We start from the raw sequence: 144,179 nt of genomic DNA, 5'->3' as shown, positions 1-144,179 counted from the left end.
AATTCCTCTTGTCCGGAACAAACGTTCTTTAAAGATTCTGTAATAAACTTTTACGAAAATGTGGCGTCCATTAGGTACCTTCCTGAAGTATAGTGGCAAAGAGCTACTTTAAAACAAATAACAAATCCTCTGAATTCACTGTATTTACTGAAATTATCGAAATAAACCGAACAACTTTTACCCTGCAAATATCTTAACTGACCACAATGAACCTTATTTCGTCAGCATGGCGTCCTCATAAAATATCATGTAAAAAACACACTCCTAAAGATTTACTTTGCATGACCACGTCTCGTAATACTGGAGACCAAATGTTTCAGCAATTACCCAAAACCCAAGAGAACATTTTGCCGTAATCTACACTCTTCCTCAATATCTTATGACTGGTTTCTGCGTCGTCAGCTTTCGGTGACATGTAATACAAAAACAGCTATTCCACCAGAATATTAGAGAGTTTTATGATAGTGATGATACGGTGTCGCACCCGACTCACGTGGTATTGATTGCTAGATGTGGTCAATTTTAGGCCGAACATTATTTACCGCATGTCGCTAGGTTGTTCTTTTTCTAATTTATTTACAAAACTAGCGTGCTACCTAAACAAAGTACCACGATAAATATTATAAGAAATATTTAGTAAACGGGAATGGGTCGGCTTAAGCATTCCAATAATTTTCTTATAAGAGTGGTGTGACTTTTATTTCCAGCAGGTATTGCCTTGGAATACCGCTTCGCTAGGCTATTTGCGTGCTTTTCCTTATATATTATCTACCACATTATTTTGTGACAGGTAATATCTTAAATGGGCGGTGTACAACTTACGAAAAACATGGAGGAAATTATTAGAAAAATAGGCAAGCGCCATACGAATGTAAACAGGCTCGTTGTGTACATTCGTGTACATACGAATGTAAAGAGTTGAATGTTGCGAAAGCAAATGCTCACCAGCCATCCACAAAACTTATTCATATTGTGAACCTCTTGGTGCCTAATTTCACCTTTCTTTGAGAATATTTTTTTACTATGGGTCTGCACTTAACAACTCCTGCACTGAGCTCACTGGAATCCAAAATAATTGTGTAGTGGTTACCAGCGAAGGATATTGCCCGTAAATCGCTGGTTTACTCCGAGAGTAGTATTATGTAATTCGATATGTTTACGTAATGAATTCTCTATTGTGTTTTTAGCACGTTCAGCCGACCAAGTAGAAGTCAATTTGTTTTGGCTCCTACCAAGTTTCATAGACCAAACTATGGTTGGGTCGATCAATTTTCCTGGGAAAAATAAATCAGGCTATTTGGTAGTCATTGATAAAGCCAATTAGTTCAATATCCTGGAAGTTATTTCATTCTCCTCTTTTAGTGAAGCCATCTAGATGAGCGCATCAATGCATAATAGGGGAACATAGGTTCGTCCATGACAGGAAGCGTCCTATGACAAGCGTTTGCGGTGCATTTCAAGGCAGAAACGTGGTTGGAAAAATTTTATAAACTGAGGTACCGTAGAGACTGACACTCGCGTAAAGCGAATACCGCCGAGAATGTTTCACGGAAATTGTTCTGGAGAGAGCCGAGGGGTTTTTACTCAAGCTCAAAATTTTAGGATATTTATTTGGAAATAAACATGCGATAGGGACAATAGTTTTACCCTAAGAAACTCCATAGCTTCTCTAGGAGGCTGACTCGGTTGGTGGGCTCCTACATTTATTCAGGTCGCGTTGGCCCGGCCAGGAGTGGGAGCGGTGCTGACGTGCGGCCGCCCAGCTGCTGACTCGATGTTCGATCTGTAGCGCGTGGAACTGATGACGCTGGCCGGTCACCGTGATGATGATTGTGACGCTGAAGATTACGATTACGATGGTGTCGCTACAGGGCTCCCCCCTAGCGTGAAGCGCGGTAAATTGACAAATGTAAATAACAACGCACGAAAATGGACTATGCACTATGTACAGGTATGTACAGAAGGGGCCATAAGTAATGTATGTCCGCGTTCCATGTCCTTGGGTGGTCGTGATCAGTCCCGTGAGAGCGTCCGGTGAGTTGAAGCCGTCGGGTGGTCTGGGCTGGGAGTGGCGGAGGGGACGAAATAGCCGGCGGTTTTGAAGTCCCGAAGTGAAAGAAGCTAGAGCTGCGGCCATGGTGTAGAAGAAATGGCAATGATCCGAGAATCGGCGCTCCACGAGCAGCCTCTTGTGATGCGTGCACATCGGCGTTCGGCTGCTGGTTCGAGTGGGCTGATGTCCTTGACATGGAAGTTTCGAGCGCGGTTTCGGGCTGAGAACTGTTCCGCAGGTTCGTAGCGCGTCCGTGGAATGACACCTTTGCTGAGCGCGTGTACAGCAAGGCACGCGAGTGCCGGAGTGCCGACGAGTGTTTGCACGGATCCGAAGCCCCCGTCGATTGGGCCCGTGCCAAGGGCGTTGGGCAAGACGCCATTGACGGCTTGGGTGCGTGCACCGAAGGAGCCCCTGCGACGAAACTCGCTTCGGCGACTGCTGCTTAGGACGCCGGTGGCGACGTCGGCGGCGCCGAATAATAGACTTTGTCTGGTGGGAAGATTGTGTGGCCGTGGTATGGTCATCCAAGTCACTAGCGGTAGCCCGGTTTCGCGGTGTTGGGGCCTTGGGTGTGCTGTCAACGTGCGCTTGTGCATAGATTTGTGGGCGTTGCGCTGGTAGCCGGAGCGACGGGATGTAGTCGTCACTGGTGGCATTTTCACGTCCTTGAGAATCCAGGTGCGGTATTGACTGCAGCCGGACGGCAGACGCGAATTCATTGTCGTTGGCGTTGGGAGCGACAACGTGCATCGTGGTGAACTTACCGTGCAATTCTGGCGGAGCAGGAGACGAGGTTTTGAATGATTGGCCGCTCACGGAGCAAAGTTGCTCACCGGAGCCCTTGCATGGCGTGGTAGAAATAGGTGTGGCGGGGTGTGACTGGTGGGCATCCGTGACGTCGTCGGCTGCAGGTTCCGTCCGCATGGGTGAGGCTGCCTTGCTGGAGATGAGGTCCAGGGGGGCGACACTACCGGCAGGAGACGACGCGGATGGTGCAGAGGGTACAATGCCCTGCGGCGAAGCGTGCGTGGGCTGCGCGGGTACCTCCTCTGCTGGCGGTCGAGAGCGGTTGTCGCTGAAGCCGTAGTGTGTGAGCACGGCAGCACGAAGGTCAACGTAGGGGGTGGCGCTGGGCGGTGGTAGGACGAGGACGCGGCGGAGCTCTAGCGGAAGCGTCTCCCAGAGGATGGAGTGCTTCAGAGGTTGTACGCTGACGTGGTTGAGCCCGAGGGCAGCCTCGAACTTGAAGAACCATCCTCTTGGGTAGCGTGGCTTGAACGCCGGTATTGGCGGGTCCCCCCACGTCGCCATGTCGGTGTGCCGCTGGCCGAGGGACAGGCGTGGAACTCCCTGGTCCCCACATGTAGGGAACGTCCGGGTCACCACTTGTAGGAGGCTGACTCGGTTGGTGGGCTCCTACATTTATTCAGGTCGCGTTGGCCCGGCCAGGAGTGGGAGCGGTGCTGACGTGCGGCCGCCCAGCTGATGACTCGACGTTCGATCTGTAGCGCGTGGAACTGATGACGCTGGCCGGTCACCGTAATGATGATTGTGACGCTGATGATTACGATGACGGTGGTGTCGCTACACTTCTAAGAATCAATTTGATTTCAACCTATCAATAAATTGTGGAATATATAAACACAAATATAAAATTGATTAAAATATTTTGCAACGCGGGGCACCATCTGCGAAGCATTGTTGATTTGTTCCTTTGCTGTATTCAAACGTATTGGGTCAGAATGAGTTGCGGAGATGAAAAGGGCTGGTAAGCTTATAGTTACCGATATTATGTTAATTATGAGTTTACGATACATTTCTAAATTTGGCACAGTTAGTGCAGTTCTCGCGTGTGGTGGAATTTGGATGTTCTTGCAACTTGGCGTTTTTGCAGTCAATGCGAGCGCCCACATTGTCTGCAGTGGAATGCGAGATTCCAGCCTGTACCAGTTATGACTGCATTTGTGTGCTAACCTAAACAACCATTCAGGAAGCGGTTGATTTTTCCTAGAGAGTTCTTTCCACGTAGGAGCAGAATCTGCATACGTCATTTTTGTTTGTTTTGATTTTGCTTTTCGTCAATTTTCTTTGTATATTGCGCTACCAGTGGTTTGAATTGCCGTTCCAATTTAGTCCTGCGTCTTGGGATGTTGTGTGCCACTGAGAAGCGCCCTTTCGACTCTGGTGATGGTGTACCACAGTTGAGATAGCAGGGACACGTTGCGGAGTTTGGCGCAGCTGCCTTACATTAATTCGTGTAAGATAGCTTCCTAATACATTAACAGAGCTTATGACCTAATTTCTAATCTTCTAATTTCTAATTAGAAAACAACCTAATTTCTAATAAATTTCTAATCTTCGTTAAATAAAAACTGCCGCCTCGTGGCTGCTCCCTTAATACTGATCAGTCTCAGCACCTTGCACAACTTTGTTTCCATATCGCCGGTGTAAACTGCGCGCTTTAGGAGATTTGAGCGCTCTAGTTATCATTTGACAGGCAGAGAAAAGCTGCGTACACAGCCTCGATGACGGGTGCAACTTCTGCACGTTCCAACGGTGGAATACTGGAATTGCTGAAAAAGTGATTAGACTGCTTTATTGGAGAGCTGTAAAAGTGGTGGAGCTGCAGGGGATCGAATATTACACCTTGCATATATTGGAAAAGCGATGAGTAGACTTTTGACAGGAAACGGTGGCGTCTGCTTCGAAAGCCTTTTATCATTCAGGGGACTGAAAGAATTTCCTTACCCGTGTCCCGGGATATTTAAGCGCTGGATAAACTTCTGAGAAAAAGTACATGGAAGGCGCACAGGTGCTTGTTTCTCTTAAGAAACCAGCCAGACATGCTGCTCTTCGAGGCGTTATATTTCTCGGCTCCTTAGTCCCAGTGATTTTGAGGAAGAGCAGATTGGCTCGTCCAGCACAATCACACATTTTCTAAAACAATATTACAAAACTCCACAACCTCGCCAAAGATCAAAATTATAGCAGGAGCAAGCGATGCTAAGGTGTTGTTTATTGATGGCGTGTTGACAACTTTAATAAATGCTTAGGCGTCCTTGAACGTTTCCTACGAATACCCTAAGATTTTGGATATTTTGTTTTTCTACAAGGGCGTTTTTTCCACGGCTTATGGCACTTTTAGTGCATGGGTTTGGTGTATGGAATGTGGCATTAGCCTTCCTTTTTTTGTCAAATAAAAAATAACTTTTTGGTCACATTCAGTATTATTCACCCATACGAGCTATACAGCTGCGTCAAACTTAGCAGAATTTCGCGGCAATCTCAACTGTGGCACACCGTCAGCGGAGTCAGAAGGATGCTACCCAGGGGAGCACAAAATGACCAGCCACAGCGTTGAATTGGAACGGCAGTTCACCCCACGGGTTGCGCAATTAGCGAAGAAAATTGACGAAACAGCAAAAGCAAAACTAATAAAAAATTATGTGCGGAAATTACGCTCACACGTAAAAAGATCTCTCCAGAACCTTGCAATAAAACAAAATTATGGAAGCAGCAAGTGGTGCTAAGGTAAAGGTTATTGGTGTCGTATTGACAACTTCTATAAAGTGCTCAGGCGTCCTTGATCTTTTTGTTTAAGATACCCTAAGATGCCAGCTTTCTTTTCTAACAGGGCGTTATTCCACGCCTTCTGGCATTTCCAGTGTATGCGTTTCGTGTACGCAATGTGGCATTAGCCTTGCCTCTTATTGTTTATTAAAGGAACACTTATTCGTCGTATTTGGTACCATTTAACCTAACGGTCGGTCCAATCATGGCCAGTAAAATTTTAGAAGCTCTCTTCTATTTACCGAAAGTTATCAAGAGCACAAAGTAGTTGTGTGTTCGAGGTATTGTAGGTTTTACGCTTTTGTGCAGTAAATTTTACTCCTGGCTTTGTTAATTGAGTAGTTGTTTTTCAGTACGTGATTTGGTATAGAGGTTCGTTTCAGCAATTCTGTTATAAAATTGAGATGTGCAAATAAAACCTAACGTAACATTTACAAGACGGCCGAGTTTGTGTTAAGAAGAGCTTCCAGCAGCTTTTATAACAGCGGTCTAAAGGAGGCTGTGAAGCTGAAAAAAAAAACCTAATGAAGAATGGCAAGCATTTTGTGCTCATTTTTCTTAAAGAACACAATTAAGATGTCGACATCGGATTCACAGTAGGATTCTGTCCCGATTTACAAGAAGTGTTCCACTTTAAACCTTCCGAAATATTCCCATGATGTTAATTTTCACTAAATTGTGCCTTTTCAGACACCAGCACCACCGGAACAACAGGGGTAAGCACTTACAGCTCAAAGCCACCGTTTTGCTGAGTTTCTAACAACAAATAAATGCTGTGGTCCACCGCAACGTCTTCAAAAAAAAATACTACGTCGCTTTCAGGATTTCAGCTTGTAGGTGAATGACGCTAATTTAAAACTCAGAAACATTTATAGTTTAATTATCAATAGCACCAAAACCATTCTATTAATTCGTCTGTTCTACACATTTGTTATTCTATGGCATAAATTTCGAAAGATAATTTGGTGTTGAATTGTTCCAGGCATTTTACATGTGTGTTATCCTGCAAGCGAAAAGTTTGTCCCGACTAAGAAAGCACCTGATTCCTTCAAAGAAATCGCATGAGAAGCAAATTTGCCAGTGCAAAGATTTAAAATCGACACAGTGCGCTGCTTAATGAGTTTTAAAAGTGACGTTTGTGTATTAGAGAAGCGGAGAGTGGAAAAAAAGCATCATGACGCTCCTTTGTTTTTGTTAGGTACTCGGCTTAATTCAAAAATAGGGTTTTAGCTTATCTATAAGTAATATAAAATGCAGGGTTCTCCATAAATTCGACCACTTGTTGTTTGCTTTATGAAGCCTCTTTCGCATATTTGTCTCCACTCGCTTCAAACAAATTTGTCACCTGCTCAGTCGAGCAAGAGTGGACAGCAAAAAATTACACCATCTTCCCGTGGGGAACCCTGATGAGGATGCGAAGCATCATGGGGGTTCTGTGTGATTCGATTGTGTTTCCGTTATGTTGAGTTATCTGGTGTTTAGTAGCGCCAGAGTGAATTCCGCATCCGGGTCCACATCGTTGGCAAAGACACGCAAGTACTGTTGTGTTACGGTGTGTAGGCGGTGGTGCGCGAGGCGCCGAAACTCGTCGATCATGTTTTTGTCGATGTTGTCGTCTCTGTGGTAGAATCGGTAGTCTCCGTCAGCGGTGGTGAGATAATGGTTGTTCACGTTGGTGCACCGGCTGAGAGCAACGTACACGCCCTCCTCTTCGCAGCTTTGTCTTCTTCTCCTTCTTTTTCTTTAGCGGTTCCAATTCAGAAGATGACGACGGTGGTTGAACGTGAAGCTATCTCATGGTGGACTCTTTTCTCGGCCAAGTCCGAGAGGCATTCTGCCAAAATCATCATCAGAGGCGCGGCGGACAGGGCATGGACGCGGTACATCTCCCCAAGCAAAAGATGCTTCGCATCAAAAAATGGGCGCCACGACGCAATTTTAAAGGCACGCGATGGCAAGAGCATAGATTGGCTGTTCCGCGGCTCGCTTCCACATTAAGTTTAAGGGGACCTTGTAGCCTAGCAATCCGGCGAACTTTGCTTTTAAATCGAGCTCTTAGTTATCAGGCGGTGCTCATTCTTTTTCGACTGCAGTGAGAAGGGCTGACAATTGTGAATCTTGGTCCTTCTGTGATGCCTAGTTTCGCTGGGTTCTTCACAATATTTACCGGAATATATTGGTTTGGATGGCCACGTCACACATGCGGGATGTTTAGGTTTGCGCTATAAAACACCAGGCGCAATGAACACCTCAGGGACAATAAATGCTTCCAAAGGACTTGTTTCGCTCTTACAAACTACGTCCACTGCGCATCTGCCGGAATTTCGGAAAAGCAGAGTTCAATTATTTTGAGATAATAGCATTGCAGTTTATCCGTTGGTAGTTCAGTCTCGCATCTTGCCGCGGCGCGTATTTTTTCTGGCCGAACACGTCTTTGCAGCCCGCACCTGCAGCGCTACACGGCTGGATTGTTTTCGGTTTACCTTTCCCGTTTTTTATGCTCTATTTTCCAAAGAAAAAACTTCATCACGATTACGACTTCGATAAGTGTAGTAGGGAGGATGGCCGCTTGCAGCGTTTCCTAGCGATACGGCGTTGGAACAGCGCAGCTGTTTATTCCGAGGGTTATCCGTCCGTCACATAAAAAAAAAACTCGAAGTTTGACGGAAAGACGTTAGAAGCAAGAATACCACGAGCAGGTTTTGGGCGTGCGCACCCGAAGAAAAAAATGTGGCCCCTATACAAAAATCTGGTTAGAAGATCCCTGCAATCGAAGCCGCGACCCTTGCGCCATGAAGCCAGCAACCCAACCAAAGGGTCACCCCAAATACCCAAGGGGTACGGGTATAGCAGCTGCGGCGAACAATAATGAGTGCATCCAGATGAACAGAAAAATGTTGCGTTTGCAAGCAGTGTGCAACAACTACAAAGGTAAGATGCCACAGATGAAGTTTCACGTAGCCAAATATGTTAATTTTGAAGCCGAAAAAATAAACATAACAACACAGTTAGGCCCCATAGCATGGAATACCCATTCCATCATTCCTTCCGAGGCCGCTTTTAACGGGATGGTTTTACAAGGGTACGCATGTGTATGGGAAACTGTAAATAAACAATAAAAAAGCAAACAAGCGATAACCTAAGATTGTACATACATCACAGCCGGAAACAAATAAAAACCGCCACCGCATGAAACAAAAAGAGACGAAATAGCAGAAGAAATGCTTCTCTCGGTTGAAATTTATCTAACGTTGGTCCTTCGCGCTGTAAAAACGGCTTCAATGCGATTGAATTCGTGGGGTGATCTCTCGTGAGATGTTCTGCTCGCCTATTCTGGTGCGTTCGCGCCACTAGTGGGGATCACAGATGCCTTGTGTGCAAATACTGTTCATTTACAAGAGGTCCCACGGCAGTGCCGCACTGCGGGACCTCTTTCTGTTTTATCAATCCCCATGCACTGTATCCCTGTTATCGGTTACAACAAATTGAACTGCACTGAACGAAACTTTAGGCAGGAGTGGTGGCCGACAAGTTTACGTTTGAGTTTTAAAAACGCAGAAGTCGTAAGCTTGCTGGAAAACACATTATGGCAATGTGTTGAGTAAAGGCATTCTCTACAGTTTAAGGTTTGTTCGCTAGAGGTTTCTCGTGTTGGCGATTTGCGTGAAATTTGTGCCGAAATCATTTTAACGCAGCAATGCATTAGTAAAGCCCCAGTCGGAAGTGCTATGGGCCAGAATAAAGATAGGCAACTTCATTTCGAATTTTATAAAGCAAATGATAAAGCAACGTCGCATCTATATTTTTTATTAGGCAAGTAATCGGAATAACCTCACACCTTCACGTAGTAGGATGGCTAGAGAATGAACTCTAGGCTGACGGAAGTAGGCTCTCGACGACTGGAAAAAATTAAGCATTATTACCATCACTCGAACACTACAATAGGGTGCTCACAATGTAGAGGACATTGCACGAAGCTGCGGTTTGGAGTGTTCCGGATCATTTTGAGTGGCTTTTTCTGGACAGTCACCAGCCCCACAAAAGCACACAACTTAGGGGTCATCGAATACCTTACCATTTTGGGTCCACTGCACCCACATCAGTGAGCCCGCACGCCACCAACAGCCGTCCAGCCTTCAGTTAGCCTTGCTTAATTATTAGCGTCAATTGACAGCAAAATTCATTTAATAAACAGTGCTCACTCCTTTTGCTGTGGTCGTTCCTTTTATTGCTGTGCCTCTTTTACTGTCGGATGTAGAAAATGTTTCTTTCTGTGCTCAGCTTGAATGGACGTATTGTCCGGGACTTGATATGTTCTGTGGGGCGGCTTACCTGTTATAAAACGCTGAAGGTGGAAGGGGGGCGGAAGGTGAATACTTTATTGGGCTGAATTTCACAAAGATGAAAGTGTCGCTTTTAGCCAATTGCTTTCAGGACAATCTTTCTGCACGCTTCCATGCTCTGACTAAATCAGCCGTTTTTACAACAGTTGCTTGACCATTTTAGTTGTATATAAAACATGCCCGAATGCCTTTACGAAGCGTTTTGGTACTCCACAAAACACTCAGGAGCATTCAAAATAATTTCTATCGCAAAAAAAATGTCTTGTTTTCGACCATTATTCTTGCAAAGACACTTTCTACTCGATCATCTTTTCTCGTGATCTTTAACAGGCTGATCCTAGGAGAGTTTGAACAAGAACTTTCATTTTCAATGTATTTTTGATGTTGTCTTTATGAGTTACGTGCACGCCACTAATAGTCCAAAAGAACTTCATTTTCTTCTAATGTGGTTTTCGTTAAAAACAATTGTAGTCGCGTTGCGCATGACGCCCTGCTTCTGGTGGCTGCAGTTGTATCCCTCTGTGTTCACGCAAGAAAAGGTGCAAGTTAGCGTTTCATAGAAGGGGTAAACTGCGCTCAGGAAGACGCTACACAGAGAGAGGTACACAAATACATGCGCAGACTTGCAACTGTGCCTGCAAGTCTGCGCCTATCTTTGTGTACCTCTCTCTGTGTAGCGTCTTCCTGAGCGCAGTTTACCCCTTCTGAGAAAATGCACCAACTCGCCCAACAACAAGTCTTTCTAGAGTTTCATAATTTGTTTTAAACCGATAACATAGGAATGGTAGTATGCATACAGCAAAGCTTACTTACTTCAATGAATAAAACAATAAATATTTCATTGGTTGAGTTTGAATACGTAAGGCTCTGAACCCGTCGAGGGCGAACTTGCGGCTCCGCAAGTTAGTTTATTTATGGTTGTATTTTTATTTATTTATTTACTTTATATTTATTTTTATTGATTTATTTTTTATTTATTTATTTATTTATTTATTTATTTATTTATTTATTTATTTGATACCGGCTTCACCTTTGCATGCATTACAGCAGGGAGATACAAAATATTAAGTATCAAATTTGAGACCAAATAAAATAATTCGACAAAGCATAGTGAAAATAGTCATTATAAACAGTGGATAAAATCATATATGGGAGATAATTACACTCTCCTATTGATCTAAGATAAAATGAATCAGGGAAGGGGTCAGCTTTAAAGGAAAGTTAATAATTTGCTTTAGATTGCGGTCCCACTTTGGGATATGTAGAATGGCGCTTCGATATATACTTCTCCCCTTCGATTCCACTTTTCGAATCATAGATATTACGAAAAAATTTCAGCCTGAGGTTTACTCTGTGATCGTTCACGTCTTACGATATAAGTTTACTTTTACTTTCCCTCATGCTAAGTTGACAGTGTCAATTACCTAATACGAATCGCTCAGCCCTATTCCCTTTGTTTTCGAGTGTATCAACCAGCTCTTCGGTGTAGGGATCACGAAAACGCATGCGTGCTCGAATACTGAGAGCGCATGAGTGAAATACGGTTGTTCTTTTAAGTAAAATGGAGGTTCGCTGAAATTTTGCACCAGAAAGACAAAAGCACATGCAGCCGTAATCGGCACACTAGGATGTAATAAATTCGAATTATGTGGCAGGTACTCGGAATCACGTTCCTTCGTTACCGCTCTGTAGACTACAGTCATTCGCGACCGTTTTTAACAAACATTTGAGGCCAATAGTAATATCATTAATGTATACCAGAAACAAAAGCGGGCCGGAAACTGAGCCTAGGTTAATTCCTGAAGTCACGGGAACATATCCGGACGAACCATCATTGAGAGCGACCGACTGCTGTCTTATAGAGAGATACTGGGCTATCCATTCAATAACCGATTTATTCACTTTATAAATAGCAATGTACTAACAAGAAGATCATATAGAACACCGTCAGATGCTTTTTTGCAGTACAAGAAAATACAGCCAACTAATTTGAGGTTATGTATTGCTAGAGCAAAATCGTGCTTGAAGTCAGCAATCTGCGTTGAGCAAGAAAAAACTGGCGAAATCCATGTTTGGTACGATGTTGGCGATTATGTTTAACCAAATAAGTCATATCACGAGTGTAGCTAAGCTCACCTTCCAACACCGCAACTAAACTAATATCCAGGTTTCGTCATTGACAAGGCTCTGTTGTTATTGAAAATTTAAAATGACACTTGTTTTTAAATAAGCAGTCATAAAATCCGATGAAGTAACAGTGCAGAGCACGAAGGTGAGCACAAGCTTAGCTTCGTCTACGTTTATCACCCACAAAATAGTGCAAATTGTTTTTCGCAATATTATTCTAAGAAGAATAGCCGAAAACCCGCGCTTTTGCGCGCCCTTTTCTTTCTATGGAGGGGACTCCTTGAGATGGCACCTATTGAGCTTCTGCGTGATGGCCACTTGCTTGACGCCCTTTAAGGGCAGTCATTTAAGGGCAGTCATGACGCCCTTTAAAGGCAGTCATTTCTTGAGGGGGCGACTAGCCTCGAGTTGATGCGGCGACGAAGCCGGCTGGCGAGGTGGGGTAGCGGCTATGACTGGCGAGGCTTAGCTCACCCGTCCGTGTGGCACAGTCTTCTTGTGGCACTAAATGGCATTCCGATGGCCTAAAAGGTTACCTGGTAATGTCCAGCGAGCCATTGCACCTTTCCCGTACACCTATAACCACTCATTACTGTTTGACAAACGAAGTTCGTTCATTTAAAACGCCGTAACACCGAGCGGATTAAACGCGACTGCATAGGCTCCCTAACGGCTGTTTGCTCACCGAAAAAAAAAACAAGACCCACACTGGCGAGTCTCCTTCCAAACACGTCTGTGCTTGAATTCTCGGCGCCCAGATGCGTTCCGTTTTTTGGCTGTACGCCTTACTTAAAGAATAATGTATAACCTGAGACCTTACGTCGGCTGGCCTCCTCCTTAACACCGGTTGCCAAATATTCTGCGGCCGTTCGCTTGCCTTAATTCGTACGAGGACCGCTAACCGAGTGAAAAACGTACAGTCAGGAGCCGTAAGTCCTCCGATCTCCATCATAACACCGGTTGCCCGAAGAAAATGAATATTCTGCCGCCGGACGCGTGGTTCATAGTTGAAAGAGTGAATGCGCGGCAGCCGCGCTCCGGTCGGTTTCCTTTCGAACACCAATTGCCACAAAAATACGAATATTCTTGCGCCGGTCGCTTGTCGTTCTACGGCTGAACACCGCTTCCCAATAAAAAAACGGATGCCCTAAGGCCGTAATACGGCTGTTTTCTTTCTGAATATCGGCAGGCAAAAGTGAACTGAATATCTGGCAGCCGGGTACCTGCCGTTGTGTGTCTGAACACGGGAGTCCGGAGAAACGCCGAAGCGCTTGTTGCCGAATGCTGGCTGCTTAACGTATGATCAGTGGCTGCCAGAACCTGGATGCTGGCCGGACATGCCAGAAAGCGGCCATAGACAGGCCGGTCATGGGACACACTTTCTGTGTCGCCTGGGACAGTCTCAGTGCTAACAATTGTACTAAGAAGACCACCGGACTAGGTCGGATTGCTCCTGTGGACTGCGGCTAACACCAGTGTAGGAAATAACGAGGTGGATGATCAACACGCTTGACCATACTTCCGGAGCCAAGCACTTCTATTGCTATTACGCCTAGAGCACTGGAGGTTGCTGGGCAGGCCAAGACCACATACCGCAACTTCACGCCGTTCTGCTGCGCTCTTGCAGAATACCAATCATCGCTCAGCGCAAAACTTCCACAGCGCCAAACCAGAGCCTTCCCATCCACCCAAGTCTCTTTGACGCCGATTGTGTCCCAGAGGCCACGACCTCGGCACACTTCGCCACTTCTTTAGCCAGTGTCCCGCGGACCCTTCCCCTTTTCCCAACGTACACTCAGTGGGAGCAGCCCTTGGGTAGCATGTGTTCTGGTGACCAAAGGACACTTACGCAACACGCGCTACATGTCGCTTCGGCCGTCTGGGCTCAGGCAATCCCCCCAAACCTGAACCCGGCGTCTCAAGAATAAATTGGTTTTCCCAGTTTAAACAACTTACCAAAAAACAGAGTGCAGTACGAAATCCCAGCAATGAAGAAAATGGGCAAGAGGTGTAACGCCGTCTATTTCTACAAAATTGCTGGATAATTACTATGACGCAAGAAAACGGGGAAGAAGAAGCCACAGGCTCAATAGTGTTGTACGTGTTGCACGTGTTATGGTACTGCGTTGTTGTAGGTTTTTGCCTCGTCCATGTTTATTGCGCCATAGTAATTATCCAGCATAATGGAAAACTTGGCCATATCAATATTTGTTACCACAAAAATGCTTTTTGGCTACGGTAACAAATTTCGTTCTGTTAGTAGTGTAAATGGGGCAAATTAGCAGAGCAGTGTTTAAAAAAACAGAGAAAATAACGATGGAAACAAAACTTGAAGTAAAATTTATGCACCCAATGATAGTGATCCATAAAACGAATAGTACACTAAAATCACAGGTAGGTACTTTAGAAATGCATATAAAGCAGCCAAAAACAGGCCAACTGTTCACTGTATCTTCTCTCCTAGAAAAATTACATAATTAGCCAATAAAGACACCTAATTTCTATAATAGTGTAAATGTACACAATTAATTAAACAACCCAGGAGAATACCGCAACGTATTTTGCTACTCATAGGAAAACATTATGCTAACGAAGTCATAATGTAGCAGTGGTGCAAAAATTGCATAATTATTAGACAATACCCTATTATTATTAGATTTATTTGTCTAATAATTATTAGACAATTAGACACTATTTGAGAGTTTTTAAAAGTGACGCTGCACGCCAGATTTCTTGTTGAAAAATGCGCTAGGACACGCGAGTTGGTATAGATTCTTTTTGCAATGAAACTCTACAGCAAAGACTGATTTTTCATAGGCCGCCATCCCTCCGTCTTCGTCGCTGAACGGACGATTTCAGGTTTTTGCGTACTGCAAACACTAGTGTTGCCTGTAGTGTAGTAGGGTCGGAAACAGTAGTGTTGTTTATTAAGTGAATTAGCACAGAAATAGAAAATCAGTTCAACAATTCTTTGTAATATCGTTTGTGTTTGGGAAGGAAAAATCGCTATCAAAACTGTAAAACAGAATCATTCTCAATCCACTAACCGAGTTGTACAAACCATCCAACAGAGATCCTCGTCGGTGGCCTTGGCAACCTCCACTACTGCGACTCGGGATGGCGATGGCGGACTCGTCATGCCGCCACAACACCAGATTGAAGCGGGACGCCGGTAAGAGCGTACCTAATATATTCCCGCAACCAATGTACTTATCTCTTCGCATGTTAGTCATATTTCAAGCTTAAACTCTGTGACTTTAATACTGCGCTTTAATTGGAAAGTTTGTTGGAAACATGCTATTTAAACAAGTTGGAATTTCGGGAATTTATGACAGTTTTACGGCAATTTTAAACCTGCGATAACGTCGGCGTTGCAAACATTTCCGTACCTGCGACGTTAATCGAGATTCATAGCAAAGATTTATCTCTGATTAGGATGTGTAAGAACACCGCTAGATGCCAGGTCACCGAACACCGCTTCAATGGTGCCTGTACAAATGAATGGGTTGTTCCCTCCACAGAATCTACCGTGAATAGTGTGTGGGAGCTTCGTGGTGTGTGCTAGAAAATACATGTGAACTACCTGGATCACCAGTGACGCTCGGCTGGATGTATGATGATAACGACCTAAATACAAAACCAAAACAATGTCTTGTCAGATATTAGCACGAATGAACGGGGACTGCAAAGTCAATCGCATCGTCACTTAGGCTGACCTGCGCGTGTTCAACTGAGCCAGTCTTTCGCGCACGCGTCGTTGGCACCCCTTCTGTTGTGTCTTTTCTCTCCACATGAACTGAAAAATGTAGACTCATAGGAAAGAATAGGTCCCTTATCAATTTTAATGCCTGAAGTCTTCGGAAAAACCATGACGCTAAAATTAACTTTATCGGTTCACTTCATCTTTCATTTTCTGTCATGTTTATTTCTGAAATTTGGCTGTGTGACGCCGATGCAATGTACATAGTTTCCCGTCCTATCAGGCCGAATATTGTCATGGCATGTCAAGTATTCACGGAGGCGCTGCTATCTTTATTTCTTCATCAAAAAAATACTCTAGTCGGCAGGATCTGTCTATCAACGTCCCCCAGTTTGAGGCAGTCTGGATCGAAATAGATAAATCATTTTTTTCCAAAATGCCGTACAAACATTGTTCTGGGCAGTATACACCGCTCCCCATCTTCTTCCAATGCTGATTTCGTGCATGGTTTAGTCTCGGAATTTAATAATGTATCTGCTGAAAATTAGTGCCCTGTAATTGTTGGTGACATCAAAATTAACTTGCTCGATACTACCTCGAACTCATATTTAGCGTACACTAATTGCTTTAGTGGATTTGATTTTGACTATTTAATTGGGCATCCCACAAGATGCGCAACGCAAACACTCCTTGATCACGCCCTAATATATCTCCGTCACCTGAATCCGGTGTAGTAAGTTGCGCATTTCAGATCGTTTCACCCAGTATTTCTTACGTTTTTCACTAACGTGCAAAACTCTGTTCCTTCTTTTTTCACCTCCGTACTTAACCAAAAAAGGCTTCATTGATTCGATTGACAAAACTGATTTCTCAGTAGTTGATTCCTGTCATGACCCAGATGAAGCGCTTCAGAAGTTTTGTGGCCTATTTTTAGGTGCTGTTTCTCTAAATACAAAAATAAATAAACGTAAAAAAAGGCACCAATACCTGAGTAACCCGTGGGTAACACAAAAGTTACTACAATGCATGCGAAAAAAGGAAATTATGTGTGGGTAAACGAAAAGACGAAGTTTATTGTGACTATTCCTAATCGCTACAACAACTATAGTAACATCCTAAATTTTATGTTAAAAGGCGCAAAAAGGCGCTACTACAAAAACGAATTCAGTAAATTCAAGAACAATGCCAAAATGCAGTGGCAGCTTCTAAATAATTTCCTAAATATTACATCACGTATTCTCCCTATCACTGAATTTATTCATGACGGTCGTACTTTCCAGCAACCCGATCATATTGCTAATGCTTTCAGTGACTATTTCTCAAATCTTCTTACAGCAGGCCAATCTGTAGCATATGGTAATATGTGTCGGTCTTCACATAATTTTTTTCCTGTCACACTCGATGAAGTTCGTGCCCCGCTTCTAACCCTTAAGGATACTTCAGAAGGTTTAGATGACGTGTGTGTATATCACCCAAAAACTTGTTGCTTATTGGGTTTCTCTTCTGCTCTCTATCATTATCAATAAGATTTTCGCATTCGGCATTTTCCCAAGGTTTCTAAAGCGAGCTAAAATTATTCCTGTTTTAAGAAAGGAGTTAAGCACCGAATATCTAACTACAGGCCTATTTATATCATTTCTTCTCTTAGTAAAGTAACCCAAAAGAGTTTTGCTAATCGACAAAATATATAACTAAATTCAACACTCTTAGGCCCTGTCAATTTGGTTATCTTTCTTGCCCTTCCACTAACCTCGCTATTTGGTCTTTATCCGAGTTGATTAAAAATCGTTCTACTTAGGTATGTTTGTTAGATGCGTTTTTTAATTTTACTTAACGTTTTGATACTATTATTCGTAGTATTCGGTTCCTCAAACTTGAATCTTATGGAATAACCGGACCAGCTTTAAATTTCCTTAAGAATTTACTTATGAACGGGCAAGGTAGTGTTTGTGTTCATAATGCGTATTCCATGACTAAAATAATTATTCAAGCTGTGCCACAAGGATCTATTTTAGGTCTTTTACTGTTCATTATCTATATGAATGACCTCGCTGGCTCTAATAATGCTTCACACTGTGTTCTATATGCTGACGACCCCACAGTCTCTTCGGCTGATAAATATTTGTCCAGTCTTACATATAACCTAAATATTGTTATCACTAAATTAACTAAATGGTGCCTCATCAGCCACCTAATTATGAATCCCTCAAAAACTAAATTTATGGTTTTTAGACCACCCCAGAATCGCGTATCATATACTCCACCCATTACACTGTGTTCGAATACCATAACCCCATGTGACAGTGTCATTTTGGAGTGTTGACCGACTCACATCTGAAATTTCATAAACACATTGATCACCTTAGAAATGAGACGGCTTTTGGCATTCGAGCTCTCATAAAATCCCACCCATTTTTTTACACCACGCCCTTCGGTCTCTATTTCGCTTTCGTTCGCAGTCATATCGCATATGGTATTGTTGTGTGGGTTAACACTTAAGATTGTCACCCAGCACCGTTACAACATATTGAAAATCAGGCTCTTCGTATCATTACTAACACCTCATTCCGTGCTAACGCCTGTGTTTTGCTTCGACAGAATAATGCCTCATCGGTGTAAATTTATTCTATTACAACATTAGCACATTCTTGTTTCAACTACGTACTAATAATTTATCGTACCAATTTACTGACAGGCAACAATTACAAAATAACAACTTCACCAGATTCGCAGCCAACGAAAATTACTTATAACCTATGGTCCGTACTATGGTCAGATGACATCCGCTTTTTCAGCTATCCCGTTGTGGAATAGTCTTTTGGCAGAACTAAAATCATCTTTCTTTTCCTTCAAACACATGCTAAAATATTTTTGTTGAATCGATGAATGTATTGTTTTTGTTATTTGTATTGCTTTGTTACTGTTCATTTCATTTCCTAAGTTTCCTGAATTTAGCTACATTGTATGTCTAGTGCAAGCGTCTAGTTTATGTATTTGTTTTGCTGCTAACTTTTTCACGTTGTTCGAATAGGCATTCTGCTTGTAATGGCCAACACGCATTTTTATTATTGTTTTTTATTATTTTTTAGTTTTTTCTCTCCCGATTTTGTTTAACCGAGTTCATTGCTTTTTATTATTGTACTCTTGTGCTGCGTAAGCTGTGTTCATTCCTTTCAGTTTCTGCTTGTTTGGCTTTGCTGCTTTCGGTGTATTCTTTATTTTGCAATTATTATTTAGGTGTCCCGTTGCAGTCTGTTGACTATGGGACCCTTGTCTGTATACTAACTTTAATGTATTTTACACCGTTGAACACATCAAAGAATTCAACTTTAAAATTAAAAATTGTGCAGGTGTACTGGTAAAAAGAAGCAGTTTACAGTGTGTGTGCAAGTGCATCAACTTATGCAACAGGTAGCGGAAACAATGTAAACATAGAGGAGGGGAACGTTGAAACAACAATACGATCTCGAGAGGTAACAAGGCAGGCATTACAATATAAACCGTTAAGCAAACAGATGCGCTACGTTGCATTACCAGAATATAAAGTCTTCCAGTATTAAGTGATAACGTCGTTGACACGTCGATGCTGAAATACACATGTGGGTAACTTCGAATTGTTGCTGCTCCAGTAGCTTTGGGGATCATGGCAAATCAGGACCCCGATACATGCTGTAGTTCTCAAGCAAACTGTAAAGATGCACGACCAGACAAATAAAAACAGTTAGGTTCAGTACTTTACATCAAACGTGATGGTCCTTGCGGGATGCGAGCTTTCATAACCGGGCAGTATGTAAACTAAAAGCAATACACAAAGGGTTCGACGAAGTGGTACCACCGTTCTTGGACTGCTATTTGCTGAAATCATTTGTCCCTCCACACGGTGGAAGCTACCCGGCATTTGTGAACGTGCTCAAAAGCTATCGATGATGTGTTTCAAGTTTCTCGCATATTCTCTGTAGCCGTCGATGTAGAGTTCTGTTAGAAAAAATCACACAATAAGGCATCTAGTTTGTTACGCTAAGGGTCATATACTTTTCCTAGGTAAATATTTAACTGAGAGGTTTGAAATACTTAACACTATGTTTTCTCTCCACACTCGACAATCAAAGGAGATATTGTGGTTCTTTAAACGGCCTTCACACTTATTAATTAAAGCCATCTTTAAATAAAATACACGTCGATTTGTCACCGAAAGAACACATAAATACGGCGAGAATCATCTATATCTCGTGGTTACATGCTTCCCAGCATAATTGTTCATATTGTAGAATTATGGTCTGCTGTCACCACGGATACATCATGAAGAAGTTAATAAACATACCTTCTTTTGTCGTGTGCGAATAAAACAATACCGCCGAGGTTTTATACAGGTAGTTCACTCGAAAGAGTGCCTATCTGCAATTAACTACCAATGGTCCTCGATTTGTGTGCAGATACGTCCATATTTTCGAAACACACCGTATCGTTGCTGCTGGCAATTTTCACGGAATGGAATGATTTGTAGTTTTCGAGGTCAGGTGGGCTGTCATATGTTACCGGTGGTGGGATCAGTGTTCTCCTTAATTGTTCTCCTTTATTCACAAAAAAGGAAGCCCAATAAACCGGCCGTTGTGTGATAATTTAACGCGCTGAACGCGGGTCTTCGCGACACGACTGTAGCAGCTGGGCGTGTAATAGAAACCTTTTCTGGGTAATTACGCTGAGTTTAATGTACTTTATTACTTTATTGCTTATGGATGCAGGATTTTATGTTAAGGACTAGCTTGAAGTGTTGAACGAGGGCATGCCGGGTGCAACCGAAATGCTATTCGAGAAGATGAGGCGACATATACTATCCACCAAAACTAGTGGCAGCGTGATGAGCTATGCCTGGATAGGTTTGTTTATAATTTGTACAAACGTACATAGAAACTCCCACCCTCTTCAGTGAGGATAGGAACCAAAGCAGTGAGTCATGTGCGGACATATGCCGTAGCCGGGAGATAGGTAAAAATTACTTAAACATGAATAACACCACCCTTTTCGGGGATACAGAAAAAATCGTGAAGGCATGGGATCATAAATGGCATTTTCGTGCTTCTGTGATCGGCTGCCGTAGAGAAAAACAGTTCCTCATATCAAGACCAACTGCCCGAAATTAATGTAGTAGCAGTGAGCGACAGGCACTTGAGCCAGCACAACATTTCAAATACGAACTTTCGGATGAACTTTCTGCACACGTTTTTTGTATTCAGTTCTGCGGCACAGTATAGCTAATCGTTTCAAACCGAATTTGTAATGATTTCAACATCGAAGGTTCGCAAACTGTGAACATGCAATCATCGTGTTGCTGGGTACTTTTATCAAACAAGATGGCATGATGACGTTCAGACTCGTCCGGTCGTCCAAAGATTTCTCACTGCGGGGTCCTGCGCCAATAATACGTACGGAAAAACTGATAGCTGAACCCTACGAGGGGACACTAACTCCCTCTGGTTGCCTATACCTGTAGGGTAAACTGGGCTTGATTTTTCATAATGAAGCTGAATATTGCTTCGCTCTCGCCGTGCTCAAAATCTGTCTGTCAACGTGCGCATTCACACAAATTTGATTTTTGAATTCTTTGTGAATGCTAAGCCGCTTACTATGCAATGCAGATGTGTAAATATATACACGGAAATTGGCTCCAAAGATGACTCTGCTGTAATGCTAAATTTTATTTACTTGTTTGAAATAGTTCTCGGTAACATTGTAAGCAACAAAAATATTTTCTGGTTCCAAAACATGACAGTCAATGAAGGGAGCTTACTTACACAAAATGGCCCATTTTTTTGTTTTGAAACAATTCAAATAGATACTATATGACAAATAGTCACAATGATGTCGCGGGTATGGTGAAGTTTCCATTTTTTCTCATTACATTGTCTTCAATGGAAGCCCACAACTCCAGGTTTGTCTTAAACAATAATATAAATTTTGTCTCTGTTTCATAGAGGTAAATGGTGTCAACGATGCTCCATATCTATTAACAGTAGTAGTACCATAACAGTAGCAGTAGCAGTAGTATAAAACGGTTATATATCAGGTGAATGGCAAATAGTTTCTGATCCCGACATTCATTAGATGAGCAGACAGGCTTGTCTCTAGATCGGAAGAGTTGCCGTGCATAGAGATCCCCGCTTGTCCCTGCGTTCTCACAGTTTCGGTGTGGGAAGAGGGTATCGGGCAGCCGAAAGTTCGTGATTGTGCTCACACTGTATTAAAAATGAGGTATATTAGCGGGTTGCGATGATGATGGTTGGATTTTATTTGGCAAAGCCAACTGAAGCAAAGAGCTCCAAAAGAGTGGTTAACTAAATTATCCGCAAAGATAATGCACAAATTCGTGAGCCAGAACAAACGTAACAAAAACCCAAGACAGTGACAATGGCTGGTGTAAAAGGCCAGGTTGGGAAAATGTGTGATACCTGAAAATTTATTGAAATAAACACGCCATGTTGAATAAAAGATCTGTTTGAAATAAAACATAAGATGTACTCCTAAAACGTGTGATGGTACAGTAAAATATGTTGTCTGGAGAGTTTTGGGCAATGTCTGCGACGTGTTTTCACGCGAGCCTTACCTTGAATGAATATGTGGATTAGGGATAGGCTTTTCCAAACCTGCTACGCACGGGTCTTGGTGATACAGTGATTATATGGTAGTGTGGCCTATCAGTAATCAAACTAACAACTGCAATGATTCTGTTCTGTGATTCAGTTGTGTATCGTCCCAAGTGTAGTTCAATTTCAATAGTTTGTTGCGTGTCTCTTGAGTGCAAATTCATTGCCGTCGTTTGGCCTGAGGTGAGTGTGAAGTACAGTTGTTACGTCCACAGTGTTTCTGGCTGCAGCAGAAAAGGCCCTCTGATCTGCCATTTCATTACCCGCGATGCCAGAGGGGCCGAGCACCAAATACACTCACTTCTAGGTTTGATGAATAGGGTAAACATTCTTCTGAAAACAAGATTGACGATGTCGGTTTTGGTAATGTTGTGGATGCCCAATATATTCATGACATTTTACTGAAGCTTTATAAATTCTGGAGTTAGGAATATGTCACTCAACTAAGTGAATTACAACAAGAAGAGTGCCGTATGCCTCTCCAGGCAAATGCTGGTGTAGAACCACCAGCGAAAATGCTGGTGGTTCTCTTTGCACTGGTGTTGCATCCGTGTGCTGCACAAGACAACACGGGGGAAGTCTTCAAGGCACCACTGAAGAAATCAGCGCCCCCGTATTTATACCAAAATACCTGAAATGCTGCAAACTCCTAGTTTTTGTGGGTTGTTTTTAGTGAAGTGGTCTAAAGAGAAGTCATACGACTTAGGACGAAGGGGCCTGGTGCTGTGACTCCAGTTTAGGATGATTGGAAGCTGTTTAAAAAGGAGAGCACATAAAAAAGGAATCAGCACTCGCTGTCTTTAAGCACAAATAGATAGGCGATTGAAAAGCAGCAGGTTGTATTTTAACATTAAAAACAGGTTTAAAATTATCGCTTTCCTTTAAGGAAATTTTCGAGGTGTATAACAGGTCAACATACATTCTCTAGAGCACTGAACACAATTGACCGCTTTTGATCTAGAGGTTTTCAACATTGCTGGAATAAAAAGCTCCGCAGGAAAGACGAAGCCCCAAGTTTGAGCAATGGGTCGTGCATTTGTATCGCTGTGGACGTGGGTGACACCTACAACACACTGCCGTAATCCAACAGGGCCCTAAAAATTTGGTATGAAGACGCAGTAGGAGTTGTTGGCCTGCACTGTAGGATTGGTGGGCGAAGACACACATTACGTTGATTGTTTCTAGGTATTTCTGTTTAGGTAGGTTCCTCTGTTTGCTTTAGGCGGTGAATGTCAGGTTTTTGTCCAACACCACACCAAAAAACGTCTTTCTTTTTACATTAATCGAGTCACCTTTGAGTTACGTTACAATAATATGAGTACCGACGAGGCTTCCACGCCTATATGTTATTACTACGCGTACGTTAAACAGCTCTAGGTTCAACCCACTTTGTCTGCAAGCCAGTAACTTGTTTACCCAAATCTATCCCACTCATTTACATATGAATATGTTGTAAGACTTGAAAAATGTTTGTAAGTCGCCCATGTATTTCCAAGACAAGATTCATGGTGACAATGCCTTTGGAGCCGAATATATCTTGACTATAAACAAGGCGCAGCCGAAACGCCGCCATCAGGCGCGCCATTTCCCTGCGGGTGAACGCGTGATGGCGCGTAGCCAGATCTGACACAAAATATTTATTTAAACATGAAACTAAAAAGAGAGTTCTCCACCTTACTTGATATACAAAACCGAATTTAGGTTTCTAAGAAGCCAATAGCATCATGCGGTATCATATGCCTTTTGAATATTACACACCGTCATGCAAGGTTGCGTAGGTATGTAGGCATGTTTAATGTAGTATTCTAGAGCAACCAGTTCATCAATAGTGGCTCACCCCGCAGGGAAACTTGACTGGCAGCTTTCGAGAAGACCATAGTTCTCTATAAGTACACGAGTATTCTTTTTGTCAATTTATGAAAACTCTTGCACAGGCAGCCTGTTAGTGCGATGGGCCCAATAGCTGGCGGGAGAGGAAATGTCCTTCTCGTTTTTCAGAAAAGTGACTACTCTGGCTCCCTTCCAAAAAATTGCAATGTGCCCCGAGAGCCATTTAAAATAACATTGACTGAGGTGTTGTCGCAGACCAATCCCTTTCACCGACTGGGTAATTCCTGAATGAGTATGTAGCCCGGACCGACGTATATCATCACTGGTATGGGATCGTGCTGCAGGAGTCCATTCCTCCTGCTGGTTAACCTTGGACGGCTTCCTTCTAGATCCCTTTTCGGCGGACTCTGTTTTCTTTGTAATAACAACTTTGCAATTGGCAGAGGTACCGGGGTTTGAGGTGAATCGTCGTAGAGCCTGGAATTCCACATTCGGAAGATATCAATGACCGTCACCCCCATGAACGCTGCCGACTAACCTTCTTCGCAGATGCCACGGGTCGTCTGCGCGGGGGTGCTCCGCAAGCGACCCGCCGTTTTGTAGCGGTACGGGTGACTATGACGTTGAAGATTCATTGTCTTCTTACGAGTGAAGTTTCACCTACAACAAATGAGACGACGCTACAGCTGAACAACGTCTTATTTTGTCTCGGATAAGCCGCACGCTTGTGGTACAACAACCACGTACTACCATCAAGACCTGGCGAGACTTCAAGACCGTGATTGACCCGCCATACGGAAACTGCGGGCTGAGCAACGCCTGCGTGCACGGACACAGCAACCGGGTGAGAACTAAACTGGTTACTTTTAAGAGTTCGTGGACCTTTGACGGCGCGCCGACAAGTCCACGTCCGATGCTTTGAAGATCAAGCACATAATAAAGAAGTAGACGACGACGAGTTCCAGATGCTCGGTTCCAACCACCCGCAATCCGTAACCGAAGTGAATGACCTGTGTCAATGTTTTGATGACCTCCTCCAGCAAAGGGCCTTTGTTCGTCATTCATTGCGACCACCAAAACGCGCTCGTCGAGCCAACTGTGACTCGAGGTGACCATCAAAGAATTTGACTGTGAAGATGTAGCACGCCATGTATCGCAGGTGCCGTTTGCAGAGCAGGTTTCCTCAAGCCTGCCTTCTGCTCTATAGGCGACCAACAAAAAAGTTGCCGAGGGCCTACCGCCTGCTGAATTCGCTTCCGCAGACGTTCCGCAGCTGGCAGCGACAGTCGCTTCACCAGCAGCTCCAGCTGCCATGCCCATGACGTGCACCGGCTCTCTCGCACAGCCAGTGCAACAATCTTTCCACACGTTTCAGCCAGTGATACCGGTGGTGGCACCCACACTTCGCAGCAAGCTCCGCAGTTTCCACGGAGCGGGCACGACATGTGCAGTAGGCGAATCACTGGTGCACTCCCAATCACCGGCTGATATGTTTTACTTGCTGCTCTCCCGGTCCCGTTGCCCTTTACAGCTGACGTGTAATTTCATATCCGCGTGCGCCCCAGACGTCAGCTTAAGCCCACGCCGGCACATCATCACGTGTCGTTAGGAAACCTTCCAACCTCGTTTCCTTTCGACCGTCAGATGTTTGAAAGCCGCTGATCGCCGTCGACCCACAGCGGCTCCCTATCGCCATAGCATCGCCACTACACCCCTACTACAGAGGGAAAGTGATTCGCGCAGTTCCTCAGGCATGAACGGCGTGCCGTGGAAATATCGAAGCCCTCACGTACCTCCGCAAAATGTAATTTACGTGTAAGTCGATGAAATCTTTCCCTCAGCGCTTGTTGATATAGAAGCTGCCACGTCACCAGTCATCAGTGCTAAATATGCCGCTCCCCCAAGAAAGTCACGCCGCCATTTTTTGGACTTTCTTTCCAAATTGCAAGCACATCACATCTTAAGTCTTTACTGCGGGTACCGCTCTAGTCGCCATTCAAGGCATTCTCTAGACTCTTCAATTCGTCGTCTTGCCCATGTGCTCTCATGACGTTATTCTGGGGTGGGAATTCACTATTCCTGCGCTGAAGTCTAATTCTGTTCAGATATTTGCCGATCCTTCCCCAAATGATTCGTCTACTGATAGAGAAAAGTTGGTCGTCCCCGAAGACGTGGATATTCCGTCTGAATTTTCAGTTCTCTTTGCCCTTCCTGGCAGTACTCTGGCGAATGAACCTGTTTTATTTGCGCCATCAGACGTTTTAATTGCTCCGAAGAATTTGCCCTTTCTGTGTGCTGTGCTGACACTCCTATGTGGCCGCACAGCGATGTTTGTTTGCAACCAGACGACGCACCCTTTCAGCTTGCTTCGTGGGGAAACCATCTCCAATATCGACCCTGCTGACTTCGTATTCCGCGCGACGTTTTCGACAACGCGCTCTAACCGCAGCTAAATTCGCTGAACTTGTTTGGTCCGGCGATACACCAACCTCTGTTGCCTCCGATTTATTAGATTCCGATGCTGTCTTTAGCCTCCAATCAAGATATTCCGCAGCGGAAATACCTGGCCCTTCTTAGGAAGTTTAAGTCTTCTTTTGACCACAAGCGAATGCCTTTGGCCAGTATATCAATCGTCGCCGATCATATTGGTACAGGTACCCCCATGCAGTTGCGCAAGCGACTCTCCACAGCGTCAGCACCGGAACGTAGCGGTATTAGCGAGCATGTCGATGACATGCTCCGATGTGGCGTCATCAGACATTGGGTGCCTGAGATAAGTCGATCAGATTATGTGTTGACTATCGCCGCCTTATCGTGATCACCCGGTAATATTTGTCCCTTGCCTCGAATAGATGACGCCCTTGATTGTTTGCACGGTGCCAAACATTTAAAAAAAACAAATAAAACAAACTGCACGTAAATTAACGGGGCAGCGACGCACGAAGACAGCACAAGTGCAGATTCAGCCGGTTTAATATTAAACACTTCAAAGCCTTAAATTCCCACGCGCCCAATCGACCCGCCCTATATGTGTCACAGTTCTCAGCGCACTTAGCGGCACGTGCACAAAACAGTAACAAGAAGACTACAACACAAGCTGAGGCGAATGAAGGGCGAATAACAGCAAACACAACCACATCACACATGGGTTAAGACCCTCTCCCAACACGTAGGCTCAGAAGAGGCGGTGAAATTGCGCCTGCTGCTCATCTAAGTTTGTGACTTCTCGACGAAGCAATGCGATAGACGGAAGACTGATGGAATCCGAACCAGCTTTTAAGGTGCGGCTGGCCTTTACCATTTCTCACATTTGCTAGTTCTTATGTCGGAAGTACCAGAAAACGTATGCTGGTTTCTATGCCTACGTGTTGAGGGTGGGGGGGGGGGCTCTTAACGCATGTGTGATCCGGTTATGTTTGCTGTTTGTGACCATTCGTGCGGCTCAAAGTTTGTTTTGAGGTTTTGTTGTTACTGTTTTCGGTGCATGCGGCCGAGTGCGTCGAGAACGGTGACGCATAAGGGGCGTGTTGATTGGGAACTTAATGCTGTGATGTGTGTAATTATAAACAAGTTGCGTGTGTGCGCTTGTTCTGTCTTCATGCGTTCTTGTCGCCGTTAATTTGGGTGCAGTTTGTTTTTGAGATGCATCATTACCAACTCGTCCAACTTTCAACACTTTTGCCTATTATTTCTCCAGCCTTGAGTTACGCTCCGGTCATTGGAAGATCGTGGTAGCAGAATCTGATCGTACAAAAACAGATTTTTTGGTCGATAAAAAACGGGCTGAATTAAAAACAGAAAAAACGGCTTATATGAGTTTAATGTAATACCGCCTCGCCTGTGCAACGCGCCTGCCACGTTTGAAAGAATGATGGATAACATACTGCGTGGTCTTAAATGGCGGCCATGTGTTTGTTACTAAGACGATGTGGTCGTGTTTCCTTTTAGTTTCAAGACTCACCCGACACGTCTGCACCACGTATTGACATGCTTAAGTGCTTCTAGGCTTCAACTGAACCTTAAAAAGTGTTGCTTTGGTGCTTCCTCATTGACTATTCTCGGCAATGTCCTGTCACAAGATGGCATCCTACCCCTTTCTAGAAAGATCCTTGCTGTTGTCGACTTTCCTAAACAGACGTCGATAAAAGTACTCCGCAGCTTCATCGGGCTGTGCTCGTACTTTTGGCGCTTCGTAAGAAATTTCGCGCCTATCGTTGCGCCACTGACCAATCTCTTAGGTGGTGACAACGGCTTGTTCTCGTGATCCAACAAGCGTGATGAAGCATTTACAGCCTTGTGGCATCTGTTGATTTCACCACCCATACCGCGACGCTACGATCTGAACACGCTTAGCGAAGTCCATACTACCGCCAGAGGCGTAGGCCTCGGTGCGGTGCTCGCTCAACGCAAGCGTAACTTCGAAGAATACGTCGTCACGCACGCTAGCAGAACTGTTAAAAAGATCAACAAAACTATTCCATTACCGAAAAAGAAAAAAGAGTGTCTTGCCATCGTCTGGGCTCTTTCCAAATTTCGACCCTATTCTACGTCCGCTTTTTTGATGTAGTTACCGACCATCACGCGCTGTGCTGGCTGTCGTCTCTCAAACACCCTATGCTCGTTGGGTACTCCGCCTGCTGGGATATGATATTCTAGTGGTTTATGGATCTGGCCGGAAGGACTCTGATGCGGATACACTCTCTCGCTCTCCTTTGCCTGCTAACCAGGAAAGTTTTCAGACAACCGATACGATCGTATTGTCATTGACCTACACCGACATAGCTTCGCGGCAGTCAGCTGATCTATAGATTGCGAAGATCATCGAGTTTTCTTCAACTACACCGACCCCTGAACAGCCTACAGCCATTCGACACCAAGCCTCCCACTTCACCATAAAAGATAGCCACCGCCTGTATAGCCGCAACTATATGCCCGGTGGTCGGAAGTGGCTTCGTGTGGTTCGGCGCAGTTTGGGTGCCGATGTATGGGCTGTTTACCACACTTACCTCCAAACTGCGCACGCTGGACTTTTTAAAATGTACACGCGCCTCCGCCTACGATAATATTGGCGTGCAATGTACAGGTTCTTGCGGAAATAAATTCGTGCCTGCACTGACTGTCACGTCGCAAGACGCGTGCACCGCAACAAGCTGGCCCTTTCAGCCTTTGTCATGTCCGCTTCGTCCTTTCGATCGTCTCGGCATCAATCTGCAGGGCCCCTTGTTAAGCACTCTTTTCGGCAATCACTTGATTAGTGTTGCTGTCGACTACCTAACATGCTACGCGGAAACTGAAGGGCTGGCCTCTGCTATGGCACGCGATGTTGCTGCCTCGCATCTGCGCACCCCAGTCTTGCGACATGGCGCACCACGTGAACTACTTAGCAACAGACGCATGTCTTTCTCTGATGTTTTTGAGTCCCTACTCGGTCTGTGCAAAATTGTTCATCGCATTAACTCCACATACTGTCGACCGACGAATGGCCTGACCGAAAGATTAAACCGCACACTAGGGGACATATTTAGCAAGAACTGTCTTCGTCAACATTTTGTGGTATGGCGACCGTAGCGGGAGCAGGCGCGCGGTCAAGCACGGGCGCTGCGCTGGCATCTGTCGGCTGGGTGCGCGGATAAGAGAACGAAGGGGAACTTTCGCTCTTGCTTTCGTAGCGTGGCTGGCGAAATAAGTGCCTTCCGCTACCGGTTCCTCAGAGAAGCTTCACTTCGCTTCAGCGTAGGCACGTCGCGCAGCACCTGTTGCGGCAGCCCCGCTGCGAAAGCAAGAGCGAAAGTTCACCTCGCTCTCTTAGCCAAACCGCCAGCCGGCGGATGGGCCGAAATCCAGCCGACAGGTCACCGTGGAATACGAAATTTTCACAAAGGCCGTACCTCGATTGGGATCGTTCAAATTGGGATGTGGTGCTACCTTTCGTAACGTTCGATAAAAAACCGCTGCACAGACCATTACCAGCTTTTCACCTTTCTTCCTACTCTATGGACGTGAGCCGTCTTGCCCAATGGACACAATACTGTCATCCCGTCCTGATTCTTTCGAGTGCTACCCTCTTTCTGACGGATTGCAACAAGCCACAGAGTGCCGGCAGCTCGTCTGCTCACTGACAACGAATGACAAGGCTTGCCAGAAGCATATTCACGACACGGACCACACCTCACCTTCCTTTCGTCGTGGCGATCTTATGTGGTGGGGAATCCCCGCTAAAAACCGGGTCAGTCCCCCAAACTCCTCGCGAAATATCGTGCCTCCTTCCGCCTTCTCAAGTGTACTTCTCAGGGGAACTACAAACTTGAGCCGCGGACGCCCTCTACAGACCTTAACTGACGTGGCAGCGAAACCACCTATGTCAGTCTCTTGATGCCGTACTACGACCCTGTGTCGTGGCTTCGCCATAAGTCTCCAAGATGGCTCCTGCTTCAACGGGGGCAATTGTAATAACTGATTGACGTGCTGTCGCTGTGCACTCCTTTTCACCGAATGGCCAGTTCCTGAATGTGTATGCAGCACGGACCGACGGCTATAATCACCGCTGCGTGATCGCGCTGCACGAGTCGATTCCTCCAGCTGGTTCGCCATGGGCTGCTGGCCTCTTAACCCGTCTTCGGCGGATTCTGTTTTCATTTTAGTAAACCTCCTTGCACTTATTTTATAGTAAAGATCTAGGAGTGTTGATTTTATCTACGTGTAAGTGCATCATAGTGTACCTATTGTTGTGTGCACCCGGAATAGAAAGCTTAAGTGTGCCCAGAGAAGCCACCAACTCATCAAGTGTGGATTCAGAGTTGTAAGGAGATGTAACTTCGCATTTTATGTATTTATTATATACTGCGAGCAACCTGCTGGTAGCCAAGGCAGGAGTGGTTACATATTTATGGATTCAGCACTGTGCTGCAGCGGAGAGCGCGCGTGGTACAGCGAACCACGTGACAGTACAAGGCAGCAGAAATTTTCCCGTGTAGAAACCAACAATCAGAAAAAATTGTGCGAAACACACCCGACAACAAGCACTCTTGGTTAGGTACATCCATCACACAGTTTCCGGACTAGAAACCACAAGCAAAAAAGCGCGTAACACAACAGAATACACAGACTCTTGAGTAGGTACACCGGGCTTCGTAGAAAGTACACACAACTTGAAACGTACACAATGTTTACCCAGTGCAAGGCGATGACCCTCGTTGGCGTCTTACGGGCCCTGTTTGCTATACGTATGAACTGATAGCCGATATGAATATTTCTTAGGTCACAATTTCAGTGGTAGTTTGTGGCAGCCCGTTCCAATACGATATCGTTCGTGGAAAAAACGAGAAACGGTAAGCATTAGTTTTGGTGCGGGGAATTTCGATTGTTTGAGCATGTGTGCTGCGTGTTTGACGCCATGTGTTAAACTGCATGTAGGTGTGAAAAGCTATTGCTAAGTTTTTGTTAGCAATGTTGTATATATATTTTCGGCGGTGTAGTTTCCAGCGTGCCTTATGCAGTGTTGGAAGTCCTGATCAGGTACGAATTTCTGTAACTGAAACACGCGTGCCATAAGCGTTGTACATACACCATACGGATTAGTTTTAAACCGTACGGATCCCCTTATGAAATCAGACAATATATGCCTGATTGAGTATGGGGATCCCACACAACATCTGCATATTCCAATATACGTCGTAATAAAGATGTGTATGCCAACTGCTTTGTTTTGCTTGTGCATTGTTTTATTCGGTGCTTCAGCAACCACAAACGGTGAATAGCAATTAATGATATGATTCCAATATGAGTGTTCTAGCTTAGGTTTGAAGTTGTTACAACTAGGTATTTATATTGGTTTACAGTTGGCAGAGCAGTATTGTTCAGTCTGTAAGTAAATTTCAGGGGGTCTCTTTTACGCGTTATGGTCATTTGGGCACAATTTTTCATATTGAGGCTCATTTTCCAGGAATTGCACCACTCAGTGATGGCACTTAGATACGTGCTGAAGGCAGTCTGGTCGTCTCTCGTGCCAACAGGAATGTACGCAACCCAATCGTCGGCGAAAAGGCGACAGCGCACTGAACATGAATAAGGCAGATCGTTTAAATAAAAAAAAAAATAACAGTCGACGCAGGACCAAACTTGGGGAACACGTGAGATTGCGGGTGCTAAATCTGACGTATTATTAGCATAGTGCGCGTACTGATATCTCGGCGAAAAATTCGAATCAAGACAGCGGGGAATTTTGTCGTTACCTAAAAGTTTTTCTTATTTTAATCAGGAAGCGAGAATAAAAGACACGGTCAAAGGCTTTTTTAAAATCAATAAAAACTGCGTTCATTTTCCCGCCTTCATCAAGCGATTTAAACAGGTCATTTGCAGTTTGAATTCACGGTGTTACGGTTGAAAAGCCATGCCGAAATCTGTGTTGATCACACGGTAACAAGTCGTTTTGTTCCAACATAAGTTGATGTGCTTAAAAAGAAAGTGACATCAACATTAGTGACATTCAGTTTCTTGTTTCCGCCTTTTTTGTTATTTATGGCGTCCAAAATTTTCTCGGATTAACACTCATCAAGTTATGCATTCTTACAATGAAGAAGTGAACTTTCGAGCTTCTGAATTTTTCCGTAGCTCGGTCCGCAGGGTCTTTAGCAGACAGTGACCGGCTCGGTATGGAATGCGTGATAGTTGCCTTCTTTTACGCTTGAGGCGAAGAATCTCACGTGTTCTCCAGGAACTTTGGTCAACATGTTTTTTCTTTATAAGAGAACATACGTAATGCACTTGTACACAATGTTTTTAAATCAAGTCCAGATCGCATCAACACTCGGTCCTTAGTTGCTGTATTCGGAAAGAAATTTATCCGATTGCAGTTCAAGCGAATCTAAAATACTTTCGTCCGAGTCAGCATTCAAGTCAAGATAGTTCAGTATCACAGGATTCAAGGGGGTGTATAGCATGTTGCTGAGGAAGAATACAAGTTCGTGATCAAAAATTCCAGGTTGCATTTATATACTGTCTTCGTCCCCGAGGATGGCCTCGCAAACAAAGATAAGGTCAAGAATGTAACTGGTGCCTGGTGTAAGTCGAGTGGGCGTTCTTAGTGGCTGTGTTAAGTTGAACGAGAAAATGTGTGGAGTAAGAATTCAAAGTCAGTGCTGAGGCGATCGCAGTAAATTTTGTCAGTTTGAAATCCGCACACAGGATTTCGTAGGTGTGGCATCAGTTTACTCCGTCATTACCGCTGTTAACTTACCGAGGGTCCGACAGTCTTCGGATTTGAGACCCTTGTCTGAAAAAGTTTGTACTCTTGTATCAATTGCGTACTGCATTTCAATAATCTTCTTCTTCTTCTTCTTTTCCTTCGCTTTCTTTTTCTTTTTCTTTTTTCTTCTTCTTCTTCTTCTTCTTCAGCAGCGGGATCAGCCACCGCTGGTCCCGCCGTGTGTCTCCTGTGTGCCCTTATGTGTCTTTCGGGACGGGAGAAAAAAATTCCCTCGCACTTCCCCGAGAGGGAGAGTGTGTAAGTGCGATTGCACGGTTGTTGATTGCGCGATTACGGTGGATATCGTGATCTTGGAGTGGAGAGGAGGCGCCCAACACCCGCAGTCACTGAGCGGAGAGAGGAGAGTAGCGCCCGCCGTTACGGCGAGGGCTACACGAGCGCCCTCACGCGTCGGAATGCGGAGCGCCCGCTACGCGAGCGAGAGCTCTCCCGCCCGAAGTGGAGAGGAGGCGCCCAACACCCGCAGTCACTGAGCGGAGAGAGGAGGAGGAGAGTAGCGCGCGCCCATCTCCCCCCGTTGCTAGGGAAGACGAGGAGGAAGACGAGGAGCGCGCGCACCCGCAGCTGTTGCTATGCGGACGACGGCGGCGGACGATTCAGGCTCGCTTAAGAAGTGCATTCGCACTTAAAAACCAGTGGGAACGGCATCGTTCCCAACAAATACGGTTGCTACCTTCACCGCTGCTTGCTCAGCAAAAGGTGTGGGGTTGGGTCTGGGTGCCCGAGAGATACCAGATGGAATGGGAGTGGTGTACCAGATCAGTTTTGCTTGCCTTTGTGGCCACCGAAACTAGGCACCCTTCCACTCCTCACCGAGTTGTGTCACTGCACCTCTCCGTGGAGAAACAGGAGAACCTCTTTTGGTCCTCTGGGAAGATGTTTTCGGTTTGGTTCATGTTTATGATTTGTTTTCTAACTTGAGGCTTCGATAACTCCTGATGTATGTAGGGAGAGAACCGTGCTGATCAGTGCAGGGAAATTGTAGTTTATGACATGTTTCCGTTTGATGTTCGTGTCGTGCACTTTTTGCGGATGTTGTTCTGCTGCGACCGGCGTTTGTACGTGCACGATCTTCTGGTACTAAAAAAGCTTCAAGAGTTAGGTATCTGTGCCAACAGAGCAACGAATGAAGCCTGTATTTATGTGTTCAGAAAATGTGGGCTGATCAACAGTCAAGAGAATGTGCTTGGTGGGTATTTCCTTGGTGCAACGGTGTGTTCAGATGCGCCTTACAGCAGCGACACCCTGATTTGTCAGGCCTTCTGAAAAGGTTTGCACCAGTTTTCTTCATCACATGTGGCACAGCGATCACTCCCTCGGACTTGTTGAGGCTGCGGTGGGATGTGACCCTGACGTCCAGATCTCCAATGTGGGTTTGGGTCAGCATACGTGTGCTTCGATGCTGAGTTTGGCTTCAACTGGGACTGCACTGGGTGGTAGTTATTTAGCTCACTATGATTTGGCGAGGATGCCCTCGAGGAACTGAGAAAGGAGAAGAGCAGTATAAATGAAAAAGGGTTTGATTGGGCTATGGATTTTGTAACCAAGAAGCGCAGGTTATTATCCGGCTCCGGGAAAGGAATGGCTGGAAAGAACAGAAACGAAAATTCTGTGTGGCCCCTTTTAAGAGCCGAACATGTTTGGGGGGGGGTTACGATTTACCATATGACAAGTAAAAAAGCAGGGAACAGGCCTCCTTTTATATCGAGCCTTACCCTGATAGTTGGAGAGGTCCAGTACCTGCCTGCCTAGAAAACAGCCACAGATCCTGTCTGTGGGATTCTGGCGAAGGCTTCAACAGCAACCATACGTGGTTTCTCCCAACTCAACTATCACAACTTCGCTGCGGTTAGTCACAGGTCATGCTTGAGGCCTCGAGGTCCGCAGTGTGGTCAAGTCGGTCGTTTTGAATTCGTAAGGTGCCCCTTTGCTCGGGAGTGCAAGGTTGTGAAAATAATCACGGGCTTTGTCCACTAACAAGAAACATCGGCAGGGTGGAGCCTGTAATCTATAAGTGTATTCTTGGTGTCCTGGCGTTTTTGCCAAAGAAAAAAAACAACTAGGGTGTAGCCCACGAATATCAAACGTTCTCGCGAAGGCATTTGGAAAGCGGGTGTTTCCTGCGCGCTCTTTTAAAACGCGTTCCGTTGTGGCGCGAGAATTAAACTAGTGTCCCGTGTGTTCTTTAAGTACGCGTTACGTTCCAACATTAGTCGTAAACAATTTTCCCTGTGATTCAGTACCGTGACAACATCACCGATTTCATGGACGACGACGATTCAGCGGAAAGTCAGAAGAATATTGAATGAGAAACATGCGATACATGCAGACTGGGCGAGCAAAGGTATTGGTTTGTAAATATAGGAGTAGCCATTTTTCTTCCTTGCAGACTTTAGGGCATTGGGAAAGAAGTGTTATCTATCGTACGGGTAATACTGCTTTCCGTTCTAATAGTTGCCAATAGGGATGAACGATATGGTCTCTTCGGAATCCGGCAGAGAAAGGGCGCAATCTTGCAGTTAAAGTTGTTTGCCGCAAAAGAGAAATAGCCAGGTGTGCCGATGTTGTAGACGTTCAGGCACGGTTGATGTGGATAAAGTAAGTTTGCTGTAGAAGGAGCCACGATGCTGAATATTATTCTTCTGCAGGCAGCTTGAGAACCCGTGATAACGGTGGGTTGCTCCATATGTATGAGCGCTAAGGAGACAGCTAAGTGTTGCGCAACCCACATTGGTAAATGTATTGATGATGCAAAAGTTATGAGCGCGCTGTCTGTGGTGCTGTAAGAACTCCGATTTCAACATTGCGGTAAGTACGGGTGTTCGTGTATGGGGCATCTGTTCTGTTTCCATCAATCTTCCCATGGGCTTGGCTTTGGGATCGTCAGCGGCAAGGGAGGTAAGGGTATATGTTTATTTTGGTGAGGGGCAACCCGGGATGTGGTTTCTCCTGAGGTCAGGGAGAAGGAGCAAGCTAGTACATTCCGTGCATGCGATGCGCAGGCTGCTTACATGTCATGGTCTGGGATTTGTTTGGGATTACCGAAGTGGTTGGCTGATTGGTGATCTTCGATACGCTTGTATATTGTGTTGTGGAGGCGAATTCCTAGAAACCGACCACTGAATGTGTTCATTAGGTACTTGCTAACTTTTTTCCAAATAATCGATCCACAGTTTTTGCGTCACGTTTGGTGAGGGTCGGTTAATGTGGAAGCTTCGTTGCACGCGATATCAGGAATTCTGGGACAGGTGGATTTAGGTCCTTCGTCTTAAGGCACCACAGGTGGTTAAAACGCGTCGAAGAAGGTTGAAGACTTAGCGAAAAGCATTGAAGTGATTTGTAAAGTTCTGTTACTGCGTGTAGTTTTTCCGGAATGACGAGGCTTGAAATCCAATAGGAGCAGCACCTTGAGGTATGTCCGCCACAGTAGATGCACACGGGCTCCATGTGACAAGCTGGAGAATGTTTACAAATTATGATGAGTTCCAATTTTTCTGGTCATTATTGAAGCCCGACTGATGAGACATAACTGTTCACGACACTACTTTTCTGTTGAAGGAAGTCTTGGATGTTTCTCTTGAGTAAGTGTTCATCCATTTGCTGCAGTCATCGCCGCTAAACAGCCGATGTAGTTGCAGAATGGCGTCTATTTGATGTGGCCAGTCCAACAAGGACATAATGAAAATGAGTGGGCAGAGAACAGTACCAAGAGGTCTGCCCCAATCTCTAATGCGAATTGGTCGGAATAAACATCTCCTAGCTGGAGAATAGCGTGGCGTTAAGTTGGAAAGTCACCAAGTTATGATCACATTCGGTGGCTAGAGCCTGTTAAATTTAGACGAGATGGGATGGATATATGCGAGACATTGCCAAATGCTTCTTTCAAATCCAAGGTTACAATGGTTCATTGGAAGTACTGGGTTTCATGAGGCAGGGCCGTTTCTTAAAATTTAGAGTAGAACATTCCTGGTACAAAGCGTTATTTCTGAAGTCAAGAATAGTTTTTTGGAGTTTGCACTTGTGTTCAAGGAAGGCTTTGTGGCACTTCGGTAATATTTGCTCAACAAATTTACTTACGCAGAAGGTACGGGAGATGGACGGAATGTCATCAATTTTACGAGACCAATTTGATTTTGGAATGAACAGCGTCTCGCCCGTCTTCTACTAGGCTGGGAGGGGCCCTCGCTCTAAAACAAATTTATGTGGTTGAGGAGATTATCGAGGAAGTCCCCACCAAGTTGGCAAAAAGGGGGTGTGAATGCATCCGGTCCCGGAGCTCTACTTTTGTTGCACACGGAAAGAGCCGCTTGAATAAATTTCTTACCCAGGTCATTGTTGTTGCGATCTATGCAGGAGGTGGGGTGAAGTGGCGGGAGGTGCCCAGTTAATTAGCTGTAAGCATTTGTGTGAGCCCCTGTGGCTATGGAGTGAATGAGTGGACAGTAAGGAATGTCTTGTTTTGGTTTTCTCTTTTGCTGGAAAGTGGCTCAATGAGATGCCAAGAAAGTTCCATGTTCTGTGAGTGGTTAGAGTGTCTTCAAGGCTGTCGAAGAGCTGAAGCGAAATATGTTTGGAGAGGTGACTGACGCACTCTATGGCTTCTTTGTTCAGTGGCGTAATTCTGATGCCTAGTTTGCGGCGATCTTTGCCGTTTGCATCGGTTGGTTATGTTTCAAGGACCGACGCAGAGGTGTGGACGTGTAGCATCTCCTCTAGGGGTCTTAAAAAAGTGAATATAAATTTATGGTTCACCCGGACTGTTTTATATTGCTACCGATGTAGTCGGGGAACCGTGTTTGGGCCTATGGGGTGCAACGTTCACCATTGCGAAAATCGCCCCGTCGTGGCTAGACGACTCCTGGCTAGAGGTCGGCGAACTCACTCATGAGTCCACTCACTCAGACTCATTTGGACTCAGACTTACGCGTTAGTTTGAGTTTGAGTGAGCGCGAGGCTAGTGTGGTATGGTGAGTTAAAGCTTGAGTGAGTTTGAGCCGAGTGATCCCGACTGAGTTTGAGTCCGATTGAGTTTGAGTACGCCTGAGACCTAGTGAATTCTGATTCCATTTTGAGTTCGGAGGACATTTTGAGTTTGAGTGCATTTTGAGTTCTGAGTACATTTTGAGTTTGAGTACATTTTGAGTTCTGAGTACATTTTGAGTTTGAGTACATATTCAGATTTGAGTACATTTTGAGTTCTGAGTACATATGAGTTTTGAGTCCATTTTGAGTTTGAGTACATATGAGTAGCCTAGCGGGCAGCTATGGTTGGCTGTTAAGTTTCATGCGTCACTGTGGGCTCGGAATTGAGGTTACCTGCGGGAATGGCACCAATCGCGATCTGCATGATCCGTTGGGAGGGAGGGGCTGTGTGATTTTTTTTAGTTTCTTGTTGAATTTTCATGGCCATAAGCACTTGCTCTATACCCAATTTTCGCGGCTGGGCGCGTGAGTGATAATTGACGGGTGAGGTAATAAAAAAGGGTCGTCTTAACTTTTCCTCCTGACGGATCCACTAAGTGCGTGGGAAAGGGGGCCGGGAAAGCACGCGGCGGCGCTGGCGTGCTGGTTGTTCGCCTGCTACTGTTAACGGCTCGATATAGTAGGTGTCACAAAGGAAGAGGTGAGAGCCGGGGGGAAATGGGGGCGGGGGCTGTCCTTTCTGCAGTTTCAAATGAATTAGCTGAATTCACTGGGCAGCGCCCCTTAAGACAGAGTATTGACCACATTAGATTGGGTGAAAAGTGAAACTGATATGTTTAAGGCGTGTAAAGTATCAATTGAAAGGTCCGGATTAACGGAAATACGCGGGGTAAATAAAAAAATGCTTCCTTATTGTAGTCATCAGGCAGTGATAATGAGTCATAGATTGGGTTAAAATTCAAAATGATGCTGCGAGGGCAGGTGGGGAATCAAATTCAAGGTCTCGATGTGGGGAATCATTCGCGACGAAAATGCGTTATGGATATATCATGACGTAGTCATGGTAAGTCATAGATTCGGTTAAAATTCATGTTCATGACGCTAGGGCGTGTGGCGTATCAAATTAAAGGTCTCGATGAGGGTAATCACGTGCTTCCTGATTATTATTATGACACAGTGAAAATGGGTCATTACTTAGGTGAAAATTCACAATGATGCCACTGGGTGCCCGGGGTATCAAATTGAAGGTTCCGATAAGGAAAATCACGTGAACAAAAATGTGGTAGGGCTATATCATGAAATGGTCAGGGTTAGTCATTGATTAGTTTAATATTCAAATTGATTCCGCTAGGTTGTGATGGGTATAAAATGAATGGTCAAAATGGGTTATTAATTAGGTCAAAATTCACAATGATGCCACTGGGTGTCCTGCGCTCAATTGAAGGTTCCGATAAGGGAAATCACGCGAACAAAAATGTGGTAGGGCTGTATCATCAAATAGTCATGGTTAGTCATTGATTGGTTTAATATTGAAATTGATTCCGCGTGGAAGACATACAAAAATGCTCACTGGTTATAACCATGAGATTGTCATGGCAAGTCTTATATTGAATAAATTGGAAGTGACCCCGCTAGGGCGTGTAGGGTATCAAATTTAGGGTCTTCACGAGGGGAATCACGTGGTACAAATAAAAAAAGGCTTCGTAGGTCGAATAATGAGATAGCCATTATGAGTGATAGATTGGGTTAAATTCAAGGTGAGGCCGCTGAAGCATGTGGGGCGTCAAATTGAAGGTTCCAATTAGGGGAATCACATCGGACACCTAAATATTGTGTCCTGGTTACAGACATGAGAGTCATGGTTAGTTTGAGTGGTATGAATTCTATATGACCCTGCTAGGGTATGTGGGGTATCAAATTAAAGCTCTCGTCAAAGGGGATCACGTGGGACAAATTTAGAAATGGTTTCTAGTTATAATTATGATGATATAGCAAACGGTATATAGCAAAAGGTACACACTCACACTCACACTCACAAGCTCACTCACTCACTCACACTCACTAACTCACACTCCCTCACTCACTCACACTCACACTCACACTCTCACTCACACTCACACTCACACTCACACTCACACTCACACTCTTACTCACACTCACACTCACACTCTCACTCTCACTCACACTCGCACTCACACTCACACTCACTCTCACACTCTCACACTCACACACTCACACTCACACTCTCACTCACCCAAACTCTCACGCTCACTCTCTCACACTCTCACTCACTCACACTCTCACTCTCACACTTGCAAACTCTCACTCTCACTCTCTTACTGACTCTCACTCTCTCACTCACTCTCAGTCTCTCACTCACTCTCTCACACACACTCTTTCTCTCTGACACTCTTTCACTCACACTCGCTCACTATCACACTCTCTCACTCTCACACTCTCACACTCTCTCACTCTCACACACTTTCTCTCTCTCTCACTTTCACACTCTCTGTCACTCTCTTACACACTCTCTCACTCTCACACTCTCTCACTCTTACACTCTTCACTGTCACACTCTCTCACTCTCTCACTCTCACACTCTCACTCTCTCTCACTCTTTCTCACTCGCTGTGTCGCACTCTCCCTCACTCTCTCTCGCTCACTCGCTCTCTCACACACACTCTCTCACTCTATCACTCACACACTCTCTCAAACACACACACACACTCACATACGCGTGCATGCTGGAAGTGAACAGCTGGGTACAGTGGCGGTCATTGCCCACGACAGCGTGTTGTTTTTCTGAGCTACGAGAGGTCATCCCACTTAGCAAATGCTAATTTAAACTAAAACAAGTGCTTCAGCAAACAACGAGGCACTTTTTTGTTTGTCCCACGTGATTTCCCTTCTTGAGACCCTCAATTTGATACCCCACATTCTTTAGCGCCACACCTCTCTGCATTTTCACCCAATCTGAGACGATCTATTACTCTCGTGTTACACGGTTCGCCATTTTCGATATTTTTCTTAATTTTTTTAGATTTTTAGCATTTAGTTTTATCAATTCTCTACATTTACGCTTTTATAATGATTACAGGTTGAACTTCCGTGATATCTGTATTTTTGTGTAAATGCAAGGCGTTACAAGATCATGGCGGGGATAGGGGAGGGGTGTAATCGGCAAAGAATGCTACGATGCACGAGCCGCAGTGGAGCAGTCTGAGCTAACCAAGGTTAGACAGATGCTAGAGATTCTCATTGCAGAGAATCGCTCCCTAAAGGAGAAACTAGCGAAGTTAGAATCCGCTGGAGGAAAGACTGCCGCGGCGAGCGCTGGGGGGGATCAGGCCTCAGCTGGCGAAAGCGAGGAGATGCTGGCGATGGCAGCCGATGATAAAGGTGAAGGGGTGGGGACGAAGCCGAGTCTCCCCCTGCAGCCGACATCAGGGCCATCGGTTTCTCCTGTGACGACGAGATAGAGGAAAAGCCGCCAGCGGTAGAGGCACCGAAATTCGAGAGAGACTTAGACCTGGAGATTGAGTCCCCTCCGCAAAAGCGAAGGGTAGGCCGCAACACCGGTAGATCAGGAGTCAAGTGCAAGGCTAAGAAACAAACGAGGATACAGGAAAACAGAGTAATGAAATTCGAGGAATTGAGTAACGCTTTCGAGGCGAAAATGAACGCGAAACTCAAAGAGATAAGGGCTATGTTCAACTAGTTTGCGAAACACGTAACCAAGCAGCTTGACCCTTTCAACATGAGAGTGTCCGCCCTAGAAAGTGCACACACCGCAGCCAGACAGCAGCAGCAGGGTAGGGGAGTAGGTCCAATCAAATCCACAAAGCCGTACTCGAGACCGGCAGCAGAGGGTTTGAGATCTGCCTTGGTTGATGCAACGGTAGCAAATCAAAACTCAACCGAATAATCATGTCTAGGGACGATCGCAAAATAGCAACAGGTACACCATTTGGCAGTGGAATTGTCGTGGGTATCGACGCAAGCATGGTAACCTCCAACAATTCATAGACTCTAAAAACGCTGGGGGAGTGCCAGACGTCATTGCCCTACAGGAAACGGGAGGGCAGGCAAAATTATCGGGATGCACGTCTTATTTTGACGAGGAGCACTCGGACGACAAGCGGACCCCAGTCACGACCCTGGTTAGGCGCAACGTTCCGGCGATGCGACGCGAAACGGGCATAGGGACCGTAGACCACGTACTCGTGGAGATTATCTCGGCTCAAAAACGAGGGCAGGGAAGTGTTTTCGTACTGAACGTCTACAGTAGTCCTCAGAAGAGACATCGATTCAAGAAACTTTTCCGCAAAGTCCTAGATATTGCGGGTAAGCAGCCGCTTGTAATACTGGGGGACTTTAATGCACCGCACCCGGCGTGGGGATACAAGAAGGATTTGATCAAAGGGAGAAATCTATGGCTGGACTGTCAACAAGAGGCCCTCACTCTCGTGACGGATCCAGGGTGCCCCACGCGCACGGGAAGCAGCGTGAGCGTAGACACCACTCCGGACCTTACATTTGTAAGGAATGTCGGGGAAGGCACCGTACGGTGGACGAACCTTAAGAAAAATTTGGGCAGCGACCACTTTATCGTGGCCACCGATTTTGTGGCGGGCCCAACGAAGGCTGGGTGTGGTACTCAACTGAGGCTAGTGGACTGGGATTCCTTTAGGCTCCGGAGGCGTTGCGAAACCGCTGATGGCAACGAAGGGTCGGTAGGAGCTACCCGCGACATAACAGATTTGAGAGCGTGGGTCACGCAGCTGCACGGTGACGTTAAAGCGTCGACTAAGACAATCCAGGAGGAAGCGGGACTCGAGCAGACCGACGCCAGGCTCCTGCATATGTGGGAAGCCAAAGAGGGTCTGCAAAGACGACTGGCCAAGCAAAAATACAATCGCAGCCTCCGCAGGCGGCTAGCCAGACTCAACAAAGAAATTGAAGACTACGCTAATCACTTGGCACAACAGACGTGGCACAACAGATGTGACGAGATGGACAGGCAAATGGGGCTAGCAAAGACCTGGAACACACTCAGATATCTGATAGGCCCCCAAATGAGCAAAACCACTCAGAAGCAGAATCTAAGAAAAATCATTCACAAATTCGAAGTCTCAGACAAGGAGCTCGTAAGAGAGATCCGAAGCAGATACGTGGGCAATGACCCCCGCGTGAAACTCAAGGATTACGAGGGACCTTCGAACTCTAAGTTAGATGAACCCAGAACGCTCACCGAGGTGCGCGGAGCCATTCAGGCGCTGCGTACAAAGTCGGCTCCGGGTCCCGACGGAGTGACAAACAACATGCTTCGGAACCTGGACGACGACTCGACAGAAGCGCTGACTCGGTACTTGAACTGGTGTTGGGAACTCGGGGAGATACCCGCACATTGGAAAGACGCAAAGATTGTAATGATTCCGAAGCCTGGAAAAAACTTCACCTAGAGAATCTAAGACCCATTTCACTAACGTCGTGTATGGGCAAATTGTTAGAACACGCAGTCCTAAACAGACTTCACGCGGTCATGGACGAAAGAGATCTATTCCCCCATACCATGATCGGCTTTAGACCGGGCTTGTCCACTCAAGACTTGATGTTGAGACTCAAGCATAAAATCATTGACGGAGAAGGGTACTCGCCGTTAGACACCAGAGCCATTCTTGGCCTGGACCTGACGAAGGCATTTGATAGCGTCAAGCACGAGGCAATTATGGAGAGTCTAGAGGGCCTGGGGGTCGGCACCAGGACATACAACTACGTTAGGGACTTTCTGTCCAGCAGAACGGCACTCCTGGTGGTGGGCGGAGTAGATTCGGATGTCATAGAGATAGGGAGCAGGGGCACTCCTCAGGGTTCCGTCTTGTCCCCGTTTCTCTTCAATGCAGTTATGATCGGGCTCCCGGGAATTTTAGATTCCATAAAGGGGCTGGAACACAGCCTGTATGCAGACGACATTACCATCTGGTCGTCCGGAGGCGGTAGCGATGGAGAGATCCAGGAGCGACTGCAGAGAGCCGCGGACGCGGTGGTAGAATACACTGCCCCGAAGGGTCTGCATTGCTCGCCGCAGAAGTCCTAGGTTCTATTATATAATCCTAGAAGGCAAGCAAAAAGCGCGATCTAAGCAGCTAGGCGAAGTCCTCCGATTGAGCTCTGGGCCGAGGGACTAAGGATTCCGGTGGTCCACAGCATCAGGGTTCTGGGGCTCAGGATCCAAGCGAACGGGCACAACATGGAGGCTATCAAAGCGCTGGAGGGTAGCGTGCACCAGACGACCCGACTCATCTCTCGCATAGCCAATCGGCATCGCGGAATGAAGGAGGAGAATCTCCTTAGGCTCGTACAAGCCTTCGTCGTAAGTCGCGTGGTGTACGTGGTGCCATTCCTCAATATGCTCACAAGTGAGAAAGAGAAAGTAGATAGGCTGATGAGAAGAGCCTACAAACAGGCCTTGGGCATACCAATCACGACATCGACCGAAACTTTCGCGGCCATGGGGCTGCACAACTCGGTTGACGAATTGATAGAAGCGCAACGCATAGCGCAAGCGGAGAGACTCTCGAGGAGCCGGACGGGCAGACACATTTTGGCTTCTCTCGGTATCCGCTACGAGTCGCAGTTTGGAAAGAAACACTCTCTCCCGATTGCTACGAGAGGGGTGCTGAAGATTTACCCTCTCCCAGCAAACTTGCATCCGCAGAGGGACGAGGCGAGGAGAGAGGCCAGAGCGGCAGCTCTTAAGAGGCAGCTCGAGCCCAACGCGGGCACGACAAATGTAAAAAGAATTTACTACGTGGACGCTGCGGACTATCAAATCACGCGAAGATCGCCGATCAAATACGGCGCAATGGCTGCTGCGGTGGCGGATCATGAGGGAAACCCGGTCGCTTCCGGCTCGGTCTGGACGACGAGGCCTGAGGTGGGAGAGGAGGTGGCAATGCCTTGGCAATCGGAGCTGCAGTCGCCGACGGGCGTCTCGGGGACGACACACCAGTGCAACTCACACTCGAGACGGCCACCATCAGTGCTCCAGCATTGTCAATAGGTGAGAAGGCTGTCACAGCTTGCGTAGACAGGGTCGTGATTGTCAGTGACTCGAAAGCGGCGATTAGGAACTTCGCCAAAGGCCGCGTGTCGCTTGAGGCTACAAAGGTACCCGTCTCTCTATCGGAGAGCACAATCAGTAGACTGAACAAGAATCCTATTACTTTGCTAAGGGCGCCGGCACACTCTGGCCTCCCGGGCAACAAACGCGCTCACGAACCAGCTCGAGCATTACCAATCCGAGCTCGCGTCTGTGAGTCCGCGTGTATCGGTGCACACGGAGACGGCAGAACAAAGGCGCCTTCGTCGCCGACTGGGTCGGAGGGAACCGGACAGGCTGACGGCGGAGTCAATCTGCCCTCGAACCCCTGGCCTTCCGCGAGCGGTCGATTGGTAACGTATAGAGAAATCTTGGACCATTACAGAAGCCTCGGGCTCAAATACCCGCCGGCGGACAACATACTAGAAAGGGGGCAGGCGGTGGCATGGCGACTCCTTCAGGCGAACAGGTATCCAAATCCGGCTTTGTACAACCGGTGTTACCCGGGATATGATGCACATTGTAAATGGTGTAAAGAAGCGTAAAAACGGAAACTGAGGCAGAAGAGAAAGGCCAGCCTACGCTCATGGAACAGACCCAGCTTTCTTCGACCTTAACCAGGGCTTGGCAATATCTCCGCACATATGCTCTGGGCCTGCTCGGGCCCAACCGACAATAACAGGGTGTCAAATGAGATAGCACAAGGTGATCCCCCACACTCAGGGAAATAAGGCGTGAATACAATGGTAGAACAATATAAGGAGCGACAAAAGATCCTATCACTGCTAGGCATAACGGGACCGCTGAGTTGGGAGACCGCGCTGCTCAGTACGGACCCCCAGATCCAGAAGAAAATGATCCAGCTGGCCGAGGGTGCCGCTGGGGCCCACGGCCTCCTGGCCGCCACCTGAGGAAGAGGAGAAGGTGTACATCCTCCTTTCGAAGTGGATCCAAATTAAAGTTATTCTCTATCTGTCTCTCTCTCTACGCAATAAAACAGCAAAAGTGTATCCATGAACGCCTCGAACTTCAGAGATTCGCGGGGACAGTTTGCTTTGACACAAGAAGTTTTTTCAGGATGCAGAGCAAGAATGCACGAAACCGTAACCCTAAACAGCTTTGTCATAAATCAACGGAGCAGTGAGCGCACGTCCCCTCACCCAATATTGCTTGTTTCGACCTGGGACCCAGCACACCATTCAGCCTGGACCGCCTCTGTCATGAACACAAACACGGAACCTACATCAAGAGCTTGGTATGCAATATATACGCACAATTGCTTCCAACCAGTGGTACTCTTCATGGGCAGCAGGTATAGCTGTATCAAATCTGCAACAAAAATTGTTTCCAACCTCACAGGAGCTACGGTGTCATGTCATGGCGAATGCAAGAGTTAGAGTTCACGAATTTGCACTCGTAATATTCTTACCACGCGTGAATTTGAAAACACTGACTGCTAATGAAATGAGAGTCCATCTGACCTCGAGTAAATTCCCAGCATTCCCAGAGTTGTGAGGCCATTTGAGTTCTGAATCCATTTTGAGTTCTCAGCCCATTTTGAGTTCTGAGTTCATTTTTAGTTTTGAGTACATTTTGAGTTTTGAGTCCATTTTGAGTTTGAGTACATTTTGAGTTTTGAGTATATTTTGAGTTTGAGTACATTTTGAGTTTTGAGTACATTTTGAGTTTGACTACCCTTTGAGTTTGAGTACATTTTGAGTTTGAGTACATTTTTAGTTTTGATTTCGTTTTGAGTTTGATTACATTTTGAGTTCTGAGTACGTTTTGAGTTTTGAGTCCGAGTGAGTTCTGAGTTTTGCGCTCAATGTGAGTTTGAGTTTGATTGAGCGAAGATGTGCTGCTCACCATTGAGTCTGTGTTTGAGTGAGTGGTGATTCGAAAAAAAAAATTGTGAGTGAGTTTGAGTGAGCCGCGCCAACTTTGCCAAAGTATGCTCCTGGCTAAACCTTGTAATTATCATTGCGAACGGTGAGATGGATGATGGCAGCATCTGATAAAAGGTTCCCAAGAAATAAGAAGCATAGTATGTGCAAGGTACTCTTGAAGAAATAGATGTTTAGAGAAGTGCTCCTCGCTCTACTGGTTCCCGTTCTTGTATATAAGCAATGTGATTATGAAGCAGGTGTAGAAAATTATCAAGTGGTTGCGCAGGAGGATGGAGCTTTTTTGTGCGTGTAGCCAGATCCCCTATTTGCATACGTGAAATTGACATAAACAAAGAGACGTCTTGTTTGAACGCTATCGATTGCCTCTTGTGTTGCTAATAAAATGCCGGCAGTACTCTGAGTAGGGCGGCAAAGTATGCATTAAGAGCCTACAGCCTTGGTTTGCATTTACTGGATCGAGATAGAAGCTTTTCGAGCAAGTGACTTCAACTTCGTGAGGGGGTTACTACCTCAACTGTATATATAATGTGGCCAACAAGTGTGAGTGTGGAGTAAACATCTGGTGGACTGTTTAGAATATAACCGGGCAGATTGATGTTACACTAGACCTCAAGAGTAGTCATCAAGAGTGGTAGGAAATTTAGTAAAGGCCACAGCCTGAAGTTTGAAGCCTCTGCAATTCAATTGTAAATGTTTTGTGAAATGAAGGTTAGGCGCTGCCCGCGCTATCAGGTACAAAAGTGCTCGCATGAAATTTTCTGCATTTCGGGAGTCTGGGCTGGTGCGGGTGTGGGTTCCTAGAGAACCTTTTGTTGGGCCGAGACAGCAGTTGTGTTCGACAGAACTAGATGGTGTGTTGATGTGTTTACAAAATCTGGTATATTTCGTGTGGGGAGGTGAATGTTTTTTAGTAATTTCTGATTTTCTTCCGTAGTGTATATACGGAAGATGGCGATATAAATGGCCAGCAGTATACAACCAAAAGTGAACGATTTCTAGATTTATGGTGGCGGCGCCCAGTGCACAGTAGGTGTTTTGGGATATGCTTGCGGTCGTTGGAGCGGTTGACTGGAAGGCATGGGTTTTCTGCGCTTTTTCATGCAAGCAGAGTGAGCATTCTCTAGGGCATCAAAATGGTCTTGGAGCGAGGGCATTTAGGTGTTTTCCTCTCCTAAAATTTCAGTAAGTCTCTCACATTCAATGCGGTTAGTTGGTTTCTGAAATCGTTGTACAGGGCTGTGTGAAAAGAAATCAGGGTGGAGCTGCGGAAGGAGCCTATTGAGCCGAAATTGTTTTGGCCCGTAATAATGGGTGTCGAAACGAGGTTTGAAATGTTTGGAGGAGTCTTCCCGTGTGCATCGAGAATGGCTGCGTTTCTGGTTTTGAAGAAATTGACGAACATTCTGGAAGACGGCCACAAACTGTGAAGAAGATCGAGAAGTATCATATGTTCTGTGGGGGCTTGTTTCAATCGCTTTCACCGAATATCGAATGTTTGAACCCTCAGCGTTGAACCATGAAAAGGTGCAGGCTCACCATGTGAATATGCATAGACCCTGTGGCCTTCGTGTCTCCTTTACGATGATGGACCCATATCAAGCTGCAATAAATATTGAGGCACTTTTGCAAGGGAAAATGTACAATTCCAATGAATTTCGGGCAAGCGAGCATGGAATCTATAATATTTTGCTTTAGGAAACGTACCCCAAAATATGATAGATTCACTGTATATAGAGCCTACGCATTCGGCGCAGTACAGTCGGACTGTGGAAAAAACTTTGTTTCCTACGAAGATTAGAACGCCTCTATGTAAAAAGACCATTCCTCGAGCCGTGGATACTTTCTGGTATGATTGACCGATGTAAAATATCTGCCGCCCGGGACGCTTGTGATGATGCCTTTGACGCAATCGTCCATGGGAAGGGCGTAGAAGTTTTTTGGGGTACTGCTTCGTCTCGAGGATTAGATGTTTGACGTTACTGGGGGATCAGGCCGGTTACGTCCACTCTGATACGCAAATGATTACACCTCATCCCTGCTACTCAATAAACAAAAATGAATAAAGAGGTCGGCCTATGTTGGTTACTGAAGGAATAAAGTTCGGGTAATTATATAGTTTCTGAATAAGTTCGTGCTGAATTTTGTAAGCACCAGCGTTTATGGTAACCAAGATACAAAATGTAATGCCACACTGATGCAGCAAAGATGGTTTTCAACTACCATAATGTTATAAAAGGATTCCTTCAAGTGCGAATCAAAATACTGGCAGAATACAGGGGACCTGAAACAGATAAAAAACAGCACATCATAAAGTAAAGATGTTCAACTTCGTGACGTGTAAGACAGGCTCTCGAAAGTTGCTTTTGTCTAATTCACTGAAAATCCACACACCTATAAAATGCTCGAACAATGCGCTTGATATTTGACCCTTCTTTAGGGCATGCGGACAAAACCTATCCGCTACTCCACTCGTATCCAGTGTAAAGCAAGAGCCCTACGGAGACGGCGTTACAATAATACCACTCTACCACTGTACCAACTTTCCGAGACCAAGGACAAGCCGTCAAAGTCTCTCGGCATTCGCCACCCCTCACCATCAATGATTCGGCATCTCAGAACCCACCTCCAATTCAGGGCCCGTATCGCTGACATCACCAGTGACCTGATGTCACTTGAAGAGCACTACAATAAACGCCCACAGTTGCGATTGCACAACGGCTAAATGCCCCGAACGCGGCGCGGTTTATCGAATCGCAATGACAACAGCCTCTTCTATAACCATTTTACCGGCGAGAGGGCCCGATAATGGCAGCTACGCCTTCTCTCAACGCCGTAACAAACTCCCACAGGTACATCCGAGCAAACAATCTTTCATCTACCGCTTAAACACAGTCATTTTGAACAACAGTGAGATGTAAATTGTGGTCGCTGACGCGGTCTTATGGGTGTCCGCTGTCACATTGGTGCCCCTGACGATAGACAGCATCGCAAATGCTCAGTAAACGAATGTCAAACTCCAGCAGCTCCTTTAAAATGACCCTTACCTCAAGCTTCAGTTAGTTTACGTCCATAGGTCGACAGAGATTCTACACTGCGACATATCCACCAGCACGTTAAACCTTCCTGGTCTTTACTACATCGCCGCACCTTTTCGACCAGTTACTCAAGCTCAGCCATCGCGGCAGTCGCGCTTGCACACACCTGGTAATTGACCTCAAAGTTTGACGCGCGATGGAGTTTGACTGCCATGCATGGGAACGAACTGGCATTTATAGCCAACATCCCAAAATCAACCGGAGCATGACGTAGCCAGCCGGAGTATTCCTTCTACCGTTGCAAAGATTACAACACGTCCCCGTCGATAATATTGTCCCCCTTCTACCACCCGAACCTTCGTTCTATTGCCTGACCACCATTCATTTACCTTTGATTCTCTATTGGCCACCATGGTTTACCAAGTACCCACCCCTTTTTATTATCAGGACCCGTTATTCGCCAGTTGTTTGTATATTTTTACATTTTAAAAATTTCGGTACCTCGCTATGTGCGTGTAGTGGCAATGATTTAGAAAATCTAGCAGCAGGTGGTCGTACCTTGCGGTCACCACCCGGACCAGGTAATTGGGCGCGCACATGGAATCAATTCCCCACTGATCAGACATCAGACTAGCGTTCTCGCGTTTCCACGCAGTATCCCAAGTGACGCGCCACGAATGAGTATGTGACTACGGTTAGGGCCTCTCCACACCTGCCACACTGGGGTCTTGAAGACCCCGTGAGGACATACTAGGATGTGACCTGTGTGCGTCCTATCCGTAACCTAGCAAGGGAAACTTCTGTGTATCTGTTGCGTGTGTCAGCGGTGATGGACCTAAGCGTGGTTTTATAACGTGTAACTTGTTATCTGGTTGTTCACTCCAGTGTGTTTGCCTTCTGTTGCGAAGTTGGTGTCTGATTTGTGGCTTCATGTCTGCGTATGGCACTGTTGCTATGTCCACTGTATTCAAGACTGTAGCTGTAGCGGCCATTCAATCTGCGGTTTCGTTTTCGGCAATTCTAGAGTGCCTTAAAACCCAACAGAAAGTTATTTGAAGGTTTGTGGCATATGCAGATATGATAGCCTTAAACACATAATTGATGAGAAAGTTTTTTTATTCTTTCCTGATGCAAGTCCTTGTACAACGCTAAGAGAGTCCGTGTACGCGATGGATTAGAAGATTTGATGTTGGTATATGTGATTTAGTACAACTAAAATTTTGCATGCTTCCGCTGTGAATATACTCTTACAAAGGCTTATTGTTTTACTGGCGTGAAGGTTTGGCCCATGCGCAGCACAAGCCACAGCAGCTGCAGTCTTGGACGCGTCACTGTAAAACTCTTCACATTGGTAGTTATGGTGCGCAAACAAGAAATGCTGCAGAATCGCAATCCTTGGTGACCTGTTCTTGTTAAAGTGCCTAAAAGACAGGTCACATGGCACAGGGCGGAGATGCCATGGTAGAATGGAATGAACAATGGATGTCTTGTGGACGCCTGAGAATGAAACGTTTAGCTCAGAAGCTTCTTCTCGCACTGTTAAAAGAAATGGCGTAGAGATTGAGGCTGATTTAAAAGGATTTGCTGTGAGGATACATTAATATAGGTCAGAGTAAAAGTTTGATTTGTCATAGACATAATTTTTCAGACATAAAACGTCTATGTACAACCCCTGGTAATCTAGGGACCATATTTTGCATTCTACATAGGCACTTTGGACGGAGCTAGTGAGAAAAGCACCACATGCGAGGCGTAGCCCTAATTGCAGCACGGGGTCCAGCATTTTTGTGCCATTTTCGTTGAGCACCCATATACGACACTGCCGTAGTCCAAGCAGGATCCCACTAGGGCACTCTAAACCCGCAGAAGGAGTTGCTTGTCTGCACCATACGACTGCTGGGAGCGAACTTTGAGATTATTCACAGTTTTTAGGCATTTTTGCTTAGGATGCTTCAAGTGTTAGCGTGTTATCGAGTACAATGCCTAAAAACTTGTGCTCCTTTTAAACAAAAATTGAAACGCCATTAAGCCTGTGTCCACATCTGTCTGTGTCCGGGTGGATCCCGCGCTTAATGAAGAACACAACACCATAACGTTTTTCTGGATTGAGTTAAAACCATTCTTTTCTGCCCGGCTGACAAGTTTTGCATCACCTAGCTGGACCTGACCTTCTGAGATTGACATATTACAAGATTAAAACACATGTGTACGTCGTCTACATACATAGAGTAAATGATAGGTGGCAATGCGTTCCCAAGGGAGTACATCTTAACTATGGACAGAATTCAGCTTAGAACTCCACCTTGCGGAACACCGTTTTCTTGCACATGAACCCTTGAGAGTGCGCTATCAACTCTCACGCGAAATGTTCTTTCAGACAAATAACTAGCAATAGTGCTCATCATGTTGCCTGAGACACCGAATGGCTTAGTCACAGAGGATCCCGCAGCGCCAGGTGGTGTCATAGGCCTTATACAAAAAACATCGTTGGGCAAAAGTGTTCACGAATAAACGCATCCTTTATGTAAGACTCGAGAGCGACGAGTTGATCGTTTGCGGGTCACCCTGCCCTGAAGCTTGTCTGGCATCTCTCGAGAAGACCGTTGTACTCAAGGAAGTACGCGAGCCTCCTGTTTATTATCTTCTCGAGGAGCTTGCTAGGCAGCTTGTAAGAGCAATGGGATGATAACTGGATGAAGAGGAAGGGTTCTTTCCTTACTTCAGGAAAGCCACTACTATGGCCTCCCTCCAAGGTTTTGAAAGTTGCCCCAAAAGCCACATTTTATTGTGTCGACGGCAGAGTGTTTCAAGAGTGTCTGGGTGTAGGTGTTGTATATGGTGTATGTAATCTAATCAGCGCCTGGAGCTGAAGTTTTGCACGAGCTTAGGGCTGCCTTCAACTCATAGAGAGGGAATTCAGAGTTGTGAGAAATTTTTTATTTGTCTTTCAATGTAAGGGCTTCTTCTCTGCAGATATTTTGTGTTTCATGAAAGTTTGTGTACCGTGCTGAACTGGACACGTGTTCGAAGTGCGTTAGCCTGGGCTTCAAGTGTGTCCCCGTTGTGCTAACCAGGGAACTCTGCGTGTCTGTTGTCCTTTGAGCTTACGTATACCTATCCAGAATTTGTGTGTGTCTGTGTATGAACTAATAGAGGCTAAGAAGGTGTGCCAAATCTCGCGTTGTAACTCACGGCCCACACGTTTTCCGAACGCCTTGGCCCGTTTGAACCAAATGAGGTTACCCGACGTAATGTACCGACGACGGATGCCCCACGCCTTGTTCTGGGCCTCTCGCGCACGCCTGGAGTCCTCATTCCACTACGGCCTCGTCTGGTTGCCCGGGGCACCAGAGGTGTGGGGAATGAAGTTGAGCGGCTTCATCTACGTTATTGGTGTCTTATGGCTGTGTAGTGTAGTTTCGATGTCTCGGTAAATGTGTTCTAGTTATCTCGTGCATCATTGAACCTATTATGGGAAGATGAACTGCTTGGGCATTTACCTATCTACGTTAGTGAGGTGGGAAAGTGGTCACTGCCTAATGGGTCAGTGCCCACACCCCGCTCGAGAAACGGAAAGAGAAGTGCTGAGCCAATTGCCAAGTTAAGATATAAGTATGTGCTGTGTTATGACATGTAGGCTATTCCTTGTTGAAAGGCATGCTCCAGAGGATGTTAGAAATTTCTCCATCAGGCGACCTCAGTCGTCTGTGTGAGAAGAGCCTCAATGAGAATGGTGTGCACTAAGGTGGTCTGTCAGGTTGTACGGTTCGGGCAGCTGGTCAACTAGCGCCTCGAAGACAGAGCTAGAATGGGTAAAATCTGGAGTAATGTATATGGAGCATACCGTTATCAACCTAATTATTATATTGTTAGAATTGCTACACCTTCTAGGACAGTGCTCAGAGTGAGAGGGTGGCATGGTAAGGATTTCGGGGCGATTATGGCCACACCGCCAGTAGAGTGTGTGCAGCCATCCCTGTCCCTTCTGAACACCATGTCTCTATTCAAAAAATTAGTTTGATTTGAATTCAAATGCGTTTCCTGTACACACAATAAACTTGGCTGATTAGCACGGAGGATCTCACATATATCGTCAAGATTATTAAGAAGGCCTCTGCATTTCCATTGAACAATATTTTTTCTTCCCATTATGATGTGTTACACCGTCTGGAGTGTGACTATTTGGGTAAGGTCATTCGGGGCTTGCCCTCTTTGGAGGGGTTTTTTAACCTGCTGGAGAGGTTTAGATGGAGGGACCCGCTCCTTCCTCTGCAAAGCACACATAAAAAATCCCACAGCCATGTCATCATCAGGTTTGGAAGGGGTACCCGGCAGACCGAACCCTCTGGACTTGGCACCCTTTCCGGTGCCCTTGGTTTCTTCCGCGAACGCCGAGGGCGTCAGGAGTGCCCCGGACGGCAAAGGTGGTGCGGCTAGGGTGGATACTGCCACGGATGCCTCCCTCTCCACTATCCTCCGTGGCCTCGCTTGTGCTTTGGGCCGGCGGAGAGGAAGCAGTGGATGCTGCGACATCCCCAAAAGACGTGGTTGCCACCGCAGCCGCTGCTGACTAAGTGAGCGGTACAGATTCGGGTTGGGCTGCCTGGGGCAAAACTGGGGGGGGGGGGCGGGGCAGGACCAAGTCCAACTCGCGGTATTGGGTCCCCGCCCAAACCAGACGGCTCTCCGCCCCCCGGCGAGCTACTCGGAGCACCTCTCCAGTAGGACAGAGGTGAACCTCTTTCGCACCTCTGGGAAGGGGATGTTCTCAGTGACCTTCACATTTATGATCTGCTTCTGCTGCTTAAACTTTTCGCGTTTTAGAGAATAAGTGGCTTGGGGTCCCTGGCAGTTGCCGCAGGTGAGGGTTGATGACGGACAATTGTCAGATGAAAGATCACGCTGAGTGCACTTTGCGCAGGTCAGGCGGCCATGGCCGGAGTTGTTTCCGTGCCCGAACCGCTGGCACTTGAATCAGCGGTGCGGGTTTGGAATGTAGAGCCGGACATTACAATGTACAAAACCTCCATTGACATACTCTGGGAGCGCGGACCCGTCAAAAGAAAGGATAATGTGCTTGGTCGAGACTACTTTGTCATTCTTCCTCATTTTTATGCACATCATAGCTGTCATGCCCTGATTTCTCAGGCCCTCCAGCAGGTCAGAATCTGTCTCATTCATGAGGTCTAGGTCTGAAATGACACCTTGAGTACTGTTCAGGCTCCAGTGGGGTGACAGTCTCATTTCAAGATTGGCTATGGGAGTTTGTTCAAGGAGGATTTTCGCGTGCTGTTGGTTGTGTACTTCAACCAGGATTTCTCCAGTTGTTTGTTTTTTTGTCTCATATTTGTCAACAATGATACCCTCCAGAAATTTTGACATCAGGAACACGGACTGTACTGCAAGAGGCTTTTCTTGTTCAGTGGATTCCAACACCAAAAAACGGGGTTAGTTATCGGGCTTTGGAAGACTGAGGGCTGGTAGTGGCGGAAATGAACATTCGTACGATTCGCCATATGGCATGTACAAGAAGCAGGGGACGGGGGTACTTTCTTCGTCAGCCTTACCCTGATAGGTGAAGATGTCCAGGAACTCCCGGCCTGGTAGACAGACAGGGAGCCCATCCACCGGAGCTTGACCTGGGATTCGACGCCCATCGTCTGAGGTTTCTACCCTTCAGCTTAAAACACATCGTCACGGTTGATCACAACTTATGTGGGGGGGCTAGGGGTCCGCGGTGTCGCCAACACCATCACCAAATATACTCACATGAGCCATGCGGGGCGATCAGTGAGCCTTAGAGCCAAAAAACGATTTTAGAACTTCAAATGTAAATGATATATATGTATATAAAATATATATATATATATATATATATATATATATATATATATATATATATATATCTATATATATATATATATATATATATATATATATATATATATATATATATATACACCCACACATTTCTTTTATACACGAAGTATTTCATTCCTATAACGCATTTCTCTTAGACTTGCATGGAAGGTTTCAAACTTCATTGAGGTTTATAAAGTATCATTAGTTTGATTCAGTAATTTGGTCGTAGTGGGTCGTAGTGGGTCGTACCAACCTGAGTAGGTTCTGATTATAACGTGTACACTCGTGGATGTGGGTTAAAAGAGGCGAGACTTTACAAAAATCTATTGAATGATTACCATTTGCAGGGTGACAATAATTGATAAAAAGCCCAAAGAAAGAGCAGTGTGTTGAACACATTTACAGGTAGCTTATCACTGCTCTGTTACGAAACGGTTCACACATAAAATTGTTTATGTTTATTACACTTAACACTGAAAACACGCAAGCCACTATGGCTTGAAAGATTTGATCAAAATTACTTGCACATCTGATTCAGCTCGACAACTGCGCGAACCATAGCGCAGTGGTGATAATAACAAGCACCTAACAAATTAGAAAGCCCTTGCGTAATATTTAGCGCCAGTCATTTTTGTGTAGATAAAAGGATACTAGGGTGTCAAACAGGTAGTAATAAAAATTAGTGACACTGCTCTAAGGGCGTGTCTCCTCTGGAGGTTTCTAGACTCTTTTGCTTAGAGGATAAGGATTCCGGGCAGCTACACTTCTTAAAATTGACGTCCTAACACTTTCGGATAAAGGTTTTAGTTATATTGCTTAGGTAATAGATTTCGTTGGTTTGCTTTATATAGAATAGCGTTCCGAAACTTTTCTTTCAGTTGCTTGGTTTGTTTCTTGGTTGTATTTGTTTTTGGCACATAAAGCTACGTCCTTGTTATTGTATTTGTTGGATGTGCTAACCTTGCTATTTGCGGTTTTGTGGCCATACAGCACGTTATACAGTGTTATATTCACACTTTTTCTTCCATTTTGATGTTGAGTATTTTTATTTTTGTCCTAACCGGGTCAGCCTGGTGGATGATGGAGTTTCCTTGCGAGTACATACAAGTTTTGTTTTAACTATTGCTTTTAACTTTTACGACAAGTATTCCTACAATAGAGTACCACAACTTCTGACTTCTTGAGATTTGCCGAATAGGTATTTTTCCGCCGATGACAGGAAAATACACACTTGATTTTTACACGTTTTGTTGTTTCTTTTCTCTGCCAAAAGTCGTAGATTACAAATGTTTTTCTGTTGTTTCCCACAGCTGTGGATTTGTTTCGGTAAAGGCTGGAGAAATATTTTGTAAATTTTAACTTGAAAAATCAAGAATTTATTTAGGCTACAGGAGTTTAAAAGTTGGAGCCTTCGTAATTAAAAAACAATGTTATGCACTGTTAACTTCGGTATGTACGAAAGACAAGTGTGTGCACTGTCACCATTTCCAGGAATAACATACCATCGGCGGTGTGGTGCTGTGCTGTTTTCGTGCTGGTGGCTACACTGCTTGCCTTGTCCGGGGCAATCTACATCTACATAAAATACTGTAAGTCTTTGGAAGAGCAAAGTTGCTTTTTTGAGTAGTTTGTAAGTGCAAATACTATGTTCTTCGCAAAGTGTACCCGTCACGAACAAGTTTTTCCTTTTCTATTCTGTTTCTTCGCGCTAAACATACTTCAGCGGTGTTTTTCAGGAAAAATTGGTTTGGCTTCTGAAAAAAGATCAGCTGAATAAAAATAGACGTTTAATAAATTTTACAAGAGACCTCTGCTCGCTTCTAAAAAGCTTTTGAAGCAGCCAGAAATTATTTTCAGGGTTAGTTAGGGGTGCTAGGTTTACTAAAGCGCGCAGCCCGAGCATCGCTGGCGATCCTATAACGTGAAGAAAATTCATATTATGCTTTCCAAAAATATACTCGGTGCCGTTTTTTTTATTGTTTACATTTGTGACCTAGAATACCGCAAGACCTGAGTTTTAGTTTCGCCATTGTCAACATGGTCGTCCTGCTTAATTGTCGCAGTAGATTGCGGCAATAAACCACCATGTGCTGTGTTGGCCCGCCAATTTTAACGACCCAATCTCGCCATCTCGGGCAGTGGTATTCGTGCATCTACGCACGATGCACGATGATCTATAAATTCGGCAGGAAATATTTTGACGCCGGTTGCCTCTTCGGGTCCCCATCAATCCCTCCGAAGAATAATCCGATTAAAACAGGGCATTTTACGAGCCGTGACGGAGAGTGACCTAGGTGGCCACCAGCACGCTGACACCGACATGCGCGTCATGATATACTACCGCGAAGACTCCACGTCGCAGTGCCAAGAGCCTTCACCCCCAACTTGCCTGCAGGGAGACTGATATATTCGTCCATTTAACAAAAAATGTCAGCCCCAGAACGAGGCGAAATTATCTTCCTGTCATTGCTGGAAACCTTTGTGGCGAAATTTTGGAAACTTGGCCTGACGACCCTCCTTCCGCAAATCATTGCACAGAACGCACTGTGGGAAAAACAAAGGCGAACTACTACTGACACCCCCTTACATCCAATGTCTCCTACTATGTCCATACCAGCTGTGACAGCAGACGGCAAACAAACGCCACCCACGAAACGTGCCGGACTGCTCCAGCCGATCACCGTTCCATCGAGACTGTTATCACTGATCGGAACGGACCTCCTAAGCACGCTCCCTAAATCACACGTGGAGAACAAGAAAGGCATTTTTTCGAAATGAACTAAATCCACATAACACAAATTTAAAAATGCGGAGGTTAGTTACTGGACCTGAATGCAAGGCTGTCAAAGCTATGATATGATATTTTCCACATGTAAACTAGGGGAAGATAATGAACACAGGTAACAAACATATGCGGTGAATTTGAGCAATATTGTGATAATAGGTTTCGGTTTGGCTCGTATTAAAATGCTAGACTCTAGTTGATATACCATTCCTAAGAAAATGTTTTTTAAATTGACTTTAAAATAATGGTGTGATTGTGTTTTGGTGGAAAATGCATTACACGTACTCCACAGGCCTTCAAGAACAGAATAACTATAAATAGAGACAGGTAAGTTCTCTTGGAACAATTAAAAGCTGTTTTCAAATTCTTTCTTATGATAATTTTTTGGGCGCGCCTCAAGCCACTCACAAAGTAAAGAAGCAAATCATTGCATTGCCGTGTATTTGCAAAGTAGCTCACACGAAGGCTGCTCGTATCCTCTACTTCACCTAATGAAGTGGTTTTTAGCCAAACAGGGGGGCGGAGCAGAGATTTGCCAGGGCTTGTGAACGGTGGCTATTTTGTTAAGTACTGAAATTGTATGCTTAGGATTAAAAAATATATACAACGAGAGTACGTCGCTATAAACAGAGGACTCGAGAAGAAATTAGTTTCCTGTTTCTCAGCATCTTATCTTTCATTTCTTTTTTTCACGTCACCGTAGACATTGAGTGGCAGAGTTTTTGTCGAAATCCTAACCGGCGCCTGAATATATAGGCCACATCAAAAAAGCACAGAAAAATCTTCTGAAAACGCCCTCAAAACCGTCTGTCAAGCCAAACGCAAACACCCCTCCGGCAAGCAAATGTGGCTCATTTTGATTCCTTAAACTTCATATTCTGGGTCATTGTTTATTCGAACTTCGTTGTCTGTACACTTCTGGAGGGCATTGTCTCACCTATTTTTTGCGATCCCTTGTTTAGTGAAATGTTGCTGAGTTCTTCTGGTCGCTGCAGTTTTATATGACTTACGTTGAGTTTCGGAATATGCCTCATTGTGAAAAAATACGCATCCAGTTGATTATTGTAGGAATGACTACACGACATGCTACAAAGAGGCAGCCGCTCTACCGATGCGGACTGCACAAGAAGTCGCAAAATTTTTCGTCCACCAAATTATGAAGTGATTTAAAGGCCCCGAAGTCGTGAATATGGACTGCGACACGGACAGAGAATATGCAAGAAGGTTTATCTTGCAACAAAACAGATCACAGAAAGAAGATGGCGTACTACCCCCAGACTAACCGAATAACCAAACGCCTGGACCAGACAATCGCGGATATGCTGTCAATATACGTCATCCTGAAATTGAATACGTGTGACTTAGCCGTTTGTTGCCTCACGTTTGCGTAAAACACAGTTCTGCAGAAAAATACGCCGATGAAACCGTTCGAACTATTCTATAGAAAGCGGCTGATTGGGAAGCTCGAAGATTACGACCTCCACGCCCAAGTCCAAGCATACCTCAAGCGTGGGGAGGATGTCCTTTATTTTGCTGGAATTTCTACAACGAAGCTGCAGCTGGTGGGTGCCAGATGATGCAACTCCCACCACGGAAACGCCGAATATTACCTAGGTAATTTTGTGTGGGCGTAGAAACCATTTAGACGAGACAGACTGAGCGAGAAGCTCCTACGACGCTGTTTGGGAACCAATCAATATCTGCGATGTCTTCGCGAACTTTCCTACGAGGAAGTCTCCGACGGGGTCTGCGTCACTGCCAAAGGATGCACGTGGCACCACGTCGTGCCCCTAGTTCACCTGAAGTACTGCTGTCAAAATGAGGAATTTTTTGCATCATCACCAGTTTTATTTTTGCATCAAGTCGATGCAACCTCCAACTGGAGGTTATAACGCGAACTATACCTTTTGGTTTGTTAACTTTTGTGTCCCGTTTCAAGCTTCTGGCCATGGCCAGGGGTCTTATCTAAGTTAGTAGTGAAGTGCGCGCTTGCCCATTTATTTAAAATATTTGTCTTGGTACCCAAAGTTTTAAATTATATTCGATAGTTTTCGAAAGGATAAAACCGACGGTTAAATGCTGGCAAGTTACACACCAGGGCACTCGATTCGCCGACACTTGCCCGCGTACGTCACATTGAAGATGGCTCTTTTACCCAATGTGTAATTTTTGGAGTACTTAGCAGAGCAACGTTGCCTCGTTTAAACATCTCTCTCTAAAATAAACCAGTGCCATCATCGGCTATGTTACAATATTGTGCACCACACATCTGCTAGCATGCCGACTTTGCATAACTGCACTCAATAATAAGTTAGCAAAATTTGTGCCACACAGTTACTTTTTTGGATCGTACACCGCAAGGAACTAACCGCTTCACAATAAAATATTGTGCGGCACACATATTGTCCATTGTGCTTTCTACGCCACAGGGAAATCACCACTCCTACTAAAACTAGTGTTCACTACACACTGTTGGTCTTGCGGTTACTACGCCCCAAGGCACCCACCTCTTCGCTTTATAAAATAGTGCACCACTCACGTTCACTCTTATGCTTACTTCGCCACAGGGCCGAGAACACTGATCTTATGCTGTGCGCCACACAGAGTTATACCTGTGGTGAAAGCTCCGCAAAGTAGTCACACCTTTGCTTTAAATGTCGTGTGCCACACAATGTTGTTCATGTTGTGACTACGCTGCAGGGTACACAACACAAATTTATTTGTAGACTGCACGCAGTTGCTGTTGTGGGTACGGCGCCCCAAGAACCCACCCATTCGCTTTAAAATACTGTACGGCCGACGTTTGCTGTTGTGCCTACTGCACCGCTTTGCTTAAAATTACCGTGAGTCACACGCAATTGCTCTTATATATATATATATATATATATATATATATATTGCAGAAGGCACTAACAACTCAGCTTTAGAAATTGTCCTGCGCACAGGCTCCTCTTTTGTTTACTCTGCCACAGGGTTCTTTTTCTTCCGATTAATACATTGTGCGGTGCCCTTGTTCGCACTTTCGATTACTGCGCCGCAGCGGATTCTTTACTATGCTCTAAACATTTGTGTGCAACACAACTTTCTTGTTGTGCCTAGTAGAACGCAGAGCAGGCCCTGTTCAGCTTCAAAATATTGGTTTTTACACACGGTTGCTCGTGTAGGTACTATGCCCCAGACACTCCACGATTCGCTTTAAATTACTGTACGACACGAACACTTGCTATTGTGTTCACTGCGTGAGGGGATGCTAACTGCTCAGAGTTAACCAATTGTGCATCACACACTGTTGTCCATGAGCCTACAATATCGTGTTGCAAACACATTTCCTATTGTGCCTACGATGTCGGGGGGTGCTATGGGTTCAGCTTTAAAAATATTGTTCCCCACACGCAGTTGCTCTTGTGTTTACTATGGTTTAGGGCATTCACTGCTTAACCTTAACATATAATGCCCGCAGCACAGTTTGTCTCGCTGATACCACGCTTTTGGACTATTTTGAACCACACAAAGTTGTTCTTTTGCCCAGTATGCGCGGGCCACTCATCACTCAGCCTTTATTTGGGTGCAACGCTCGGTTGTTATTCTTGTTGGTACTATGCCGCAAGTCCCTCAACCGTTTGGTTTCAATTGTTGCATGTACACAGAATTGCCCGTGCGTTTAGTACTGACAGGGCACCCACCGGTTAGCCTTTAAATTACATGTACCGCAAACAGTTGCCCTTGTGGTCACGACGCCGCGCGGCACTCACGATCATCTGTACAATAATGTAAACCATGCACTGTTACCCTTGTGGTTACTACGCAGCAGCGCACATTGTGCTCTCACAAATAAGTTGTGGGCCACACTTTCTTGCTGTTGTCTTTCCTTCGCCGCAGGGCACTGACGGCATGCCTTAACAATGCTGCACCGTATAAGTTTGTTCTTGAGCCTAGTACACACCAGGTACCTGACCACTGAGCTTTAAAAAATTGTTCGCCACAAGCAGTTGCGGTTTTGGCTAATACTCCACCAGAACCAGCACTTGCCTTTAAAAGCAGTGTCGGCCATCTATAGTTACCCTACTGCCTAGTACACCCATGGGCACTCACAGCTCGGTTTTAAACTAATGTGAACAACAAACAGTTGCTAGTTTGATTACGACGCCGCTAGATACTTACTGATTCGCTTCAAAATATTGTGAGCCACATACTATGCCTCTTGAGGTTACTACGCCTCAGGGCACCTACCGCTTATTTTTGAGATGTTGTGAACAACAAACAATTCCACTTCTGGTTCTTTTGCCGCAGAGCACTCGATGCGTCGCTTCAGGATGTTATGGGTTTCACACACATGCTCTTGTGATTACTGTGGCAGATTTCACAACGGCTTCGCTTTAGGATATTGTGCTCTACAGACAAATCCGCTTTTGTTTACCGAACCACATGACCCTTTTCTTCTTATTGTTACATTCTCGCCAAAATCAATTGATCTCGAGCTTAATACTGCGGAAGACATTCACCGTTTTGCTTTAAACTATTCTGTGTGCGACAAATATTTTCTTTTGCTTGTATGCCATAGGCGCCTCACCGCTCAGAATGACCATTTGCGCGCCACACAATAGTGTCATTGTGCGCCACGCAATATTGTCATATCGTCGTTATAATTTCGCAACGAAAATATTGTGGCAACATGGTCATTGCGCCACACAATATTTTCATCACGCAACATTGTCATTTAGGTAAACGCTGCCGAATATCAAAATATTGCCCAGCGCAAACAGTTGCCTTGTACTTACTGGGTCGTAGGGAACTCGAAGCTCAGCTTCAGTTCAGCTTTAATTTTTCTCTTTCTGGGGGCCACACACAGCTGCTCTCTTTCCTCCTGCACAATCAGACACTCATATTTTTGTCTAAAATATTGCGTGCGAACAGATATGCTATTTTTCTTACTGTGGCGCATGGCTCTCATGGATCTGCGTTAAAATAGTTACGGTCATAGACAGTTGCCCACGTGGTTGCTACTCTGCTAAAAGGAGGGGAACAGCGCAAATTTGACAGACACGAAAAGAAGGAGACGACACGCAAAGCGCTGCGCATCCTTCTTCTCGTGTCTGTCAAATTTGCGCTGTTCTCCTCCTTTTAGTCATGAACCAACATGCCCAAGCCTCAGTCCTTGCATGCTATTCTGCAAGGCACTCAAGGATGAGGCTCAAAATATTTTGGGACACAGAGTTTCACTTTAAGATGCACAAACCACAAGGCACACATCTCGTTGCTGTAAAATATTGCGGTCCACACACAGTTTCTCTCATTGTTGCTAAACACTACTACTCTCCGCGATCACCATTAAAACGTTGTGCGCCACAAAAATTTGCTCTCGTAGATTCCATGCTGCAAAACATTCGCTTCATTATTTTGAAATATTGTGAACAACGCAAAGTTGCACTCGTGTTTACTATGCCGCATCACGTGACGGCTCAGTCCTAAAGCATTGTGCTCCACATACAGTTCTTTTTCTGTTTTCTATGCTGCAGGGCTCTTCTTAAAGCGAAGTTTTGAACTTTTACCAGCCAAGGGTTCTTTCGCGGCCGTCGGCGTCAGCAGAAACTGCCGCGAACAAATAAATGCAATTACTGGCACCGTCAGGAACCGAACCTGTACCGAATTAGGAAGACAGGGAGAGCCTATTGTCATAAAAATTGAATTATAAGCGAACGCCGAGACGGGGGATACGGATGGTGTATTCACCGAACTCAGCTTCTTTACCAATGGCGTTCTCGCTGAATGCCACATAATAACGTCACGCGACCTCTCTCGCCGCTGTGCCCTCCGCCCACGGCAGGTTTTGCAGCAATGTGCACAGCTTTCGCATGCGCTATTAGGTATTAAAAATTTTAAGGAAGTGTAAACAACGGTAGGCACGCTGGCAACGGCGTTAGCTAATGTAATTGTCAACGACGGGCGTCCAGACGCGCAGGATCAAAACATCGGACCCAGACGCCGAATGCGATGATGTGTGCGCTGTGATTACGAGATACGAGAGAAGAAAGCGCCATATACACTGTCTACAGCGCGCCAAACCTACCCTAGGCCGTTATAAAACGCTGCATGCCAACGCACTGTGCCCTCACTACCGACGAAGAGGCTACGCCCATAATCGTCGTCGGTGACGGTCACATCGACATCGCAAAACCACAGAACCACTTGTTCGTCCATTTTGTCTCCAAGAGTTTGGAATCGTGTGCAACACCGATACCAAACAACTGACTACCATCCGTGGAACGTGCATTGACTTAAATGTTCACGAAGAATATAACTGCGGTGAAAACTCAAAGTCTGAGTTTTATCACCCCGAATATAAGGCGATTCTGAACACCGTGCTGAAGTAGAATTATAAAGAACGCGTTAGAGGTACAGCTTCCATACCAACCACGTCCACAGGGAGGATCGGCCCACACACTTCTTTTCCTTTATAGGGACCGCACCGTTGGACGTGGGGCACCACCACTCGGCATTGCCCTCGTTAATAGAAAGAGACGGCCAAATCAAATCAGCAGCCTTCCGTGTGTTTTTGGCGTTCTATATGTGCTTTATTGTTGCCTGTTGTTAGCAGACACGGGCGGGGATACGAAGTCTAGGCAGATGTGTTGGGTTCGTGGATGCAGTAACGGCTACGTAAACGCGTCGGGAGCTTCTAATGTTAGATGTTGAAACCGTTCTAGAAGGCGAAGATAAAGCTGCCATCGAGCTGAATCGACACATTGGCGATTAAGAAGACGACTACGCAAGGCGACAAGGTGACTGCTCAGAATGATTTTCTGTATATAATGCAAATATGTTGGCTTTCCTCTGACGACGACCTCCTTCCGTACCTCCCTTGACGTTCGTTACATGGTGTCGAAGGCCGAGACGTCGAGCGACATGACGAGAAGAACCATACAGTGGGATGCTGTTTTTAGACCGCATTGCTCACCCCGAAGCAAGGAGGAAGCATCGAAGCAGATGAACCGACTGAAACTTACCCAGAAAAGCCTTGTCGATTTCCATCAGACTCTGAACGCCGAAATAATGCCTACTATAGGACAAGCCAATGATTCTGAGGCGGCTGTTTTTTTAGCCAGGCTCCAGCACAGCTCTGACCGAATGCGTAACGTCATTGAGTTGCTGAAACCACTGGCTCCTGGAACCAAAATTGATGGGGACAAGACAATGTTCAAGAGTTGGTGCGAGAAGAATTATCGCCTTACTGGAAATAAGATTTCAGCAACGAAGGGAGACCGCAGTAACCAAGAAAGATATGAGAGAAGAGCACCACTGAACCGAAGGTGGATCGATTTGTCGCGACGGCGACAGAGAGATGCGAAGACACACGTCTGCACGCTACAGCGCCGTGGACCCAAACTGGGGTCCCCGCTTTATTCCACGCTCGTGCCCAGCGCGAACCGCAAGCGCGTGGTCAGCACTCGCCACTCGTGGCTCAGCCCCAGCGTCATCGTTCCTGGAGCGTGCCCGTTTGAGGCAGCAGACGACGCAAGCTGCTGGGGCGCCGCCACATGCCCTTCCCCCTCTTCAGACGGAGTGTCGGCAAAACGGACAGTCTTTGCGCTGGGATGTTCACGGGTGGGGCTGCGAAACGGAGGGTAGAGTGGTGGTGTTCAGGGTGGAGTGGTGGATGGTGGTGTCGAAGGCAGGCGGTTCGGCCTCGGTGAAAGCTGGCTCGAGGCGATCAATGGAAACGACAGTGTCGCGGCCGTTAACGCGAACTGTAAACGTCTTTTCGCCGCGTGAAATGACGAGATGAGGGCTGGTGTAGGGCGGTTGAAGTGGCCGGCGGGCACTGTCGACACGGATGAAAACGTATTGGCTGACAGAAAGACTTGGGTGAATAAAAGTGGGTTTTGTGGAACACGGCCGTGGCGGTTGGGGACGGATATAGCTAAAAAACCGGGTTAAATCCTTTACGTAGGATGGGCCAGGAGAGGAAGGGTTATCTTGAGGCTGTGGAGGGACCAGGAAGTCTGCCGGTAATCGCAAAGACGTGCCGTAGACCATTTGGGATGCGGCACAACCAAGATCATCTTTGATGACGGTGCGTAATTCTAGCAGCACAAGAGGAAGGTGAACTGCCCACTGCTCAGGTGATTCGTGAGCCATCAGCGAGGCCTTAAGCTGACGATGAAACCTCTCGACCATGCCGTTGGCTTAAGGATGATAGGCCGTTGTTTTTGGGTGAGTAACACCGAGTAGGCATGTCAAGCGACAAAAGAGTGTGGACTCAAATTGGCGGCCACGGTCTGTGATAATCTCCGACGGCACGCCAAAACGGGCGATCCACGTCGACATAAGCGTGGAAGCAACAGTCTCAGCCGTAATATCGTCGATTGGAAAAGCCTCCGGCCAGCGGGTAAAACGGTCGATCACTGTCAAGATGTAGCGGCAGCCCTTAGATGGTAGTAGTGGGCCAACAAGGTCCACGTGAATTGTGGAGAACCTTGAGTCCGGTAGTGGGAAAGTAGCCAGAGGCGATGTGGTATGCCGAGAGACCTTGCATTGTTGTCAGGCGAGGCAGGAACGGGCCCAGGCGCGTACGTCAGTATTCATGCCCGGCCAGACGTATCTCTCGGCAATCAAACGCCGTGAGGCACGAACTCCAGGATGAGAGAGACGGTGAATAGAGTTGAAGGCAATGCGCCTGAGAGACGTAGGAAGGTATGGCCGTTTGCGGCCTGAGACCGGGTCAATGTCGCAAACGATGTTGATTCCCGAATCAGGGTATAGAATGTCCTCGAGTTGCAGAGAGGAGCTGTTTGAAGAACGTAGAGTTCGGAGCTCCTCGTCATCGCTTTGGGCTTGGGCCAACTCCTGAGAACTGAAACCGGAGCGCTGTATGGCGGAAATACGGCTAAGGGCGTCGGCTGGAATGTTGTTAACTCCCTTGACATGCCGAATGTCCGTCGTAAACTCTGCAAGATAAGCCAAATGTCGCGTCTCTCGGGGAGAATATGTAGTCTTCGATGACTTGAAGGCGTTCGTAAGAGGCTTGTGATCGGTGAAGATCACGAAGCTGCGGCCTTCGAGGAAAAAGCGGAAATGCTTCACAGCGAGGTATGCCGCCAGGAGTTCCCGTCCGAAAGTGCTGTCCCGTTGCTCAGTGGGAGAAAGCTTCGTAGAAAAGAAACCGAGCGGGTGCCAGCTGCTGCGGATGCGCTGCTGAAGTACACCTCCAATCGCACAGTGGGAAGCATCTACCATCAGGCTTGTGGAAGCGTTGTGGCGCGGGTGCACGAGGAGGGTAGAAGAGGCCAGGCGCTCCTTGGTGGTAGTGAATGCGCGATCAGCAGCTTCAGACCATTCAAGACTGCACTCGGGAGACTTGGAAGTTTGAAGGAAAGTTTCGAGAGGTTGAACAATGGCCGCACATTACGGGATGAACCGTCGGTAATAATTTATCACCCCTAGGAAACGGCGCAGATGGCGCAAGGACTCAGGTCGGGGAAAGTCGAATATGGCCTTCACTTTGTCTGGCAGAGGGCGAATTCCATTGCAGTCAACGAAATGACCGAGAAAGTCCAACGACGGCAACCCAAACGCACACTTTTCGCTATTAAGGATGAGGTCATGCTCTGCTAGGCGTTCGAAAACTATCCGCAGGTGGTGCAGATGCTCAGATAGCGATGAACTGGCGACAAGAACGTCATCTATGTAGGCGAAAACAAAAGGTAGACCACGGAGGACGACGTCTATGAAGCGCTTAAAAGTCTGAGCTGCGTAACCCGAAAGGCATCCGAGTGAATTCGAAGAGGCCAAACGGTGTAATGATGCAGTTTTCTTGACGTGCTCCGGGGCTACGGGGATTTGGTGGTAGGCTTTTTGGGGGTCAAGCTTTGATAAGATGGTACATCCACTGAGGTTATTGGTGAAGTCCTGTATATTAGGTAGGGGGTACCTGTCGGGTACCGTGGCCATGTTCAAGGAGCGGTAATCACCACAGGGTCGTCAGACTCCTGATTTCTTCGGGACCATGTGTAACGACGAGGACCAGTTGCCCGATGTCGGGCGAGCAATGCCGATTTCAACCATGCTGTGAAATTCGTGTTCCGCGATTTTATGTTTCTCTGGAGCCAGTCGACGCGCCACGGCGTGCGTAGGTGGACCGGTGGTGATGATCTGATGAACGACGTCATGCTTCACTGGCTTTGTCCAGACTGGAGGGGCAGTCAGGGAAGGAAACTCGTTCAGCAATTCCCGGTACGGAGAAGGTAGGTCGCAAAGAAGCGCAAATGCGAACGGATAGACTGGAGACGATTTGCGGATGACAGAAAGGCCGGTTTTGGCGTCCAGGATTCTTTTTCGGGCCATGTCAACCAGGAGGCCGAAGTGCGAAAGGAAACCGGCTCCTAGAATGGCGTGACTCACGTTGGCCACCAGGAAAATCCAGCGAAACGCACGGCGTAGGCCGATGTTTACCATCAGGGATTTTTTTCGGTACACGGGAATGCTGGACTTGTTAATAGCTTGGAGATGGCACAGTGGGGCTTGAGCGCGGTCACAGGAATTAGCGGGGAGCACACTCACTTCAGCGCCAGTGTCAACTAGGAAACGTTGACCACTGGTTGCATCTGTGATGTAGAGGAGGCGACTGTCGCTGGCTTGAGAATCGGTCGCCGCCGCTAACGATCCCTCGTCCCGTTTCCCGGCCAGCCGCAAGGACGGGTGCAACGTTGCGCCGCTGCACCGAAGCGGCGATGGTACCAGCACAATGAATCAGGGTGTTACAGTGGCTGGCGCGTTGTACCTTCCTGGCGAAATACTTGCGGAGACGGGGTACGGCGAGAAGGGCCAAACCGGCGAGCTCGAGGGTTGCGAGGCGGCGGCGAGCTGTAACCAGCCGAGGCGACAAGCTCCTGTAAGTTTTGCATGCGCTCTCGGAGAGCGGCGAGGTCGTCGGATAGCGGTGAGGGCAAAGGAGTAGCAGGCGCCGCCACGGTGGTGTGGTCGGAAGATTGAGCGGATGCCACCGTGGACAAAGGCGGATGCAACGTGGCGACTTCCATTATCTTGTCAGCATGCGCGGCCACCGCGGATAAAGGAAGGTCAGAAGCAGTCGCGAGGATCATCTGCACAGAAGAGGGGAGCCGTCGCAGGAAAAGTTCCTTCAACAAACGGGAGTCCGTGGCAGAAGGTGCGTCGCCGAGAAGGGTTTGCAGTTCGTGAAGGAGCTGCGAAGGTCGACGGTCACCCAACTCCTCTGCAGAAAGCAGCCCCTGGAAACGCTGCCGTTCCGAAGGGCTCGTGCGGCTGAAGATGGCAGCCTTCAACGTGTCGTAAGGGTTCGTGGTAGGCGGGTTGGCAAGGATGTCACGAACCTCAACCGCGATCTCAATAGGCAGTGACTGTTGTAGATGGTTGAAGCGGGTCTCTTGCGACGTGATGTGACTCACTCGGAAGCCTGCCTCGGCTTGCAGGAACCACACGTCGGGGTGCTTAGCGCTGAAGGGGGGCAAACGGCAAGCGACGGCGGAGATGCCAGGTGAAGAGGCAGCGGAGGACACAGAAGGACCGCTGGCGTAGCGGGGAGGGTCCATTCTGAGTACGTGGCTCCGCTGCAACATCCGGGTCACCAATGTCGCGACGGCGACAGAGAGATGCGAAGACACACGTCTGCACGCTACAGCGCCGTGGACCCAAACTGGGGTCCCCGCTTTATTCCACGCTCGTGCCCAGCGCGCACCGCAAGCGCGTGGTCAGCACTCGCCACTCGTGGCTCAGCCCCAGCGTCATCGTTCCTGGAGCGTGCCCGTTTGCGGCAGCAGACGACGCAAGCTGCTGGGGCGCCGCCACAGATTAATACCACCGACATTACTAAACCTGGGGATGACACCGGAACCTACCGCGAAAAAACTAATACAACGTCATTGATGGGTAATGTAATAGGTCATGTGCCCCTAAAATTTTCACCGACGGCTAAATCACCAGCTCGAACAACGCCCTAGACATATATGAGTGGCCACTCAAATTAGATGGCTCTTTGTATGTTACCGAAATTTATGACAACCACATCAGCCCCAGATGATAACTTAAAAGAAGCACCGGCTTCGCAAGGTGCTACCAGCGAAGCCTACGCCCGTAAGGTCTTTGACAGCTCTCGTGCGACTTAAAGGATTGGTTTAGACATAATGCGAAAGGACATTCATGAATGGAGATACGTGGCGCTACATCAAGATAAGGTAGGCGAAACAGTTGGGGTGAGTTCTACGAACGACAACCGAGATTTGCCACTACGAGGCAAGCCTGATCTTGGAGAACGATGTGGGGCTACGTCGGAAGTGAGAATGGCACAAGACGTAAGCACAGCCTACGCCTCATTTTCAGAGGTATCAAAGGCAACTACCCTCACGCTCCAAGATGTGCTTCTAGCTAGGACAGAGGTGGCACCCCTCTGAGCTTCACCCCTGCGAACGAGCGCCAGCAAAATTGAGCTGGTGAATATAGCTGCTCATAAAAGCATAAGTCGTTCAACAGGTGCCGCCGAAGTTACACGGCACACCGCAATGAAAGGAAAAAAAAGAATTCTGCCGCGATAATGACAAAATCTACGATTACCCAGGCCACTGCACTGGATCAGAAATAAAGACAACACGGAAGTGCTGGTTCCATGGCAGTGTTCGCTGAACACAACGTGAATATGGATGTTTTGAACATAGGTGTTAGGTGCAAACACCACACCTCGATGAAATAATCTTCGAAGACAATGCGCAAACAGAACTCTGAGCCTGAGCCTGATCATGATGAAGAAACATAGACCGAATGTAGGGAGAAAGGCGAAGTCTACAAGAAAGAGAAGGGCGGAAATAAACATTAATTTCACGGACATTCGACGCAATATGTATGATAGATAATGCAAAATTATATGCGGGAGTCAGCACAAAGGATTTACGACTGGGTAGTCTTGTTGCGAGATGAGCTTTCCCAAACAGTCATCGGTTACATATATCCTCCGCTTATATCCGCGGCCGTGACTTAACGCTTCTTCAAAACATCATCATATTACACGGGGAGCATCCAGAATTTAGCACAAAAGTGAAATCAGGGTGACTTTATCAGATACCACACTCTTCCAAAAACACCTTTTATCGCTGGTGAACTTCCTCACTGTATACATCAAAAAATGCGTCCGCGGAGTGATCAGCTGTTAAAGTGGAAAAACAAAACAAAGGTGAACGCGCAGCTTGTGTGTGATTGCTAAAACGGTTATTTCTTGATTTCACTCCGCATTTGTACACAACGATTGTTATGCGCCTCCATCCTCCACGTCCCTGCCTTGGAAAATATCAGTGCATTTCGCATCTCGTTGGTCAAGTGAGTTCCACCTTGCTTAAGGTAAGACGAACCACTCTAAGTTTCCGAAAATAAACTAGGTCATTTATTCCCGCACGAGCTTCCCGCACATTGCTTCCGGTCTTGGCATACCATCTATTTTTCCGTGGTTTTATTACCTGTCCTTGGTTCATGCTCTCAGACGGGATTGCGCACATCTTTAAAGACACACAGAATTGGAATATACTTACTAGTTCACACGCGGGGCCTCTATTTCTATAAAAGGCACAAGTCATTGCAAGGTATTAGGTAATCATCTCCCCGAATGATACTTTTCTACGACGTGTACATTCAAAACAAGGCCGAATTGTTTGTCCGCGCTGCAAAACAAAACCAACCTCTCACTGTGCCAATATCGGGTCTAAATGAGGCTTCAATGAAATTCACTTGCGCCTTCGATATTCGGAGGTGACAGTGGTGATATGCCGCTGCCATCGCCGACACTCATCCGAGCGGCTTGCCGCTAACCCCGGATAGCTCTTGTTGGCGTTCAAGCACTCTAATCAGGATGCAGCTGTTTTTTGAAGTGCCCTAAACGTACTATTTGCTTACAGACATCCCATAACGACATCTTTAGGGCGCGTAACGGCAATAAGAAGCGAAAGAACCAAAACACTGCTTGAGCCGCTATACAACGCGCAGCGCACACCCCGTAAGCGCCACGGAGAAGCGGCGGCTGCAGGCGCAGCGATTACGAAGCTCGAGGCGTATAGTTTCCAGCAGTCTTAACGGTGGGTATTTTTATACGTGTGCTTTGCAGAAAAAGGAGCTCACGGACGAGTTGAGTCACCCTATGCCCGTAGAAACGTCGCAGAGGCTTACGATTTCTTGCTATAACACTAAGCTGTGTGCCTTCTGTTTCCATATGTGTCAGCATGGGAGCTTGAGAGGTGTAGTGAAATTCGCGCGTTTGTTGGGGTTACTTCATCGAAAGGCAAAAATCATTCAACTTCCTACGAATCCCTCCGTCCTGGCTTCCTTAGGTTACCACCGCCGTGGTATAAAGGCTGAAACTGATACACCGCCAAGGGATCCAGAATGTGGCAGTGTGATACGGTCAACCAACGTTTTTTTTATTTTTGTAGGAGTTTGTTGCCGTGTACCTCACCGTAAGTTATATTCATCTTGAATATATTACCTTCATACGAGTAACTGTAAATAATATAAAGCAAAAATATTACCAAACAAAACAAAAGACGCAATTTTAATAGTGACATATAAATATGAAGAAACTGGAAAAAAGTAATTGATAATAATTAGAAATTACAGTTCTATATAATCAGGCTCTTTCTTGAGTGTTTACTAAAAACAAAAAAAAGAAAATTGAGAATGAATTAAAAAGTCTCCGCGCAATCCGACCCCATGCTCTCCCGCAATGAGCTGTCTGAAGTTAGGTGTTTAATGGCTGCGAGAAAATGCAAGGTTGGTGAAACGTAAGACTGCGTAAAACGTTTTGCCCAATAATTTACAATCCTCAAAATGTGTCCAATCTTTTTATTCCGTCGGCTTTGTTTCGTCTTACAACCTGTGAAAGCAGTTTCAATGAAAGGCAAGCGACACAGTTTCTGTGTATTCAAGCATAGATGGCAGCTTGTGGTACAACGTGACCACAGCAGTCAGTTGTGACCGCTGCCGTATGGCATTCCTCGTTAAGGTCACTTCCACTTCCAACGCTTAGGGGTATGAAAACGTCCCCGTGATTATCTATGCTCAATGCAGGTATTTGGCACCCTCTGTCTCTCGTTGTTCAGCCACGCAGTGATTGTTTTTTGAAAGACCATTAACGCGGCGGCCACTTTTGTGATATAGGAGAAAAGCAAAAACGCGCGTGCGTACGAGATTCGGCACGCCTCATCGCTTGCGTGGCGTCGGCGCGTTAAACCCTACAATCAATGAACCAATCTTGAAAAACCATTAACCAGCTACCAAGCAAAACAGTTGCATTGCAGGAACAGCGAAATTCTTTTCTAGGTCAAGCACAATAAGTTTCTACTGTCATGCGGTGTTTATTCTCGAAACTACTCCCCTTGGCTATTGTAAACGTATTGTTGTGATATATTCACATTTCTACCGTACGTAATAAGGTGACGTACCGTCACTCTTAAGCCTTTTTATTTTGGGGCGAATCTCAAAAGGTACCAGTCAGCTCTATCTCTTGATCGAACACGACAGTATGTCTTCATCTACTGCGGCGTAATTGGATCGGATGCCCTCCCTGGCTCTGCGGGAACATTTAGCTGCAGCGTATTCCGCGTTGAGCCAAACTGCACGCACGCACCAATACTGCAAAAATCATTTGCTCCAACGAAGGGAGTAGTACTTCCAGCCCGATATCCAGCTTGGCGTACTAGGCGACGCCAGCGATCAGCAATTACTGAGTATTGGCGTAAATCATCCACATGGCATTCCTGGTTAAGGTCGCCTCCACTTCCAATAGTTACTGGTCTGGAAACATCCTCGTGGTTATGTATGCTTTGCAAGCTGTAGTGAAGGAGAAGGATAGAAAGCGTGCACAAGCACATCACGCGGACGGCCACCAGCATTTCATTAACGAGTGGTTGACCACGGGCGGTGCTGTTCCCTGAAGAGACGGTGGTGCCATGCAACGGAAGCCCGTCCATATAATACATTGTGTACCGCATATACCTACTGTAGCCGATACTATGTGGCACGTTGCTGAACGCCTCACCTGAAAATATTGTACACCCCACACCATTGCTCTTGTGCATACTATACAGTAAATATTCAATAATAAACATTAAATTATTGTTCACCACACGCAGTAGGTCTTGCGGTTACTACGCCACTAGGTACTCTGTGCTTCGTTCTAAAAGGTGTGGTTTACACATAGTTTCTCATGTAGTTACTGTTGCGACAGCGAAGAGACCGACACCCGCGATACCAGATCGAACACCTCCTCCTGGTTCTCTTCTTTCTTTATTGCGTGCTCACGCGCATACCCCGCTGCCCGCCCTCGTCGTCCTCTTCTCTAGTTGCGGCTGCAAGGTGCATGGCGCTTCCCGCCACTGCTTCCCGCGGGAAACTCAACATCCTCCCGGGCCCGCGGAGTGGGCGCCCGCCTCCAAGAGGTATAACCGCTGAGCAGCCCGCCGTACTTGTTGGCCATTTGGGAAGGTGACTGTAAAGTATCTGTCGATGCCGTCCCTACCAGTAAACGCCTCAACCACTCTGCCGAGCTTCCATTGCAGCGCCGGCACGTTGTCGTCCTTGACAATCACCAAGTCGCCAACACGTAGTCGGGATGATGACGAAGGCGGGCAGTGATGAGCGGAGCGTAGAAGAAGCAAATATTCTTCCTTCCAACGCTTCCATAGTCGGCGCAGAAGCTCGTCTCTGTACTTCACCCTTCATCGCAAGTCAGGTGCGGTGGAGCTAGGCAAACAGTCGGCAGTTCGTGGTGGTAGTCCCACAGTGCGCTTGCCGGTTAGGAGTGCATCCATCACGGGCAGACTAGTGACCGCCGGTTCCTCCTGCTTCATCTTGGGGGGCGGCGCAACCGGAGCCGGCTTCACGTCCGCACCCCGAGTCTTGGTGACGAGGCTTGGCGCGCAGTTCCATCTCGTGAACGGATCGTCCGCCTTCTTGTTAAGCTTTGCGTCTTCGAGGATCGCACGCTCAATCTCCAAGATGTTCTTCAGACGTCTTCAGACGCTTCCGTTCGTTGATGTAGCTGATGGCGCTGACTGTACTCGTGAGCTGCTTGTCCAGCTCCCTCGCACGTTCTTCCAGCTGCTCCAGTTCTCCCGCCAACCTCTGTGCTTCTTCCTGGACTCCCTTCAGCATCGTAATCTTCTTCTGCTTCATCAGCTGCGTCTTCCGCACAGCATAGTTGCTTGGATTTCGCTTAAAACGCTGCTTCTCGCTCACGATGGTCTCGACATCTGACTCCTTGTACTGGTAGTTGAGTGCGCCCTGAAAGTCCTTCAGCTTCCTCGCCACCTCTTTCGTTGTCTGAAACGCTACCCCTGCGAGGTTCATCCCTTCTGTCCACTTGTAAAAGTCTGAGTCGGTGAAGTCTTGGTTGGACACAACTCGAGCTCGAAAGACCCTCTCCTGCTTGCCATACTTCAGCCTCAGGCCCTTCTTGGTTCGGGACCGTCCCAGGGTGTACACTTTGGCCTTGCTGACTTCTTGGATCTTGCTGACTTCTTCCTTCGTGGCGACAATTTGTGGCTTGGCCTCCTCCTCATACTCCAATGATGAGGACGAAGATGAGGAAGAATGGCGCCGTTCTGACGCGTCGCCACCAGCCTTGTTGTCCTCTTCGTCATCTCGGTCGGAAGTGTCATAATCTTCGTCATCCGAATAAATGTCTCTGGCTTTGAGCTTCCTAGCCATCTGGGCCTGGGAATCCTCCCTTTCCAGCGACTTGCGCTTCTCCTTTTCCTCTTGCTCCTTTTGTAGCTGCCCTAGCTGATGTTCAAACCGCTGAAGCTGCCCTTTCAGCCTGCATTCGGCTACACTTCGGTTCGTGGATGACGTGAGCCCAGGTGTCTTGATCATGAGCGGTACTACGTAGCGACCTTCGCTCTTGTGTACTGCGCTACTAAACTGTAGGAGCGCCGGGTGTTTGTTGAGGTCGTGCTCCTCACCTTCATCGCTTATACCGATGGCGTCCAACCGCCTCATCTCCGACGGGTCTCCCGGTCGGAACTCCATGCGCCCATCGTCAGTACAAGCCAGGAATAACGCAGTTGCACTGGTGCTACGTAGTGTCAGACGATGGCAGACGTCAGTGTAGGTTCCTTGAACGACCCAACCGAATGTTGTTTCAACGGCGCACAGGGTGTCGGTGAAGCGCTCGACACGTCCGGTTACAACCCTCCAGTAATTGTCAGAGCCGATCAACACGCTTATCATGGAGTCCTGAGGTTTATCGTCTTGAGGATCGTCGGCTAAGGGTAAATTCCGGTCACGCAGCATTGCAATAACGGTGCTCTCTATGGCCGGGCCCCTCACTGTACAGACCTCTGGCACTTCCAGAGCTTGGAGGGTCAGCTTATTTGATTCAAAGCGGCCACTGAGAGTTATGTTCACCCTTCGGCATTTGTACTGGCGTGGGCGGTTGCACTTGCCGAATGTGAACACTGCCAAATCCTCAGTTCCAGTGCTGGGTAGAGACAGTTGCTGCGACACGTCTTGACAGACGAAGGACCGTTGGCTTCCGGTATCAAGCAGTATCCGTACCGGCACGCGGTCGCGGTTTCCGGACGCCTACACTGTGGCGGTTTGGAGCAATACGGGTGACGAGGACGTGCTGCTTGCAGGAGCTCTTGTCAACTGCCTCCCTCGTTGTGTTTCCACCTCTCGGTTTTCAGCTCCGATAGGAGTAGGTGGTCGTGGAGTGCCCGTTGCTGCTCTTCCCCAAATGCCGCACAGTGTAGAAATATGGCGTCCTGAGCAGTGGTCGCACCTGAGCCCTGCTGCGGCACGGCAATAACGGGCAGTGTGGCCCCTTTTCCCACACTTGAAGCTGCAATGCTCCCTGGACAGCCGACGGCGCTTTTCCTCCGCTGACAGTGTGGCCTGGCACCTACGTGTCGCGTGTCCTGGAACGTCGCAGAGGGAGCACTTAGTCTGCGAAGCCATGGACGGATCGGCACCTGGTGATGGGGACCGTGCTGCCAGTGCTAGGGCGGATGGTATTCGAGGCGGTGTCGCGTTGCGGTTAGCTGGCAACCTCCTTGAAGTGGGTTTCTCGCGTGACACTCGACTCTCCTCTCTGCTTTCAACCTCCACTTGCAGGAGCTTCAGGATGGTCTTGACTTGCTGTTCTCGTGATTCCGCTGCAGCGTCCGCTCCGGCCATGTCGGTCTTCGTGCGCTTGCGGTACAGGATTGCCAGATCCTCTGGCAATGATCGCATCAGCACCCGGTGCAGAACAACCGCGTACTCTGCAGACGGCATGCCAAGGCTATCCAAACAGCCGGCCCGGAATTGGATCTGCTCATAGAGGTCTCGCAGACGTAAAACTTGAGACGATGACTCGATTGGCTCGATGGAAAGCAGGCTGTCTATGTGGTTATCGATGAGGACAACCTTTCGGCCATAGCGTTCAGTGAGCACCTTGACGGCAATCTTATAATTTGCGTCAGTCAGGCGTATACCTTCGATTGCCCGCTTTGCAGCGCCGGTCAGGTAAGACTTCAAATACTGGAACTTCTCAATGTCGACGAGATCGGGGTGAGCGTGTATGGAGGCCTCATAGTTCTCCCAAAAGCCCTGCCATTCACGGGTCTCACCGGCAAAGACGGGTATTTGAAGCTTTGGCAAATTCACGCGCAGACTCTGTGCTCGTGGTCTACCGTGAGCGGCGGTATTTTCGCTGATGAGCTCGGTGTGAGCAGCTCCGATGGCGTTGCTGGACTCGCTGCTAGTCCCCGCAAGCCTCTGTAGCTGGCTTTCACTGACAGGAGCATCAGCCGTAGCGCGCGCGTTCATGGCGAAGCGAAGCCTGCTCATTGCGTTGACGATCTTCTCACGATATTCTTTAGCACCCGCGACTTCTTCATCAAACGCCTCACCGTCAAGGGAGTCGGCGATCTGGCTGTCCATCTCAGCGAGCGCGGACTCTTTAGAGCGAAGCCCGTCGATAATTTCCTGGAGGTCGCCCAATGAAGGTTGAGTGTCCTCCCGCAGGATATCGCTGGCCACGGTCAGAAGTCGGATGGTAGAACCACGAAGGATTCCTCGCTGCCTGCGCAGCTTCTCCGTGCTCGGTAACGTCTCGGTGCGATGGATGCCGGCCGTCTCCCGGGTTTTACGGCACCAGAAATGTTGCGACAGCGAAGAGACCGACACCCGCGTTACCAGATCGAACACCTCCTCCTGGTTCTCTTCTTTCTTTATTGCGTGCTCACGCGCATACCCCGCTGCCCGCCCTCGTCGTCCTCTTCTCTAGTTGCGGCTGCGAGGCGCATGGCGCTTCCCACCACTGCTTCCCGCGGGAAACTCAACAGTTACCATGCAACAGGACACCCACAGGTTTGATTTCAAATATTGTGCGTCACAAACAATTCCCCTCGTGGTTATTATCCCGCAGGGCATTCACTGCTTCGCTTTCTGATGCAACACTCTTGTGCTTACTATGCCATAAGATACTTACCGCTCACGTTTCAAGTACCAGTGTGATCTGCAAACAGTTTCTTGTTTGTTACTTCACGATAGGGAACTTTCTGCTTGTCAAAATTACATTGTATTCGGACCTCATTTGCCCTCGTGCTTACTGCGCAACAGGGTAGTCACCGTTTTACTTTAAACTAATGTGCGACACACAAACTTGCTTTTTCTCAGTACGCCGATGGGTTCTCTTGGATCAGCTTCAAAATATTGTGCACCACACGCAATTTTTATTATGCTTAGAAACTTTAAAATCGTTTGGTTCACACGCAGTTGCCCTTGCGGTTACTACGCAGCAATCCACTCACCAATGCGGTGTCAAATATTGTTCACAACACAAATTTGCTCTCGTAGTTACTTTCCTTTATGGCATGACCACTCGGATTTAAAATATCGCTCGCCGCACTCAGTTGCTTTTGCGGTTACCTCGCCTGAAGGCACTCCCAGCTTCCCTCAAAAACATAGTGCTCCAAGCAGTGGACGTTAAAACGCCGTTACCAACTCCCGTGTTAGCCTCAAAATATTGTGGGCCACACCAAGTTTTACTAGCGATTATAACATCAAAGGTATTTTATCGCTTCGCTGTAAAATATTCCGGGCCACATACAGTTAGTCTTGGGGTTACCATATGTAAGGTCACTCACCGGTAAGCTATAAAACACCAGTCGCCCGCAAGTTCTCATACACTTTGTACGGCGGAAGTCACGCGCTTCTTTATTTAAAATATTTTGGGACAAAAGCAGTTGCCCTTGCGTTTACTGCGCCGCGAGATCCTGACGGGTCAGTTTTAAATGATTGTGCTCCAGACGCAGTTCCTGTTTTTAATAAGCCGCAGGGCATTTTTTCCTTCTCGGTAATACAGCGTGGGCCATGCTCGTTTAATCATCTGCTAACTAGCCGCACAAACTCCACACTGCGCATTAAACTAGTGTGCGCCACGCAATTCTTTTTCTTGTCCGTAGTACGCCGTAGCGTATTCACCAATCCGCATTAAAATGTTGTGTGTCCCACACAATCCTCCAGAGCCGGCACACCGCTTCGCTTTAAAATATTGTGAACCACACAGACCATTATGCTTAGTACGCCAAAAGGCAATGGCCGCTTTAGCCGCCGGGGGTGGCTCAGTGGCTAAGGCGTTGCGCTGCTGTGCACGAGTTTACAGGTTCGATTCCCGGTGGCAGCGGTCGCTTTTCTAATGGAGGCGAAAAGCAAAAATGCTCGTGTGTAGGAGGTATCGGCACACATTAAAGGTCCCCAGGTGGTGGAAATTAATCCGGAGCCCTCCACTACGGCACACCTCATCGCTTGCGTTGCGTCGTTGCGTTAAACCCTACAATCAATCAATTAATGGCCGCTTCGCTATAAATAATTGTGTTGCCAATTTTTTTATTTATGCTTACGATTCGGCAAGGCACTCACCACTTTGCTTGGAAGTATTGCGTGCCAGACAGAGTTGCTATTGCGTTTACTACGGTTGGCTATTCATTGTTAAGAGTTAAACTATTGTGCTCTACACGCAGTTTCTTTTATGCGAACTTGCTGTAGCCTTAAAAGAGTCTGCACAACAAACAGTTGTCCACGCGGCTACTGGGTCATAGGCACTCTGGGCTTGCCTTTAAAATATTTTGCACCAAAAGCACTTGCTATTGTAGCCAGAGTCAAACACTGTTCAACACGTCAAAGAATATATTTAACGTTACGAAGAAAAAGTACAAGATAGTAGACGGTGGCACGTTAGAGTCAGGACGGGTTTCGGTCACACGGAAGCATAGCCTACAGGTCGACGGTACACAAAAAGATCTGGCAGTTCGGAAAGCCCGAGAGCAATGCCCGGAGCGAGGGCGCGTACATACCGTCGCGACGTGTTTCTGCGGGCTCAACAGCTTGAACGGCAGCGCCAAAAAGCCGGAACGGAGCTTCAGCAATTGGCGCACCAGCGCCGTGATGACGGTGAAAAGATCCGCTCTCAAGCCTTAGAGGAAAGTAGCACCGGTCTTGTTGCAGGTGGCACGTGGACCAGGTGTCCCAGGGGGTCGTGTTCCACGTAACCGCGCCCTGTTCCGCCGGTTGCCTTCCAGCCGTCGACTTTTGAGAATTTCCTATAATAATGCCGGCAACTCTTCCTAGTCATCTTCGCTGTCTAAATTGCACGGTTAATCGCTCGCGTTGGCATTCATCACAACTACGTTTGTTGATGCTCAACACTGAGCTTTAAATACATCGTGTGCCTCCCACTGTTGCTTGTGGGATAACTATGCTGTAGGGCACTCAGTGCTTCGATGTAAAACATATTGGGCCAGGCACAGTTGGTCTTCTTTTTACGACGCTAAGACCATTCAATTATCAATTCGACATATGCTTAAAAATAGAGGTACTGTAGTGGTTACAACGCCAAAAATACTCATTCTAGGGAAATAAAAGATTGTGCACTACACCCAGTTGCTCTTGTGGTTACGAAGATTCAAGAATTCAGTGCTTCGTTTTAGAATATTGTGCAACGCGCATATTTTCTGCTGTAGATACTACGTTGCAGGGCAGTCGCCTACTGAAATAAAATATTTCAACTACAAGCATTGGCGTTTGCTCTTACTACCCTAAAAAGCACTCACCGCTTCTCCCTTAAAGATTCTGCGCCACACACAGTTGTTCCTGTTGTTACCACGATGAAGGGCAGTAACCACTTTGATTTAAATATTGCGCATGAGACGCAGTTGCTTTTGTGGTTACTACGCCGTAGTGTGCTCACCGAAGTACTTTAAAATACTGCGCACTAAACACTCTTGCTCTTTTAGTCACTACGCGCCATGGTACTTACACCACTCATTGTAATATTGTGGGTGACACGCATTTGCTTTTTAGCTTACGACGAGGGAGGTGCCTCAATGGTCAGCTCTGAAATATCGTGCGCGACACACAATTATTCCTGTAGACACTACTTCACAGAGCACTCACCCTTTCGCCTAAACAACTTTTGTTTACAACTCACGTCGACGAGATGCTCAGTGACGACATTATACAGCCATCGAAAAGCCCGCGGGCTGCGCCGGTCGTACTCGCAAAAAAAAGAGGGCACATTAGGCTCTGCGTTGAATACCGGCGACAGAAAAAAATAACCAAAAAGGACCTGTAACCCTGCCAAGAATAGACGTTGCCCTGGACAACCTCTGCCATGCGAAGTACTTCTCATCAATGGATGTGAAGACCCGCTACTGGCAAATCGACGTGAACGAGAGAGACTGAGAAAGATGGCATTATAACCCCGGACGGACTATAGGAGTTCAAGGTGATGTCTTTTGTTTTGTCCACGGCGCCAGCAACGTTTCAAACCGTCATGGACACTGTTCTAGCTGGCCTGAAGTGGCACACCTGCCTTATATACGTCCACAACGTTGTCGTGTTCGCCCGGACTTTCGACAAACACCTCGCAAGATGAGTGTCTGTACTCGAGGCCATTCGTACGTCGGCGTTAACGCTGAAGACGCAAAAATGCCCTTTCCAGTACGTGGAACTCACGTTTTTGGGCCACGTCGTCAACGCAGCAGGCGTCCTGCCTGACCCGGCAAAAACATAACCCATACCGATCTTCCAAAGACCCAAAGACAAGAAGGGCGTGCGAAGAACATATCTTAAACTATGCGCATACTACCGGGGATTCGTCGAAAACTTCGCACGCATTGCACTTGACGAAAGATAGCACCCCTTTCGGCTGGAAAAACGCACAAGAAAAAGCTTTCTGCGAACTCCAACAACACTGGCAAAACCCGCCGGTGCTGCCTCATTTAGACGAAAACGCCAAAACGGAAATGCACATGGATGCTAGTAATATAGCCTTGGGTGCTGGCCTTGTGCAAAAGCAAAGCTGTTGCAACAAAGTAAAAGCCTATGCGAGCCGTGGTCTGTCAAAGGAGGAGAAAAACTACTCCGCCTCTGAGGAAGAGTGTCGGTTGATTATATGGGCGATTTCAAAATTACGCCCATTCGTGTTTGGTAGACAATTCAATGTTGTGACAGACCACCATGCGCTGTGTTGGCTCGCAAATTTGAAGGCCTCCTCTGTCTGTCCTGGGTGGTGGAGCTTGCGCCTACAATAATTCGAAGTTACAATCGTCTATAAATCCTGCAGGAAACACTCCAACGCTGACTGCGTGTCCCGCGACCTTGTCGACCCAGCACCACAATACCCTGATGAAGACAGTCATAACGGAGTCATAACAGAAAGTGAGCTAGCCGCCCAGAAGCGTGCCGACCCCGACTTACGCGTCATTTTCTACTTCCTACAAGTCGAAACGTCACTGTGCTCAGGCCTTTCAAGCACAAATTTCGGCATTCATCCCGAAAACCTCCGTCCTCGTTAAGACGAAATCCAGCCCCGCAACGCGAGCGAATTATCTTCTTGTCCGGCAGGGTGATCTTCGTAAAGAAATTTTGGAAGCCTGCCACGCCGACCGTATTCCAGACATGTCGGGACAGCTTGCACAATTGGAAAAATCAAGGTGAAGTACTGTTGGCCCCGTTCTACATCCGACGTCACCCACTACGTCCGGAGCTGCCATGACTGCCAGAGATAAAAACGCAGCCGACGAAACCCGCTGGACTTCTGCAGCCGATCGCCGTTCCATCCAGGCCCTTCCAGCCGATTGGAAAGAACCTTCTGGGGCCGTTCCTTACGTTCCGATCCCAGAGCACGTGGATTGCTATAGCGACAGACAACATGAAGCGCTACCGACTATTAAGAGGGGGACTGCACGAGAAGTCGAGACGCTCTTCATAAACCAAGATTTGCTGTGACACGGTGCATCTGAAGTCCTAATCAGGGACCGCGGAACGGCCTATACTCTGGAGCTTATGCGAGGAATATCGCGCTACAACAAGACATGTCACTGTAGAACGATGGCGTACCACCCCCAAGCAAACGGGCTGACTGAACGTCTGAAAAAGACGATTTTGGATATGCGGTCTATGTACTTCGACGTTGAACATAAGACTTGGGATGAAGTTCTTCCGTATGTAACGTGTGCCTACAACTCGGCTATCCAGAGAACTACTCAGATGACACTGTTCGAGCTTCTCTACGGAAGAAGGCCAACCACCATGCTTCCGCATGCACAAGGCGACGACCTCAACACCGACGTCCAAGAATACCTTCAGCATGCGGAGGAGGCTCGTCAGCTAGCTCCAGTTCGTACAATTGACCGGCAGCTGATGAATGCTGACGCTCGAACCTCCGACGCCGAGACGCCGAGTACTACCCAGGGGATCCTGTCTGGGTTTGGAGTACGATTCGACGATGCGGACTCAGTATGAAGCCTCTGCAACGGTATAGTGAACCCTACAAGATTGTACGACATGTTGGCCAACGTATCTACGAAGTGATCGGCGATGGTGTTTCCGGCACATCACGACGAGGCACGCGACCCGTAGTTATCCGAGTGGTTTGCCTCAAACCTTACTGTGCAAGAAGACGGAGTTTCTTGTTTTGCTGTTGCTGTCTATTCGGAAAGTCGTTTTATCATCGGGTTTATGCATTCCTAAAGGGGGGGGGGTAATGCCCCGAACCATGAATGGGTTAGTTCATTTATGGTTTGTTTTTACTGCCCGGCGGCTCCCGGCCCTGTTAGCTGTGTCGCAAACGAAGCGCGTGTTCCATTCTTTATTTTTTGCTGCACGGACTCCCTCATTCGGATATGGAGACCATTTCCCCTTAACGTCGCTAGCCTAGAATAACTTTCTTTTATCTACAATGTTCTGAATGTAAATCGACGGTTCGAGAGAGACTCGCGCCAAAAGTTAAATTCCCACAGAGCAGACGCCGCAGCATTCGGCTCTACGACGCTCGTTTGGGCACGCCACTTTGTTGACTGCTGCTTTGCCGCCCGCGTAATCTTTGAGTTGTTAGGGGACCACGAGTTCAGTCTAATATACTTGTTTTTCCTTGAAGACAACTGTGCCGTCTCTGGCTTTGTAACAATATGATGTGCCACACAATATTGCTATTGTATTTAGTGCGCTTAACTTGAATCGCTGCTCAAATGGAAAATGTTCTGCGGAACACACTTTCGGTTTTTGGTAACTTCACCGCAAGGTACACGTAACTTGGCTTCAACATTTGCGCCACACACATTTCCTGTTGTGCTTAACACAGCGCAGGGCAGCCCCCACTAAACTTTAAAATATTGAGTGCCGCAAATATAGGCCCTTGTGCTAACAAAGCCGCATTGAACGTATGGCTCTGCTGTAAACAAAATGTGTGGTAGACAGAGTTTACTTTCTTCTTATACCGCCGTAGCGCACTCTTCGTCTGGCTTAACAAAATTGGCCACCACTCACTGTTGCGCTTGTGTTAACCCGCCACAGGACATGCACTGGCTTCCTTTAATCTTTTCAGTGCCACACTCATCTCTTATTTTACTTACTAAGCCTTAGGGAACGGACCACTTGCCACAATATATTTTGCCCAAGTCATTTGCTCTTGCGGTTACTAAGCCAGAAGGCACTAAGAGCTACGCGTTTATTATTGTGTCACGCAAATTTTCGCATTTGCTTTCTACGAAGCACGATACTCAGCTCTTTGCGCTAGAAAATTCTGGGCCACATACAGCTTGCCTGTGGTTACTACACCGCAGGGTACTCACTGCTGGCCCTGAATAATTGTTCGCCACGCGCAGTTGTTGTGCACTATATTCCCCGCACATTCGCCTCTAAGCTTTAAGAATTTGTGCGCCAAATACATCCCTTTTTGCGCTTAGTAAGCCGGACGGGACTCACCGCATCGTTTTAAAATTTTGTGGTTACTTGCACATTTGCTCTTAGGGTTAGTGGGCTGCTGATGGTATTTTGCCTCTCCTTATAACATTGCGGGTCATACTTGTGTGCATGTGGGTTTACCACACCACGGTGCATTCAACGCTTCGCTCCAGAATATCGTTCGCCGCACAAACGTGCCACCAGGTACTTGATGCTTCTCCCTCAAATAGTGTGAGAAAAAATTATTTCTTACCCGTTCTAGCTGTCTGGGGTTCGCTTTATGATAATTTGAGCCACAGAAATTTTCTTCGGTCCTTTTATCAAAAGGAGTCTAATTGCTGTGCTTTAAAATATTTTATACCACACGCATTTGCTTTTACTGCTCTGTAGGGCATTTGCAGTTTTAGGTGCAAAGCATCTCTTGCTCGCGGCTATGTCCAGCGTCCGTCCGTTGTCCGCACCTTTCCCCCTACACTTCCAAAAAAGAAATAGTCAGCGGCGCCCGGTTGCGGTCCCACGACTCTTTGGCCGCAACGGGAGGTACGCGGCGCTCTTCCCACTGCGCTACAAATCCAAGACAGGAGCAAGTGCTACGAACGCGCCTTATGTCCTTGACTCATTCAACTACGTCAAGAAGCTACTGATACAACTAAGGCACGCGTAGCTGAACATCAATGGACACGACGAACTGAAAACGTTCGAGGAGGATGTTAGCGTTTTTTGCTCGGGGGAATGTCCCGCGTCGGTTCCCCCGTCCGCAGCGCCTCTGATGAAGATGTGGCAGGATGCCCCTAGGGCTCAGCCAACCGAAGATTCCATTACAACCTAGCTTCGCATTCAACCACCGTCGTCGTCTTCCCGTAGTGAAACCGCTGAAGATGAATAAGGAGAAGAAGACAAAGCTGGGAAGAGGAGGGCGTGTACGTGGTTCTCGCACCGTCCGCAGCGCTTCTTATGATGATTTTGGCAGTATGCCCCTAGGGATTTGCCGACCAAAGAATCCGCCAGGAGGCAGCTTCGCGTTCAACCACCGTCGTCATCCTCCCAAAGGGGAACCGAAGAAGAAGAATTAGGAGAAGATGACAAAGCTGCGAAGGTGAGGGCGTGTACGTTGCTCTCAGCCGGTGCACCAACGTCAACAGCCTTTACCTGACCAACGCTGACGGAGACTACTGATTCTACCAGAGAGACGACAGCATCGACATGAACATGATGAACCAGTATCGGCGCCTCGAGCACCACGGCTTACTCAACGTAACACAACAGTACTTGCGTGCCTTTGCCACCTGTGTGCACCCGGGCGTGGAATTCCCTTTGGCGCTATTAAACACCAGATCACTCAAAATAACGGCAACACGCCAGCTGCCCAATACGCGGGCATGCGCGTCTCCTCTCTCATCTGCTCCTCTCCACTCCATCTGCTCTATATAATAAACCCAGACCGCGCGCCGCTTAGTTGCTGATTCGGTTAAAACACGATGCACCATCTGATGAGGTGAATCGACGCCAACCATTCTGCTTTGCATCACCACATAGTTCCCTTAGGGGTGATGGTGTAATTTTTTCCTCTGAAACATCTTGTTGGCAACCCTCATAAGCTCTTCTAGTTAGCCCGGGAACGATGCTTGCCGCTTTTCTTTTATAGCAAAGCAATATAGGTCTAACCTCCCAGCTTTGATTCCGGTGTTATTGATTTACTCAGTGCTGCTTTGGGGCTCCTCCCCACCACCGCTGACACCTTTTTCACAAGTATGTTCCTCCTCGCCTCCATCCATGGCCTTTTGGCGAGTTGCGTAGTCCCAGCTAGCGGCGGTAGTGCGATTATCAGATGATTGCGAAAAATGAACTGAAGCACGGATGCGCGTAAACATGCACTGACGATTACAACACTCCCTAATATGACATTTGTGCGCAGCACGAGCTGGAGTGTTCTCGGTGACCGGGCATTTCTGCTGCGTCGCACGAAGTTATCGCGTGATCAGCGAACATACGTCGACGTGCGCTGTTACCACCGGCTAGCATATTGCAAACCGTGTTTGAACTTCCCGAGAAAATGTCTCATGGTTCGGCTTAGCCCAGCACAAGGGGCCAGCGAGCATGTTCCATAACTTCTTTGAAGCTCCCGCGCAAACGTCACGTGGTTTTGATTAGAGGAGTATGGAACAGCGTATGGGGAAACTGGCACAGGGAGAGCGCTCCTTGGTGGTGAGGCATGAGACATGTGTCAGGGAAAGGCAGTGAGAGAGGTGATGGCGTAGCCGCAAGTGTCGTCCTCCTCTTCACCCTTTGGTAGACGCTCCTCTCCGGTTTCTTTCTTTCGTCACTGCTGCGTTTGATCACTCGGCTACACGGACACAAACAGATGTCGCTACTGTAAAGCCAAGGTAACGGCTGCGAAAGGGCTGCCCCATAAAACGTCTCAAACCCGTCGTCACCGTTTCCGTTCAAATTCACTTCGCCAAGTAGCTTCGAATCTCTACCCCAAGAAGAGAAACTTCCCTCAGTAGGAACGCCGGCTTGAGCCTACATTTATTTTGGATCTTGGAAGGCCTTCCGAGCGAGATTTTCGCCGGTGTCGTTAACGCCTAAGTATGCGCCATCACCGGTGCCCGAATTATGCATACAAGGTTTGCGGGTTCAAAAATGGGGGCCTTCAGGCAAAGCTAGGCTATATGCCGCAACCCATGCAATGCCGATTGTGCTGGTGGGAGATAAAGATATCGAAATTGCATGGCTCAATGCGGTTGGTAGGCTGTCCTTAATAATTGTGCGGTTGGGTGTGGGTTGATGTGTTACACAGACATCTTACACAAACAGTCAGATGCATACGGGTGGGTAGAAAAACGGGCAGCCACGTGTTCGTACGCGATGATAGCGCTCAAATGCTTCCAGGATTTAAATCAGTATGAAACGGATACATGCGATTCCTTTGGAGGAAGAAGAGAAAGAATTGAATGTTGGCCAGAACACAAGCCCGAAAAGGTGCAAAAACAACGGCAACCTGCTGGCATCGCTGTTACCACGTCAAGTCCAGCTATTTGAGTAGCGGCGAATCTCGCGAGATACAACAAATTTCCCGCTTGGAACGCGGGCGTGAGCCAATATCACTTCTTCAGATGGCTTTTAGGCGGTAGTTTCGACGGTATCTGTCACTTCTGAGCACGCGCACATGACTGGCTGCCGATTAATGCATGCGGAGGTTTGTAGTTAAGGAAAGTGGGGGGGAGCAGGAGGGGCGTGCACACGCAGCTATAGGTTTCGTGCCTCTAGTGGTGGTGACATGTCCTTTGCGCTGGTGCAAGCTTTAAAGGCGGATGTTGAATGGCCCAATGGGACCTGTCCGGAGTCCGTAGTGGTAGTGCGAATCGGGTTTGTTTGTCAGCTTATGTTCAGATTATCGACGAAAAACCCGTATCGTGATCTATCGACGTAAAAAAAGGCATATCACGCAGTTCGGTTGGCTGAGACATAAAATGACGTGGTTATTTAAAGTTATTACGACAGTTTGGACCGTAGATTAAACCCGACCTTACACAAACAGTGAGATGCATACAACGCGGGAGGGACACAGGCAGGTTCATGTTTATCTCCAAGAACAAAACTTCGATCCGTCAGAGGTTCATTCAGGCAAAGTGCTCGGAAATATGCTCCATCGCAAATTACAAAAAAACGTGTTTTGTTTCGGGAACTCCGTGGACTGCGTCCAGCTTTGCAGGTCATCCTTCTTCACAGAGTGGAAGAGCACTAATTTTATTTATTGCGTGCCACAGATATCTGCTCTTGTAGTGGCTGGGCTAGAGTGAAATTACTATTGCACTTTAAAATATTATGCATCCCAAACTTGTATTTTTTTTACCAGGATGCAGAGCAGCTTTACAGCGAAGCAGTGCATGCCTGACCGCTCAGTTTTCATTCAGGTTAAGCCACGTTACTCGACGGCACTCGAGAGCTTCTCTTTGCCACGACCGACCGCAATTTCACAACTGGTATTTCTCTCACCACCAGAAACGCCCCTTCGACAAGTTGCTCTATCTGCCGAAAGTGGTACTAGCATTGTTATCACACAATTGCGGAGAATCTACAGAAGTGGCCATGGGCGTAAAACAACCTACAGCCGCCAACGCGGTTGCCGAGTCATATTACTGCGGGATAGCAAGAAATCCGTCACTGCTAAAGAGAAATTTGGCGGCTTGAAGTAGCGGAGTATGCCAACATATTTTTTTTTCATAATGAAAATCTTTCTTGGCGATATTTTAGCCGGTGTTTTTCACGCCATAGTTTGCGTCGTTCAGCGGGTGCTTCTTTATGCACGTATGGGTCTGGATTGTAAAGAGGGGCGTGCACGTGCAGCTGGGCTTCCCTCCGCTACCCCTGATCAGCTCATTCTGCGGGTGGTACTCTCAAGCGTAGAAAGAAAGCGAGGGTAAAATTGTTGTTAAAACATTAGAGTTTTTGGGGGGACTTCCCCAGTCCAGAACACCTTGAGCAAAGGTCTCGTCAACAGCACTCTCGACCAGCTCACGCTGACGCCCGAGAGTAGAGCTGGCCAAGGCGGTCTCTCATAGCTCATCAGTGGGATAAGAATTGCGATGGGGAACTGGGGCTTGTGAGCACCTTCCTTAAACATGACAGCGTGTCCTTCGGCCTCGCAGTATCGGCAATGCGAGAGAAAAAGGGTAGTAGCCAAACTGTGAGTTGTGGTGTGGTATTAGAAACTATTCGTGCAGAGTACAAGGAGGAGTCATTCCACATCTCTTGCGACTTTGTGTGTTCAGTCGCTCTAGCCGGTAGTGCTGTGTAATTTCTTTGTACGTGATCGCTATGTGCTATGGCTCCGTCCCACACCCGGCATCAACGACTCGGCAGAATGAAACGGTTTGCGGTGTGTTTATTGAGAATCTGCAGGCTTGAGTGGTGTATTCTTGCATTCCTAAAATTTGGCACGCCTACTGGGAGTCGGTGATGATGACAGCAACTGTGGTTTGACTCACGGCGAGGGTGACGGCCGTTTCCTCCGTTGACAGGGCATTGCGGTGTGTATAGCTTCACGGTTCTGTTACTGGCTTTCGTAACTACACCAGAGGTCAAAACATCCATGCCGGGCTATGTGGGAGCACAGAACCGTGTAGACCGTGCCGGGTTTGCTTACGTGTGCCAGGAAAAGTCGTGGTCATGGTTACAAAGACGGTGGGCCTACTTTGCGTCTCTAACACAATGTTTGCATCACTTGTTTGCCCCTGTGCTAATATGCAACAGGGCACTCAACAATTTTCTGTGAAATATTGTGAGAAACACAAGTTATCTATTGTGTCTAATATGCCATACGGCACTGATCACTTGGTTCCAAGTAATGCTGTGCCACACACATTTGCTGTTGCCTCCTCTACCCTAAGGGAGCTCACCATATCGAAATAAAATGTTTTGCACAACATACGTTCTCTTGTGCTTACTGTACCAGAGTGGTCCCACCACTTCTCCAAACCTTTTGTGTGCTACCTAAATGTGCTTTTGAAGTTACTACGAAGCACAAGAATTATCGTTTCTCTTTAACACATTGTAAGCTACCATCAAATTCTCTTGGGCTTACTAGGCCGCACTCCACTCGCCGCGTCCCTATGTATTATTCATCGCCACATACATTTGCTGGTGTTCTAATTACGCCACACAGCACATATGGCTTGTCTTTAAATTTGTAAGCCCCATTGTAAATGTTTTGCTTACTACTGTGCCTAATGCTCTCAGGACACTTACCGCTCCTATTAAAATACTTGCACCACTTAATTTAAGTTTGTTATCGGTTGCACTGTGCCACAAGACACCCATTAAATATCTTTTTAGAATACTTGATGCAATGCACATTTGCTTTCGCGATTTCAACGTTAAGGAAAACTTACCGCTTCGCCTTATATAATTGTGCACCTACACATTTTCTTTTTAAATACTACGCCCCAGGCACTCACGACGTCCTTAAAATACCGTGCACCGCACACCTTTGTAGTTGTGCTCACACATAGAGGAAAGAAAGGTGAGGAGAGGCCCCACTGGTCATCAGCGCATTAAGAGGAGCGTGGAAGAAGGGACATAATTTTTTCACCTCTATCGCAGTCCCTTGGCAATCGCGCCGTACCAACGAAGTCGAAGCCCGGCCCACTGAGGCCTTACAGCACTGCGCGCACAGCCGGTAGCTAGTGGTCAGCAGGCAGAGACAGAGCAGACGACAGTGTAGCGAGAAAGGGCGGAGCAGGTGGCTCGTCCACGTAAAAGGCAAGAAAAAGAGCGCGGACTACAGGAATGCCGTTTACTGCTTCACTAGAAGGGACGTCATGGTCTCTCCTAGGATTTTACTTCATTGTGCTCACAACCCAGCAGCACATCCAGCGCTTCGACTTTAAATAGGGGCCGTGACACACATTTGTTGTTGTCGTTACTAAGGTAAACGGTGCGCAAAGTCAAGTTTTAAAATACTGGACTCCACATACCGAAGCTACATTTCTTTTTTTAGTTTTTTATAAAAGTTGGAGGCAGGCCTATATTCAGGGATCGGGCTTTTCCGCCCCCCCCCCTAGACAGTCAACGCCAGCTAGAGCACATAGATTTGAAGCTAGCGGGTTTGCAGGCTCTATGTAGCTTCTTTGAACGTTATGAACCCAGGTCTCAGTATGTGGTGCTTGCTTGCTCACATCGCCGCGTGATCCGGAAAAGTGCCCGTTTTTGCGAAAAAATGGCGCCAACCAGGTTGGTGCAACTACACCGCGGCTTTTAAGGGGAACGTAGTTTTCGAGACCGGGAGAAGTTCAAACCTCCAAGCACAGCGTGGCATTGGCATCGATGAGACGAATGTGCGTCGATGGTGGAAGGAGAGGAACGAACTTTTCAACTGCGCTGCCAAGCAGGATGGCCTTCACAGTACCCAAGAAAGGTTGACACTACGAGGTTGAGTAGTAAGTCGTTGACTTGATCTGGAAACAAAGAGAGGGTGGAATGCCTGTGACGACGGAGATAGTACAGGAGAAGGCTAAAAAGATCGTCAAACACATGAGTCGTCGCGTGAACTCAGTTTGAAATAAGCAGGGGCTGGATAATTCGTTGTATGAAGCACTTCGCGTTGAGCCTGTGACCTCGGTCGTCTGTGTGCCAAAAGCTACCCGCTGACTTCATGGAGAAGCTAGTCGATGTACAGTGCTTTGGTATCAAAAAGTGAGGGCAAAAAGAGTACACACTGGGCAGATCGGTAACGCCGATCGGGTCCCGGTGTGTGTTGACATGCCTGTGGTCTACACAATTATTTAGAAGGGTGCGAAAAAAGCGGTAGTCAACGCTGCAGGCCAAGAAAATCAGCGCACCACCATGATGTTCTTTTGCATGGCCGTTAGGTGAAAGGTGCCTTCGTGCATTATTTTAAAAATAGGACTCTTCCAGCGGAAAATGTATTCCTTAAAAGTGTCATACGAGCGCCCGAGAATGTGTGGATGAGTAGTGCCCTCATTAACAATTGGGTTAATGCTGTTTGGCTGATACGTGACGGGGCTCCTGATGAAAGGGTCACCCCTGCTTCTCGAGTCCTGCCACGGTGACTTGACAGAAGTTCAATCCCTGCTTTGGGAGGGCGGTACAGACTTTGCGGTAACGCACGGCGGTATGACAAGCTAGCTACAACAGCTCGACGTGGCCGTGAACGAGACACTTCCGGACAGGCTGTTGAAACAATATAACGAGTGCCTGAAGCTGCAAGGTACCACCTCACACCGAACGAACACTTGTAGCGTGGTTCACTCAACCAAGTGGCGAACTTCGTCGCCGTGGCATGGGAAGAAATTCTAGCTGAGCTATTCTTGCGGCCGTTCCCGAAGTGTAGCTTATCGAACGCACTGGACCGAAATGAGGACTCCAAAATGGCAAGATGACCGCGACAAAAAAGGACAGCGATATCAACGACGAGTGAGCAAATACTTGGAACGACGAGCGCCGCAAGCCTAATGAAGGGTATGTTCAGGTCCCAGTCCAATGCCTTTTATTTTAAGGGTTACATTCTGGCTAAGCTTTTCGATTTTCTAACCTTTCCGAATTCCCGTGGTCAGCCTAAAATTGATCGTGGCCTACACTCGAGTGAATACGACATCTGCACTTGCGCTTACAACACAACAACGCCATCTGCCCTTCAATTTCGATTACTGTGTGCCGCAATCACTTCCTCTTGTTCATACTATTGCAAATGGCATTCACCGCTTCGCTTCGAGTTAGGGTGTACCGCACAAGTTTCCTATCCTTCTGACTACGCCACACAGCACTGAACGTTTCGTTGTACGATATTGTGAGCCCCATGTATCTATGTTCGAGCGTAGTGTGCTGCAGAAAATTTAATTGTTCAATTTATAGCACTGTGTGCGACACGTGTTTGCTCTAGTGCTTACAGTACGCCGAGCACTCACCGCTTCACTATAAATTGTGGTTGGCCACATATATTGGATATGTTTTTTAAATCGCAGGGTGCTCTCCACTGCTCTGTAAAATTTTTCGCACCTCAAAAATTTGCCATTTGGCCTACTACACTGTACGACACTCACTGCTCCGGTTAAATATATTTTGTGCGATCTATTTTTTCAATAATGGCAGCCACGAGCGAGACAATAGGAGGTGGACATTTACACAGGTTCAGTAGGAAAATCAGCGATTGGCATAACACTGGCCAAGAAAACAAAACAAAGAAAAGCGTGCAATAGAACGGTGCCGTAAGTTCACATGCAGATCCGTTGAGTTATTTATTATTATCATCATCATCTTCTTCTTCTCTTTCTTCTTTAGTTATGGTTTCCCTTAAGGGCCCTTGTGGGGTACTACATAACAGGACGCAACACAATATTACAGCCATAACAAAAATACAGAGAATAATACAAAAACAATAGAGACATACAGAGATGTAAAGAATATATTCACATACAGAGAAAAAGTTTGCGTAGGAAGGACCTCCGCATTTGACCACCTAAAACAGCATATAAATTCCTTTCATTCTGCAATACACAACACGTTTGGGTGCAAAAGCTATGGCTTCGCATTATTTTGCTGCCCATGTAACGAGGGTAAGCAGCAGCTTCAAGTTTTCTGCTCACAGGATGCAGACGCACAAGTGTCGCCACTTTCTGTTTATTTCGGCTCATCCCGTCAACCAAGAGTCCTCAGTTCTGTCCATTCTATTCAACAGAGCGGCATCCACTTGTTCTTGCAAATATGCATGCAAAATAGAGGGAAGCTAAATATTTGGGACCCTAAAAAAACAGCTATTCTAAATGTTCATACATTCCGTACTCCGCGGCACAAAGGTTCATAAGAGGGAGTTGTATTCTGAGAGGTAACCGGCGGTCGGACCTTTGAAACACTTTGCCTCTTATTCAGAAGAGAAAGTGTCCAATTAGTTCAAGTGTTCAAATAAAGTTCGGTTCAGTTCATTCTATTCTTTCACAGCAAGCGCACAAACCGGGTACTAAAATTTATTGTTACGGAACGAGTACTCTGTTAGTGAGTACGAGTATTTGGGGCGTAAAAGCTGAGATTTTGAAAGTGATAAAATGGGGAAGAATCTATTTTAACCCAGTGCCGAATACCGTTTGTACAAATTACAGGCGTGGTAGTTTTTTTCCGGCAGAATGTGTTGAAAGATTCGGGCTAAGTTGCAAGTTTTTGAGCGAGTTATTCCGGGTGTAGTTCTAGGTGAACCTGATGAAGCTGTCTTTGGACCCGTTTTATGTTATTGATGTTGCAGGTTGCGTGCTCAAACCAAACAACGTTGGCATATTCCACAATTTATCGTACAAACCTGGTTCAGGCTAGTACCTTGGTATGCTACGGTGTGAGTCGCAAGCGGCGTCTGGTAATATATAACTTGCGCAGAGCAGTTCATGTCACGATGTTGATATGTAAATTCCATTGGAGGTTTCATGTCAGAGTGACATCCAACTATTTTTACTGGTTGACATGAATGACGACGCTACTTTAGAGAACATAGGAGAAGTAGAGGGTTTCTTTCTTGCTGTTTTGTGATGCACGCTCATTTTTTTCTTGTTGTACATTTTAATTGTACTACACCATTCGGCCTTTTCTTCGAGTGTACAATTCAGAGTGTCCTGGTCTATCTGACTCATAATTTCTTTGTATATGATGCAGTATATGATGTCGATGATGTATTTCAATGACCATTTCATCAGTTCAAGAGCAGGCACCGCTATTTGTTCAGCTGAACTGCTTCCTCTCGACTTCACCGCCTCGAAACTGTTTCTGTTGCCAGCCGACTGTTTCCAGCCGACATTTGTTTTCTTGAAAAACAGTAAAGCCAACGATGCTGACAACATTCAAATTAGACCCCCTAAACACGTCCTAGAATACCTGTAGCTGTGCATTGTGCACGTTTTCAATCCCTGTTTACAGTCTTGTTGTTTTCTCTAAAAACGGAAACCAGCAAAAGTTTCCATTTCATTTCATTCCATTTATTGCATCCTTAAAGGCCCGAGGGCATTACATAAGGATTTTCCCAATTTCCCCAATTTCTGTACTGCCAGTGTTTCCGAAACCACTCGAAAACATAATTGTCTCACGTCTGAGATCATTCTTTCCTGAACATCAGATGTTATCATCCCGCCAACACGGCTTTCGCAAGGGACACTGTACGGAATCCGGGCTGCTTATGCAAACAGAAATCATTTTAAATATTAGAGCCCCAGATAAGCCAACCTCCGGTGTTTTTGTTGATTATAGCAAGGATTTTGATTATATTAGTCATTGAAAACTTCTAGGAAATTGAATCGCTATGAAGTGCGTGGTGTGCCGCAAACTTTTCTGGGGTCTTACATTACTGGTCGCCTGCAATCTGTTGCAATGAATGGCTATCCCTCTTCTTGTCAAAATGTACAGTGTGGCGTTCCAGAATGGTGTCCTAGGCCCCCTTTTATTTATTGTGTATGTCAACGACATCGTATGTATTGATGAAAATACTGAATTTGTCTTGCACGCCTGTGATACCAGTCTGTTTATTACTAGTGATAATATATTGAAGCTTTCCTCGTTCACTCTAACCATATTATTTCGAAAATAACGTAAACAAATCAAAGACTATTATATTCGCACCAAACACCAAACGTATAACCACTAATGAATTATACCTTGGTTCATCACGCATCGACATTGTAAAAGAGCACAAAATCTTAGTAGTGGTATTTTTGCAGCAAATGACATAGAACTAGCACTTTATTGTTGGCCAAAACGCGTTCTTCTGCTGTGGGTGCACTATAATATTCTCGTCACATTTTTCCAATGAGTGTTAAACGCCTCATTTACAACGCCCTTTTCAGATCTCATTTGAAATATTCCACTTTGGTGTGGGGCATGACGACTAAAAACAACATTATAAACACTCCTTGTCCTAAAAAAGCCATACGATGCATCAGAGGCGTTCCGTATCTTCATCCTACTAAAGAGTCATTTAAAGCATCACAGAATAGTCAACATTCAAAATTTTTATACGTACCGTCTCTTGTATCTGCTTACTTTCCGAAGGAAGTGTCTGCTCTTTCATTACGAACCGAAACAGGTCGAACTCGTGCACAAGGAAAATATGTTGTCCCTAGGTGTCGCACAGACTACTTTTTACAATCACTTAGTTATAAATTACCTGTGATGCGTAATCTAATACGTCCACATATGGGTGAATGCACCTGTATATGTCGTTCCTGCATCTTCTTTACTGCGGTTTCGAATGGTTTGCGCCAGATCGTGTTCAACCCCTGCTAGCTGTGTGATTGTAAATGAGCCAGTTCTGAAACCCTGGTTGTGAGGTGTAAGATTGTTAGCGTTTTCTGAAGCAAATGTAAATGTTTTAATATGATGTGTTTTATGATTATGAAACATGCACAAATGATGGAAATCCATCGGTAGTTACTAGGTGTTTCATCTCTGGATTTGTGAATTGGGACAACTTTGGCCATTTTACAGCGATCTGGTAAATGCACAGTCAGAGAGATTTTCCGAAACCAATTCCAAGGTACCGGCTACACAATTCCGAATATCATTTTCGGCACTTGTTTTGGGCATGGTCTTGGCATTTGTGGGTGAGCAAATATTCTCGAAATACTGTCAGAGAACAAGTATATATGTCATTTTGCGCTTCCTACATCAGAGGATTGTAACCGCCGCAGAAAAAAAATATAGGAGCATCATACATTTGCTTTTGTGCTTAGTAGGCCTCAGGGCTCTTACGGTTTTACTTTAGAATGTTGTGTGCCACCCAATTCGCTGCTGTGTTCTCTATGCATTCGAAAACGTACCACTGAAGTTTAAAATATCGTCGCCAACAGACGGTTGGTCGTGTGTCCACGCTGCGGCAGACCCCTCATCGTTTTGATATAATATATTGTGCGCGAAATACGATTGCTGCTTTGCCTACTACGGCGAAGACCCCCTACCATTTCGCTTATTTATACTCTGGGCAATAAACAATTGGTGCTGTCTTTATTACGGCGTAGATAACTCCCCGATTCGCTTAAGAATAATTTGCTACACACCCTTAGCGGTAGTGCTTACAATGCCGCACCTCATTACTGATCTCCTTGACAATATTGTGTGCCAACATATTCTTGAACTGGGTACCTCTTTGAACCACTTTCCGCTGTGCTATCGAAAATTGTGCGCGACATTCGCTTTTGCGCTTGCTACACCTGAGAGCACTTACGGTGCGCTTTAAAATACTCCCCGCGGCAAAATTTGTAGTTGTCGTTACTACAACGCAGCGCAATTACCGCATCATTCTTAATATTTGTGCGCCACACACATTTGCTGTAGTGCTTACGACGGCTCTGGTCACGCACAGCGTCGGTTTATATAGTGTTCTCAGCGTATGTTTTTGGTCTTAGTAAGATACCAATGCTGGCGTTCTGTAAAAGTTACTGTTTACATGAACATTGACCTGAAAACTGAGGTCAAGTCAGAGGGAGTTGCTGATACATGATGATAGATGTACCGAATGTAAAATGTTGGTCCCTCGAGAAACCCAGAAGCCTCGTGATAGAATAGGGCTTTGGAAGAATAGAAATTCGGTGCCGTAGAAACACTTAAGTCGAGCGAAATGTTCGAACACTGAGCCCTTGTATTTTCTGCCTACTTCGGCGGGGTAACCCGTCAAGCATCTCAACAATGTATGCAAAAAATTGCAATCTTCATCGTGAGCTTCACCATGCTCGCAGTTGTTGTGATGGTCTTTTACTTGCTCTTAGCTCCCAATTTTCATTCTGGTTTTCACGCTGGTTTTCACCGGGCTACTTCTTGCTTTGTGGAAAAAAAACTTGAAATCGTGGTACGAGCAACGCTTAGGCCCTAGTTACTATGGCCTTGATTATACCATGAACTACACTGGTACTTCACGTTTCGCGTACCCAGGGAGTTACATAGCTATACTGAAAAAGGTGTCGCGTTAGCTTATTTTATTCTTCAAACATGGCGTCAGCATGCCTTGAGTGTATATGAGTAGTCTGTGGTTTCTCACGCAACTCATTCTTCGTTGGTAATATTGTTTGCAATTCTTGTTAGCGGTATTTTGGTGGAGGGCCTATAGAACATCTTGTATTAATCAGGCTAGACACTTAAGTGTGTCGTCTTCTCGAGGGAGTTGTGTATATACAATTTTTATATCCATTGGTGACAAAGCCGACAATTGCCCTTTAATGTCTATTACTTGAAAAGAATTATGAGTGATACCCACAAGAATCAGGATCGCTCACCTCAGTCCAGAATGATCTTTAATTTATTTTCGTAGAAACTCTATGGAGTGAACTCATGGGCCGTGAGATCCTTTATTCTGGAAAATAGTGCCTTGCAGATCCGAGATGATGCCGCTTGAGCACTAAATGTACACCACCAGATAACCTTGAAAGCACGTTACCTAGCAATCACTGGGACAGTTTTATGTACTTTCGGTATATAAACAAGTGATTTTACCGTCACGGATAGTTGGCTTTTTTTTAAAAAACGTGTCATCAATTTTTGCAGACCAAGATAGCTTTTTGATGAGAGGAGTGAGCGGTTTTAACGTTTTTTTTTATACGGGGGTAGTCATTTTGTTCGTTTTATATACAATGCATTGGCAAAACGTCCACCAATTACGGAGGTAAATGATGACCTTTTGTTTTATTCATGCAGTCTCAAGTGAGCCAACAACTATTTCTATAGCGACATCGAGCGACACCGATGCTGGGGTTATTACGACTACCCCACCCTTCACCACCTTCCTACCAACTGTGTCTTCTACAACGCACACCAAAACACCGAGTGTTGCGGCCACTACAGCTACGGGTAAGAGGGGAAGGATAGTGTCGAATGAGAAGACGAGTGGTATAGTAGGATTCAGCCATTTTCCTAAAACTGATGACTTTTAAAAATTATTCTGGAATGTATTTTTATGATTGTCAGACGCTTGTGGTAAAATCCTATAAAAACCTAAATGCATCAATTAAAAACCTTCCAAAAAACGGCATAAATACATAAAGTACAAAAGTGGGGAACAAGATACGGTTAGCATTTTAAACAATAAAACGGCTCGCCACGCTAAATTTCTAATTTGTGTGTTAAGAGTGTATTTACAAACATTGGATATACATATTTTGCACGTAGTCCGCACTAACGTTATTGGCCAACGACCGGAGAAAAACAAATATTCACTGTCAATGTGCAACCGACGTATAGGAATAAACCTGTACATATGCTCTGCTCGCAGGAAACAAGAAATTTCAAAATATTGTTAAAGGGCGGCAGGATGACAGATATAAAAAACCATGATAGCATGAGCGAATACCGAATCTGGGCCACCTTATGAAAGCCGTCGTTCTCATTCTGCCTTCCATGGCGGATTGCGCCACTGCCCAATTCTTTGTCTTGTAGCATATTCCCCTTGTTTAGAAAACAACCTACGCACGTGTCCAATCACGATAAAAGCCGATGTGGAATGACGAGGTAGAAAGTCCTGCATGTCGCAGATGAAAATGAAGATGAAGGTGACCCTGGGAACAGCGATGCGTGTCATAGTAAAGAAGAAACACTGAAACGCTTGAGGTCGCGCCGCAGTAAAGAGAGGACGAAGATTCTTGTGCAGTCTCGAATGTGATCTCCGCTTGCCTCCCCTTGTGACGTCACTGTGTCGTCCCCGCTGTGTGAACTTTTGAGTTCTTATCGGATCACAAATTCGCTCCAATAAAGTTCTCTCCATGGAGAAACCTGCGTCGTCCGTTGCTACGTGACAATGAAGGTTCCACGATTCCTCGTAATGACACAAAACCGCTGGTGCGAGAGGTGTTCCGGGAACAAAACGACGTAAACAAATGGGGTGGAGAAGCAAACCCGACATGATAGGTGCGAAAACAGTTGAGATTTGTCAGTAGGGTAGAACAGATGCACCAGAGAGTCATTACAGGGAATAATCGCGGAGCATATGGCAACTATTTATATCGAACACTAGCACCATTTCTGAAAAAGTTTAAGCAATTTTGGTGGCTTCGTCGAGAGCTTTGCTCGCAGAAGAATGTGGTGCAGCTATACCTGAAGCACACGAGTTATCTGTAACATTTTCAACGCCTCTACTTCTTCTTAGCACACAAACTGATCTTCACCAACAACCACTGTTGAACCTGTCTCGGGGATAATAGCGTTAACGAGTATTTGCGGACAAAGAAAGGACAATGCTGTCAATGTTATAAGGGTCACTGATACTCCCTTGCTGTACGGAGGATCTTCACTCGCAAGCAATGCCTTGCATTTGTGCTCGCATCCTGGCCTTTACAATCATAAAATTCATCACTTGCTTCAACGTTGCTAAAAAAAGTAATCATAGACTAGTTAGTTTTCCTCTAGATTTTGAACGCTACACAACATTGTTGTAAATATTGCAGCGTTGAGCTTATTAGAGAAATGAGCTAGCCGAGAAATGAGCTGGCCAGACACACGACTTGCAAAGGGCGCAATCCCCCAAAGTGGGCATGTGCCATGGTTGTGCGGCAGCCTGGCTATCCGTCGACGAAGAAGAAGATGCTCTGGTGGACTAGCGTGTGTACGAGCTGAAAAACCTAGCTGCCTGTCCGAATTTGCCTTCCTGATTATCTACGAATAGAGACACATTCGTTTACTACTTGTGAATAAGCGTTTTCGCTGCTCCGCAACATCTGTGGTGGAGGTGCTACCCAAAACGGAGCTTCGGAGCGGCCACCGCATCCCAGAAGGAACGATGTTGGCTTCTAGAGCCTCTGGATCCGCGCCACCGTTCGTCATAATCTCCCACCCTCGCGAGCCCGGGTTCCTCACCGATGGCGTCGATGTTGAAGATTGGCTGAAGATGTACGAGCGCGTCAGTGGCTTAACAGGTGGGATCGGACAATCATGCCGGCCAACATAGGATATTACTTGAGGAGGAGACCGCAGGTCTGGTATGAAACGACCGGGCACGACCTGAACAGCTGAGACGATTGCAAGTCCCGATTGAAGGAACTATTTGAGCAACCAGAAGGACGTCAGCTAGCGGCGAAAAAGGAACTGACGACGCATGCACAAACAGCCACCGAGTCCTACGTGTCTTATATCCAGGACGTGCTGTCCCTCTGCATGAAGGTTGATGCCCAGAAGACAGAGGCCGACAAAGTAGGCCATGTGCTAAAAAGAATCGCGGATGACGCTTTTCACTTGCTGCTCTGCAAAGACTGCACCAGCGTCAGGGCCATTATTAAACAATGTCAGAAATTTGAGCAGGCCAAAAGCCGCCGCATAACAGCGCCGTTCACCCGACTGCCGATGACCGCTCCGACATCTTCGAGCGAGGACCCCGTACCCTCTCGCCGACAGTCCCCGTCTGACGTTGGCCGAGATGCTCCTGAGGGTCTGACGCGCGTCATACGACGCGAGCTCGAGGCAGTGGCACCAGCCTCCCTATTTCAGCACGCATCTCAGAGCAACCACCCGTCCATCCCGCTTATACAAGCGGTCGTACATCAGGAGATCGAAAACCTGGGCATACGCTCCATCTGCGCTGTGAACCATACCTTCAGCCACGAGACCTTTTTCCGAACGGCAAGCCGAAATACTTAACGCACGTCCAATTACAGGAATCCAGCCGAATGGAGGACGCGGGATGACAGGCCGATCTGCTTCAACTTCCATAGGGCTTGCCATGTTGCTAGATACTGACAAAGCCGTCATCTTCAGCCTACCTGCCGCCCCTACCCGGATTTCCAGTACGCCAATGATGCCCACCGTTCGTTCTCGCCTCGACGCCAGCCCCACGATGCCGCCCGAATTTCGCCCTCTCGCATCGACCGCTCACCGTCCCCGCAGCGTCGCCAGTCGCGGTCCCCGCCGTTTCGCCGCTCGTTCTCTCCGACCCCGTGCGCCACTTCGCCGAAAAACTAAGAGATGCAGCGCTGCATCGAGTTGACGCTGCATTGACGACCAGGCCTCAAAATCCTCGACTGCCGTTACCTGCAGGAAAGAATTTACTCGACGTTTATGTAGATGGCGTCCCTGTACGTGCCCTTCTTGACACTGGAGCCCAAATTTCTGTATTGAACTCTAATCTCCGCCGTCTGATTCGAAAAGTCCTCACACCTGCCCCAACCAGTGTCATACGTGTTGCCGACGGACGCATGCCGGTCGTCTCTGGGCTGTGCACTGCTCGCGTAGAAATTGCGGGCTGCTAAATCACTGTCCAGTTCACTGTCCTTGAAAAGTGTCCCCACGACGTCATACTTGGTCTTGACTTTTTTTCAGAACATGCTGCCCTCATAGAATGCTCCTCCGGTGTCCTCCGTTTAGAGCTGCCTCTTTTGTCGACAGCAGGCGACGAACCAGGGCCGCGCTTTTATTGCGAAAGAAGCATCCGTCTTCCGGCAAAAAACCTGGCATGGGTGCCCTTTTCATAGCGGGCGCCCGTGCCTAATGGTCACTACGTCGTTTAGCCGATACGCTCAGTGCTACTCGAGCGCGACGTCACTCTTCCCCACACGATATTGACAATTACTGATAATATGATCAGCCTCCCTTTTGTGAACTTTGGCCTGTCAACGCAAGTGCTGCCCCAGGGTATTTCACTTGCAATCTTTTCCCCTTTGGACGGTGATCAAGTTACCCACAAACGAATGGCCTCACTGAGCGTTTTAATAGAACCCTTACGGACAAGCTCGCCATGTACGTGTCCAGTGACCACAGCGACTGGGACATTGCAGTTCCTTTCGTCACTTTCGCGTATAATTCCTCCCGTCACGACACTGCAGGCTTCTCCCCTTTTATTTTCTCTACGGGAAGGGACCGGCCATGCCACTTGATACCCTTCTGCCTCCCGCCAGACACCCATGCACCGAATATGCCCACGAAGCCATCGCAAGAGCCGACAAAGCAGGTCAGCTTGCCCGTTCCCACCTCGCCGTTTCACAAATCAGCCAGAAGAACCGCTATGACGAACGTCACCACGTCGTGCACTTTTCACTAAGGTCCCTCGTCTTACTATGGTGTCCGACTCGCCATGTGGGACTTTCTGAGAAGCTGCTTTCCCGCTTTGCTGGCCCTTACAAAGTACTTCGTGAAGTTACGGATGTAAAGTATGAAATCGTCCCCGTCGTCCCTTCCAGCTCTGAACCTCGGAGTGACATCGTCCACGTCGCCCGCCTCAAGCAGTACCACTCCGCTGATTCACCTTCCACATTGTAGCCGCACAGCACCGAGTCGGTGCTTATCCTGCGAGGGAGCTATGCCGCGTGGAGCGTATTAGAGAAATGAGCTAGCCGAGAAATGAGCTGGCCAGACACTCGACTTGCAAAGGGCGCAATACCCCAAAGTGGGCATGTGCTATGGTTGTGGGGCAGCCTGGCTATCCGTCGAGGAAGAAGAAGACGCTCTGGTGGAGTTGCGTGTGCACGAGCTGAAAGACCTAGCTGTCTGTCCGAATTTGCCTTCCTAATTATCTGTTAATAGAGACACATTCGTTTACTACTTGTGAATAAGCGTTTTCCCTGCTCTGCAACAATATGCTGGGTATCACTGTCACCGTCTCGGCTGCGTCACTAAAAACTACCAAATGTACTGTTTGGCGAATTGGTAGCTTATTTAGGAGATAGCTACATAAAAAACACAAACAGGGACGCAGAAAGACGAGTAGCGCTAAGCCCCATAATTTTTCTGGGTTTTTGGTTATTTTTGCACATGAGCTATTACATAAATACATACATACATACATACATACATACATACATACATACATACATACATACATACATACATAGAACTTTATTTCGCAATATATTTCACTGTACATTTCGTGCCCGCAGAAGCGCAAGTCGCTTGTTAGCGGGTCACGGCAGACTCAGGATGCTCACTCAGGGGTAACAATACAAGAGGCAACTCTTTTGCCAAAGACAAAGCAAAAACGAAAACGCCATATACACATAACTATAACAAGATGCACATTCGCACTCATGAAAGTTCACAAAATCTCCAATTTTTGAAGTTCACACACATGTTCATAAGATTTACAGAATATAAACGAATGAGGTAGCAAAAACTAATGAAACAAATAAAACTACTGAATGGACAGAAGGAGCTGTTCGAAATATATCACACTGCTTCTACCAGCTAACAAACCGTCAACGACACTCAATTACTTTACATAATTTAACGAATGTTTAATTTGAGATTTCGCCTTGATAATTCAGCATACCCTTTCTATGTCCTCGGGCAACTGATTGAAATAAAAAGGAACGTAGTATTCTCGGCACCGTTTACCATAGTTGGTATATATTCTAGGCAATTCGTAACGGTCTGTTTTGCGTAGCACCTTAGGCTTTTTTACTACATTTTATATCGAGTACAAAAGAAGTTTCGCAGAAGTACTACTTGAATATACAGATCCACAAAGGAATCCACGCCGGCAATGTACGTTTTTACACCTTTGTTCCATGTTTCGAGGTCAGTACCATATAATATGTTACTAGATATTCGATCCAATAACTTTTCGATTCTGTGTATTCTGGTTTGTGTGCAGGAAGCGTAGACTGAAATTCCATATCGCAGAACAGACTGGCCTAGGGCCTTAAAAACCAGCCGGCGCAGGTTGAGAGCGGAACTAAATTTTAGTTTGTATAACTGGGCGGACACGGTTCTGAGGCGTTTGATAATGTATTCAACGTGAAGCACCCAGGATATGTGCTCGTCAAAATAAAGACCCAGGTATTTCACTGTGGATGAAAGCTGTAGCGGTACGCATTGACAGCCTTTACAATAATCAGATACAACACAATAGATCCCTTACGTATTATTGTCTTATGCGGGTTTCTAAAGCAAATTAACGTGGTTTCGTTCTTGTTTAAAAATAGTTGATTTGTATCCAGCCATCTTACTACTTTGGTTACATCATTTTGAAGTAGCTCTATAGCCTCATTGTAAGATTCCCGCGACAAGATTAGTGCCGTGTCATCTGCGTATTGAAGGAGTTGGGCATTCAATTGATGGTTTGCAATATCATTAACGCAAATGTTAAATAAAAGAGGTCCGAGCACGGATCCTTGTGGCACTCCGTATTTAACATTTATGAAGGCGCTATGCACGTTTTTAACACCCACTACTTGAATGCGATCAGCAAAACAACTGGTAAAAATTTTTTGGTATGGACCGCGAAAACCTATATTTTCTAGTTTGTGTAGCATTATGTTTTTGTCGATGGTATCGAATGCTTTAGTTAAATCTAAAAAAAGTCCAACTACTATTTTGTTTTGATCTATATGCTTGTTTATATAGTCGCTGCATTCTTCTAGCAGATCAATAGTACTAAGTCCACTCCTGAAGCCGTATTGCGTTGGACTTATAATAGAAAATCTATCACAGAAAGATGTAATGCTTTTATGAACAAGTTTTTCAATTATAAGGCTTAGAACAGGGATAATTGAAATTGGTCTGTAATTATTCTTGTCCGCCTTCCGGCCAGCTTTATGAATGGGTCTAATCACCGATACCTTCATGCCCTGCGGAATTACGCCAGTTTCAAAGCACCCGTTTAAAATAAAAACACGCAAGTCCTTAAATCTACAACAAATATATTTTATGTCTCGTAGTCTCAGTCGGTCGTAACCTGGCGGTTTAACTAGGGAAAGTGTATCAATAACCTTCTATAGCTCATTTTCATTGACTGACGGCAGGTAGGCCGAATTCAAAAGAGTAGGGAAAATATATGACAAACCGGACACCACACTAGACTTTTCCTTCAACTTTTCCAAAGAAGCTTCAAAAGTTTCTTTAAATGAATTCGCGATAGTCAATGGGTGTTCCGGAGCAAAAGTATTCATTAAACTATCATCTAAATTTTTTTGCCTTGGCTTGTCCATGAGATCATTTAAAAGACCCCACGTTTTTCTCATGTTATTTCTACACTTGCCAAACTCTGCCACAAAATATTGCTTTTTACTTAGCCGTAGTTTGGCCGTCAGCCTGTTACGAATTATTCGATATTCCTGCTGCAGAAGTAAATCAGATGGGTTATTTTTGCATCGCTTTCACAGCCTATCTTTCTCGTGCGCCAATTCTAGTATAGGCATTGTAATCCATTTTTTCTGCGGGTTACGACTTCTCAGTTTCACCTTTTTAGTTGCGAGTGAAAGAAACGTGTTATACTGACTTATAAGCTGATCGTAAGCCGCTACATGGTCCGTGACTGTTAACAGAGACCAGTCACACACACACAAGGCGGTAAAATAAAGATCAGCTACACATTTACGCAATACAGTGGCTAAACTTTCAAACTTAGAACATCTTGAAGCTATGTGGTCAATACACGATTGAGGTAATCGCGAAGCCAAGATTTCCTCGCTAGTGAACTTGTATATAAGGCTTTCTATGCCAAAACCAGCCAATAAATCTAAGTAATCCGAGGTTCCTCTTTTCCGTGGGTCACTGACATCAATATTAAAATCCCCCGCTATAATAGGGTTTTCGTGGGTCATTTTTCTCAAAAACACTGAAAATTCCTCAAAGAATGAGTGGAGGTCTGAATTCGGAGGCCTATACACAGCAACAAAAACAAAACTAGCCTCAGGCTTGCTTATAGTGAAAGCAAGAACCTCAGCACTTTTAAACTTGCAGCTAATTGTTTCCGCCAGCCATGCTTCTTTTACAAATACCATTATACCCCTCCATTTCTGCCGGGGCGACAGAAATAGTATTGGTGGAAACCCTGTAGCGCATACGTAGTACATTCACAATCTGTGAGGTGAATCTCAGTTATTAACAATACATCCAAGTAAGCAGGCGTATCTTGTAAATGAACATTCAGCAAATCCCAGTTTCCTAAGACTTCGAACATTATTATGTACAACGTCTAGCAACCGTCTATTGAACGTGTCGCTTGATACCAGTCTATTTTCTGTCCATTCTTTGAAGCAGTCAACTTCACTTAGCATTCCTATCTTAGTTTCAAAGAGTTCATTTCGCTTTGTATTCTTACTGTCTTTAAACCCTCACTCTTCTTCATCAGAACGTTTCCATTTGTAACCCACGTGAACTTAAATGATTTGGTCTTGGCAACCTGCTTGGCTTGCCAAAGTAGGTGTTTTGTTTCAGGTGCAAGATGTTCATTAATAAATATTTTTTCCGTTTTCATTGCGTTACGCTTGTCACCCCAGCTGTCCCGTTAAACTCGTTTCTCAAACTTAACGATAATTGGCGGTATCTTCCCTTTTTTCGCCAGCAACCGGTGTGCCACCTCAATACCCTCTGTTGAAACTTGAAGCTTGTCAGCTAAGAACTTCAGTACCACTTGGATGTCCTCTCCGTCAGTTGGCTGTAATCCATGGATTTCAAGGTTATTCCTTCGAGAATGTTTCCAGGTTAAGGATTGCTGCGCGCATCTTCACAATTTCTCTGTTCTTAGCAGCCAGGCTAGCACTCAGTTCATCTGAGTGTTTATGCAAAGCCGCAACCTGTCCACTGTGAACGTCAATGGAAGTTCTCATTTCCTCGTATTTTGTGGACAGCCAGCCCATTGAACTTTCCATGCCCTCGATAACTTTTCCTTGTTTTTCTATCATTTCCAGAATAGAGTCATATTTCGAGGATTGCAACTGAATTGCCTTATCTAGCCCGTCTACGCGGGAACTAACTTCTGTTAGCTTGTTTCCAAGCGAACGTATCGCCTCCATGACATCTCGTAGTGTGGGTTGCTGCTCGGCGGTGTCAACAGAAGCCTGAGGCGGCAGCTTGTTTCATGCGCAGCATGGGCATAGCCAGTTCTGTTTAGCGTCCTTCTTCGCATTGCCAGAACATTTACCAGCGTGACACAGACCATTGCAAACAGAACAACTCAACCTAAGCGTGTCATGCTGAACAGGTTCCAAGCAAACTACACAGTTTGACATGTTTCCAACAGCACGATCGCAGTCCGACGATGTACAAAAAATGGGAAAGTTATACCAAGGTTTTCGCTTACCTATAACAGACAAAACATGTTATTCTTGAGCTGACACCCCGTGGAACTGCGATTGGCTGGCCTGTTCCCGCCGGTTATGTAGGCTGTTGGGCCCGCTGTGGGCGTCACCCGCTCCGCCGAAGGGTTGCTGGAGCAAGATAGTCCGGGAGGGGGGGGGGGTGGGGCTTCGGCGCATGCGCCGCTCGAAGACTGCCAAGGCAAAATCACGAACGGCCCGGCGATCCGGAAAGCGCTCCACAGCGACAAACAGCAGGCCAGCGGGCGATGCGGCTATAACAGACAAAGCATGTTATTCTTGAGCTGACACCCCGTCGGACTGCGATCGGCTGGCCTGTTCCCGCCGGTTTTGTAGGCTGTTGGGCCCGCTGTGGGCGTCACCCGCGCCGCCAAGGGGTTGCTGGAGCAAGATAGTCCGGGGGGTCTGGGGGGGGGGGGCTTCGGCGCATGCGCCGCTCGAAGACTGCCAAGGCAAAATCACGAACGGCCCGGCGATCCGGAAAGCGCTCCACAGCGACGAACAGCAGGCCAGCGGGCGATGCGGCTATAACAGACAAAGCATGTTATTCTTGAGCTGACACCCCGTCGGACTGCGATCGGCTGGCCTGTTCCCGCCGGTTTTGTAGGCTGTTGGGCCCGCTGTGGGCGTCATCCGCGCCGCCGAAGGGTTGCTGGAGCAAGATATTCCGGGGGGGGGGGGGGGGGGGGGGGGGCTTCGGACAAAACATGTTTTTACATTTTATGTAAAACTACATTTTATGTACACATGTTTTGCGCGCGGGAATTCACTTAGGAGTTAGCACTTCGCATAAATCAAATACAGTTTCTCATGTGCATTTCTTTTCCCAGAATCTACAACTGCAAGGACATTTTCCAGTGCCCGTACCACCACGATTAAAAAGCCTGTCGGTTCCACAGTGAAAGCTAAACCACGACCTCGTAAGTTGCCTTGACCACTGTATTTTTTATGGTTGTGAATGCTTCAATTTAGAGATACGAAAATAAGCGATACCATGTACACACATGCATCATCTAAAATTCGCATTTCTTATTCCAAAAAAAGATACATTCCACTCACGTTACTATAGCAAGTGAATATATATTAATTTTAGCATTAAAACGTAGGCTGACTGGTAAAATTAGAATCATTGCAAATCGAATGTCAACATTTTTTTTTCAGCAGTGGCCATGGGTGTCTTTGAAACAAATAATGATATGCAAGGCAATCATTTGGCGGGTTATGGCTTTTGTATTGAATAGTAGTTGTAATATAGGCCCCTAATTGTGTGGGTAGATTCAATGTTTGGTCCGCGCCTTTCCGGCAAGATAGCTGAGTTATCAACGTAAAAATTATTTCGAAAAGAGACTGTGAACCGTAGTTAAAACGTAGCCGTAATGAAATCTTACTAGGGGATATAGCCATACGTTTGGCGATTATTGGAGTTAACGTTGCAGGAGAAGTCAACCTGGGAAACGTAAAATAATTTTAAAAATAGGTCAGTGTGAACGGGAGCGCAATAAATAAAGACATCGCAAGGTATAACAAATACACGCTGAAGAACCATGATCTGGTGAGCAGACTATATGACCTACATTTAACTATACAACCGATAAAACTATAGAAAATTCGTTGGAGATTCACCACAGACCTTTGAGAACATCAAAAGCATGACGTTATTCCGAAAAATTCTTTAGTGTGCTTAATAACGCTTTAGTTCGGTGGAATGACTACGGCTGACTAGAGGATGACAAAGGGGATTCCGATACGGCTTTAGAAGAAGAAAAAAACAAATTTCAATAGGGACGTAATATGGGTAACTCCGGAGGCAAAAGTATTAACTCGAGCGGTGGTGGACAGAAGCGGCTCGTGGTCGATGGGTGCGGAATTCCTCCTTCAGTGTACCTAGTGGGCTGCCAAAGATGATGGCGACATTCAAATTGACAGTGAAAGCTTTTGTTGTGCGCTACAGACAACTAAATTAGGTCAAGCACACCTACTTCGCTCACAAATATTTCAAAAATTTATCACAGTCCAAGATTTTCTGTAAAAGTTTTGAATAAAAGTTACCTTGTTTTCTTAAGTGAAGGCTGAAAGCGAATTATACTGATTAGTGTTTGCGTTGATGGAGGAACTGCGGAGTAGATTCTAACGTTTAAATATTTTTGTTTAGGTGCTATATTGCCGTTTTTTTAAATATCCTTCTCAATTTTTATCGGCCTAAGGGTTCTTCGCCCAGCCCCTTTTGAAGGTGATAATGCTTAATGAAGAAAATGCCCAAGAGAAAGCGGACATTACACTCAGCAAGCTTTACAACTGTGTTAGTATAGCATCTCTGATATGCAGCATTTAAAATTGTTTTGAGGTTCAGGTTGTACAATTCACGCCTCTAAGTGGTGCATTACTAATAAAATCATCTGCCGGTAGAGATTGTAAATTAGTAACTTGTAACTTTAATACCTCATACAACCGCGCGATTGCTTATATCTGTGGTGATATACGAGCTAGTAACAATCACCAGCCTTACGGACGGAAGAAACACGCGGAGATGGATGGAGGAGGAAAAAAAATATACAAGGCTGCTAACTAATAAGGAAACAGAACACGGCCCAAAAATACGACTCGGTGTAAATGTAAGTCACATGGGAACCCGTGGATACTCTCACAAGTTGGACGATCTTCTCGGGAGTGGACACGTTGGTTGGAGCTTGGCTGGAGGTTTGTTGGTGCTCCGAGGAAACATTCTGGAACATGGTCGGCTGGTGGGGCGCTGGTTCGTGCGGTTGTTTTCCTGTCCGCCTTCTTCTCGGCAATAGCAGGGGAACCGCGGTCGCTCACCCATTGTTGGGAAAAGCGGTACCTGGTCGACAGGCTTCTCTTGCTTTTTTGCGACCACCTCAGGTGAAGGCCGTAACGCCCGTCTTCTACCCAACCGGAATCCTCTTTTTCTTTTTGTGCCTCTTTTCCGTGGCGCATATCCACAGAATGTCGATTGGCCGTACTGTTTGGGAAACTGTCTTTTAAACGGAATGTTTCCGGTACTTCATCACAATACATTACCCAACGCCAAAACAGTTTGTACAAGTTTGTTCATTGCATTCGTTGCTGTATTTGCGCACAATATTGGTATTATCACAAACCACCTTTAATGTGGCGGGACCAAGCTGCCCTGTTGCAATTGCTTCTGATATGTTTTGTAAAAATGTTTTAGGCCAATATTTTTGTGATGTTTACATCCGATATTATATCAGACAAAGGAGAGCTCTCCAGGTTCTAGTGAAGAAAACAAGCCGTGCTTGTAAGTTACCTGTTAATCCAAAATACCACCACCCCATTTTATCCCAAGATTTTTAATAACGACGTGCTATTTTCTTCGTGACAGAAACAACCCATTCCGTAATAACGATTTCTTGCAGGATAATTTTCTATGACGACCATCAGTACGGGGTTCGTCAGAACACTGTTGTATGGGCATATGTGAGAAAAAATACAGAACAATTAATTTTTATCAGAGGTTGAACAGCTTGCTGCCGAGGCATAGGATAAAAGCGCCAAAACCTGAACATGAGCTCACGTTCTTCAGTTCCCAGTAGGTGCATATGTCAATTTAAAAACAAAAACCAGGCATTAGGTTATTGGACCGCTTTATATAACTATATTCATTAAAATTCTTTAGTACACTTGTACTCTTTACGGGATTTGAAGGAGAAAGTCTCGCGATAATTCGTGGTGATATATTTCGTGGGAACACGTATTTGCGCTGAGATACCCTCTTTTGTTTTTGTGTTTTGGCGCAAATTACTACAACCAACACCATCTTTCTTGTGCTATGTCTGCTTTTCATTTTTTGCGATGATTCGTTGTTTAGCAACGCGAATTACATCAGCAAGCAGACTGGCACATACAACACTTGCCTGAAAAGGGAGTTCCACGTGATGGTCTGTACTTTTTGTAGTCACGTTCCGTTATTTTCAGGTGTACCACAGCAATCACCGTTCCCACATTTTTGCATGTCCTAATCAAAGTTTTCAAAATTTTGTGAAGTTGCACGCTAGCCCTTTAGAGCTCTCGATACGTTGCGCCTAGCGTAATAGAGTATTCGCAACTAAGAAAGTAATACAGCAAGCACAACTTTTGTTCTACCGCTGTCAACGTGTAGAGATAGCAGTCTCGTTGTGCCTCTGGCACAATACCGGAGCCATACAGAATACTGGAATGATCCAACAGGGAACGCGCCCTAAAAAAATTAAACTGAGGAGGTCGTGATATCACTGTTTGCGTTATCAGCTCTGTCAAGCTTTTAAAATTCTAGCTTTTAAAAATCTAGCTGAAAATTCTAGCTCTGTCTAGCTTTAAATAACCAAGTGCCCATTGAAAAGTTTCCCAGAGTAATGGCCGTATTTTGTAGAATTCAATATCGGATTTCACCACTTAAAAAATGCTATTTCTGCGCACTAAATACGGCCTGGATTACCCCGATACAATTGCATTTGTCACGAAGAGTATCAATAACAAACGACTTAGCTTTACGAAACGCACTCCATGTGTTCTTACAAGATGAGCTACGTCATTTTATTGTGGCGGAACTGTTTTGACGCAATTGTGTAAGAGATTATGCATCCTGAGATTACTGATACTTCGACTACTAAAAGTGCGTTTTTCTTCTTCTAATTACCTAATTAGCCCTTCTTGTAAGCAATTGTATAAGGATATAATTAATCTTTCCTTGTCCAACCCTCTGTATCGTTCGTTCTTCCGAGCAGTAGGAGTTATGGATGTGTTTAGGCAGGTTACATTTATGGCTTCTCGACCATCTCTGCAAACATTTTTATTATATCTGCCTATTGGCGCGGTCTTAGTAAACCATGACGTTTAAGAGAAAGGGTCGTTTTTCACATTGCCAATCAACATCCTCACATGTCAGAAGCGACGCACAATCAACCACTTATTCTTGGCAGTTACTTGAAAGAAGCGCGTTAGCTGCTAGCGCATCCCAGTGTCACCTGTGGATACACCTCAAGGCTGGCTTGGTGAAACATATGTCGGAGTGGATTCCTACTCACTATTAAATCATATACGCGCTTTACATAATGCTATGAGGAAGACTTACTCAGAAGCTTCCTCGTAACCTTTCAATCTTACGTCATCGGCTCCGACCTAATGCAGCATACACCAATGATTCGTGTTTGCACATTGAACTACTTACAACACCAGTTGCAAATACTTTCGCCCAAAAGAGATAATTGAATGTTTTGCGCAGTCACTTCACCTAACGCAGATTTTACACTAGCTTTGCTACGCAACATACCTGATATGGGGTATGTAGAACGATCAGCAAATTAAAAAAAATGAAGACACATGCCCTAAGTTTTATAAGCAGCGCAAGGACATTAATGTCTGTTTTCATTCCTGATCGACACCGGGTAATACACAAACTGTTTCTTTACACTGTCATAGCTTTGCGATTGCTGTTTCCACATGAAGTTTGTTAATTTATCTCTAAGCGTGCATCTGTTTTCTGCAGTATTCTCTACTGGGCCTATCTTCACATTTGCTCTCCCGTAACACAGTAGCATAGATGCGACTTAGTACGCCCGTCAAACACTGTGTTTTCCAATAGAAAGCTTCCCCCTCTCCATGTCTGGCAAGTTCAGAGCAGTTTTTACTGGAATATTATGTTGAGCTGGCTGAGACAGGCAGCACAGTATGCCCAGTGGCTGTCGCTTCTCGGCAACTAAAAGTAGCGAGGGTGTGCCGTATAACATTTGTGCTCCTTCGTTTGTGCTCGTCGAGTTACGTTCCCATTTGTCATCACCACTATTGGCGTTGGGCTCGTATCTTTCAGCGTTCCAAACGTAGCGAGCACTTCTTCTGGTGTAACTGGGAACTAAAATAAAATCTGGGAAGCACGGAGAAAAGGAAGTTGCGCATTTAAAAGCTGAGTGGTATTGTCGTAAACGAATAAAAGATATTCGCAAAAAGCATCAGCAATGTGAAGTAGTTCCATCAGTCTTACTTCATTGTATGTAATTATGAATACAGAGGCGTTAGCTGCAGTTCTATTAAGGCAGGTAATAAAAATATTCAATTGGTTTTTTATGTTGTTCTGCTGTTCAGCAAATGAATTTTTGAGAACGTTTTTTAGCCTGTTTTAAGAGAATGTTTGGGAGGCAGCAGTATTTCTCATATCACATAGCTAAATTGGAAATAAGGGGCAGTCTTTTAGCTTTTTTAACATAGTGTCTGTTTTCCGCATACTTTCTAAGAACCCTGCAGTCATCGTTGAATTTTTCGGATAGCTAAATCTCTTTTTACATTTAAGCGTGGTAGTACTTCAAGATACGTCTTTCACCCTCCGTTGCGGCTCAGTGGCTAAGGCGTTGCGCTGCTGAGAACGAGGTCGCGGGTTCGATTCCCGGCCGCGGCGGCCGCTTTTCTGATTGAGGCGGAAAGCAAAAACGCCCGTGTGTACGAGATTTTGGCGCACCTAAAGATCCCCAGATGTTCAAAATTAATCCGGAGCCCTCCACTACGGCGCGCCTCATCGCCTGCGGTGCGTCGGCGCGTTAAACCCTTCAATAAATAAATCAATCAATCAATCAATCAATCAATCAATCAATCAATCAATCAATCAATCAATCAATCAATCAATCAATCAATCACTCACTCAATCAATCACTCAATCAATCAACTAACCAATCAACCAACCAACCAATCAATGAACCGACCAACCAGTCAATCAACCAACGAATCAATCAATCAATCAATCAATCAATCAATCAATCAATCAATCAATCAATCAATCAATCAATCACTTAATCACTCAATCACCCAATCAATCAATCAATCAATACGGCTTTTAAAATTGCAGAAGAAAAGTTATGCTTTGCTGCACTTGCATCATCATTGACATAACGAAAGAACAATCAGTCACCTGGATCGCTTCTCTGAATTGAACTGCACCAAAAACAGATGTAAATTGTGAATTGCGTTTTTTCAGCATGCACGCGTCAAAAATAAGCAAAATGGGAAAATGATCGGTGAGATCGGTTCCAGCGTCGGCAGAAGATGGTTTTGGTGACATTTAGAAAGCACATGGTCTATTATTGTGCGTCGACTATTGCAAACGCATCTCGTGGGCGCAAGTATCAAAGATTCAAGTCCAAATCCATCCAGTAAAACAATCAGTGTATGCTGCACACGATTTATATTCGGAGTCAAGTAAGTTAATGTTGAAGTCGCCTACTAAGAGAACGTCGTTATTTTCAAGTGATAGTTGGCTTAGAATTGGATCAAGATTAAACAGAAATTCAGTCAAAAAGATAAATGCAACCAATAACAAAAACTTTGTCGTGTGGAAGAAGTGATTCATTAGTTTCGATCCACACCGAATCACGAAGGTTTTTGTAAACAATAGATCATGTCTGCGTGTGTAGGAAATATCACGCGAAATAAAACCTGTTGTACCTCCATGGCTATCAGAAGTTATGATAGTACTTTGTTCAATAAGATGTGAAACTGTACAAAAAATTGTCAGAAACAGAGAGCCAAATTTCAATTATGCATATGGAAGAAAATGAATGGTTAAGCGCAGGGATGAAACTATTGATGGTGTCAAGGTTTCTCTTAAGGCTTCTTCCATTGAAGTAAACTATAGAGTGGTTGTTAGAAAGACGGAATTTGGCATCTTCGGGGGACAGCAAAGCCATCGGCTGCCAGGGGAGAGCAGTTTGTCAGACGGGTACATAACTCAGAATTATGTAGAAACAAGCAAGTCATGCTCAGTCGCGTTGCGAAAAACTTTGTTTTTTTTTGTTTTGCGAGCCTTATGTGACAGTTGTCTGTCCACCGGCGTTGCCAGTGATGTTCTTTGTTAAGCGCTAAGGCCTTAGCAAAGCCGTTCGTGTTGTCGAAGATGAAATACTCTTTGACAAACACAGGGACATTGGTTTTCCCAGACAACCCAATGTTGCTTGTGCGCAGCTTTGCCTTCCGAGCTTTCCGAAAGAAGTCTTTTTTCCTTTCACGTGAGCAAAAACAAACTATTATTCTCTTTCATTCTGCTTTTTGACATATGAGGTACCCGGTGTACGATGTCAATGGCAGTTGGCTCTACTGGGCCCTCGACAGGGTTCGCCGTGTACTGCAAAATGGCATTGCTGTCTTTGCTTTCCGTCACAGGCACTCCCTTCATTTAAATGTTGTTTGAATGTACAGTATCGCTGTAGCTCGGCCACCCTTTTTTTTTCAAGTGCTGTGTTGCGTGCCAAAAGCTCCTTGTTCAACGCTGTCAGCTCAGCCTCTTTGGCGTTCATCGAAGCATACTCTTTGTTGAAAGGTAACACTTGTAAATAGCTGAACATGTTCACCGCGCCCGAACAGGAACGGAAAATTTCCGTAAGAATATATGACAGGGGCTCGGCATAAAACATGCAAAACATGCATTGCATCGGTGCAAAACATGCATTGGGAAAGTTATCCGGTCCGCCTCAAGTTCTTTCTTTATTGTTCAATAATAGAGACAAAAAGCTTCAAAGGATTTGTAGTTATTATCAAATATGTAAGGTCCAATTTACTGGAAGTCTGTTCAGCCGGAGAGAATAAAGAATGGCAGTATTCCTTTAACACATCCCCTCTCAGCTTAGGCTTTGTTAAAAACACATCCACGTTCTATATTTTGTTTATTTCTTTAGAAATCGAGCTGAGATATCGCCAGTACATTTAAGGTTTTGTTTCAATTAAAAGGCAAAGTAACATCGAAATGTTTACTTTTGGCACTTAACAACAACCTGTGTATTTTTTCTCGGAATGGACGCAGCGATTCGCTATTGGCAATTTTATTCTTTTCTGTGCGTTTGCTCCTGCTCTTCAAATGTATAATCCTATCAACCAAAGGATTCTGGCGACTTGACTTATGGCGGATTCGGTTGGGCGTTTACGAGCGCTCTGAAGTGATCTGAAAAGCGGCCGCGCCTTAGGCTGGTAGAGTTCGAGCACTCGAACTACCTTTGGCTGGTTCTTTCGGAGCGTCAGTCTCCGACTCGGAGCGCTCTCGACCGCTCTGACTTTGAAGTGACAGCGTGGCGCGATCTGACCGGGAGGACGGGTCACGTGACACAAACCGCCGCGGTTTACCACAGCCGGATGCGAGAAGCAGCAAGCGCGCATGCGCGCCCGCCGCTCCTCCCAACATAAACGTTTGTTTTTGCCCGGCGGCTTCCCGCGCTGGCGCTACAGCCGCGCTGCTCCGAGATTGCCGATGGATTCGGTTGGTACGCTGCCTATCGCGCTCTGATTGCGAGCCGCCTGGGCATCTGGCGAATCTGAGCAAGAGGACCGGAGCGGCCAACCAAATACGCCATTAATATGTCTCGTAGTAACAAAACTGCAATGCATTTTTAACAGTATCTTTAGGCCTATTTCAGAAGGCAATAGCATCATGGTTTCGTACGTTTTCTACTAATGCCGACAACTTATCTAGAATCCCGTTATCACTAGCCTGATTAAAGTTTTTGGAAGTTTTGCGCTTCGGCGGAGTCTTTAAGGAGTTTTTTATGGTGCGGGAAAAGATAACAGTAATATGGTGAGGTAGGCCATCTTCTACACGAACGTCATAATCACTAATACTTCTGCTGATAATTCAAAATTCAATATTGTGCCCCCTCCTTCAGATTCACGGGTGGTTATACGAACGACTTGAAATCAATCACCTCTATGCATTAAATCTTGCAATGTATTCTCCAGCAGGTACGATTAAGATGTGGCACTGAAAGCCCAGTTATTTGATGGCAGTTTGGAATCGCCATCCAATATTGTTGACCTATTAACGTGCGCTGACATGTAATCTGAGAAGGCCAGCAAGAATTTAAGAGGCGAAGAAGGAGGTCAGTAGACAGCCCACAATGTAAATGCATGACCAAGTAGTTTGTTTTAAAAATAATTTAATGGTTATCTCTTGCAGGTAGTGGTGTAGCTGAAAGGTTATTTTTAAAGCAAAGCTTTTTACCTCTACCCCCAAGGGTTCATTTGCGACCGTTGGTGTCATCGGAAAACTCGCCCAAACAAATAAAAGAATATACTGCACCGTCGGTAATCGAACCTGGAGCTAACAGAGTAACAACAGAAGAGCCAGTAGTCTTACCGATTTAGCTACGAGCCCAAGCGGAGACGGAGAAGACAAGTGCGGCACTGACCAAGCACATCTACGGGTTTAACCCCTGCATTCTCGCTAAAGCCACGTGATAGCGAATAAACGGAGCTCACACCAACCCATGGCATCTCACTTCTAGTACGCTAATGGGCCTGTGGCGTCCAGTGTTCGCGTAAAAAATTAAGTTGCTTGTCGCCCGCCCACCGTGATGGCCAGGGCATCACTCCAAGCCCCAGCATCAAAATCCCGGGCCTGCATCTTCAGGCCAACACCAAAAGTAATGTATCCTTGGAGTGCTTCAAACACAGCATCAATAATCACACACATGATCAGGTGAGTTGCCACCAAGGAGGTGAGTTGCCACCAAGGAATCCGGCACCTTTCGATTAGCTCAAGCATTCGTCCTCTCCAAAATTACTTACGTAAACCCTCTGTCTTCTTCTTGGCGAGGTGGACATAGAGATGCTTTATATAATGATTAGAAAGGCGATTGAGCAAGCCATTGGTCTTCGCAATGAGTGCGCCGCAGAGAGGCTGTTTAGCACGGGGCTCTACAACACGCTTGAAAAGCTCATAGAGGGTCATCTTTCTGCCCAGAAGCTCCGAATAAGCAAAACTGCGGCGGGTCGCCGCATCTTTCACCAGATTGGCTGGGCTGCACAGAATGTCACTCCGCTTGATGTACTCCTGAGATTTTGGCTATAAGAAATAAATATGCCCCCTTTGCTTAGAAATATGAACCGCTCAGCCGACGAGGGTCGACGAGAAGCACGGGCTCAGGGGCTCAACACCACCCTCGGTGGGGATTATGCAGTTATCTACACAGACGCCTCCCAACTTCGAAGGCAGCAGTACGCCATCATCGTCGCTACCTCCACAACCAACTTCTTTGCTTGAGCCTCACTCAAGGCCAAAGACAGGATGGCAGCAGAAGAGGCAGCCATCGTCTTGGCTGTCAAGGAGTTGGTAAGGTAGTCACCAATTCCGAACAAGCCTACCGGAACTGCCTGTCGGGTGTGGTGTCCCGACCTTCACAGCGTTTGCTAAAAACCACTCCCCAAATGGTTCCATTCAGCTCATCTGGACACCCGCTCACGCTTATATGGAGGGCAACGAATACGCCCACCAAACCTGAACGAGAAAGTCACCCGCTAGTATCGTTCAGGGACATAACCCAGAATTATCGCCTTCTGAGGCAAACCCGACCTTCGCCTCACCCTGGCCTTTCTATAGAACAAACTACCCTACGGCTCATACAATCCGGCTCCTTCCCACACTGGACGCGTCTTCAGTTAATGCACCCGAATCGCTACGACGCTGCATGTAAATTTTGCTCATAAGTAGGAACACTCTTCCACATAAGGGGGATGTGCTACTTTAGCCCTGAGCACCCTCCTCTCCTTCTACCTACCTACCTAACTAACTAACTACCTAACAAGGGGTATGGGAGATGCTGCTGTCCAGCCCTCTCTGCCTAGCCAGCTTCAGCTGGTGGACAGGGCACAGGCGACGGGGACTGAATATGGGCTACAGTGAAGAAGGAACCAATCACCTGGGCCGCATTCTACGCGGTTGAGAAATCTGAATAGAATTATTTCCTCCTTCTTCTACTTCTCCACCGTCTCTACCCCCGATCTGATCGCCTCCGTCCGCGGCGGCAGAGACGGAGAAGTGACATCGTGTGACACCGGGTTTGAGCTTTCAGTTTATAAAAAAACTTTCCACTCATATGCTACACCAATACAACTGAACCAACCACCGTTCATGCATCAGGCATTAATTTAACGTCAGGAAAAATATCTCTTTGAAGTAATACAGGGTGTCGTTAAGTACATTTCACTTTTCTCTGGTTTCACCAGTTGTAGAGGGGCGTGAGTAAATTGATGTGATGTCGCGTGGGTAATCATTGTGGGTGCCGTTTACAGCTTTGCTTTTTAACCACATTCACAGAGTGTATTGGCGACAGTTTTTTGGATAACTGCACTGCCGCCTTTTCGCGATATACCGCCAAGACAAACCTGATGCTTAGCTAGTTCAGGAAATAATGTGAAACGTGGAGTGTTAATCGAACCCCCAAACTTGCTCTAAGCCGGTTTGGCGCTTTGATTCAGACTCCAGCTCGCCTTGAGCGCCCGTAACGTTTTACCCAACGGGCGGAGATGGCCGTAAAAGACTACAGCCCAGTGTCATTTCTTTTCGCGTTCACAAATTTCTGGATTGTATGACGAAGGCTCTGTCAAATTGTTTTGCAGCGTGGTCCTTAACATCGCTAGGCTTTAAGCGTGGCAGCAGCCTCGTCATTCTATGGGCAGTCATATGCTCCAGCCCTAGCGGTAGAAATCAGCAGGATTCCAGGTTGATAAATAAACAGCTCTCCGGGCGGGTCAAGAAATAGTCCTCGGACACTTAACGGTACGCACGTTGGGTAGCCACCTTTTAAGGGTCGTCGTTAGCGCTGTGTTGTTTCGGTGACGCTGCACGCAACATTTTGTAGCGGAAATGCCTATCAGGTGCGCGTCAATCAACCTAGGCAGACGCCCTACTTCTTCGATAAGTAGAGCGCTGGTTTTCTTCAAAAATGTCAACAATTAGCACGCAGCTCCCGCCTCCCGCGTATGACGGGACAATACTGCTCCCGCCACAATGCTTGCTTCATGACTCACTCGGTAGAGCTTTTCACACCTCCTGTTGCGGCCAGAGTGACCATGGGCTCTCAACCTAGCGCGGCCGCGCCAATGGAACGTTTTCTGGTGATGTCATTTTCCGTGACAGATACGACGACGGTAAGGGTTCTGTACACCGACATCAAACACTTTCTTGTTGAAACGTTTTTGGACACAGAACTTTGCCGGCACCAAGTGTGACAAAAACCGTAAATGCAGCCATACCATATAAAACTACCGCTGCCGCCATTGCTTTTGTCGCATGAGCAGCTGCATACATGTCGCCAATTATAATACCATTTACTACTTACGAAGTTATGCTTAAGAACTTCTCCCGACTTACTAATGCAATACATTGGAAGTTGGATAGGAACCATAACATGTGCTGTATTTTTTTCTCTCTCTTAGTGCCAAGAGATAACTTATACCCATTTTTATGTTTGATCAACATTCTTAACTACATAAACGAAACGATGCTTCCGGAAAATGGTCTTTGCCACTACATCTTCTTGGACTCAATAAACAGAAACAAACAATATGGATATTTCAACGTGAGCACGTACCGCAGAGGTTCGGTGGTCGCAAAATACATCAATGATACCTACAAGAAATATTTCCACCCTCTTGAAAGACAAACAAGACACGGCCTCGGTGTGGACGTCATGTGCGTATGCTGTTCAAAAACTCAAGCATGCTTCATGTTCCAATTTTGGGTAAACAATGCATGAGTAAAGACTTCTTTAGATGGGAGTAGAGGGAAGTAAGGACTACTATGGTAGCCTACCAACGGCAATGGAGCCAATGTTTAAGAGATATTTTCTTTATTGTTCATATAAACGAAAGCTGCTCTCTAGGAATGCCACAATCAACAGAGTAGGTATTAAAGAGTATCTAAACAAAAATATGCAATTGCTAGCCCGGAATAAATAGTAAAACAAGGCACAAGCAAATTATTTTGAAAAACAAAAATAGAAGGAATACAATAGATTGTATCTAAAACATATGTTCATTATATTTCGGCGTAACATCTTGGGAATTAACATTTGTCGCTAGGTTTTACGAGTCGGTTTTATATCGCGGAAAATTAAAGAAATTCAGCGGTGATTGCGCGCAGAGACTGGCATGAACTTAGCAGCATGTTGATGATTCCTGGACGCCATAATGGCGGAGTGATTAGAGCTCTTGTTACTAAAAGAAACAGAAGATCCGAAAGTCCAACGTGTTATGCGTTACGTTTAACCGCTGGATTTGTATTCAAGTTTGATGAGGAACTCCCTTCGTGTCTTTGTATTAGGGTAACAAGTTTATTACATGCCTCGACACACTAAATAGGGTTAGACTCAATAGCTGCTGAACGTGGAAAAGTTAACATAGGGGTGAAACAGCGCAAATAAATCAAGACAAAAAGGCAGTGCTGTTCATGTCGTCCCCTCCTTTGTCATTGTTTATTCACACTCTTTCACCACTATGAAGCTGAACCACCTGGCCCAGTTATCCAGTCTTTTGAAGGTTGACCTACCGTAACAATGTTTAGCTGCAGGTATATCAAGGAACGAAGTATATATTAAATGCAAATTTTCATCGTGTGGCCCTGTGACCAGGCGAACAGGCTTTTATATTTGTTTATGAGAGGAAAACATCAAGAGCCGCGTCCTCAAGAGTTTTGTATTGCTATGTATCTGATAGTCAATTGCGACTTGCCGCAGCTTTGTCACGCGAGTTGGAACATAGTCTGCCGTATTCTCTTAGGAAATGTAGGTGCGGGATAGCGCATATGCGCGGAAGCTTGCATCAATACGTGGCCACTATTTTGAACTGCCTACTGAATCTGTTTTCACTCGCTTCATGATTTTTTTTTTGCCACGTGCCCCTGCCGATTTCATTTTTTTGTATCTTTGGGCTTCCACCGGTGATACACCTTCGGTGGTGCCCCTTCTCTCACGTAAACAGACCTAAACGACAGTTTGTTGAATTTAGTGCATGCATGTCGGAATAAATGTTATTGCACTGCCAAGCACAGGGGCTGGTAGTTGATACAATGAGTGTACAGTACTCCGTAGTGCTGTTTTGCATATCCGAAACAAAAACATTTCGAATCGATGGGTGCTGGTAATTATTACAGTGGCGGGGTTGCACTGTTACCGGCATCCCTTTCTGTCATCGTCGTGAAAGCGTCATGTTACATTGTCGTATTATCTGAAGCATTTTAGGGCCGCCGTTTTGTTCGGTCGATGAACACCCAACCTAATAGGCGCAAAATGTTCGTATGGCTCAGGTACACAGCATTTCACTTGTTTTGTCAGAATTCGGGGGCGAGTTGCACCTAAAGAAATTCTGAAGAACACAACTGCTTAGTTACGAAGGTCACATTTGTAGTGTGTCACGCTTATCTCATGAAAGCGCAGCTGCATATGTATCACCCACCGGTTTTCACTCCGGGGAAGCCCCTTTACACAGCACCGCTGCCCCGCTTCTCGTCGGAGAGCTGACGCCTCTTTCACCAGCTTTAGAGTCGCTGCCACACTCTATGCCTCTTCCTTAACTTGCCGTATCGACTGATTGCAATGCAGGGTTCATTGTCCCCACTTAGAGACGTGACTCGCTGTACAACGAAGGCAAGTCGTTTGCATCGAGTAAGAATGTAGAGACGTCGGTGGGCAAAATTGTTTCAAGTTGGCACAAAATGTGTAAATAATGGTTTTCTAGAAATCAGGGTGTGGCCCGCGGGGTGATTTGGAGGGCGAGGACCAGTGGTAGATGCACGGGGTAGAAATTCGCGGACGAGGATCATCAAGAAGTGACACGATGGTTTGCTTATAAATGAACAGCAGAACTATATTATTCTCGGAAACATAAATTCACACAGAAAGCTTAAGAAAAAACTAAAAAGCGCACAGCGCGACAATTGCGAATGAGAGTTCAAAAATGACCAACCCACACTCCACTAATTGCTGGGAAGACGTGCGGACGACGACCTCGCCGCGTTCTGAAGTCCTGAAGCCGCATAGGGACTCGAGCCTTTGGGTAGCTCGAGTTGTAGGGGCAGCCGCTTGCAACGGAGGAGCAACGCGCTGTTGGAACGCGGGATTAGGCGTCTTCCCGGAACAGAGGCTCCTCCAAGAACAGAGGCTCCTCCAAGAAGCGGTTTTCTCAAGTCAATTCAATTTCCCAGCATGTTACGGCTTTAGTGCAATCTATTGGGAAACTTCGGAATTGCAGAACTTGTATAGCAGGTACAATGCTTACATTCGGGACAACACATTGGGTTCAGGACCCCATATGTGAACCACATATTTTTATTTCTGTTTAAAAAACACTGCGTAGTTCTAGTTATGTATCGATATTTGCCGCTATAATGCATATTTTCTTTTTCTGCAGCAATAAAAAAATTATAAGGTGGGGCATCGGAATTAGTGGTTTTAGAGTTGTTGGCGCACACAAACTCCCCATTTATTATTTTCTCTAGCATTTGGCAGGAAGGATGAATGGGGGCATCGAGACAGAGGCAGACTAACAGAGCGAGACAGACTGACACTTTCCGCCTAAGTAGACAAAAGAAACTGTCCTCTTCAACGCTTTTTGCACTAGGGATTGTGCTGTACACAGGGTATTAGGTAGATTGAGTTGTCGTGGGTCAGAGGAAAGATTTTTTGCGGCCGATCCCAACAGCGGGAGTTTAGGTGCTGCCGCCGTTACTACTTTTAAAAGGGAGGCACTAAAGATGCCCGCTCGTGCGTCGATGTTTCAATGCTTGGTAAAGGTTTTAACGGGAACCTGAAATGAATTGGTCAAGCTCTCGTTTTTGCTTGCGCATCGTACACTGACTCAAATAAACATAACCTTATCTGGTTTGTAGCTTATCTGTTTGATAGGTCGGTATTTATTTTGTAAAGCCTGAAAGAAGAAAACCTACCATGCGCGTTCTGCACCCACTACACCAGCAAAAGTCGGTGACGTCGGCAGGAGGTGCACCATGTTTGGACGATGTCCAAGATTAGCATTCAAGTAACTTTCGGTTTCGGTTCTGCAAAACAGCATGCTTGACAACCAAAGTTAATGTTGGATGGGTGTTCTCGATATCTCAATAATCGCCATAGCGCGCTTCTGCCTTGGTGTCGGCTGTAAAATGCCTTCAATAAGCCTCCCAGAACAGCTTGGAATTGTAGCAATAACTAGCCGAGGCCTACGCAGTGGATGAACGCCCTCCGCGTCCTTGCAGACGCTCAACTGCCATGCGCTTTCCGCGTAATTGGAGCTTGCCTCACTCATGCCTGTATTGTAAAAAAAGTGTTCGCACCAGGCCAAAGGTCGGCTTATTCTGGCCTGTGCACATTGCCAGCAAGCAGTTGGTGCTTATGGCAACAGCACGGCAACGAGAACCCGCTAGCGCGTCAGTGTCAGTCTGCGTGCGTTCCGCGAACGCGCTCGTGGAGCAGTGCACGTTATGGTCCAAAAATGATGAACTCAGTATAGAAAACATTGGCTTAAAACGAACAAAAAAACTAACAAAAAAAGGAATCACCCTCGTGGATTCGAACGTGCGACTTGCAAAATAATATACCTTGCGCTCCAGACCACTCGGCCACGAGCCACCGCTGCCCTAAGAGGAAATATATAATATATATCCAGTTTGCACTTTTATTTATTTATAGCATTTCAAGCAGATCAAGTGACTGTTCTATATCGATCGTGCTGTAAGCGTCCCCAAAACTTCCACAATATCTCAACTCTAGCAATTGCATTTCTTAGACGGAAAAGCGTTCGCGAATGTGTGATCGTGCTGCTGACTGCTGTGCTTCTTAACCCAGCGCAAAACAGTGCTTCTTGCCCCCTAGTTTTACGCTGTACGGTAAAAGTTTCACCTGATTTTAAGTGCGAATGCACTTTATAAGCGACCCTGAATTCCGTTGACGCCGTCCGTCCACATAGCAACAGCTGCGGGTGCGCGCGCTCCTCGTCTTCCTTGGAAACGGGGGGAGATGGCACATACCCACGTGGGGGATTGGCCAGGAATCTCCTCGTCTTCCTTGGCAACGAGGGGAGATGGGCGCGCGCTGCCTGGCCGCTTACATGGCACATACCCACGTGGGGGATTGGCCAGGAATCGGGCGTGAGAAGGGCTAATGCACCCGCTTAAAGGAGTACTGACACGAAATTTTAAAGCTGAGATCCGCTCTAGCAATCAAGTACAACGACAGCACAAATAGGTGTCTGTGCATGGCACATACCCACGTGGGGGTTTGGCCAGGAATCGGGCGTGAGAAGGGCTAATGCACCCGCTTAAAGGAGTACTGACACGAAATGTCAAAGCTCAGATCCGCTCTAGCAGTCAAGTACAACGACAACACAAATAAGTGTCTGTGAATAAATGCATCTTTCTTTGTAGTTGTGTGCGTGTGTGTGATCTCTCTTTCGCGAACATTACCGAACCGCGCAAATTCAACTCGTGCATTCGCACTTTCACATTTTTCCCCTCGGGGAAATGCGGGGAAATGTTTTTATTTACTTAGTACCTATAGTGACTTCGCTGACTCTTCTCCCGCCTTCAAGTGGCCTTAGATTTTTATACTAGCATACTGGTCACCAAAGCCCCGTATGTGCACTTCTGCACCACTTGTGTGGAACAACTGACACAGTCTACAAATTAACAAACTAAAGGCATATTCTTCCATTTACAAACGTACCGTGGCTTAGTTTCAACTGAGCGAAAGAACTGCGACGACCCGTCGGCAGCAGGCAGACTAAGCACTGGGCCGACTGACTGTGCCGAAAATTCTGGGAGCCGTACAGTAGCTTAGTCAAGCCAAGTCATTTCTTCATGACGTCACACAAAAATTCCACAGAAAATGTACACATGATATTGCCCAGGCGCTAGACAAACGCACATCCGTTGACTCTATTTTTCTAGATTTTAAGAAGGCATTCAACACGAATCCTCCAGAGCTATTGCTTAGAAAATTAACGACTTATGGTATTCAACCCAAGATACTTTCCTGGATCTCGGATTATTTACGTAACAGACGTCAGTATGTGGTTGTGAAGGGCATGGCATCAGAGACATCCGATGTAACGTCAGGAGGTCCCCAAGGGTTCGTTTTGGGTTCTTTATTATTTCTTCTCTACGTAAATGACATCAGTAATAACATCACTTCATGTATACTACTGTTCGCAGATGATTGCGTATTGTACATAAAAACTACTCATGAAAATGATCCCGAAATTTTGCAAAACGATCTGAACATTATAGGCGACTTGTGCGTAAAATGGGGAACGCAGCGTAATCTAAACAAAACTGTCTTCCTTACCTTTTCAAGAAAGCATAGCCCAAATAACCTCCCTTACACAATAAAAAACGTTCCTCTGCAAATCATACCTGAATATAAATATTTAGTAGTTTACTTCACTTCTACGCTTTGCTGGCATCGACATGTTGATTACGCCGTACGTAAAGCTTGTAGTACTCTGGGTTTTTTGCGGCGAAACACAAGAAACTTTCCACAGGGAACGCGCGAATTACTGTACAAGTCAAACGTTAGGTCGAACGTGGAGTACGCTTGCGCCGTGTGGGACCTCCAACAGTTCTTGACAAAAAATAAATTAAAAAATTTACAATGTCTTGCAGCCCGGTACGCCATTGGCAAGACTTTTAGGAACTCGACGTTCAGCGCAAGTCACTACAAAGAGTATTTGAAATGGGAGACACTAGAAGGTCGAAGGACAATGGTTCGCTTTAAACCATTCCACTCCATACTATTCTCAAATTGACCCGCCGCGGTGGCTCAGTGGCTAAGGCGTTGCGCTGCTGAGCACGACGTCGCGGGTTCGATTCCCGGCCGCGGTGGCCGGTTTTCTGATGGAGGCGAAAAGCAAAAACGCCCGTGTGTACGAGATTTTGGCGCGCGATAAAGATCCCCAGGTGGTCGAAAATAATCCGGAGCCTTCCACTACGGCGCGCCTCATCGCCTGCGTTGCGTCGGCGCGTTAAACCCTGCAATCAATCAATCTATTCTCAAATTGACATTTCCCGCGATGATTACATTTTTGCACCTCATTATGTGTCACCGCGAATGCATCACACCTGCAAGGTGCGTGAAATTCGCTGCAACGCATTGGCGTTCACACACTCATTTTTTCCAAAAACAATACATCACTGGAATCGGTTACCTGCGCCCATATTTACGGAACAGTCTGCGGATGCATTTTACGCATCCATATGTTTGTTAAAAGCTTTCAACTAGTGCACATTTCTTCACTGCGAATTTATTGTGATGCAAAAATCGTTTTGTGTGTGTGTGTGCGTGTACGTGACACTCGAACTACGTTTCAGCCTGATAGGGTAGGACAGCGTTGTACTTTCACTTTTTCGACTATTTTTTGCTCGTGTTGTCCTTGATGCAGTGTGTTATATTTTCTGTGCAACAGCAACTGAGTGGAAAGCTAGGAATCGGCTTGCTGCGGCCGTTTCTCTGTATAGATATTCAAACTCGCTGCTATTGTGTACCACTTGTGCTGTTACTGACAACTATTAGTTCCGAACTTTGAAGAACATGGCACATCTTTTTTCCTCTTTGTGTGTACAAATGTATCTTAAAAGGGGTTCGCGGCCTCTGGAAGATCTTTTTTTTTGGTTATCAATGTTACTAGTTGATGTATTCCTTTTTGTTATTCACCCCCACTGTAATGCCAAAAAGGCGCTGTGGGTACCAAAGAAAGAAAAAAAATAAAGAAACAAAAAAGGATGTAGAGACGATGACAGCATTTTCCGGTTCATTTTTCTGCTAAATCAATTCGTGCGAAAGCACTCAGAGTGGTTGAAACATGGCCTATGAACTCGGAGTACACTTTGTGCTAGTAATCCTGCAATGTTCGCAAATCACTTCAGGGTCCTTTTAAGGTTGTTTAAGTTGATGCGCAGGTGTCCACTACGGCGTAGCTAACCGCCAATATGTAGCTTCTGAGCAATAGGTACCAACAACATCAAAAAAAGGCATAGTACAGCCTTCGAGAAATTTCATCTATGTAACATAAAGATGCAGATCCAAAACTTGAAGCTGATGATGAAAAAACTGCAACTACCCCAGACAAAATTAAAATTGCTTTTCCGCATGTTGGTTACCGTATAAACCGGATTATAGGTCGACCCGGTATATAGGTCGACCCCCTACCTTGAGGTGGGAAAAGTTGACAAAAAAAATAATTTGGCACAGAAGCGCACTCACAATGTCTATATTGATTTTCGACGCCCGTCTGTCACTGCCACTCACTATGCCTGTCGAAGTCACTCGTCCGAGCTCTCAAAGTCGTCCGAGGATGACTGCTTCGCACTGTCATCTTCCATGCCATCAGGCGCGTTGCTGATGGAGCACTTCCTGAACGCTCGTGTACCCATGTCGTCGGGCAGCGACTGCCCAGAGAAGGACACCCAGCTTGACACGGTCGCAACCGGCCCGTATAGGTCTTTTTGTGGTCGCCGGCTATCCACTCATTGTACAGTTCGCGGAGCCGGTCCGCGCATGGCCTCCGGAGCGATCGTGAGCGAAGTTCCCGGACGAAGTCCGCCACTTTGTTCTCCAACTCGGGGTGCACCGCTTGACGTCCACAGAACGATCGGTTTCGGGGGTTGCACGCACACAGCTTAGCTTTCTGGCTCCGCCAGTACCGCACACTTTTCTCAGAAACGCCCAATTGGCGTTACGCCGCCATATTCCCATTCTGCTCGATGACGCAATCACCGTCAGCTTAAACGCCGCGGTGAACTGGCGTCGACTGCCACCACTCATCTCGGAACAGAGACGTACAGAAATGTACGCACGCACGCGTAATAGACGAGTAAAAGACGAAAAACTAGAGAAAAGCGAAATCAAATAAAGGCCTGATAGAGCGAGAGAGCAGTCCGACACGAATGGCGATTGGCGACGGACTACGCTTGCACATTGTTGCCAGACAAAGATTTACATTCTGCCAATGACCGCTATATAAGACGAGGGGTGACTTTTGTGCGGATTTTTTGGGAAAAAAACTCGACCTATATTCCGGTTTATACACACCCCTTACCAGGCCCCAGTTTTTTAAGGCAGACGTTCAAATTGCTCCTGACGAGGGTGCCAAAAACTTCATCGTATACAATCTGATAGCCCACGAGAAGAGGTGTAGTGTAGCTGCCCCCCAAGCATCCCAAACAGTGCAAATATTGTTCCAAACTGCTATCATAGCCGAGGGCGTAGCTTTTAGTAACAGGACAATTCGATATGGCACACGTTTCGCCGCCCAAAAATGTCTAGCGACTTTTAACGCAATCCCTTCAATATAAATCACAGAGCCTTCCTGATTTGTTTACAACTAAATCATGTATATATCATTACTTTCTTCGAATACATAGACTTGCTAGTCGCCGTGCGCCGGAGGGGGCATTGTAATATTTTATGAGAGGTGTAATCCGCTCGCAGCATGCACTGAGGTTATTCCTTGGGCTGACGGCATTCTATGCGATATATTTGTTTAATTGGCATTCATTAGGAATAAATTCACCGCGAAACTGAGAGACATAGACGCATACCTAACAGTTACCTATTATGGTATATAGTGCTGACGTTAGTTCACCTATCAAAATAGATTTTACAAAATTTCTAAAGAATCATCTGGTAAGATGATACCAAAAATATATTCGCTAATTCTTATACTTACAACCGTATTTTCTTTGAGAGAACTGCCTTTTTAATGTTTCACTTTCATGTTTTGGGCAACAAAAAAACGTTTTAACTCCCAAAAATGCAAGAAATAGTGCAAAATTCAATATATCGCGCTAGAAAAAATGAGGCGTGCCGCAAAGGATGGAAATCAAAAACACAGTTACCAATGTTTTAGCTGAACCTTAGTTTTGCACTGAGACAATAAATAAAAACTTTACTATAGTCTGCAATAGAAATGCTCGGTTATGTGTCTGAACAGTAGCTGGGGTACATTGCCGAAAATTCGAGTGATATTTTTGTAAAGTCGTAGAGACCTTGAATAAACTTTGCTGGAGATTGGCCCCTGCTTTCCCATTTTTTTGTTTATAATGCGAGAACAAGACTTTTATTTATTTACTGAATTTTATTTACACAAGTTTAGCTTGTTGTGCATGAGAGGTGTCGGTGTTATGTGGTTTCTGTAAGGCATTGTTGCAAATTCTTTTCGTTGATTTGTGATCACCAGCCCAAACTGTTTCGTGTTAATCTGAAATTCCCTCTACCTAGAAGATGTTGCCACAAATGAGGGCACCCTTTGAAACTGTGTGCAGAGCAAACGCTCCACTAACAGGTGCGCCAACGCACCAGAGTGCACGTCGCTTTGTATAGGCACCGGTCACTGCTCAGAGGGAGCGATGAATAAAGTACACCCAGCGCCGCCCCGCGGAAGCTTGAGCTAACTTTGGGTCGGTGAGAGGCCGACGGCGGCTGCGCGTTTCTTTATATTCGGCACCTCTCGATTTGTTTTTGCAATTCTGCAATTGTTTTTGAAAGGCGTATAGACCTTGAAAACTGTTCTGGCAGATAGTTTTGCCGTGTCTCAAGTGCTTCTGTGCGATTTCCGGACAATTACGGGGCTGAACTACAACTGTCGGCCTCGCGTGTGGGAGAAGTTACAGAGATTGTACGTTCCGGCGCGCGTGTGCGCCGTCAAAGAAATTGACGGGACAGACATCGTTGCCAATTCCCATTGTCAGCAAGGGAAGGTTTTTTACAGCGCCATTTCAGGTCAGTAGCCAGCGTATACAATGGCGCTCTACGACAGAACCGTGTTTGTGTTATTGTTTCCTCGGTTCGCGCAACCACACTACAGTTACTTTTCAGTTGCCCTTCTTAAGCTCGGTTGGTGTTGTCACTAATTAACAACGCATTCCAAACGTTATTAGCTGTTGACAAAGTAAACGCAGTTCCACACAGTTCGAAATCTGCTGCGGAGTGGCGGTTGCCTTTACGAAGATTCCGTGTAGTTTTGGCTTCTATCTTGTGAGTAATGTTAGCGTCCTCTTAGCGGCTAATTGTGACACAGTTTGTTCAGGCCGTTCGGAATTCTTCAAAAAAGTATTTCCTCCTCCTCGCCATCCTCTTCCTAAGCAATATTAACCTCAACTTTCAGAGTACGAAAATCGCAATAAAGAATTTTCCTCCGTATCATCTGCTTAAACAATAATAACCTAAACTTTCAGAGTACGCAAAACGCATTAAAGAAGTCAGCGCGAGTGAATGCAACCTTGCTTTTGATAGCTTTCCGCGCTCTCGCTTGGAATGAGTGGCCGAACTATGTACACTTCGGTGAACTAAGTAGGGCAGTAAGCGGGATGCGTATTGACCATCTTGACATTGCTTTTGGCATCACCCGCAAAGTGCTGTGAATGCATATTCTTATGTCGCCTTTTGGTATCCATTCGGCTCCGTGAATGTCGTTGCAAAAAAGTTACTGCTGATAAAACAATAGTGGCGGAAACGGTAATACCTTGTGTTATGCAACTACTACGAAGGCATGCTATTCATCGCAGCGCGCGATGTGTATGAACACTAAAAGCAAACGTTTTAGGTTTACGGCCCTTCGTGACTGCGCTGCGCACAAACGGTAATCGTACTCATAAGTTTACTCCAACCAATGACAAAAAATGTAATGACTTTCTTACTTCTTTGACTTTTCTTACTGCTAAAATCATTTCTTGCGACGGTTATTCTCCCACGGCTGCCCGAGCGAGAAACCTGTACAGAACGGTGGCAGGCTGCCTTTGGGATTGTGGCTGTCCTTTGCGCAGCAGTAGCGGCGCTGCCACTAATTATTTCCTGCAGCCTTTTGATCCTTTCGGACCCTGCAACTTGCAATTATAACTACGTTTCTTAAAAAAACGTCCGCCACACAACGTCGAACCGCACGCAGCGCGTGTGCTTTTACGTGCGCTGTACGGCCGGTCGCGACATCCACCGACCCAGAGTTGGTAAGCGGTGGCGAGAGGCGGCGCTGGAGTCGCGCGCAACCTGCACTGTCCGGTGCCTATACTACTTATTCGCACCTGTCGTTTCTTGTTAATTACGAGGCGTAATTGACTCTAATAACTGTTAACGTCTATAGAAGGTTCGGTTTATGGTTCACTGCGTGGCCACATTCTGTTAGAATACTTTTCTTGAATTTATTCATCTCCTTAGGCTGTGTTAGTCTACACACTTTGATTTTTTGGAGATAATGGTTTTATTTATAATGAATTGCTTGAATGACGCAATTCTTGGCGCTCTCTGTGGTAGTATCGGCGACCCCGTGTCTACGGTCGCCATCTTTATTTATCGTGAAAAAAGCCACCTATCCCAATAATGAGCAAACAGAAAACAATTTAGGTAGTATTGTGGAACTACCAAAGTGGCATTCCAGGTACAAGACCCACTTAAGTCGTTACTAAAGATATGTGATAAATTTCACCACTGCACTGTTGTGTAGGTCTGCATAATGCGATATTGGCGAGCTGAACTTTGTAGCTAGAATAAATGGCCGCGGCATTTCCGTTTCTCGCGTGTAAAGAAAATGCAGCCGCCATGACGACGACCGAACGCACTACGTACATGAAGCAGTTGCAAAGCACACAATCCGGAGCACAATTTAAATATCTTCCGCGATTTAGGAAAACACGCAGCCCGCATTTTTTGAAAGCAATTTCTTTTAGGCTGTCCCGATGCTGGAGCTCCGCTTGTAAACGCACCACTACTACGAATAGAAACGAAATGGCAACGAACAGAAAATCCCAAGTGTTCTTTTTGTCCTGTGTCTTAAGATTCATGATTTTTAGGTAGTTTGCGCTTTCAACGGATCTTCATTATTTGGCTTCGGGCGAAGCTGTATCACAAGGAGAACATTGGTGCTTAAGACTTGACGAGTCATCTCTAGCAATGGTTAGGATGCGCAACAAGGTCGTTTCTATTCTCTGACAGCCCTGATCGGCACGAGGACTTTCCTTCCACGATTTGTGGCTCAAGAAAAGCAGCTATTCTATAGCTAAAGGTGACGGGGCTCCCTGGTCACCCCCAAAGCTAGCAGGCACAAAGCGAAAATCACGGCCTTTATTGTTTGGTTAGTTGAACCCGACCAATGTAAAGTAATCGGCTAGAAATATTCCCTCTCTCTCGCTAAAACATTGCGAACCAAAGCTAACATGTCAAAATGTGAATACGGCAGCAAGGGAAAATGCTGCGAGAGACCTGTTTTGCGGCGCCATTTCGGTTGTTTTCAATAATGTAAGTTGCACAATTTTGTGTGATTCGGACACAAAATGAATGTATTCATTTTCATTGTGGAAACGACATTGTATTTTGTCTTAATTGCCTCTCTAGACACACACACCTAATTTTAACCAGCGAGATGACTGCACAAATATGTAAATACCCGGGAGGCATTTGTAGAATTTTTAGAAGCAGTCAGTATAAAGTGTCAGTAAACCACAATATGAAAGGGTCAACTTTTATTACTTATTCTTTTAAGCTCTTCATACAACGTGTAAGTTAACATTTTCAGCTAATACTGGCGCCTGTTTAGGGACATTTTTATGTAATAATAGAAATTGATTGTAATCGGTTAAATTCATGTAAACTTCTTAAAATAACTTGAGAGCAAACCTCGTGTATTTGTTTTTGCAAGAACCCCAGTCGTTGTACCCATTTATTGCGTTTTCAAAAAATACAAGGAAGTACCTTTAAACTGCAATAAGCATATTCAGTATATTTCTGAAAGAACTGAACAATAGGTTCGTAAAGCTGTTGACTGCGCTAGTTAGTAATCCTTAGCGGTCAAATGTAGTGCAAAAAAAAACACCCGGGGCAAAACGTATACACACGAAAAAGCACTTTTGGACCCTGTGTATTTTTTGCACTACAAGTGACCACTATGAACAGTACTAGGCGTAATAAAACGTATTTGCGCGAAGTGTGGAGAATAATCAATTGCAGCAAATTTCATAACTACGTTAAATATTTGTATTAGTGAATGTTCACTTTTTTGCAGTTTTCACGCCTGACATGTCAAACAGTGGCAAAATTATTTTTGGCCTTCGAAATGGGGCCTGTAACCGAAAAAATTTCCCCGCATTTCCCCGAGGGGAAGAATGTGAAAGTGCGAATGCACGAGTTGAATTTGTGCGGTTCGGTAATGTTCGCGAAAGAGAGATCACACACACACACACAACTACAAGGAAAGAAAGATGCATTTATTCACAGACACCTATTTGTGTTGTCGTTATACTTGATTGCTAGAGCGGATCTCAGCTTTGAAATTTCGTGTCAGTACTCCTTTATGCGGGTGCATTAGCCCTTCTCACGCCCGAATCCTGGCCAATCCCCCACGTGGGTATGTGCCATGCACAGATACCTATTTGTGTTGTCGTTGTACTTGATTGCTAGAGCGGATCTCAGCTTTGAAATTTCGTGTCAGTACTCCTTTAAGCGGGTGCATTAGCCCTTCTCACGCCCTATTCCTGGCCAATCCCCCACGTGGGTATGTGCCATGTCAGCGGCCAGGCAGCGCGCGCCCATCTCCCCCCGCTGCCAAGGAAGACGAGGAGATTCCTGGCCAATCCCCCACGTGGGTATGTGCCATCTCCCCCCGTTGCCAAGGAAGACGAGGAGCGCGCGCACCCACAGCTGTTGCTATGTGGACGGATGGCGCTCAACGGAATTCAGGGTCGCTTATAAAGTGCCTTCACACTTAAAAGAAATAAATGTTAGCGCAAAAGTGCGGCTCAGTATGAGGGGCCATTTACTACCTTTGATAATCCAAAGGAAAGAGAATTCGTGAGCACCTGCTAGCATTTTACACTTTCCGCTGCCACTCCAGTAACATGGGCTAACAATGTCATGGGGAAGTAATTATATTTCTTCCCCGCGAAGACAAAGCAATAAAACGTTTTTGATCGCAATCATTTATGTGCCCAGAGTGTTCTGGGTGGCATGCATCAGCGTTTCAACTTTCAATAACAGTTGCCCGAGGCACTATTGCTTTCGGGGTTCAGGAAATTTTTGTCAACTTTTCAACACACACTGTGTAAGAAAACTAGAAGTGTACGGCAGCACGACACCTATGCATGTTTTCTTCTCAAGAATTTTATATAAAAAGGTCTCTTGTAATTAGGTATAAAAAACATACTTGTTTTTTATACCTAATTTTGCACGTCAGTAAAAACCAACTATATCGCAGCTGCATATATTCCTACGGTCTTATATAAGCGTTGCTTGAGCAAGTTCTGTTTTTGGCTGTGTGTAGTCTTCGTACGAACATTTACTGCTGAAACTGTGGTCTGATGTTTGCGCCAGAGTTCACATAGTTTCTATAAAACTGACGCTGATCTTTTTTTTAGTGCCAGACCTTGCCAGACCGCAGCCATAGGTGAGGCAGTCTACTTACAAGTTGTGCATGTTGCCTATAGGCTTAAAAAACCCTGTGTATTGTACGCATTTATTCATCCCTATGTAAACCAATGGAAATATTGCGATACGTTGCTTATATCTTCCCGCCTACAAGTGGTGTTGCAGAGCTGTTATTGTAGCGAAGGTGTCACTTCGAGATGTGACTCTGGAGGAAATGTTGATCCTTCCACAGCTAAGGCGTAATTCCTTACGTGCTATTGCACTCTAGATTTCTCATTATTCTCAGTTTGAATATTTATATAGTATGCCAGCATATCGGAATCCGTGTTGCGGCTACCTGTCATAGAAGATATTCCTTTTCAGCTCTTGAAGTTTTTAACACTTGCCAACAAGCAAGCATTAGCTGGAGACATTTGAGCAAAATATTCACCATAAGGACAATGTGCGCAAGACCTTTCAAAAAAAAAAACGCCACTATTTCTTGGTGTCCTTGCCTTTTAGAGAAAACAAGTACTTTACAACTGCGAAAACTAAACCTTCGGATATCGAGAAAGTGACCAAAGATTTTGCAAAAAACCAGAAGGTGACATTTTATATCGTTCCTGACATCGACGCAAATATATTCAACCTAAATAATGAGACTTTGATAGGAAACTTTTTCATAATTGGGAATGTGAGTATCTTTGTGCATTATTATTGTTAAAAAAAGCTCGCCTTACCATTTCTTTGCGTAGCAGGCATTTTTTGGCGAACTGTGTTGCTTTAGGCTCCAGCGTAACCTTATCAACAGGGTGTTTACTGCCTCGCTACTAAACAGGCTCTGTGTTGCCCATTTGTGGCTCCTAAGGATAATAAACTCATTGTTTTTGTTTTATTTATGCCGGAGCCGTTAAAGGCACCGGAATGTTGTTGTTGTCGAATTTTTAGAGCTATACAAATATATTCTTATCATTTGTGTACCAAACATTTTAGAGAATTCCTCATCACAACCGTAATTTCTCTTCATGATAGATTTTGTCATCATAGCCGTAGACTCGTTGCAGCTTCAGCACGTTCATTATTTACTGCTCTTCATTTTTGCAGTAGTGCTGTACCATTATACTGGTCTCTTCTTGAATGCCCTATAAGTTTTATTTATCCAAGTTCAACCCGAAAGTACTCACTCCGACACCATCCTTTATTATGAATATTTGTGCGTCAATATATACAAGAAAGCAACTTAGTTTGGCACGAGGGCTCCTTGAACAGTCACTCAACACTATTTTATTTGCATTTTTTCTTGCCATTTCTTGAGTATTATGGTTGTATTAGGTACTCTTTTTGCAATGGCCTGTCAAGTCCTAGAACGTGATCAGCAGGAGAAAAAATACCAATTATATTGAGGCACATCAATAAAGCTTGCCAACAGACCCCATGGGAAGCTCTACAGATTTTTCTCTCACAAAGCTTGTAAAGGTTCTTTAGTCACCCTAACTCAATAACCAGGCTGCTGCTCATATATCAGAAAATATATTTCTATGGTTAAAGTTTCTCGGTATGCAGCGGTATGCAGTTTTGCGCATTGCTAGGACAATATAAAAATACCAAGTAGCAGTTACATATAGTGGAAATTCTTGCTCAGGGACTGATTAGCTTTACGTGGACAGTTGCGCTACCGCTGAAATGTGGCTTGTAGAATCGTCAAGAAGCGACGGAGAGGTATGTCTGGTGATAACATTGTTTGTTACCACCAACTAAGGCGTTGTTCTGTACACATGTAAAATTTTGTAATGCTGAAGATTTCAAACCATATTTTCTTGCTTTCGACGTAATATTTTCGTAGTACGCTACCCTGCCTATGTTTGACGGTTGGGGATTTGGAGTATATTTTATTTTGAGCCACTGTAGGTCACAATTGCAGCCTCCAATTCCGAAAAATCAATTATACTAGTGTTTTGTTTCAAGTGACAGTCATAGCTGTCGTTTCAATTATTTGCTTTCAACCAAATAGCAAATCATCTACATTTAATGCGACTATCGGCATCAGCTCGTTCGTGCGTTTACCTAGCAAATAATTCAAAAATGCAGGAAACAGCGTAAACTGCCACAAACTATTATTCTCAAGAATTGTAGCGGGAACAGCATTATACGCAATACTATGCTTGGCATACCCAGACCGGCTGTATGGGGAGCATGGTGGTGAAAATGGCCCAAAACGAAGAGAATACGGACATTGTCGATCGCGAATGTTTGAGGGATGCCACTGTAGCAGGATATTATTAGAATGGTAGTCTTGTTCTGCCAAAGTTGAAATACTAGGGAAGCCTAGGCTCACTCAACACCTTTTTCTTTGTTACACGGCGGAGCTTTCCACAGCGTCTATCCTGTGCCTACGTTTTGAAGTCAATTTAGGACACAGTTTTTCTAGATGACATTGCAGAAAAACAACAATTACAGAACCAAAGAAACTGTGCCACACTTACTCCTTCGCACCTCCTGAAATACCCGTTGATGTATCCAAAAATATCAACAGCACAAATTTGCCACCACGCCCAATATTTGTTCAAAAAATTTAGGTAAAGTGCGCCATCCAAATCGAAAGAACCACAATCACGATCATTCGGGGAAACACGAAAGAGTGACGTCACCAACTACTAAATGTTACAAACAAGGGCACGCTATTAACAATTTCCGTTTTGCTTGGCACTTCTTCTGCTGAACTCTTTGAAGATGGGAGCGAGGTGACGGCGCCGATGTTTTAGCTTCCTATGCAGATATAGGTACCTTAGCCGTGTAAATAAACTGGCACACACAATACCAGTGAACACCGCAAATTCAACGTCGTAACTATCCTCACATTTTAAAAATACAATGCCACTCAGCGTAAACAACGATTGAAGAACGCCAATCGTGCTTTTGTATTTATTTAAATTTAACGTAATACTACTGACAAAAAATTAGGCGTGTATCTGTTGATGTGTCTGAAAATATGGTAGTAAGACAACCTTCCCCAGCCGTCCTTGCTACGTAAATTGTAAGAAGCAGACTTGGCTGGTGATGGCGCTTATACATTTATTTAGGTCACGTAGGCCCGGCCAGAACGAGCGGCCGCCCAGGTGCCTAGTCGATGTTACATCGTTCTGTCCCAGCCACGTCCACCCGAAGTTTCCCCACATCCCGGACGCTGCCTCGCCGACGACCAGGACCGTGCCGTTAGTCAAACCCTACCACTTGACAACTGACTGCCCAGGGACTCTTCCTGATCACGGACAAATTGTACATACCTGTACATCGTGCATTTTCGTGCATTGTTATTTACATTTGTCCCTTTACCGGGCTTCACACTAGGAAGGAGCGCTGTAGCGACATCATCGCCATCGTCACCATCAGCGCCCAATTATCATCATGGTGCCTGGCCAGCGTCAGCGGTTACAGGCACCACAAGTTGAAACGTCAAGACAGCAGCTGGACGGCCGCTCGTTCTGGCCGGGCCTACGCGTCCGAAATAAATTTGGGAAGCCGCATCCGCTTCGCGCCTGCTTCCTACAAAGTGAAATGACTCTCCTTCATCCCGCGCACCTCGCACGCTCTTTTTCTCCCACCTTTCTCGTCCCACATGAAATGAAGGTTTCCTTTTCGGTCAATTTTTTCCCCAGAATTTTATTGTTCATGCGCGATCTATTTAATCCTTTACTACGGTTTTACTGAAATGCAACAACACAGACTAGGCTCAGCCGAGAGCTTTTTGTTATGTTTGGAGAAGCTTTTGTTTCCTACGCCTATTTCAACTTGATATTTTGAGAGCAAAAGTAGCTTTTTTCAGTTACGCGAACACTCTTAATATCAGTCTAGTATCTGTTTCTCTTTAAATGTACCTAGTGTTTTTTATGCTTAACAAGGTAGACCAGTGGGAAGTGTGGTATCGGGTAATGTCGTTTGGAAAGGCTTTGCGTATACAAGCTTCCAGTTGAGGAATCAGGTTATTGTTATGGCGGGTGTTAAATAAAGGCTCAGAATTATACCGAGTCGAAGAAAAGGAAACAAAACATTGGCACAGTTTGCCAGGACTAGAGAAAAAGCAAAGCTTGTTGCCCCTCTCCCGCCGTTAGCGACCCGACATTCGCATCTCACATTTATTTCCGAACTTGCCGCTGCAAGTTCTCATGACTGGCAGACCCTAATGATTCGGTCTGCACGTTTTCACCTCGCTCCCAAATTGGACTGAGTTAGCACACGCTAGAAACCGCAGCAAAGGCCACAACCAATGCTCCTTCAACAAAGCCAGTCCTAATGCGTTACATAAGGATTGCGATGATGGCTCAATCATTATACTACGAACCATTGTAATGAAATAAGTTCGCTCTGGCGGCGCAGCATAACCGCGGAAAAAGGATCGATGCACCTGATAAAAAAATAATACGAGATTATTTTTCCCTCTCTGCCAACCGGGCGTGTAATTTTGAACACAGATTTTTTTTTATGGTGACCTGCAAACCCGACCTCTCCGAGTGAAGATTTCAGAGATACCCTGGCCAATTACTAGCCAAGGTAGTTGCCTTTCGGGCGGATCAGATAAAGCACGTCAGAGCGGTTACGTTTAAGAGCACAGCTGACGAGGAATAGTCTTGCGGAAAGTTAGCTGCAAGTGAAGCGACGACGCTTCCTGTTCATCTACCGCACGACCAAGAGGTCACCTTGAAGCTTTACTGGCAGTTGTACGACGTTGCGGACGACGGCATTCGGGCGGTGTTTGCGGCTTTCGGCAAAGTGAATGATGTACCCCGGGAACTTTGCGCGGTAAAACAAGGTTTTTACCGCCCACACCAGGCTCGCCAAGCTAAAGAACGGGTGTAAAATTAACGTCCTACGCCGCCAAATACGAGTCGCAGGAAACCTGGCTCTGTTCGTGGCCTCACGGCGTCTCATGCAATGCGTGCCCTGCCACGCCACCGACGCGATGACTTTTTACAGCAGAGATTTGTACCTCTATCCCCCAACATTTTCATTGCCATGGGGGAAAATAATCGCCTTTGGGAAAAACCTACAAGGCACCAAATCCTAAGACACCCAGAGCATGCGTCAGAAAATCAGGCGAACAGTATAGAGCCCAGAATACGTTTACGATGGGGACCCCCCATGTGTTTCTAGGTACAGATTATGTTTGCAGAATACCTTTGAAGACTCGGCGGGGCTAGTGAAAAAAATAGACCAGTTCTTACCCAAGACGCCGAACGCATGCATCATGTAAGGCATGACCCAGCATTTGCTGCCAGAGAAGGTGCGCCTACCGCAAGTAGATAATGTGTTACAGTACCACCACTGAGGCACGCAATTCAGAAACGGGGGATATTTTGTCGTTTATCAGTGTTTCGAGATTGCCGCATCAAAGCGCTCGCCCTTAACTGCAACCGGGTCATTTATAACAAAACTGTCGAAGAAGGAGGAAAACCGTATCCGGGGACACACTTCTGCTGCTGATATGCTGTTACACGCGTTATCATTGATGCGCATTCATAACGACGGCGGGTACACGCAGCCGTAGAGCACGGAGAACGAGCTAAGCCTGCTGGAGATGACCTTTTAAAAGGCATCAACAACTAAATGGCGGCGACGATGAACCATCGCAGTGTAAACAAGTAACCTACTGCGAATTGACCAATGATCATGGCGGCCGCACGGAGCTATAGAATAAAACAGTGCCGATACTCCGTACGATTAACTAGGGACACTGCTCGAGCGCCAGCGACTAGCCCGCCGAGATTGCGAGAAACAGTTGTACCTTCCTCCATCACCATTTTTAGTGATGTACAACACCTTTAGTGGACATTCAGTTTCGCAGTGTGAAATAACCATCAATTTATTTCAGTGGTGACAGTTTGGGTAGCCGGCGTGGTACCATATTCTAGTGTGGGGTTTTCAACAAAGTCGACGAGTGCTATTTCACGGAGGAAATCGTGTAGAGAGGTATACAGCGGTATCCCACCTGTCCCCACGCACCGAGAATTATGCTCTGCATGCCTTGGGGAAAACTTTCTTAAGCAAGACTTACCAGCACCAAATGGGTGGAAACACGTCTTTTTAAACTTTATACGAACATATTAACCACAAAGACACGGATGGCGGAAAGGGGTTGGAAGCGCACTGTGCACTGTGCGA

General features: G+C 46.0%; 1 pseudogene; it reads right to left on the bottom strand.

Annotated features, from left to right (window-relative positions):
- The window catches only part of LOC144139898 (uncharacterized), a 20,639-nt pseudogene extending 17,272 nt beyond the window's left edge, over positions 1-3,367 (bottom strand).
- Between the last annotated feature and the right edge of the window lie 140,812 nt (positions 3,368-144,179).

The sequence above is a fragment of the Haemaphysalis longicornis genome, unplaced genomic scaffold (genome assembly GCF_048455015.1).
Source record: "Haemaphysalis longicornis isolate Haplotype H1 unplaced genomic scaffold, Haemaphysalis longicornis Haplotype H1 scaffold_5, whole genome shotgun sequence".
NCBI lineage: Eukaryota > Metazoa > Arthropoda > Arachnida > Ixodida > Ixodidae > Haemaphysalis > Haemaphysalis longicornis.
Note: the sequence above shows the minus strand (reverse complement) of the source record. Positions and strands in the feature narration are given on the sequence as shown.